The 144179-nt window shown below is 35.4% G+C and overlaps 3 protein-coding genes across 6 annotated transcripts; all 3 read left to right on the top strand.

The window, feature by feature from the left end:
- The first annotated feature begins 50535 nt into the window (after window positions 1-50535).
- On the top strand, window positions 50536-50979 carry LOC145296238 (uncharacterized). The gene has a single exon (XM_080142454.1). The coding sequence runs from the start codon at window positions 50536-50538 to the stop codon at window positions 50977-50979; it is 444 nt and encodes a 147-aa protein (XP_079998580.1).
- Window positions 50980-59327: 8348 nt separating this feature from the next.
- LOC145296151 (uncharacterized) lies at window positions 59328-71350 on the top strand. 2 transcript variants are annotated; one of them, XM_080142349.1, is made up of 3 exons: window positions 59328-59626; window positions 63342-63416; window positions 68483-71350. In XM_080142349.1, exon 3 carries the CDS (start codon window positions 68510-68512, stop codon window positions 70373-70375), a length of 1866 nt encoding a protein of 621 aa, XP_079998475.1. In that variant the 5' UTR covers window positions 59328-59626; window positions 63342-63416; window positions 68483-68509; the 3' UTR covers window positions 70376-71350. The 2 variants fall into 2 exon arrangements, with proteins under 2 accessions (XP_079998475.1, XP_079998476.1); XM_080142350.1 differs by lacking the exon at window positions 63342-63416 and having other exon boundaries at window positions 59507-59626.
- A 23518-nt stretch (window positions 71351-94868) lies between these two features.
- On the top strand, window positions 94869-129155 carry LOC145296149 (uncharacterized). 3 transcript variants are annotated; one of them, XM_080142346.1, is made up of 2 exons: window positions 94869-94971; window positions 107796-109837. In XM_080142346.1, exon 2 carries the CDS (start codon window positions 107823-107825, stop codon window positions 109662-109664), a length of 1842 nt encoding a protein of 613 aa, XP_079998472.1. In that variant the 5' UTR covers window positions 94869-94971; window positions 107796-107822; the 3' UTR covers window positions 109665-109837. The 3 variants fall into 3 exon arrangements, with proteins under 3 accessions (XP_079998472.1, XP_079998473.1, XP_079998474.1); XM_080142347.1 differs by lacking the exon at window positions 107796-109837 and adding an exon at window positions 127124-129155 and having other exon boundaries at window positions 94886-94971; XM_080142348.1 differs by lacking the exons at window positions 94869-94971; window positions 107796-109837 and adding exons at window positions 115665-115991; window positions 127124-129155.
- The last annotated feature ends 15024 nt before the right edge of the window (window positions 129156-144179 follow it).

The following is a 144179-nucleotide window of genomic DNA, read 5'->3' as shown; positions in this document are numbered from 1 at the left end:
GAGGGGGAGGGGCTATAGATTTTCGTCTTCCGTGAAATTTAAATCAATAAGTATTTATTATTTTTATTACTGGAAGCAGCGAAAGATATTTTTGAAAACATAATCAAGTTTTAAAAAAACATACTACAAGGAATCAAATAATAAGAACATATTTTTCAGATTCTGATACCAATTCACCCCCCCCTCCCATGATGGTTACAATTTTACCAGTTCTCGATTCAGATTACAATGGATGGATTTTTTTTAAATTACATTTTCACCCCAAACAAGGCACATTGCCACTTTGCTGTAGGAGGCTACTATCAGGGGCAGCAACTACTGGGTTACTATGTTGCGATTTGGCCAGCAAGATGTCGGTTCACGTTAAACTTGAACTTCTACATGTCAGTACAGTTGGGGAAGCAGTGGCCTGGAATGGAATTCCAGAGTTTAGCAGTTCTGTGGAAGAAACTACTAGAGTAGAAATATCTTTTACATCTAGGGATCTCTACTGTGTGGGGCTGGGATTTAGCTGCATGTCGCGTTTGTCAAGGGTGTCTACGTCGTGGGGGTACAAGTGTCTGCAGTTCGTCAGAGCATTCACCATTAAAATACTTGTAGAACAGGCAGAGGGATGCAACAGTACGTCGATGGGACAGAGGCTGAAGCTTAGATGCAACTTCAGGGCCTATCAGATTTGCGACTCTCTTTTGAACCTTGTCTAGGAGCGAGAGACTAGTAGCAGATGCACCAGCTCAAATGTGACAGCAATACTCCATACATGTACGAATGGTTGCCTTATAGAGGTGCAGGATACTTTCGGGTGTTAGTAGTTTTCTAGCACGGTAGAGAGCGCCTACCTTCTTCGAAGCGGCCCTGGCAACGCTTTCAATGTAATTGTTCCAACTCATGTTTCCTGTGGACGTTAGGCCAAGCAGTTTGAAAGATGTACTCTCAGATAAAGAGTCACTGGCGATTGCTATTGGTGGCAGAGAAGGTTTCTTGTAATTATTGACGGAAACCAGTTTAGTCTTGGTAGCATTGAATGTGACTATCCATTTTTGTCCCCATTCAACTACAGATTAAAGGTTATCCTCTAATGTTTTTGCCATTTCTTTAGATATATGTTCATTTGTTTTCCTGTCATTCCTATTATAGAGTGTGGTGTCATCAACACATATACCCATCTCAGAGGCAATTTTCTCGGGGAGGTCATTAATGAATATTAGGAACAATAGAGGTCCAAGGATAGACCCCTTAGGCACTCCCGCATTTATATCATATTGTTTAGATGTACGACCGTCGAGGACAACCTGGATTTTTCTCTTATCTAAGAAGGATTTAATTATGTTAAGTATTCAACCAGTCATACCGTATGATCTAATTTTCCTGAGGAGACCCTCATGGTTCACCCTGTCAAAAGCCTGCCATTCCCCGCTTTGTCCAGTGAATGGTATATACGTTCAGAAATTATAGTGAGGATGTCATCTGTGGAACGGGCTTGCCTAAATCCATATTGTTTGTCAGTAAGAAGTTTAGCATCTGTAAAGTGATGGACTAGAGCATGGTTAATTAAGATCTCAAATATTTTAGGGAAAAGTGGGAGGAGGCTAATGGGGCGATAATTAGATGGGGGAGTTCTTTCACTAGAATTATTGAATACTGGTACCACAGAAGCAGTTTTCCAACAGCTCAGAAAGCAAGATTCATTAAGGCATTTGTTATAGAGTGGAGAGAACTGGGGCTACTTTGGCTGAGCACTTTTATAATAGCAGAGCTGGGATGAGATCAGGTCCACATGCTTTTGAAGTGTCAAGATTTTTTATGATAGCATGCAGCTGAGCATGGGTGATTTTTAGATCATCTAGCGTGGTGTCTGTCCGCAAGGGAAAGTCAGGCAGGGGGTGGTTGGAAGGGTCCAGTGTGGAGTTTAAGGCAAACCGACTGGCAAGCATATTAGCCTTCTCGGTTGCTGAGCAAACAACCTCGTGAATTGTTGGTTAGTCGGGGAATTGTTGATTGCCCATTATTTGCTACACTGTTGTAGATTTTCCAGAAGTCACGATTTCCTTATTTTTGTGTTTCGATGCGTTTTTTAGTGGTTTCAGTAAATTCTTTCTTAGCTGTCGCTATTTCTTTCTTACAGTTACTTCTGGCTTCTTTATACTTCTGTCTGTTTGAACTAGATTTATGTCGGTTAAATCTGCGGTATGCATGATGCCTTTGAGCAATGGCAGTTGCACAAGTAGAAGTAAACCATTGGGGAGAGTAGGGGTTGCTATAAAATTTCTGCATGGGAATATGTGATCTAATTGCCGTTTTGAACCATTCGGCGGTCTCATTTGCACACTGTTCAGCAGCAAGAGAAAAAATATGTCGCCATGGGGCATCTCTGATAAGATCTCTGATGGCTTCCCAGTCAGCCTTTTTATAATATCTCATTGTTTTGAGCACTAGCTCTTCAGTTTTGGCTCTAGAGTTTAGGGCGATTTCGACCATTATCACTGCATGATTAGTATTCCCGAGTGGGCTCTCAGCATTTTTTATACAATCATCGAGAACTGCGGTCAGAAACAGATCTAGAAGTGATGCGTGTTGTTCTTGCTGGTCAGGGAAACGGGTTGGAAACGTAACCATTTGTTATAGGGAGTGAGTTATAGAGAAGCTATGAGTTGTGCTGCCCGCTGCATCTGTGTAAGTAGAGAATCCAAGCCAGTTTTTGTGGTGGGCATTAAAGTCACCAAATACATGGACCTGTGCGCTAGTTTTGAGGGAGAGTGCTGTGTCTATGCTGTCAGAGACTTTGTTAATTATGGTGCAGTCCTGGGTTGAGGGAGAGCGGTAGAGAAAATAAAAGTAGCTAATGTTATGTTGTATGTTTAGTCTGAAGCACAAAGACCTGATCGTCCGATTCTAGGTTTGTTTCTCTAGTCAAGGGGAGGGTGTTACGAATGTAGACTCCAAGTCCGTGCATATGTCTGTCAGAGTCCTTACGGCAGAGTGGGAGATAGCCAGGCATGTTAAAGTAGTTAGAAGGGATGGAGGATTGTAGGTTAGTCTCGCTTAGTGCCGAGGTATCCGGGGTGTTTGTAAGGGGAAATGCTTCGACAACATTTAAATTAGTTCTAAGCCTACGGATGTTCGTAAATGCAAGCCTCAAGGGAGAAGGCAGGTTGGTTTTGTTAGGGTTTGGGCCTGGTTTTAGCGTAATTTTTTATTGTACTGTCATTTTTTTTACAGTTTCCGTTTAGGTAAGGGATGCTGAACAAGTGGTTATGCAGAATAGCAGACATGCAACACAAGCAGACCATCAGTTGTCCTGCCATCTACTAGGATTGTGGCCTCGGGATAGCCCACCGGGGATGAGTGCAGGGTCCATTTCCATGCACGACATGGCACTACAAACAACCCGATATTATACAACTGTTGATGAAGCAGCCCTCTAAGCGCTACCAACGAGTTGGGACTACCAGTCGGGAACAGCAGCCAGGAACTGTCTATCCAGTACCTTCAACCCATCAGACGATGGTCAACCCAATCTACTTGTACTAGCATTATGGCATTCAAGCACTTTTAAGTGCCCAGTTTAGGGGGTGGCATGTGTCGGGAGTGGGGAAAACAGTGTTCATTGCCCTAGTCAGGAAACAAGATCGACCACTGAAGGTCTGTCGACTCTTTGTGATTCGACCTCTACGCCTAGCTAATAGGCAAAGAAGGAATATGGAAGCCGGGCGATAGAAAGTCTACTCCTTAAGTAATTTAGGTTTGCAGACCGGTAATTTGTTTGAGTCACCAGCTCTAGAAAGGTTGTCATCCAAGACTGGAGAGGCCTCCCTCCCCTTAGGTTTATCTTCAGAGTTTTCCTTCTCCTAGACGGATGACCTGGGAAGATCTACTGATACATCATCACCGAGAGAGTTTTCCTCGCGCCTGGGTCCTAATCCAGGTATTTCTGTGCCCCCGCGTTGGTGGTTTATGTTAACGGGTTAGTTTAAAAGGGTAATATATCAACTGAAAAATTATACTCCTCAAAGTGATTACAGGGCATTGCTATTTCATTGTTTGTTACTGGAGGAGGGATGCAGTGGAAGCAGTTATATTTGCAAACAGGTCTGTTGGAAGGAGTTAACATGGTTTGTTTTTTCCTTTAGGTTAAAAAAAATTCCTTTTATATTTGTTAGCTTAGAAATAGGATAATGCGTTGCCAAATCGTATGGTATTACGAATTAACTAGAAGAAAAAAAATTGTACAAGCTCTGGATATTTTAAATAACAGGAGGGTTAAGTTGTATATTCAATAGATACAAGTAACGTCATTTTTTTTATGAAGTACATTACAGTACCGATATAATTGGGAGTAAATTATATGCTATGTGGTATACAGTATGTATAGTACAATAGATAGATGTATTGTCATATTTCCAGTAGATGCGAATATATGGAGATTGTAGGTATTAAGTAGGTTACTATTTCTAATGAAGATAGCTTCAGCTTTCGTTTAAAAATCAGGAAGTTGTATTTTGCATTTAAAAGTATCGGTTCAGTTTTTGTAGTTAACATTGCTAGGCTCATAAAGGGACAGCTATGTAGTATAGATAGTTGTATATCTAAGTACAGGCTGTTGTTAGTGAGTATCGACCTGGATAAGAATAAACTAATGCATGCCTGAGGGCTAGACATGTAACAGATGTTTGGTGATCATGACTTCCAATCGGTCAGCATGCGAAGGTTATGGGCTGAAAGCTAAGGACCCCCATCTGAGTCGGGTGTATTGTATTAATGTTAGTGGGAGCTTGGGGAGTAGAGCAGATTGTTAATTTTCAGGAGAGGATTAAACTTACAAAATACAGTTAGGATTAATTATTAGAGTTCTGAGTGCCAAGTAACATTTAGTTTGAGAAGAGAAGAAAAACAGATTTTTTTTAGCTTAGCATGCAAATCAGACATAGGCAGTCGTCTTGGAGGCAAAGTACATATTGGATATACGTATCAATCCAGCAAGGGTGCTTGTACCGTAATGAGAAAAAAAAACAATTAGTATATAGCACGTCAGGATTAATTAAATGCAGTCAGTTTGGTCAAGCACAACGCATTGTGTATCTATTCAGTAATAGTCATAGCGACGTAGCGAATGTCACTGTATTTTAGTTTCAAATATAATTGAAAGTAAGACTAATTATATTAGATGGTTTGATTGGCTAGCAAGGAAGCAAGCATTTTCAACACAAGCAAGCTTATAGTAATGGTATATATTAAGTATATTACTTAAATAAAGTCCTAATTTCATCTACTGTAATAGAGAATAATTCCCGGCTTTTTTATCACTAGTTTACTTTAATAAAGCATAGCCGGTTTATAACATCTGGTTTCAAAAACTATATCGGCTTGCTTATTTCATGGCCGCCTGTCTTACGTCCGATATTAAGAACTACTGCTGCTATTCAAAGCATACACCAGGTCAACAATATTTTTTGTTTTAACTTATTTTAATATGTTTTTTATTATAAATAAATGTATTTTAACACCGTAAGTTAAAAAAAAATGATTTAAATATAAATACACGATAAATAACTACAATAATTTTACTGCTTTTGGTAGTGATCCTGTGCATTCTGACGATTTTTCAGGCCTTATTTAAAAAAATTTTTTTTCAAGAAGGGGGGGGGAGATAGAAACTTGGTTTTAGTAGGCTTTTAGTAAGGCTGTTGTAATATTTTTGATATCTAATGGTGTATGCTCCCTCACAGTTGAGAGATTCTATTAATAAACGCTGACTTTACATATTTTTTCACAAGCCCATATATATATATATATATATATATATATATATATATATATATATATATATATATATATATATATATATGGGCTTATGAAAAATTATTCAAATCCCGACAAGTGAAGAGGCAAAATCTGTCAATTTCATCTTTGTCGCGGGTTTTGTGAATATATGGGTGATATTTTTTTCTGATGCTATGAAATTTACAATAATGGATTCCTTTCTTACTTTATTTCTTATGAAGTAATATTTAATATCTATATTTGGTGAGTTACTGTGTTCTGTGCTAAGACTATGCTGGCTTGATTATCACAAGTACTATGGTTGTTTTAGTTAATTCTGGTTCTAAACCCGTTTTTAGGATATTTTTTAGGTAAAATGTGTCTTGTGCAGTATGCGTTAGCGCAATGAATTCCGCCTCACACGTAGAGAGATATAAGCTGTTGTTTTTTTAGATTTCCATTAAGTAATAGGTCCTTTTTTGATAGTCTGAAACAATATCCAGATATACTTTTTCGATGTTCATCTTTTCCCCAATCTGAATCCGAAAATCCTTCTAATTTTAGGAGATTTGTTGATTTTCGAAATATTAAATTCCGTTCCTTAGTTCCTCTTAAATAACGAAGAACTTGTTTAGCTCTGTTTAAATCCCTTATTGTCGGTCTTGATAATTTTGTGATAGTTTTGTTTTTATGTAGCATAAATCGAGTCTTGTACCAGTCATTAATTAGATAAGGCTTCCTATAATTTCACGGTATAATTTATCGTCAAATATTTTTTTCAGATTTTGTGTCTGCATTTTATATTGATATTATTTTATACCTGTGTAGAGCGTTTCTTGCATTTTTTTTTTTTTATTCCAAACTGTAATAGGATTATATCAATGTGTCGCGATTGATTCGTTTTAATAATTTCTTTTTCCTGAGTAAATTGTATCCCAGAAACCATGATATATTGCCAAGATCGGTCATTTTGATTTTTTTTAATTTAATCTGTCTTTTACATCGGTTAACATTATGTCACAAATTGATGCGATTAAAATGTCATTAACCCATAAAACAAAAATCAGTAGTTTATTGTCTTTGTTTTGGGTATACAAACAAGGCTCCACTTGGCATTACTTGAATTGTTGTCCAATCATATAATCATGGAATAATATAATCCAACATCGGCCGCTTTGTTTTTAACCGTACAGTGATTTATTAGGCTTCTACACGCAACTTTTATATCCCATTATGAATCTCTCTGAAAGAGTAGAATAAATTTCACAGTATACTGGAGTATTTAAATAAGCATTTTTTTACGTCCATTTGATGGATGTTAAGGTTATATTGCAATGCAATTTGCAAAAAAAATCTCTGATTGTCGTTAGGTTTGTGGTTGGTGAAAGTGTAGAAACGTTTTCTATATCGTAAATCTGAAAGCATCCTTTAACAACAAATCTAGCTTTGTACTGTTCACCGCCTGATACTGTAGTCTTTTTTTTTTTTTTGTAAAGATCCATCTTGTAGAAATGGCATGTTTTTCTTTTGGGAAAGCTACTATTGAATAGGTATTATTTTCTGTTAAAGCATTTATTTCGGTTTTTATTGCTATTTTCTATTGCTGACAATGTTCCGAATAAATCGATTCGTTAAAGCTTTTTGGCGTATTATCCATGGAATAGCAATAGTCGATTTGATAATCTTTCAAATTGTCGACGACAAAAAATCGGGTCGTTTTTTACTTCTTTTAGTAAGGTAATGCTCGGCTGTAACATCAGCATCATCGCTGTCATCAGTATTAATAAGTTTGTCTCCGTAAACGGCGACTTCATTGTCGTCATTTGTTTTATCAATTTGAGGAAATATTAATTTACTCTCTTCATATGACCGATTTTCATCTTTGAAATAAAACGTGTCTATGAATTTTACGCATCACCTTTTTTATTTCATTTTTCTCTGGAAAAAATACTAAATGGGCTGGGCTGTTTTTATTGTATCCAAGGAATATACGGCTACCGGTTTTGATATTTAATTTGCTTTTTTATCTATAAATGCGAAGCAAGTTGAACTAAATACATGCATTCTGCTTAAATTTGGTTTTCTACCGCAGAAAACTTAATATAGGGGTTTAGATAGTCTTTTGTTAAAGTAACGGTTGCGTGTATATGCAGCAGCCATAAGTGCGTACGTGCAGAGGTTTTGGAGGAATTTTGATTCAATAAGTAGACAAATTATCATTTCAAAACGTGTCCGCCATAATCTTTCAGCAGTTCCGTTTTGGTGAGGTAAATTAGATGCCGATTTTACATGTTTGATACGATGGTCAATTAATAAAAGTTCGAAGTTTTTATTAGTGGATTCTGTACTGTTTTAAGAGCAAATACACTTTACTACCCCGTAGTGAGTCATGTCAGCTAAACATTTTTTAGTTGCTAGCAAGTGATAAGATTTCTTCTTTAAGAATTAGACCATTATTAAACCGGAATAATCATCTACAAAATTTAATACATACCTGAAGTTTTCTCTGCCCATCGGTTCCACGGCACGGAACCCTTCAAGTCACAATGTACCAATGATAGGATTTTCCTGCCCTTTTTGTGGCATCTTGTTTTGATACTTCGTCATTTTTCTCTGTGCACAATGCGTCGCATTTTGTCAAGTTTTTTGAAGTTTTTATAATCATTCCGTCGGCCATATTCGGCAACTTTTTGATGTATGGAATATTGCAGTGCCCAATAATTTTATGCCATGTTTGTAAATCAGGGCAGGCGGGTTTTGATACAATTACACTGTTTAAATAATATAGTCTTCCATTTTCTTTAATATCGAATACATTTCTATTCTGGTACATCAGTTTTTATTTATTGGGACTAAAGTTTATATTTGCACCTTGTTCAATTGCGGCTTGTACAGAAAATATATGTTGCTTTAATTTCGTGATTAGAAGAGCGTTTTCCAGAATACAGAAACAGACTTCACCTTCATTGTTCCTTAGCGAGATTTTAGCATCATCTCTTTTCAAAACGATATTGTTTACTCGATTGCTGTCGGTCAGCTCTACAAAGTGACTCTGTGGGTTAAAGTTGGGGTCCAAATTGATAAAATCCGATTATTTCGTTATTAGGTGTTCCCTGGCGCTACAATCAACAAGAAAGTTGGAAAACCATGGGAATAAAAATGCATGTTCGCTTACGGAGCTCTCCACACTTTGAATGGAGTCTCCTTTAAAATTTTTGTATCTATATTTAAAACTCTTGTGATTGTTTCAGCTCTTATAATTTAATGTGAAGAATATTTCTGAAGACAATAAAAGACGATATAACCTTAAAATCACTTTTTATTTCGAACATTTCTCATCTTACAATTGAAGGGACAACGGGTAGACTAGTATATATATATATATATATATATATATATATATATATATATATACATACATACATATATATACGTGTGTGTGTGTGTGTGCGTGCAATCATGAAGGGAAGACGAAAATTCATGATTAAAGTGTTGAAATAAAATCCACATTTAAAATAAAATTAACAACGGGGTGAAGAGAATAAAAAGGGGAAAAAGAAAATGGGGAAGTTAGCTGACCGGTTCCGCCCTCGCTTTATCAAAGCTGTATCGAGGGATTTGAGTCAAAAAAAAAAAGAAGGAAAGACACGAATTGGAATCGAGATTATGTACAGATAATATTGCGTTATGTATGGGGAAAAACGCAATAACCTTATATTACTCGAAGATCGTAGAGACTAATCACGCTCAAACCTAAGAGACATTCCTTCTGCTTGCAGAGGGAATGCCTTCTCAACTAAACGTGAACAGTCTCCAATATCTTTAAGTGAAATAATGAGTGAGCACGACTCAAGATTGTAAAAGAATTCGTGCAGTGAACTTTAGTACGAATTCTTTATATATATATATATATATATATATATATATATATATATATATATATGTATATATATGTATGTATATATATATGTATGTATATATATATGTATATATATGTATGTATATATATATGTATATATATATGTATGTATATATATATATATATATATATATATACGAATTGGAGGTTTGTGTGTGATTATATGTGCAATCAAATGTCTGAGTATATGCTTATGTAGAATGTGTTATTGTATGCGTCGGTGATGTGTTGGGATGGTGGGGAGTTTGTGTACGTATAAAGCAAATTGTTTAAAGTATAAATAAATAAAGATCGATAAAAGCAAATCATACAAATCTCCGAGGTCAAACGCGATAAATCATTTTTCATCCTTGTTTTTGGTGTAACGCCTACGGCGACTAAAGCGAAAGCAAATTGAATTTAAATATAATTATTTCTCGAGTCGAGAATCGGAATTTGTATATAATTTGGTGCCAATGTCAATTGAATACCATTTTTATAAAGAATGGTTTTTCACAAATGTCTGAAATGTTTGTCTAGAAGAGACATCAATTGATAAATTACGATTAGAAACATCTATTTCAGGAAGTGAAAGAGATATACAAATATCGTTACTAACAAAGATAGATTAATAGATATATTGGTGAATAGATTGATAGGTATATAAATTGATAGCTAAACTGCTACATACATTGATAGATTGATAAATGTATCGATAGGTCGATCGATCGAATAATAATAGAAATGTATATCGAGCGAAATGATTGAAACTGATGAATACGCAGAATTAAATAAAGCCTGTGTGTCCGTGTATGTATTTGCATGTGTTTCTTTTTCAATCCTCTTATCATTTTATTGCGGGGGGGGACATGGACAATATTTATTATATAAAAAGAACCTTGTCTGTGCGAATGTCTGTGTGTGTGAGTTCGTTCCCTATGGACTCGAAAATAGCTGGGCCGATGTTTATGAAATTATACACGAAGGTACTTTATGTTTCTTAGAAAGAAATTTATCGGAATGTCTTCAGTAAGTATCGATAATCGATAATCGAAATAATCCTATTAAAGAAAGAACGGGTGATTTTGACCAAAGTTAAAAGCTTACACATCCTAACAGCACAAGTGCATTTGAGAAGTTTTATTACCACACAAGCAAAAAGGCCTTATATAAAAAAAATAACAGTAGGTTCTTTGATATGACAGGTGCCTTTTTAAAATGAATATTTCTGTTTAAAGAACAATTGCAATATGATACTAGACCTTTTAATTTTAAACTTAAATTCAAGTCATTATAACCTAACAACCAGTAAGGCCAGATATATGAAATCAGTAGTAGGTATTTTGATATGACAGAGGCGCGTTCAGAATGAATGGTTCTATTTAGAGCACAATTGCACTATTATACTTGACTTTTGCATTTCAAACTTTAATTCAGGCCATTATATATAAAAACATAATTTTATAAAATCAATAGTAGGTTCTGTACGATGCAATGTAGACTACAATGTATTGTGGCCTACGTCAGTTCGGGGAGACATGTAAATTTTCGTCTCAGTGCACCACGATGGGTTCTCAACTAGAACAGGCAATCAATGAATTTGATTGAAAAAATAGGCGATTTCACTGATTTCAATGACAATAAAAATATGGGAGTGCGAAATATTTGTTGATCATCGTTTAATCCCGAGCAATGTCTTGTTTCTTTGCTGATATATAATAACAAAAAGAACAAGCCTCGCCTGCGTGGTCCTCCTCTTGTGCTGCATGTGAGATGACGCCACAAAAAATAGTGAAGAAATGATGAATATGAGAAGTGTGAAGGGCCAATGTTACCTTCACATTTTCGCCAAGTTTCAGAAAAATCTAACGGGTGGGGCAAAAATTATGGGGTAAAAAATATCAGTTTTTGCAATTTGGGGGCATTTGTAACCGCTTTTGAGCCCCTAAGAACGCTGAATCCCAGTGAAAATGGATACACGATGCAGTTTCACGCCTTAAGACATGTATATTTGAATTCAGTACCATGGAAAACTACTATATAGACATACATATCAAGTTCTTGAGTAATATGAAAAAAGAGTTCCAAAAAGACATGATTTTTTAGCCCTATAAATTCCAAAGTGATACGAACCAGAATTTTGCCAGGGTCACTCATACTGAATTTATATTAAGAACACTAGCCTCCACATTTTGGCTAAGTTTTAGAAAGATCTAATGTATGGATGAAACGTTATGGGGCAAAAAGTGTCATTTTTGGCTATTTTGAAGCATTTTTTGACCTCTTTTGAGTTCTGGGTTCTGGGTTCAAATCACACAAACATAATTGGTTTTGTGTTTTTTTTTCTGTAGTGTTTCAGTTATTTTCTATGCAATATGGTTCATTATCATAAAACTGAACAATTTACATGTTTATTTCTTTTTATTATGGTTTGCAGTTAAAAGAAAATTTAGTTTTTGAATTTGAACTAACGTGCAGGAAATAATACTTGTTTCATGAACATTGGCCGGGCAAAAAGATTGGTCAATATTTTATTATATTCTTAGTATCACTCGTACAGATTATTAAATCGGCGATCTCTAAAAGTCTGTCACTAAAATTATTATTAACATAGCAATTTTATCCGTAGCGCAACATTTCCTTGCGATTAACTCTATAAAAAATGCAAAACATGAGATTAAATTTCAAGAACAGTATCATTTAGAATTGTTAATAACTTTACATTTTTATCCATTGCGCCACGTAGGATTTGTGCTCGTTTAAATAGATTTTGAGATATAAGATTGATGTGGTTGAATTATTTGGAAGATAACTTGCTATCACTGACAATGTTCACACAAATCACGTTTCATTTCATTGATTTTAGGTTTAGCTTTGTTTTCTGGGCTGATAAAATTTTATTTAATTTTCTACTTTCCTTTCTTTCTTCGTTTAAATTTATAAGCTTTGACGTTTGTCTTTATTTCTTGTTTCTATTTTAACTTTACTGATTGAGACGTAACGTGAATATGAATGTTATTGCGAAAACAAAAAAAAAGCATAATTTTATCAATCATTTTTGACGGAGAGTGTACGCTTGTAATTTATTTTTGTTTGTTTAATAAATATGTTTATGTCTGCAGAAGGTAAAAAAGAGTTATAGAAAAAATGATCAATTATCAATTTTATATAAAATGCTTGTGGCCTTTTTTCATTAATTAAACAATATTCAGATTTTTTTATAATTCAATTATGAATATTTCCGGTAGAGTCGTTTATTCATTAGCCACGCAAATCGAGTTTTAAACACAACTAATGAAATGGAAAATATTTCCTATGCATTAAAAAAATATAGTGAAATAGCTGACTTCCTGTCATTATCAGGTCGCCCAATACGCTTAAGCATGATATTTTAATTTATGCAGATTGTATATTGATTCAATGCTCTATCGATTATTATATATTATGAGGAATAATTTGCCTGACGCAATAATTCGCAAACTTTGTCACTTTGACGTAGGAGGCTACTATCTGGGTCATTATTTGCAGAGATACTATGTAGGGAGTTAAGCAACAAGATGTCGGTTTACATTATACTTGAACTTCTGCATGTCAGTACAGTCAGGGAGTTCCAAAATCTAGCAGAACTATGGAAGAAACTATTAGATTAGAAAGCTTTCTGGCATCTGGGGATCTCTACTCTGTATGGGGTGGGATTTTGCTGCTTTTTGGGTCTGCTAGGAAGACCTTATCCTACCTTGACAGAGTTCAGAATAGATTTCGTAGCCTAGTAGGGGATGCTCTTTTCTCTTCCCTGCAACCTCTTTCTCAGAGAAGAGACTGTTGCATAATGGGGTTTCATTGAGAGAGAGTCTTATTAGTGTGTTTGTCTTGAGAGAGAGAGATGAGGCTTGTATAGAGACTTAGTGAGATAGTTCCTGTTAGGAGAGATTCTTATATTTTAAATGTTCCTTCTTTGTTGTGTAGAATGGAAGAGAAGGAGAAGCTCTTAGAGTGAAGGGATATAGTGTTCAGACAGTTCGGACATTGTGTAGACATGATGATGTTGAGACGTGTATGTAAAGACATATAACACAAATATATAATACAATTGGACTTTACCTTTCTTAAGAATCATAAGACACAAGAGGAGCTTTACAAAAAACACTTGATGGTTTATTCTTCACACGGCCGTGATTCCATCATCAAGAATTCAAAGTTTCACATTTTTTTCTTGAAGTGACGTCTCGCTTCCAGACGTCTGACTGTCCCTGAGTTTTCTCACTGACTGCTTCTAACTCTAAAGTTTTTTCTCTATTCCTAGAACTTTCTATTTTCCGTGACGTCATACACATGTTAAAACATGTGCATTCTTTCACGTGTCCTGGACATACGTGTCCAAAACTTTTCCTATTTCTCAGTAACCTATTTCAATATGTTAAAAACATTATCTTATAAGCTGCATTCTTTCAATTTAAAATTTCATAACAAACTTGATAGTTAACATTCTTTCCTTAAAATATTTATCTATTTCTAAACAAATGTTTGTTTTACATTTTTAAATTCTCACACGTAATCTATTTCTAAACTAGATTTTTTTCTACAAATATTTTAGTGGTGAATGCTCTGGCGAACTGCAATCACTTGTGCCCCCACGACGTGAGCACCCTCGACAAACCCGACAGGCTGCTAAATCCCACCCCCACACTGTAGAGATCCCTAGATGTAAAAGATCTTTTTACTCCAATAGTTTCTTCCCCAGAACCGCTAGACTCTGGAATTCCATTCCAGGTCCCTGCTTCCCCAACAGTACTGACGTGCAGAAGTTCAAGTGTAACGTGAACCGACACCTTGCTGCCCAAATCCCTACATAGTACCCCAGTAGTTGTTGCCCCTGATAGTAGCCCCCTACACCAAAGTGGCAATTTGCCTTGTTTGGGGTGAAAATGTAAAAAAAAAAAAAAAAAAAGATTACGAGGTTCGAATTTCGCCTATGCTATTCATTTTCATTTTAAACTAAATTCTCCATTTTTATACTTACATGAAAAGGGGACAGCCCTCTCTCTGTTTTATCGATATTTTAATAGCAAGTGCTTATCTGAGCTCCAATCTATGGTCCCCCCTCACCAAACATTCACGGGAAATACCCGTTTGGCTGTAAACACTATTAATAATTTTTCCCACTCTTTATCCGTACCTAAACCTAAATGTAGATTCCATGAACAAAGCTTCTTTCTAAGAACTGCTCGCCTGTTGAACTCTCTTCAGTATACCTACTTTCCAGCTGACTACAATATGGCCGTCTTCAAGTCCAATGTAAACAAGTTCTTGATGAACTATTCCCCTTAAGTAATCCAATTTACCAAATTTACACTTCTAACGATTACTATAATATTGTCCTATTGAACAATGTGCGCTCTTTAACTCTTATCCTCGAGTGGCCTCTGGGATTGATAAATGGTGATTCCTTTGTAGAAAAAAGTAGAGAACAAAACAGTTCGTTCTATACTCGATTGCAAAAACAAATTTGTAAATTTCAAGGCTGGAAATTATAACCTAAGAAACACCTTCAACCATATGATGATTGATGATTGCAACGTCTTGTCAGACGAATGCCACTCCCTCAAGCACTGAAAGTCCATGAGCAGAAAATGACTTTAGTCCTGCCGGCAAAAAATTCACACGCTCAAGCAGACATGACACTGAAGACGGTCACTAGTATACATACATATATATACAAATGCACGCATATATACATATATATACACACACACATACATAAAACACACATATATGCATGCATACACAATACATAATACGCATACTGTTAGAGAATGGACCAAAAGAGAGAGAGGGGGTGCTTAAATCATATAGTTAGACACGTTGACCGGAAGTCAAGATCAGCTGATTGGATTGCGTGTGAGTGACGTGATCAGGTTAGCTGAATCCTTAAGATTTGATTTGGACTTAGAAGAGAACGGACGGCTTCCCGTTGTCTCCTCCCATTCACTGGGGGGACGAACGCTGGCGTGTGTAGAAGAAGAATCCACATAGGCCGGATTCACTTTCCACCTTCTGCAAGACATCTGGGAAAGTAAAATAAACTATAGAACCAATTCCTTGTCTTGGAGTGATTAAACATTCATCCAAAAACAGGTATCAAGTCTCCCTCCACGACGAGAAATTCCAGATGGTCCAACATCGAAGAAGCAGAGGTAGGTTCTGAAAATACATGTCACTCACGACATTAACTCTGACTAGACACGATTCCTTTATGATACAACAGTACATACACATACATATACATACAAAAACATATAGAAGACGGTCAATGGCATACATCTATATATATAAAAATGTAAAATTGGTTCGTTCTAAACGAATAAAACCATGTTTCTACGTTACCAATTTATTTGAAATTTTCAGACAACCCATTTTTAGAGTCGAGGTATGTTTTTGTTATTAAAATAAATTTACCTCGCGAATTATTCAAATTAAAATATTAAATAAAATAAATATATTTTTTAACCGTTACTGCGAATGTGTCCTGTTGATAAAACTGAACTTCCGGTTCGATTCATTTCACAGCCACGAATTGACGAAAGATTTCATTTTCTAACTCGATAAGTAAAAAAAAACAAAAAAAACATATTTCATTTGTTTATCTTCCGAATTTTTTAATTTACACATCTTTTCTTTATTATATAAGGCAAAAAAAAAAAAAGTTTGTCGCTTGCTTTTTGAGTTTTTTTTTTGGGGGGGGGGTTCGATATAAGATTACTCATGCAGAGAGTGATCCGTGCTGAAATAATGTTATTATTTAAAAGTCATTCTTAACATGGGGAGGGAAGGATGTTTTGTACCTATTCTGTACTTTAACCTTACAATTGAATAAATAAAATAAAAATAACATATCGTAAAACGTTATTTAAACGTGGAAATATGATTTAAAAAATAGCGCGGATCGCTCTCTGCATTAGCACCATTTTTATTTATTGCGGACTATTATTCTCATCTTTATTAGTTGTTGTTTCACGACTTTTCGGCCAACTATTCCTCTGGCCTTCATGAAAAGAAGTAAGTCCTTTTATAAATGTTCAGTAACTTTTTCCTTTTATCATTCTTAAAGAGTAAAACTTTTCTTATTCATGAAAGGAGTTAAGCTACTAATGTTTGTACACGTGACAAATTATCAATAAATGGTTTAGTTACTTTTTAAAAAAATTATTTATGAAAAGAGTTAACGTAAATAATGTTTGTAAAAGTGCGAAAGGCGACGTAAGTTACGTAGTTGTACAACCATCACTCCCATGCTTAATTTCTATACTTATAGGTTTTTGGAATTTTTTTTCACTGGATTATTATTGATTGGACACTAATTAAACAGATTATTAAAAAAAATGTAAAAAAGAAATCATTATTTCGACATTTGAAAGTGGTGCTCACTTTTTAGTTACAACGTTCTGATAAATCAGTCACCCATTTTGTAAGCAATAAAAACGCGGTATATCAAAACCATAGAAAGTAAAGATAATGAGTCTCTACCGCATTCGTAAGTCAGAAATATATTTGTTTCTCAAAGAAAAAAATAGATTGAACAGGACTTCTTTTATTGTTTTTATGAAAATAAAGTTTCGAGTTTTTTAATTATTTTTTTTTACTTATTTAGTCAGTTTGTGTTTTTTTTAATTGTTTTTGTGAAAGGTGAGTTTTTTTTCAAAACTTTTGTTTTTGTTTTTTTTAATTTTTTTTAAAGTATTATAAATTTCACTAACATGCTGGAGAAATGTTTAATAATTTGGTATTTTTTTAGATTAGGTCCACCTCCACAATTTCCCTTTCAATGACGACATTTATAGGTTTCCGAGTATGCTGAACACGCAAATCGCATTGAAATTTTGCAGAAATAAATAGTTGTATGCATTGTATTCTTCGGCGGCCATCTTTTTACGTGCACACGCGCCACAAACAAATACACACACGTAAAAAAGATGGCCGCCAAAGATTACAATGCATAATACAACTTTTTATATCTTGATAACTACTTATTTCTGCAAAATTTCGATGAGATTTTCGTATTCAGCATAGTCGAAAACCATTTCAAGTCGTCATTTAAAAGAAAATTGAGGAGGTGGACCTAATTTAAAAATTTACCAATAATTTTTAATCCCGTACGCCTCCCGATACATTGCTTCGTCAACATGCGACCATTTTATATCTCCCGAAGACACTTCCGTATTTAGAAAAAAAATAAATAAATAAATAAAAAGTGACCGATTTACCAGAACGTGGTAACTAAAAAGTGAGTACCCCTTTCAAATGTTGAAATGATTTTTTTTTTCAATTTTTTTTCATAATCTGGTTAGTGTTCAATCAATAATAATCCAGTGAAAAAATTTGAAAAAACCTATCAGTATAGAAACTCCACCACGTAAGTAAATAAATAAAAAATATTACGTGTGCATGCGTTAGCCTTGACTAGGGGGTACTAAGGGAACGACCATTAAATAATTCTGCGGGTCGCCATGGAACTCAACGCCCAAGGAGTACCAAAATAGTTTTCATGATATGAAGAATTTTTTTTCGAAAAGTGAGTGATCACTTTTCCATGTAAATTTAACTTAAAATGAGCACCCACTTTCTGGCCATCTGAGGAAGGGGCATTTATTTTCGTGTTTATTGGCTTTTTGACAAGGCAGTTTGGTACGCGAATGCATATTTAACAGTTTTCGTTTATGCTCACGCATAGCATAAACAAAGGCTACGTCTGTGAAATGGAAAATAGTCCCAGAGTTCAGGGGTTAATACCATGCAAAAGAAATCAAACAAAAAGACTTTTTAGCCAAGAAACACACAGAAAGAAAAAAAAATAGCATCCATTTTTTTCTATCGAATTCATTTGCTGTTTTTATTGAAAACTATTTTCCCCCGGATTTTTTATATAATTTTCCATTAAGGGCTGTGCCTCTCACGTTCGTAAATAACAAAAAAAAAATTGTAGATTTTGGTGTGCTAAAAACGAATCTGCAAACCGTTTCCGTCGCAAGAAAATAGTTTTTATGATATGAAGAAATTACTTTTTCGAAAAAGTGGCGATCACTTTTCCATGTAAATTTAACTTAAAATGAGCACCCACTTTCAAGCCACCTGAGAGAGGGAGGACTTTTCCCATGTTTATTGGCTAAACAGCTTTCGTTTATGCTTATGCATAGCATAAACGAAGGCTACGGCTGTTAAATGGAAAATAGTCCCAGAGTTCAGGGGTTATTACCATGCAAAAGAAATCAAACAAAAAACTTTTTAGCCAAGAAACAGAAAAATGCCCCTCTCTCAGGTGGCCAGAAAGTGGGTGCTCATTCTAAGTTAAATTTACATTGAAAAGTAATTTCATGAATATCATGAACACTTTTTTTTTTGCTACGTAAACGGTTTGCAGATTCGTTTTTAGCACACCGAAATCTACAATAAAATATTTCGTTATATATGAACGTGCGTGAAACGGGCCTTAAAGTAAAATAATACCGGATTTTTTGAGCAGATTTGCCATTTAGTTGTACAAATATCCTCAAACCAGGTAATCACTAAAACGGACTTTTAAAAGTCGTCACCTGTATCGAGCAAAAGTTTAAAACCACCGATTATATGCCAGCCTACGTCATGGTAACATATATTGAGTGAGTTCCTTACAGTATTTTGTATAGTTTTTTTAGTTTAAACTCATTTTCCCAAAATTTCCCCAAACTTAACGTGTTCGATACAGTCTGCCGCCATTTGTATTTTTCAGATATACCGATAAACATTGAATGTTTTTGAACTGATTATACATTACATAAAAACACTAGAATCTTATCCAGTTAGGTAGAACACTTACTTTTCTTGCCTTTGATAACATTTATTTGTTATATATTTATTTTTTGACAACTTCTTTGTATCTGTGTTTAGTAATACAAACCCTTTTCATTTAATGTAACGTTTAGTCGGCTCGAAAAACAGTGTTTATTGGTGTATCTGAAAGCTACAAATGGTGGTGGACACTGTTGATTACTTTAAGTTAGAGAAAGTGAGTTAAAACAAAAAAAATTATACAAAATACTGTCAGAAACCTACCGATTATGCCAGCCTATATCATGGTAACATATATTCGGTGAGTTTCAGACACTGTTTTGTATAGTTTTTAGTTTTCAACTTACTTTCCCAAACTTAACGTATTCAACAGAGTCCGCGACCATTTCTGTTTTTGAGCCAATTTAACATTTTACGTTACATAAAAACACTAAACAATTATCCAATTAGGTAGAAACGTAAATTACCTTACCTTTGCTTTCATTTATTTGTTTTTGGACAACTTTTTCGAATCTGTGTATAGTAACCCCCTCCCCCCACCATCAACCAAATATTAATTACTAACTCACATTTTTTAAAACAACAACAAAAAAAAAACATTTAGCATTTCAACATTTTTGCTACGCTCGGCTTCATCCACTGATTGTTGGTCAAGTCCAAAACATGAATGATTGACAGAATCCCGAGGATCCAGATCAAATTCTGTAAGAGTACCATTTTTTTCAGTTTCGCCTTCTTTTTCACTTTTTGCAGTGGATTGCTGTACTAATATAAGAAACATGCATTTTCTCTTTTATTAAATTTTTCCATCACACCAAATTGAGCCACTGCAACGCGTGGCAGGGTACAGCTAGTATATATATATATATATATATATATATATATATATATATATATAAATGCAAATATACATATATATACATACATATCTGTAAACATACACACATACATATCTGTAAACATACACACATATATACATATATACATACACAATGCATAATACACATACATATACATACACACATGCATACATACACGTGTACATACATATACATACACACATATACAAATACATGCATACATATACATATACATATACAAATACATACACATGTGCACATATATATATACATACACTTACCTGCATATAAATGCACATACATAAATATGCACTCATACACATACATGCACGTGCATACATACACATATACATGCATACATATACATACATATACACATGCATATATACACATACACACATGCATATATACACATACATGCAAACAATATATATACCTATATACACACACAAACATATATACACACATACATATATACATATACACATAGATATACACACATATACATCCACCTGTACATAAACATACATACACCTATACATACATATATACATATAATGATGGCAGATTAATTATTACATGCTTCCAGCATTTCAGGCCTACACGTGTCACAACTTTTCCATCGCCACAGGACCATTTTTTTATAGACAAATGGCTGAGGGAGTATCTATACACAGATGATGTTACAGAGTTTTAGCTTTGTGCGACAGCTAAATCTCTCTCGGTTCAAGCAAGATAGCCAGCAACAAGTTAAAATGCAGACCAGCTATACGGGTAATGGTCTCCCGCTTTATGTTTTTCTTTTTTTTTCATCAGAGATTTGCTTCTCCTATAGGGGTTGCCTTCACCACGGCTATGGGGAGCCCTCTCCACTCCACATACAGATAGAAATAAACACATACTTACATACAGATGTACGCCAACATACGTATGCATGTGCACACACATGCAAACATAATAACGTAGAAGCACACATACACGCATATACATATATATGCATACGCATACGTACACACATATACATGTAAAATACACATGAAGGAACATTCCAAAAGTCATAAATAGTAAGTGATCAGCGGCTGGACCGTTTTTGTCCCTTTTCCTCCCTGACTTTTTCCTTTTTTTTTTTTTTTCTTTTTTTTTCTTTTTTTTTTACTTTACTTAAAACTATTTTACAGCATACCCGACATTTATAGACGTACAGAATTGGATCTTAAGTCAAATACTTTCTGGGGCGATAGAATGATCCAACCATTTATTTTTTTATGAACCAGATTTCATTTATGGTTTATGTTAGGTCTAAAGGAAAAGTTTTAAAGAATGCCGTTTCCTTCAGGAGAGCCATTTTCTGTGCAGGAGATTGCCCCACTTTAGAATTCTTGATTTATAAATAGTAATGAATTGTTACATATTTCTCTATATGTTACTGTGTGATGGATAAAACATTCTAATTTTAATAATAATAAATTGTTATATGTGTATCTATACGTTACTGCATGATTGATAAAACATTCGAATTTAAATAATAAGTAATATTATAGGTTTGTCCATACTTTACTGTATGATGAATAAAACATTTGAATTTAAATAGTCAAATATTTATCTATATGTTATTGTGTGATGAGCAAACGTTTCTAATTTAAATAGCAATAAATTATAATATGTGTATCTATACATTAATGTATGATTGATAAAACATTCTAATTTAAATAATAATAATAACAAGCGTGACCTGTGGAAATTCCACAGGGGACTCATTCATATGTAATATATTGATGTTCGGCATTTTGTAGACGTTCAGTGTAAATGGGGATGCTCTGATATTATTGTAGCTTTTTGTTAAAGCTGCAAAAGTATTTATCTAAGCTAGCACGAACACCCGGTAAAGCCCGGTCATAAATTACGCTTAAATATGATATTTTAATTCTTGCAGGTTTCGTATATATTATTATAGAGTTAATGTTCTGTCGATTTTTATATGCTATAGAGTTGCGATTTCAAAAATCGCAAATATATCTATATGACTTGGGTGCATTAGCTTGAAACGGAACCGAAACAAAAACTTATGAAGAATATATATATATATATATATATATATATATATATATATATATATATATATATATATATATATATATATATATATAAAATAAAAATAAAACTTACAATAAGTTTACCAAGGTAATCAAAATGGTAAACTTAAAATATATTATAAATATTAAAGAGTTAATATTTACAAGTAAAGTAACCTCAACCAGATGTAAAAGCTCAATAAAACCGAAAAGGAAATAGAGCTTATAATATGAACAAATGATTAATAAAACATGGTAAAAGACATCTTGAAAAAAGAGTTAAAAACATGTATTTTAACATGTTTTATTAATCATTTGTTCATATATATATATATATATATATATATATATATATATATATATATATATATATATATATATATATATAACTTGAGTTCCTTCAGCCATAATCGAAACCAAAATCTAAACTTATGAAGAATTCTTAATAAATCGTTCATAAAAAAAAGAGATTATTTAAGTGCCATCAGCTATAGTCGAAACCAAAACTTATGAAGAATTCTTGGTAAAATTATTTATTACAAGAAATAGAAGATCATAACAATTAACTGACCCGGATGTAAGCGTGACACACAAAAGAACACACACGCTATCGTATTAATATATAAATTATAGGTTTATTCATACGTTACTGTATGATGAATAAAACATCTGAATTTAAATAGTAATAAATAGTCAAATGTTTTATCTATATGTTATTGTATGATGAATAAACCTTTCTGATTTAAATAGTAATAAATAGTTATATATTAGTGCACGGTGGATAAAACCGTTTAATTGACATCTCTGTTTTTTTTTTGTTTCCAACTCGTATTCTGTAAGTGAAAGGCATTTTTTCACATTGATATACTTGTTTCGGTCTTTCCATCAGAGTTATTCGTCTACTTTTGTCTCGGCTTTTATCTCTTTTCCCTTTTATTTGTTCGTTTCCAAGACTTGAGATTGACAATTCCAAAATTTAGATTCGAAAAACAAACACTAAAACACATTTATTGGAAGCGAACCTGGCGAGCCTATTGAAATCGATAAAGTCCATTTCAGATTATAAAAAAGTTTACTTTAAAACTTTTCGCCTCTTTTTGTTATCAACTCCATAAAACGAAATGAAAAAAAGTTACAAAATAAATAAGTATTAAGCAGACAGCAATCAGCAAAAAGGCTTATGGGAAATGTAGGTCAAAAGTACATAATATACATTTTAAACGAAAACTCAAGGAATCACATTAAATTCTTTCGTTGAGATGCACAAAATAAAATTTGTTTATCTAGAAATCGACATTATGTCTCTAAATTTTTAGATGAAGATTGCTAATTTTTATCATTTGAACTCATGTTCTTATCTTGAGTGTTGTGTTATTCGCACGACGTTGCGGCTGATGTAACCTCCGATCTTCTGCAGATGTAACTTGTGTATATTATGTTTCTGATTTTTTTTAGATAAGAATTGATAATTCGTATTAGTTGGATTATTCGGACTACTATTCTCATCTTCATTTTTATTCTCAAAAGTTTCAGCCGATGTAACATCTGACCTTTGTCAGGTTAATCTTGTCGAAGTCAAGAATTTTTCTCTTGAATACGGGAACCTGCTTGAAATTTCGAAAAGAAAATTTACAAAATATAAATTACATATATTAAACACATACAATAATCATCAAAAAGGCTTAGGAAAACGTATGTCAAGTGTTGATAACGACGAAGACTAGTTGACTATTTGATAATGGGTTTGGCGTGTTGGGATTTTGTTAACGTGAAGCTAATTTGCGTAGTTCCAACCTCATTCCTTCATCCCAACCAGCCTGATCTAGCCACAGGGCAGGGTCAAGACAGCTGAAGGCCAGGTATTATGCAGAAGCTGCCGGAAGTGTTGACGTCCTCCTCCATACAGCATCTGGTATATCCAAATGGTCACCAATCTAGAATTAGCCACACTCAACATTGCTAACTTATCTAATGAGGAAAGGTGTGTCAGCGTGATTATGCCGTGCAGATAAATAACATACATCCTAAAATGTCATTCTTTTTAAGTTACTACCACTGAAACTGGGAACATTCGCCGTTTCTCCATTGCTATCTAGCCACTGAGAAAGTAATAAATAATGGTCATGGCGTCATTCTAATTCGTCTTCCCAACATAGTTACTGAACTCATCTATGTCCCTAAAATATATTTACCTTCGACTGGAAATCCTAAATTTTATTTTATTTTCTCAGTTACTTTAACCAAAACTGGCACCTGGCTTCATTTGCCATGTCTTCAGCTTACGCCCTTCATTGTTATCTGGCTACGGAGCAAGTAAAAATAAATTGTTATGACATCATTCGTCTGGAATGTTTAATTGATTCGCCCGTCTTTTTATCGTCGTCAAATTCCGTTTTGTCTCTGGTAGTTAAAGATATTCAGGTGGGACCCATCCGTAGTATTTTACAGAGACAACTGATACCCGTGAACTATATGCATGTGTGATTAGACATGCATAGCGAAACCAATGTTTCACAATCAATAGCCGCATTTATTCTTGTTTCAAGTAGTATGAATAAATCCCAGATAACTCGAAGTAACATCGTAGTAAAACGCTGAAACTGTTTTTGTTTTAAAAATCCTTTCTCAAAAGCAAATCGCCCTAGTGATGTAATCTCCTTTACTATTTAATCTATAGATTAGTGGGTTTAACACGGGTTCATACCTTTGGAAATGATATGAGATAAACAAACTTTATTCGCACTCTCATTTAACTGATGTCACTTTATATTAACAGTTTCCTAGTTATGACCAGGTTCTAATTGTGCGTAACTGCTGAATCACTGTAACTACATACTTAAACATAAACTGCTATTTTACTCCTGGTCGGGTAAGAAGCGTTGTGTTGGATTAAGAGACTGTTAGGGTGATACAAAAGCATAATGCAATGGGAGTAACTCTTTACTTCTTTGGGCAACGTTGCCTCCCTTTGTCCATAATCCTAGACTTTAAATTCTTGCGATTTCTCGCGAGATCAACAACCGGAAGGAGAGACAGTGGAGGGAAAAAACAGAGTGACTTTCAAAATGGCGAAATGAACACCATTCCCGTTTTGTTCCTGTTATCATACTTGGACTTCTAACCTTTCATGTAATATGTTTGAATTGTCGTTACGTGTGTGTGCATGTCTTCATAATAAACGTATATCATTATGTAACAGCAAGTGATTTTCTTATTTGTTCATAATTAGTCTATTCTTTCATTATATGCTGCAAACATACCCACGTGAAGGCTGGACATGCTGCGGTAAGATATTTTATGTTATATTAATCCTAACGCATCCCACGATATAACAGAGACGTACCAACACATATTTGAAAGCACTCACGCACATTCTAGATAGAGTTGATCTACATTTCTATTTCCCATAAAAATGATAGAAATTTTAATTAAATGAAAACAAAGAACTGTTTACATTCCCAAACCAGACGTTATGAACTGTGCAATGCAAAATATAAAAAAGAAGGTAATATTTCGATGTTTATAATTCCAAGAATGTCGATTTGTTACTATATAAGAGAATAATAAACAACGGGAAACAGAAAAGGTCAAGCACAGCGATGAGCGTGATTGGCATTTTGATACTTCTTCGTCAGCGAGCTACATACCAATTAACTTCTTATAACCAACATCTTTCTCTCTCTCTCTTTGTCAATGAACAAGAAGCTTAATTGTAAATAAAAACTTATACTTTGAAATTCGTCTGTGTGTTCATTTTGAGAATAGCGAAAAAATAATTGCCAGTAAGTATATATTAGATAAATTATATATATTTATACATTCAGCAACTCAAGTTGTACGTCTCGACATTTCATTGGAAAGCTTCGAAAAATGCGATAAACTATCAAAGAGGAAGCGTTCCTTAATTGTCATTTCAGACTTCCTGTCAATTACATCATACTCAGACGTAACCTATTTTTATCTTTTATTTCAAACTAACAGGGTTACCATGCGTTGCCCAAAGCAAAATATATTTCTATTAAAACTTTTATCTCATTAAAGCTCTCTATCTTTCTCTCCTTTCTCCTCTTGTTTCCTCTTCTCTCTTCACAACCCCCTTTCGCCCATTACATTCCTATATAGCTGGACATAGACACAGAGATCACTGATTCTGCATGTGTCCATGAATAGATCTTGAATACTCTTACTGGCAGGGTCAGTTTACGAACCAAAGCTACGAGTGAAATGCCCATTCATTGGTGGCTTGACACTATAACAAAATTAGTCAAGGAATATGCGATGTCGATGGATTTATCTTTGTAGAAATCTAGGCAAAATAAGGTGAATCATCTGATGAGAGTGCCTTAAAAGTTGTTTGATGCAATAAGAGGAACACTGAGCTTGTGCCAACTGCCTGCACTGCATCCATGAGGTCAGTTGAGCTTGACCAGATCAAGATTGTTAACCAACAAAGCAGTCATCCTAGTATGAGACAGGCACTGTATTTTGCGAAACAGATTGACTGTGGAGGTTCCAAGGTAGTTGTGAAAACTATCTTCGGATAATGTGAACAGTGTCAGTCAATCTATCCGTCTCCCATGCACTAAGCAAAGTGTAATTTAAACGTTACAACAAACATGGCATTATGTCACAGTAAATATCACCGATTGCAATGGGGCCCTTTTTTGACATTGATTGACTGCGGCTTCTTTCGGTTTGCCGTCTGGTGATGCTTTCCTCAGCAAGGTGTGAAAAGTATAATGGGCGCACCAACAGGGATTCTTACACATAATAACACTGCGTTTCGGAGCAGCTTCTTTAAAACCTTCCTAGATGAGTGGAGACTCCAACATCGATTCTGCTATGCATATGTTCTCTCTGGTAACGGCATCATTAAGCGATGTCACATAAGTGTTAAAAGTATCATAGCCATACAATGGTGTACTATACCGGAAGCACAGCACGTCAAAGGATGACATGTTCTCTGCTACAACACCTGCCAACATGGTGTATCAGTATCGTATACAGCTGAAATGAAACATTACCACCGACACTCAATCAACAGAAGACTATGTTCAAAACGGGCGACTAAAGGCCTTACGCCACAAAGTATGGAGCCGCATGTGTGACCGGAATTACCAGTACATATAACATATCGGTTGACGGAATGCAACACCATGCAAAAGATCTGCGACCCATAGTGGGACCAGGCTTGCTGACGGTCTGTTCTTCAGAGAATACGAGCAAAAGATTTCTGACAATTGAATAGCGTTAAGTCGACAGGCACTCAGTATAAATACAAGTGATGCCTCTTCTGAGCGCACTTCGAATGAAGACCTAGTAACTGTACCGTCGAAAAGAAGCGCACAGTGCATAAGACGACAACCTGAATGTTTCATCAGGTGGGAATTGGTAGTAATGCTACAAACAACCTCACCTCAAAGATGCAAAAGGTGTGCTCTCTCTCCCTCTCTCTCTTTCTCTCTCTCTCTTTCTCTCTCTCTCTCTCTCTCTCTCTCCCTCTCTCTCTCTCTCTCCCTCTCTCTCTCTCTCTCTCTCTCTCTCCCTCTCTCTCTCTCTCTTTCTCTCTCTCCCTCTCTCTCTCTCTCTCTCTCCCTCTCTCTCTCTCTCTCTTTCTCTCTCTCCCTCTCTCTCTCTCTCTCTCTCTCTCTCTCTTTCTCTACTGCTAGTGTGAGATAACCAGGAGGAGAACACAAAATGCGTGACGTATTTTATTGAAATGGGGGAGACAAGCCACTTGAGTTGCTGAATATAAATAAACAAACTCTAAGGGAAATGAGTCAGTATTTTGCTCACGCTTGGTGAGGAAATATCCGTAAGCAAATGACGTGCATGCGTACGGTGATAAAAAAACAACAAAGTCTAACTTGCAAAGAGTTCCGGTGTCGTGAGCTGTCATTCCCCAAACTCTACAGAATAGAAAACGTTCTAAAAATATGTTAGTTTGAGAAGTTTATTTATAATGTTTTCGAACATAGATTTCGAATCCTCATCTCCAGTTTTGTGACCTTGGATGGCAGATAATAATTAAAACTATACCGTGGTATATTTTCAAGTGTGAATTTGCAGCAGCACAAAAATAGTATGTTGCACAAAGTCTGCGTCTTATAGCGTGGTTATGGCTGCATCCAATAAAGTATCATAATACTTGGTCGTAACTCTAATCATAGTGTTTCGAAGAGCTCGCCTATTCCTGAAAAAGACTAACTAAACATCGTACCATTACTACTTTTTGTAAAACACACTTGATTCATATTCGAAGCTTTCTGGGAATCAATTTATAACCCTGAACTCATTTTAATTGTTTTCTTTAAAAAATTTTCAAATATTTAATGCAGTAAATAGACGGTGAGTACTAACAAAGACTCTACTCCATTTAATCAAAATGAAATATATGTATTCATGGGAAATGTTTCGGAATATTTATAATTATTGAGATCTATCTTAATATTAAAGTTATGAATGTAATAAAAAGTTTGAAAGTCCCATTAAGAAGATTTTTATAGTGAAAGGAGTTATGTTTGAAGGCTATAGCAATGCTGTTCGTAGGAAACACCGTGGACACGACTTAGTATGTGAAAGTATAATAACAATATTAGAAAGCATTTTCTATAATTTACAATTATATTACTTTTATTTACCAACATAATGTGTCGTAAAAGATAGGAAGTATTGATGTCCCTAATTTTCGAGAGTAGTATCTCTTCTTCATGGGAGAAAATAAAAAGAAACGTATACAACTGTTCGGCGAGGCTTTCCATTAGACCATTTCACTTTATCCCAAAACGACACTAGTACAACAACCATTAAAATTCTTAAGTACATACTTGAGCGTAATACGCAAACATTAATCATTTATATACAGTATTTTTCCGTAGGGAAATTTCTGCAATCAAATTATATTTATAAAATAATCTATAAAGAATTAATTCGATAATAATACACAGAATAAAAAAAACAACCAAACCTTTTTATTTAAGAGATCTGTTTAATTCTTTCTCTTTAATCTCTATGTATCTCTTGGAGATCGTCTCAGTAGAATATCTCTTCCAACACCGCATCACTACCATACATTCATTGGTTTGTGCTAAACTAGGAGTCATCTTCTATTTAAAGAAATCAAAGAACGAAACGTCAAACTGAGAATAAAACCTGCATAAATTAAAGTATTATGTTTAAGCGCATTGTACGACCGGGCAACACCTGGCTTCCAACTAGTAGCAATATAGATATCGCCAAATATATCAAGATGTTTTGTCTGTTTTCTGCTCTTAAAATAGTCTTATGCAAAACATTTAATATGATATCTTAATGCTCTGATGTGTTCCGACAGAAGAAAATATCCGGAAAGAAAACAGAGAAAAACATCGCATGTTTATCAGACTTTTTAAAATAATATTTTGAAAAGAAAATCAACATTATTTTTGTTTAAATTTACTTTAAATATTTCCAGTTTTAAAATATACTTTAATATAATATCGTAATTGTAGACTTTGATGTATCCCGACCAAAGCAGGTTTTTCATTTAAATCAAAATACAACAAGCGTACTAATGGTGACTACAACAAAACAATGAGTTAATGTAATATAGTATGGTTCTGTATAATATGGGAAATGTAAAGCGTGTATATATTGTGAGTTTCTATTATCATCCACTGATGTGATTGTATGCGTGTGTATATACATGTTTGTATCTGTACCTCTATAAGGCCACCATTCGCCCATATATGGAATATTGTTGTCATATTTGGGGTGGTGCATCTGCTACTTGTCTCTCGCTCCTGGACAAGGTTCAAAAGAGAGTCGCCACTCTAAACTGTCATCTAAGCTTCAGCCTCTGTCCTATCGACGAAATTTTGCATCCCTCTGCCTGTTCTACCAGTATTTTAATGGTGAATGCTCCGACGAACTGCAAGCACTTTTACCCCTTCGACATAAATACCCCTGAAAAACCCGACAAGCAGCTAAATCCCACCCCTACACAGTAGAGATCCTTAGATGTAAGAGAGCATTCTACTCCAGTAGTGTCTTCCCCAGAACTGCTAGGTTTTGGAATTCTCTTCCGGGTTCCTGCTTTCCCAACTGTACTGACATGCAGAAGTTCAAGTGTAACCTGAATCGACATCTTGCTGCCCAACTCCCTACACAGTACTCCTGTAGCTTAGGTCCCTGATAGTAGCCTCCTACATCAATGTGGCAATGTGCCTTGTTTGGGGTGAAAATGTTATTAATATATATATATATATATATATATATATATATATATATATATATGATCGTCTATCTAGAGTTCATTATGTATATAAATACGGTTTATGAATGAAGAATAAAATATACATAAATACAACATAAAGGACGAATAACATTTGAGGTTTCAACATATAGTCAAGTGGGAAACATATTTGGTCTATCTTGGGTTTTTTCTTGGCGGAAAGCTGCAATGAAAATTCCCCCTGAGAACGACAAAGCCCTAGGTTTTATTTTCGGCAGCTTTATATTCCAGAATGTTTTTCCCCTCTTGAAAAATTGCATACTGATTCTGACTATCGCCATTGCTGATCCCCTCTGATCGGAGCAATCACGATCTGTCGACCATCACTCCTACTTTGCCGATTCCGGCTAACTGTTTTCGCTCACTAATTTTCACATACAGTAGAACTCCGAAATATGGCATTAAAAATTAGTAACAAAATACAGAACAGTAAATAATACACATGTATATAATCAAATAACATTAGAAATAACACCATAAGGCGAGGAAAGTACCGTAACAAGGGACCGGAAAAACATCGTATTTCATATCGTAATCTGAAAAAAATGTATCGTAGAGCCACCGTATCCCAGGGTTCCACTGTATCTAAAAAAGATCATCTTCCTCTGTAAATGACATTATTAGTATACGTCACTAAGAAGATCACCTGATGTTTTTTTCATGTCATTATTTCTAAGTTGTCAACTAATTGTTATGATAACATTTTTAAGTTAAAATCCTAAAGACGTAAACAGTTATTCTGAATATGGTTTATCATTCTAAAACATATTTTTCGATGTCAAAACTACTAGGCATGAATAATTATAATAATTATCGATTTCAGGATTAATCGGTCAATATCCAACATTCATACTGACAGATTTAGTGTATCATGTGTCTGTTTTTCTTTGATAACGAGGGTCGTTCCAAAAGTAATGCCTCCTTTTTTTTAACTTAAAATGTTGAAGAGACATGAAGACGAAAGTGGTGCCATTAAAACGAGCGATCTTTTGTGCTCCAGAATTTATCTTTCTACATAGTTACCACCATTCTCATTGTATTTTTGTCAGTAACGCCTTGATCATAAAAGTGTCGGCTGCAATTACGGTGTTGTCGTCGGGAAAATGCTGCCTACGATGTGTATCCTTCAAAGTGCCGGACAAATGGAAGTCTGACAGTGGGATTAATTGATTAATACAATCTGACGGAGAAAGTCAATGTATTCTGTAAACCATTTTATTCTTAGTTTGATTTTAGCTTTTGTCTTTTCAGTGCAAAATCCTTGTTTGACACGTCAATGAATCACCTGAGGTTATTTGGTGCATTTCAATTAAGCAGATGTAATGCGGGGGGGGGGTATAGCGATGATTCTTGTGCGACAATCCCAAGTGACCCGAAAATAATCAGGAAAGTGTTTTTTGTTAGACGTAATTGAAAGAACTTTGGGCTGGTTTCAAAGTTAGACCTTGAAATAAATACTATCAGGGATATCCGGAGTTGTCCGGAGCAAGACTCTAACATACAGGGTGACCCCAAAAAAAACAGAGGACGTTCAATTGTTTTTCTTAGTATTTTACAGTCAACGGAGAAAAAAAGGGCAAAGACCCTAGTGTTTTGAATATAATATATAATAAACTAGTTATGACCAAAGTTTCATTTCATTCGGACAAAACATTAAGAAACGGAGCCTAATTAGAGTTGGGGCCCGTTTTTTTTTTTTTTTTTTGGTCACCCTGTATTTATGTGAAAACTTATCTCTATCTTTCTCTCTTCCCTTTCCCTAGTTTTCTTTTTTCATTTTCCCAGCAATCTCTTTTATTCCACCCGGACTATTTCTCTCTCTGAATACACACACACACACACACACACACACACACACACACACACACACACACAACTCCTTTTTATAGATTCCTCGGAGAATGACTCGAAATATAAAAAGTAATTTCTCGAATAGAAGTTGCTTGCCTTTAGTTACTACATTAAATAATTGGAAACCGACCTCTTCTTGGGAAATTTAATATATATAGGATCAAAGAATAAATACGACAAGCTTCTGGGAGTGATATTCACTCCTGATCTGAAATGGAACACGTACAGCAAATCTATGGGCAAAATCACTGGAAAAATGGTTGGATCATTCTACCGCCAATAAAACCCTCTATTTGTATAAGAGTCAAGTATATTCTAAAATAGAGTACTGTAGCCACATCTGGGCAGGAACTGCTCGGTGTGCTTTATCCTGTCTTGATAGATTTCAAAACTGGCTTCAAAACCTAGTAGATGATGCCCTTTGCTCTTTCCTGCAACCTCTTTCCCAGAAAAGAGACGTTACGAGCCTGTCGCTGCTTTATCATTATTTTCATGCAAGTACTCGTCTGAGCTCCAATCTTTGGCCCACCTCGACAAACTATCATGAAAAACACTCGTCTAGCTAAAACCACTATCAATAATTTCCTCCACTTTTTATCTGTGGCTAAACCTAAACAAAGATTCCATGAACAAAGCTTCTTTCTTAGAACTGACGCCAGTAGAACTCTCTTCCGTCTGCCTGCTTTTAAGCTGACTACAGTATGATCATTTTCAAGTCCAATGTAAACAAATTCTTGATGGACCATCCCCTTAAGTAATCCAATTTACCAAATTTCCACTACTAACGATTACCACATTATCCCATTGACTAATGTACACCCATTAACCCTTATCCTCGAGTGAATTCTGGGCCTTGACAAGTGGTGAGTCCTATGTGTAAACAAAAAATCAAAATAAAAAAAATAAATTATTTCAATATGGTTTTGTGTTTCGGTTAATGTTGACTGATTACCATTCAATATTTAGGTAAATCGAGTCCACTTTTGACATCTTAACGTTGCATACTGAATATTTTGACATAACTTCACTTTTACATTTTAGAAAAAATATTTTCCTGGTACGCCACACAGATTTATATTTTTTAAAAAAGTTAGTTTGATTTTAGAATTAAAAAATTAAATGTATCTCTGCTGCACGAGTTGGATTTTTAAAAAGTAATAAAAGTTGTTTTTCCTGTTATTTTGTGTTTCCTCGCGAGATAAAAATGCAAACTAGACACTTGCAAAATGAATGCTGATTTACCAACTATGTAAACATTTTGACCCTCCTATATTTAAAAATCCACCAAAAATCAGGAAATTAACCAATTTTAATAAAATGTTCAGTATTTATCAAACAATGATCACGGAATATAATAAACTTGTCCTTTTATTTAAATCTTAGGGGTAATGTATTATTTTGTTTAAACAAAAAACACATTTACTAAAACGTTATGGTTATCTGTAGTATAAAAAGGAATTTATTTTTTATTTTTTATGAAAATAAAACATCGTAAATTGTAACAATAAGAATATATGTATTTTTCAGGAAACTTATGAAAAAAAAACTCCTAAAATCCATATGAACTAAATTGATATAACCTAAAGAAAAATTAATTTCCTGATCTACCGATAACTACCATTGAATAAGGCCTGTTATATTTAATATTATTACAAAACAAATTATAATTGCAAAAATAGTTTCTGTTTTTTTTTTTATATAATTACATTTTTAGCATATCTTCATGCGTAAGATTCTATTTTTTCTCGCCTGAATGAATGAATGAATATATAATTTTCAGCATAACATAATTGTATATGATCTTGGAAAAAAATGTTTCAATTTACAAAATGTAAAAGCAAGAAAACAGAAAAATAATTAAATTTTTAAAATCTAGTAAAAATTATACAAACGTTTACGATGGGAATGTATAGATGCACGGCTGGGGAAAAAAGAAAACTAGCACTCCCGTTCTCTCTCCTACTACCTGGCGTAATTTTCAGACAGCCTTTTGACTTTTTGACATATTGGCCTTCCATAAAACTCATGCTTAGACGATTTCATTTTGTTTTGTTTGAACGAAGCTAGAATCTCTCGTTTTGGGAGCTGATTAAGCTAATTTTTTTTTTGTAGAAACAACGTGCTTTATTATTTAATTCAAAATTTTAAGACTTTTCCAATTATCTTTGAAATAGACCCAGAAAAGTTATATTTATCTTTCAGGGGATTTTTACAATGAATTTATTTAACTCCAAAAGTTAGCTAAATTTGTAAGCTTCCGATTATCGCCATGAAAACATTTTTCATTATAACATTTTCTTTTTACGGGCACAAATATTATTTTTAGGTATACAAATATTTTTGCTGTTTTTGGAAATTAACTTTAGGCTGTACTATTTTAAATACAATCAAAATGTAATCAGAAACCAACAAAAAATTATGATAAACTGGCTTTCAAAACTATCAGTTGTCCGCCATTAATGCCTGTATTTTATGTTAGCTTTTCTTCCTGGTCTTTATTTTTTTTTTTTTGGCTTTTTTTTTTGATACGTCACATGATGCCTAACAATTTTTGTCATACCACAATTCCTGTACGATGTATGTGCTAGTCACAGAACGAAAATATAACATTTAAAACATCACGTAATAAATTCGTTTTTTTTTAATTATTATTTTCACTAAATTAAATGTACATTCGGTGGCCACAGAATATACATATAATCTAATAAAATATACATTCTGGAGCCAGAGAATGTAGGCATATATTGTTTCAAAAACGTTTCCTTTTAAAGGTTTGTCTAAAAGGTTTAAAAGTGTGTCCTTTTAAGCACAAATTTTGACCTTTTTGAAAGATTTTTATGGAACTATGAATGCGATTCCATGAAACTGCTTTAAAAAATGTCAAATTTAGCCGTAAAAGGCCAATCTGTTGAATCTTTAAATGGCAAAATTTTAAAAACAATATGGCGGCTACATTCTGTGGCCTCGGGTGTGCATTTTGTCTAATAAAACTAAAAAAATATCCAAATGAAACTCTTTCTCGTTTTCTTTTAGCCATTGTGTCTAATAATGTGCTTTATATAAAAATAAGCATTTTTTTATGGTTTTATGTCTGTCAAATAATTTACGCCGCTAAACTACATTTTTTTTTCAAGCAAATCACATTTTATGACTAAGCGAGTCATAGTGTTTATGTCGGTCATTACTGAATCTGATGAAATAAATAAAGGGAGCAACTCTAATCAAAGTGTCGAGCATGAAAAAAAGTCTCAGGTTCAAAGAAGCTTAATAGTAAAATCGCTAAAAATCATAAATACTTGGTCGATTTGTACCAGTCACGGAACGAAGATGAAACATTCTAAAAATCATGTAATTTCATCAATTATTTTTTTTTTATTATTATTATTCAAGAATATCAAACTTTACTGTTTTGGTGGTGAAAAAAAAATAAAATCTACGAATCAGTAAGCAAGGACAGATAATTCTAATGTACGTAGAAAGTGTCACAATAATCACTGATTACCTCGTCTTATTATGTACCCTTAAAAAACATGGCCTCGTCTGCCACTCATTCATAAAAATATGACAAAATTTGTTTTTATAAATAAAAAAAACTACTTGATCATTTTTTTCTGATCTCGTAAATATATAATATTCAATCCATGACACGTATGTACAATATAAAGGTTTCTCTTCATTTATGTTTATTGCAAAGTGGCAATCTGAATCCGCACCATTTATTTATTATTTTTATTTCATTTATTTTATTTATATTAATTTTTTTAAAGCTTACCTCTTGAGATGGTAGTTTACAGTAATCTATTCTTTTTTTTTTTAAGATAAATCTTTATGTTAAGGTTTAGGCACATATAAAGAGTGGGTGAAATTATTGATAGTGTTTTCAGCTAGACCAATGTTTCTCATGGCAGTTTGGCGAGTGGGTGGGCGATAGACGAAGCTCAGACGAGAAATTGCCATGAAAATATTGATAAAGCAGAGACAGACTCGTAACGTCTCTTTTGGGAGAAAGAGGTTGCAGGGAAGAGACAAAGGAATCCCCCACTAGGCTATGAAGTATATTTTGAACTCTGTCAAACCATGCTATGGTGCTTCTAACAGCTCCTGGCCAGATGTTGTACAATACTGCATCCTCCGACGTACTTGGCCTTTATACAGGTAGAGAATTGCATCAGCAGTGAGATATCTATATAAAAAAAGATATCTATAAAATAAAATAAATTGTTAAGATAGAGTCAATAGATCGATTTTTTTTAATATGTGCTTTTAAGATAAAACAACAGTACTTGCTTAATTCTTATGTCGAAAATATTAATATATCCAAAGATTATAAAAATCCATTGAGCAGAACAACTGCTATTACGTTTTTAGTAAAAAAAAACATGTCTATCGCTATAAAGCTAAAATGTTGGTCGCCTATGAAGTGGCGAAAAAGGAAATAAATATGTCGCCTGTATTCTCAATCTTTAAGGTGCTCATGTCTAGGGAAAAGCGAAATAAAATTACTATTAACTATAAATAATTTTCAGATAAGGCAATAATGACAGAAAAAGGTTAGGAGGACATAGATTTTTTGTAGGTTCCCGACTACTGTTACATTATGTTAACATGAACGGCACCCATCTGGTGTATACATTTTGTGTTTATTTGTGACGTGTTTTTAATGTGTTACTAATGTCTTTAGTGGTTCTTCACTTTCTGAACCATGCTCTTGTATATATATATAGGTTTTATGTCCCGTGATCATCTAAATTTATATGTGTGTGTGAGGGGGGGTTTCATATGTCCGACATACCTTATATTCACTGGTCCATCTAGAATTCATCTTCTTGGAGGGGCTTGGAACCTGTTGGACGAAAGACATTCACTCCAAGACGATAATTGGTTCTAGTTTTTTACTCACTTTCCAGATGTCGATGCAGATGAACATGGAAAGTGAGTTCTTTTCTTGTAGTCTTTAAAAGTCACCTCCCTCCCAGGGGGGGGGGGGACAATCATTAACCCAACTGCTGTTCACCATGTCCAAATTCGAACTCAAAGTCATCCACCTAATTCACATGACTCACATGTAGTTCCGATCAGCTGATAATATTTTCTGGTAAACTTGTCTACGGTCTATCTTTGTTATATTTTGACAGGTTTTATGAAAATATCATATCCATCTCTTGTTTACCTCTCCAGTTAGATAGATATATCGATATGAATAGATAGCTAGATCAGTGGATAGACAAATAGCTACAACGTCAGATATATAACTTATTCTGTTATTTCATAACATTACTTTTTTTTATTGTAGCTGAAAGATTCAAGACTAAAGGTAATTTCCAAAAGGAAGAAAATATTTGTACACATGAAAAGAAAATGTTATGATGTTTTCACGGCGGCATTCGGAAGTTGAAAAATTCAGCTAAAGTTTGAAGTTAAATGAATTCATTGTAAAGATCCTTTAAAAGATAAATATAAGTTTTCTGGGTCTATTTCAAAGATAATTAGTAAAGTCCTAAGATATTGAATTAAATTAAAAAACAACACCTTCTTTGTACAAAAAATGGCTTAATTAGCCCCCAAAAGTGAGAGAATCTAGCCTCACTTAAGCATAAACAAACGAAATCGTGTAAGCATGAATTCTACAGAAGCCCAAAACGTCAAAAAGTCAAAATGAAGTCAGGTAGTTGCAGGGGGAAAGAAAGTTCTGGTTTTCTTTTTCCCCCACCCCCAGCCGTGCATCCGTACATACCTATCATTTTACCAATTTTTAATTTAATTATTTTTCTGTGTTTCTGCTTTTAAATTTAAAAAAAAGAAAAAATTTATTATTCAAGATTATATAAAAATTATGTTACACCAAAAGTTTCACGTCCACTCAAGCAAGGAAAATATTAGAATCTTACATATGTAGAAAATGCTATGCTCGGCCAGAATACATGCTTGACCGGAGCATTTTACAGTGATGACTGCTTTGAAACACGCACACGTATGAAGAATGTGTAGGAACATGACATTGTGATGCAACCACCAAGCTAATCAAAAACCTTCATTCCTAAACCTATCTCCCACACTTACAATACTGTTTAAGTGTTGTCTTAAGAAGAAGAAAATCTTATCAGTATGCCCTGTATTTAAGAATTCAGGTGATCGGTCATCATCCTTTCAATACAGACAAATCAGTCTCCTGTGCGTCATAAGTAAGTAACTGTAATTTGTGTTAAATACAGAAGTAGTCTACCTCCTCAGCAAAAATAACCTCTTTAGTGATATGCAATATGCTTTCCATCCAGATAGATTTACAGCAGATGTGCTTATAGTAATATCTCATAGGATTAGCGAATCTCTCGATGGAGGCTTGCATTCTAGGGCAATTGCTCTTGACATATAAAAGGCCTTTGATAGTCTATGGCATAAAGGTCTACTTTACAAGATCTTCAGCTTTGATATAGCAGGAAATGTCTTCTCAATTATTAAATCATTTCTTTCTGATAGGTTCATAAAAGTAGTGGTTGATGGGTAGAAATTAGAAGCTCACTTTATTAATGCTGAAGTCCTTTAGGGGTTCATCCTGAGCCCAACTCTCTTCCTGATCTACATCAATGATCTCCCAAACCACATCCTTAGATCATTTGTAGACATTTATGCTGATGACACTACCATAGATCGCAGCACATCAAAGACCATAAACGACCAAGTTCTCTCTGATTTTCTCTCCTCCGATCTTGAGCACATGGTAGAATAGGGAAAGAGGTGGCTGGTTGCTTTTAATGCATCTAAAACCAAACTTCTGTCTTTACATCATCAACGTTCTGATCCCCATCTAGCATCAATTGAAATGAATGGTTCTCGTCTTGGCAAGGCTGAATGTTTTGGCAAGTTTCTGGGCTTGACCTTTACTTCTGATCTAAAATGGAACACATACTTCAAATCAGTTGCCAAGTTCACTGGAAAATGATGGGATCCTTCTATCAATCCAGTATGACATAATCTGCTGATACAATTCTCTACCTATATAAGAGCCAAGTACATTCAAGGCTGGAGTACTGTTGCCACATCTGGGCAGGAGCTTTTAGAAAGTCTAATCCTACCTTGACAGAGTTCAAAATAGACTCCGTAGCCTAGTAGGGGATGCCCTTTTCTCTTTCCTGCAATCTCTTTCTCTCAGAAGAGATATTGCAAGCCTGTCTCTGCTTTATCGTTATTTTTATGGCAAGTGCTCATCTGAGCTCCAATCTTTTGGCCCCCCCTCGCTAAACTTTCATGAGAAACACTCGTCTAGCTAAAACCACTATCAATAATTTCCTCCACTCTTTTTCTACACCTAAATTTAAACGTAGATTCCATGAACAAAGCTTCTTTCTTAGAACTGCACACCTGTGGAATTCTCTTCCGTTTGCCTGCTTTCCAGCTTACTATAATATGGTCATCTTCAAGTCTAATGTAAACAAGTTCTTCATGGGCCATTCTCCTTAGGTGATCCAATTTACCAAATTTAAACTTCTAACGATTACTATGATATTGTCCCATTGACTACTGTACACTCTTTAACTCTTATCCTCGAGTGGCATTTGTACCTTGATAAGTGGTGACTCTCATGTAAAAAAAAAAGCAAAAAAAAACATAAGGCCACAAAAAAATCTTCAGCGGAGACATTTTCGTAGCAATCACTGTATCAATGCCCATGTGTATCAATACGCACAATGTCATAATTTGGTCACCCGCACTCATATTAATTGAGGAATTATGTCACATTTCCACGCATAGTGATATAGCAGACAGGTTGGAATGTTCAAGAACATCTGTATATAAGGAGTCGCCCGCAAAAATCAAATCAGTTCAGTTTAGTTTTGTTCCAGTTTTTTCTTGTCGTCACCAAGACTGGATCTAAAAATAACTCCGCCCTTGAAAGGCATTAAAATTCCTCACCTTGAATTTGCATGCCAAGCACATGAACCTTAAATTCTCACCCTGGAAAATTACTACATCAAACGAGAATTTAAATTTTCTTTATAACAATGATTTTTTCGAGCTGCTGTTTTATTATGTGATGAACACACACATACACATTTCGCTTACATGGTTTAATCGGTGTTTTCCATTAAAAAAATAACCACATTCAAGCCATGTGTGACACTCTGTACATAAAAATCAGTAATCTTAAACTTCATACCATTTTCACAAGATCCTCATTTAGCTAATCCTGCATAATGAAAACTCGTTACAAGAAAACCTAATATTGGAACGATTTAAATTAATATCCTTCTAACACGTAAATAAATGTTGTTATTTCATATTAATTGAGCGATCTCCAGTTCTTTGTCAAATGTCGTTATTTTCCGGAGTTATTCATACTTTTATTTTATGTACATGAGGATGTGGTTTTGTGAAAACCTTCTATTAATCGGAGATCACATTAAATTTACCTTTAATGGTCCCGTGAATACTCTACTAATTTTGACTTCTAGAGATTTCTGCACTTGCAACATCAGTATTAAAAATTGATAGATCTTGATTATGAATTGATGGATGCTGATTCACACTCTTACAATAGGTGACTCCACATTGGTGACGTTGACTTCAAAAGCAACATGCAACCCCTGCACAGTCATACTACATTGGTGCTTCCACACATGAACGATTACTATGATATTGTCCCATTGACTACTGTACACTCTTTAACTCTTATCCTCGAGTGGCCTCTGTTCCTTTATAAGTGGTGACGCCAATGTAAAAAAAACAACAAAAGAAACATACGACTACAAAAAATCTTCAGCGGAAAATTTTTTGTAGCAATCACTGTATCAATGCGCATGTGTATCAATACGCACAATGTCGTAATTTTGGCACCTACACTCATATTAATTGACGAATTATGTTACGTTTCTATGTGTAGTGATACAGCAGACAGATTGGAATGTCCAAGAACATCTGTATATAAGGAGAGTCGCTCATTTTGAATAAGTACTACTGAATAAATAACGATGCCGAAATTTAGTAAATAAGAACCTCTGCAGTGTACGGACTCTGTTCAAGGAATTACTGGACGTTAACGGCGAACCATAAAACTTGCGCTGCATATGATGGATGCTGGTATTGGTTAAAGTCCCGCTTTTTTTAGCAGATAATCCCACGCCTCATTCTGCACATGTAGAAGCCCAATTTTATAGGCAAGGGATCCACAGCAAGCTTACCAAACTCAACCACATTTTGGTGTCCCTATCACATGAAGCATTGCCTAAAGTGCATGATTCAATCATGGCCCCACCTGGATCGGTTACATATGATACCTTCAAGTCAGAATTGCTTAAACTAAGTACATTTTTTCTTTGCACACTTTATTTTATTTATTTTATTTTATTTTATTTTATGTTTTAAGCCAAACAAACCTAACCCTCTTTTTTTTTCGTTTGTGCTCATATCATTCTATGTAATTTTATTTTATTTTTATTTCTCACACATCTTGACCATTCTTGATTCACTTATTTTAAAACAATTTCCTGACAAATTTTTCTTTCTTTTTACCATGTCACATCGACGTAGTAGTGGGGAGGGGGAATCCCTATTTAGCTTAATTAGATGACAGAAGAACTTTATTTAAGTACGATACTTAATATTAACAGCCATGGTAAGGTGCAAAAAAAAAGGTGCCGCCCAATTTAACTTTCACTATTCGTAACTGAAATATGCAGTATCTTAGCTGTGATACTAGGGCTATTTTTCCTGAGTGGATGCTATGCTCTGTGCATGACCTTAATGTTTGCTTATAAATACAGAATACGAATTCCGAATCGCCATGAACTAGTTCTTGTAACTGGAAAAAAACACCTAACTGCTAGCTACGAAATCCCAATATACATTTTACCTCCAAGACGATTACCTCTGTCTAACCTGCATGCGCAAAAAAAAAAAAAAAAAAAAAAAAACTTACGTGCCACTCTAAATCCTAATGTAGATCTGTTTCTTGTAAATTAATAACCCCTGTCTCTTGAAGGCTAACAATCTGCTCCTTCCCACCAAACCGCCACTTAACTCCTACATTTCACAGCGTTTGTAGTGGAATCCTAAACTTCCAGCCCCTAACCCTCACATGTTAACTGCTTTGTCATCACTAAACATCTATACAATTCTACCTATTAGACATGCATTGGAGTTCATTCCTATTCCAGTTAGGTATTTAACAGCCAAAGTACGTACTCGGAAGCAAAGCACACCGCACTGCATTACACAACTATGTCTCCTCTTAGATAGCTTTGCAACGCTAATATGAAACTGAACCAATGCTCCTTGCTATGCTAAATGTCCATAACTCTTACTTGAAAGCTGAAATTATCTTCTCTCAATAATAGAAACACACTTTGTACCTTCAACTTTATTCGCACCTACTGCCCATATATCTATTTACCAAATTACACATGACTCAAATTTACTGTTTTATCCGTACTATATTGCACTCGCATCTCAAGCCCTGCTGACATCTAAAATATAGTTTGGGCACAACTCGTAGTTCAATTATTAACACCTACTCACACATTAATGTTATCCTAGACCCAAGCTAACATGAATAAATAAAAAAAAAAATATATATATATATATAAAGGGAAAGCCTCAAACCACATTATCTCCTTCTAACAAGCCTTCTTACAATCATAGTTGCTTACACTGCATGAGCTCTACTCAACCCCTTTATCCAGTAACAATGAAATAACAATGTCCCTAATTCACTTTGAGGAGTGTAATTATTTAGCAGATATATTACCTCTACAAACTAACTTTTCAGCAGATATATAACCTCTACATACTAACCCAGTAACATTAACTAACCACGCGGGGTCGCAGAAACACCTGGATTAGAACCCAGGTGCGGAGCAAACCCTCTCAGTGGTGACGGACCCAGTAGATCTTTCCAGATCATCCGTCTAGGAGAAGGAAAACTCTGAAACTAAATCAAAGGGGAGGGAGGCCTCTTCAGTCTTGGATGACAACCTTCCTAGAGCTGGTGACTCAAACAAATTACCGGTTTTCAAACCTAAATTGCTTAAGGAGTAGATAGGTTCTGTCTATCACCCGGCTTCCATACTCCTTCTTTGCCTATTAGTCAGGCGCAGAGATACTATCACAGTGATTCGACACAAACACACAGTGGTAGATCTTGTTTCTTGTCTAGGGCAATGAACGCCATCTCCCCACTCCCAACACACACCACCCCTAAAGCTGGGCACTTGAGAGTGCTTGAGTACCATATATGCCTGAGCAATTAGATTGGGTTGACCTTCCTCTGATGGGTTGACAGTTACTGGCTGCTGTTTCCGACTGGTAGTACAGGTGCCCTAACTCTTTGGTAGCACTTAGAGTGGCTGCTCCATCAACAGTTGTATAATATCGGGATGTTTGCAGTGCCATGCCGCGCATGGAAAGGGACCCTGAACTCATCCCCGGTGGGCTTTCCTGAGGCCACACTCCTAGTTGATGGAGGGTCAGCTGATGGTCTACTTGCGATGCATGTATGATACTCTGCATAACCTCCTGTTCGGCTCCCCCTAACCTAACTGAAACTCGTTAAAAATTATGATGACAGTACAATCTAAAAATAAGCTTAAACCAGGCTTAGGGTCAAACAAATCCAACTTGCCTCCTCCCTTGAGGCTTGCATTCACAAATATCCGTGGGCTTAGAACTAATTTAGCTGATGTTGAAGCATTTCTCCTAAAAAATACCCCGGATATCTTAGCACTAAGTGAAACTAACCTACACTCCTCCATCCCCTCTGACTACTTTAACATGCCTGGATATCTCCCACTCTGCCGTAAGGACTCTGACAGACATATGTACGGACTTGGAGTTTACATTCGTAATACCCTTCCCTTGACTAGAGAAACAAACCTAGAAACGGATGATCAAGCCTTTATGTGCTTTAGACTAATTATGGAACACAACATTAGCTACTTTTACTTTCTCTACCGCTCTCCCTCGACCCAAGACTGCACCATAATAAACAAAGTATCTGACAGCATAGACACAGCACTCTCCTTCGACACTAGCGCCCAAGTACATGTATTTGGTGACTTTAATGTCCACCACAAAAACTGGCTTGGATTCTCTACTTACACAGATGCAGCGGGCAGCGCAATTCATAGCTTCTCTATATCTCACTCCCTATCACAAATTGTTACTTTTCCAACCCGTTTCCCTGATCAGGAAGAACAACACGCATCACTTTTAGATCTGTTTTTGACCACAGTTCCCGATGACTGTATAACGAAAGCCGACAGCCCACTTGGGAACGCTGATCATGCAGTGATAATGGTCGAAATCGCCCTAAACTCTAGAGCCAAAACTGAAGAGCCAGTGCTTAAAACAACGAGATATTATAAAAAGGCTGACTGGGAAGCCATCAGAGATCTTATCAGAGACGCCCCATGGGGAAATATTTTTTCTCTTCTTGCTGAACTGTGTGCAAAGGAGACCACTGACTGGTTCAAAACTGCAATCGAAGCGCATGTTCCCATGCGGAAATTCTATAACAAGCCTCACTCTCCCGAATGGTTTACTTTGACTTGCGCAACTGCCATTGCTCAAAGGCAGCATGCATTCCGCATGTTTAACCGACATAAGTCCAGTTCAAACAGACAGAAGTACATAGAAGCTAGAAGTAACGTTAAGAAAGAAATAGCGACAGCTAAGAGGGATTTTACGGAAACCACTAAAAAACGCATCGAAGCACAAAAACTATGAAAGGCTAACATACTTGCCAGTCGGTTTGCCTCAAACTCCACACTGGACCCTTCCAACCACCCCTACCTCAATTTCCTATGCGGACAGAAGCCATGCTAGACGATCTGAAAATCACCCCTGCTCAGGTGCATGCTATCATAAAAAATCTTGACACTTCAAAAGCATGTGGACCCGATCTCATCCCAGCTGTGCTATTAAAAAAATGCTCAGCCGAAGTAGCTTCAGTTCTCTCCAAACTCTACAACAAATGCCTTAATGAATCTTGCTTTCCGGGCTGTTGGAAAACTGCTTCTGTGGTACCAGTATTTAAGAATTCTGGCGAAAGAACTGACTCATTAAATTAGCGCCCTATTAGCCTCCTCCCACTTTTTGCCAAAATATTTGAGACCTTAATTAACCATGCTCTAGTCCAGCACCTTACAGATGCTAAACTTCTGACCGACCAACAATATGGATTTAGACAAGCCCGTTCCACAGCAGACATCCTCTGAACGCATATACCATTCACTGGACAAAGCAGGAGAGGGCAGAGCGGTAGCTCTAGATATATCTAAGGCTTTTGACAGGGTATGGCATGAGGGTCTCCTCAGGAAGATTAGATCATACGGTATCACTGGTAGAATACTTAACATAATTAAATCCTTAGATAAGAGAAAAATCCAGTCCTCGACGGTCGTACATCTAAACAATATGATATAAATGCGGGAGTGCCCCAGGGATCTATCCTTGGACCTCTACTGTTCCTGATATTCATAAATGACCTCCACGACAAAATTGCCTCTGAGATGGGTATATATGCTGATGACACCTCACTCTATAGCAGGCATGACAGGAAAACAAATGAACATATATTTAAAGTAATGGCAGAAACACTAGAGGATGACCTCCAATCAGTAGTGGAATGGGGACAAAAATGGATGGTCACGTTCAATGCCGCCAAGACTAAACTAGTTTCATTCAATAATTACAAGAAACCTTCTCTACCACCTATAGCAATGGCCAACGACTCTTTATCTGAGAGTACGTCTTTCAAGCTCCTTAGCCTAACATTCACAGGAAACATGAGTTGAAACAATTACATCGAGGGCATTGCCAGGGCCGCTGCAAGAAAGGTGGGCTCTCTCTACCGTGCTAGAAAACTACTAACACCCGAAAGTATCCTGTACCTCTATAAGGCAACCATTCGCCCATGTATGGAGTATTGCTGTCATATTTGGGCTGGTGCATCGGCTACTAGTCTCTCGCTCCTTGACAGGGTTCAAAAGAGAGTCGCAAATTTGATAGGCCCTAAACTGGCATCTAAGCTTCAGCCTCTGTCCCATCGACGAAATATTGCATCCCTCTGCCTGTTCTACAAGTATTTTAATGGTGAATGCTCTGATGAACTGCAAGCACTTGTACCCCCACGACGTGAACACCCTCGACAGACCCGACAAGCTACAAAATCCCACCCCCACACTGTAGAGATCCCTAGATGTAAAAGATCTTTCTACTCCGGTAGTTTCTTCCCCAGAACCGCTAGATTTTGGAATTCCATTCCAGGTCACTGCTTCCCTAACTGTACTGACATGCAGAAGTTCAAGTGCAACGTGAACCAACATCTTGCTGCCCAAATCCCAACATAGTACCCCAGTAGTTGTTTCCCCTGATAGTAGCCCCTTACACCAAAGTGGCAATGTGCCTTGTTTGGGGTGAAATGTAATTAAAAAAAAAAAATTAAAAGAAAACGAACGTCGGATTTATAACAAAAATGCCTTCAGGTCCTCATGGAAGAAGAATGAGCTGATAGGAAGCCTTCTGAAGTTTTGAGAAGAATGGAGCAATTATTAGGCGAGAACTCACTCCAACCAGACATTTTGAAACAGCTATTCATCAATAGAATGCCATCCAGAATCCAAATGATACTTGCATCCACTGTCGAAGATTTGACCGACCTTGCCAACAAAATTATGGAGTCACATCGTCAGTTTCCCCAGTACACCAGATTGCAGCCCCGACCATCTCCCTTACCGCACCTGAAGCGGGTGAAGATGCCACAGACGTCAGGGAGATGCTTAAAAAGCAAGCTAAACACATATAGGAGTTCAGCAACCAGATGCAGAATCTAACCATGAAGCAGCAGAAGCCATACTGTCTGTAACAGGATGACCTTCGTCGTTGACGCTCTGAGAGTCGGAACAGATACCCTTGTCGAGTCAACAGCAAAGATATGTGATTATGCTGTTATCATCATCGTTACAGAGAAAATCGGTGAGATACCGACATCTCTGTGAATTTACATAAACATCTAAATTGTCAGGAAACGACACGGCCAGGTGATAAATGCAACTGACACCCCTAGCTGGCATCTTACGTGTAGCACTTTCTACGTCACTGACGGGAATTCAGGCATACATTTTCTCGTTGATACAGGAGCAGAAGTGAGTATTATCTTGAGCCGATAAAGGAACGACGAACGCAGACATCATTTCTTTTACAAGCCATGAACTACTCCTCCACTCTGACCTAGAGGCATAAATCGATGACATTAGACCTGAGTTTAAAACGCACATTTCAATGGATTTTCACGATAGCGAACCTCTCTTGCGGCAGATTTCCTACATTGTTGTCAAACGTGGGAGATATTGGATAACAATACCAGATTATCAGTGTAAAGCAGAACTAGCAAATCAGCAAAAATAAATCCAGTTGTATTAAAAACACAGAAGACATATACGCTAAAAATACTTTGACGTTTTCTAAACATTACGCAATCTGTCCACATGGACGATGCTGACAAAACTGATGTTACACATTTTATACAGACGCAAGATCCACCTGTAAGCATGCGCCTGCACAGACTTTGACCTGACTGCTTAAAGGCAGCTATGCAAGAGTTTCAACACATACTGAACCTAGGCACAATTTGTCCATCTCAAAGCAACTGATCGTCAATGTTTCACATGGTCCCCCAAGAAGACATTAAGTTACTGGCACCCTGTAGAGATTATAAGGTACTTAACAACCGAACAGTACCGGATAATTATCCAATCCCTCACTTGAATTATTTTTCTAATTCGCTCAACGGAAAATCAATTTTTTTTTTTTAAATTGACCTCATGTGCATGTCCGATCAAATCCTTGTCAACCCCAAAGACTTTCCCAAGATGGCCATCACTACTCCTTTCAAACTTTTTGAATTAATCACAATGCTTTTCGGGTTGAGAAAGGCTGTCCAAGCTTTTTTACAGTTTATAGACACAGTTACACATTGATTACCTTTCGTTTATGCATACAGTGACGATTTATTAGTTGCAAGCTCGTCCGCAGAGGAGCATATTCAACATATTAATAAATTTTTTCGGGAATACAGGGTAATTATCAACCCGAACAAATATGAGTTCGGCTTTTCACCATTATCTTTTCTTGGTCATATTATTGACAAAGACGACATTCGCCTGAGAAGGTTCAATCTACTATTGATTACCCTGTTTCCGCTTCTCTTCATAAAGTACGGTGATTTCTTGGTTTAATTAACTTTTACAAACAATTCTTACCTCACTGTGCCAAATTGGTACAGCCCTTAACCAATCTTCTTCGGAATAGAAAAAAAAAAACGAAGGGAATACTTTAAGCATACATGAACTTCACTCTTTCTCAGTTTAAAAAAAAGACCTTAACACATGCTACATTGTTAGTGTACAAAAGCCAAGTACGTCCAAGGATGGAATACTGCTGCCATATCTGGGCAGGAGCTGCTAAAAATAGCCTATCCTGCCTTGACAGAGTACAAAATAGACTTTGTGGCTTAGTGGGGGGGTGCCCTTTTCTCTACCCTGCAACCTCTCTCCCACAGAAGAGACGTTGCGAGCCTATCCTTGTTTTATCGTTATTTCCATGGCAGGTGCTCCTCTGAACTCCAATCTCTGGTCCCCCCTCGCCAATCTTTCACGAAAAACACCCGTCTAACTGAATCCACTGTGAAAAATTTTCCCCACTCTTTATCTGTGCCTAAATCAAAACGTAGATTCCATGAACAAAGCTTCTTTCTTAGAACTGCACGCCTATGGAACTTTGCTCCGTGTGCCTGCTTCCCACCTGACTACAACCTGGATGTCTTCAAGTCCAACGTTAACAAATTCCTAATGAACCGCCCCCTTACGTAAACACTTCATCAAATCTCCACTCTAACGTACTATACTTGCAATAACCCTTATCCCTGAGTGGCTTCCGGGCCTTGATAATGTGGTGACCACCGTGTAAAAAAAAAAAGAAAAAAAAAGTTTTTCCCAAGATAGGTGCAACGTTTGCGTTATTTGTAGATGCTTCCAATGTGGGAATTAGAGGAGTTTTTCAAAAACTCGTTAGTGGTTATTATCCTTATTTTCTAGAAGACTTCAAGATGCTGGAAGAAAATACAACACGTTCAGAAAGAAATTACTTGCTGCTTATTCTGCAGCAAAACATTTCTGATTCATGTTGGAAGGCTCAAACGTCACTATTTTTACCGATTATAAACCACTGTAAAATGCTTTATTCACTAAGCCCAGCAAACATTCGCCTAAAGAAGCTCGTTACTTGGATTACATTTCACAACTTACTTCGGACATTGAATACGTCAAAGGTACCGAAAGTACGGCCACTGACACACTATCTCATGTGCACATTAATGCCATATAGATCTTCATTAGATTGCTAAGGATCAGGAGAACTACAAAGAATTAAACAGCTTACAACAATCTCCACTTTCAACTTTCAACAAGTTCCCTTGCATTTCTCAAGTGATTTTATTTGGTGTGACACTTCGACTGGACATGAATGTCCGCATGTACCTCTCCAGCATAGACAAGCTAAGCATTTTTTCGAGATTACACAATTTATTGCACCAAGGTGTCCGAGCAACGCAAAAATTGCTTACATCACATTTCATATGGACAGCTATTAGCAAGGATATACGTGACTGGTCATGCAATTGTATCCCTTGCGAGAAATCCAAAGTCACACAACATATTAATAGCTCCCTAATGAAGTTTCCGATTCCTGAGGATCAATTTAAACAAGTTCATATGGACACAGTGAGCTCATTACCACTTTTGAAGAACTTGTGTCAATAGATTCTTTAGATGGCCCGAAGCCTTACCCATCACTGACATCTCTGCCGAGAATGTCGCCAAAACATTTGTTTCTCAGTGGATATCAAGATTTGGTGTTCCGGAAATGATTACCATTGACAGAGGTAAATAACTTGATTCTTATCTTTTTGCTGAACTTTCACGTTTACTTGGATGCAAGCATATACGAACCATGCCTTATTACCTGCCCTCAAACAGCTTGATTGAACACTTCCATCGCCGACTGAAAGCTTCCTTAAAAGCACATTCCGATCCTAATGTGATGGAATTCATTCCTCTCATACTCCTCAGGATCAGATATACCATTAGCATGCACACTGGACTTACACCTGCCGAGATCATGTATGGAACGCCTCTGATCTTACCAGGACAAATGATTGCACTGGTCATCATTATAAGCACACTAAACCCAACTAGTTATGCGCCTCTCTTGCAGAAGTACATGTTGAGACCATTCCACCTTGAACCAAGATCTAGAAAAACTACAATACATCTTCCTCAAGACATTCAAACATGGACACATGTTTTTGTGAGAAATAAAGGAGTAATCACGTGCCTGCAGTTGCCCTACTCCTACCCTTACAAAGGGCTTAGAAAATATCTGAAAATTTTGTGATAGATAAGAATGGCAAACATGACTTGATCAGCGTTTCAACACCCACGGGTATCAGAACGCACAAAGACAATGTCATAATTTGGTCACCCGCACACATTAATTAAGAAACTATGTTACGTTTCCATGCGTAGTGATACAGCAAAAAAAAGCTGGAATGTTCAAGAACATTCGTATATAATAAGAATTCACCCGCAAAAATCAAATCAGTTCAGTTTAGTTTTGTTCCAGATTTTTTTCTTGTCTTCCCTAAGACTTGATCTAAAAATAACTCTGCCGTTGAAAAGTGTTAAAATTCCCCACCTTGAATTTGTGCGCCAAACACATGAACCATAAATTCTCACCCTGGAAAATTACCACATCAGATGAAAATTTAAATCTTCTTTATTTTAACAATGTTTTCTTTTCGAACTACTGTTTTATTATGTGATGAACACACACATGCACATTTCACTTACATGGTTTAATGAGTGTTTTCCATTAAAAAAATAACCACATTCAAGCCATGTGTGACACTCTGTTCATAAAAATCAGTAATCTTAAAGTTCATCATGGCATTTTCACAAGATTCTCATTTAGCTAATCCTGCATATTGTGAAACCTCGTTACAAGAAAACACTAACATTGGAACGACTTGAATTAATACCGCTTCTGTGACACCAGTTTTCAAGAATTCTGGCGAAAGAACTGACCAATTAAATTATCGCTCCATTAGCCTTCTCCCCACTTTTCGCCAAAATATTTGAGTCCTTAATTAATCAAGCTCCAGTCCATCACCTTACAGCTGCTAAACTCCTGACCGACAATCAATATGGATTTAGGCAAGCCCGTTCCACAGCAGATATCCTAACTGTAATTTCTGAACGTATATACCATTCACTGGACAAAACAGGGAAGGGTAGAGTGGTAGCCCTTGATATATCAAAAAATAACCACATTCAAGCCACGTGTGACACTCTGTTCAGAAAAATCAGTAATCTTACACTTCATGGCATTTTCACGAGCTCCGCATTTAGCTAATCCTGCATAATGAAAACTTGTTACAAGAAAACCTAATATTGGAAAGATTTGAATTAATAAAATCTTAACATGTAAATAAATGTTGTTATTTCATATTAATACAGCGATTTTGAGTTCTCTGTCAAGTGTTGTTATTTTCCGGAGTTATTCATATTTTTATTTTATGTATGTGAGGGTGTGGTTTTGTGAAGACCTTCTGTTAATCAGAGACCACGTTAAATTTACCTTTAATGGTCCCGCGAATATTCTACTTCTTTTTACTTCTAGAGATTCCTGTACTTGCAACCTCGGTCTTAAAAAATTGATAGATCACAATTATGAATTTGTAGATGCTAACTCATACTCTTACAATAGGTGACACCACACCGACTCATCTTACAAATTTATAAATCCCTATTATGGATTGGTTACCCTCATGATCTCCACATCTTACACATATAAACATTACGCGAAGCATGTAAGCTAAAAAAAAAGAGTAGAACTATTTTTTTCAATGATAATTTATTTGTGTAAAAATATTAACTAATGCTTAATTCAATAATAATATCGGTAGTTCAAGAAATTAATTTTTTCTTCGAGTTAGATCGAATTTATCAATACAGACTTTAGGGGCTTTTTTCGTCATGTTCCTGCAAAAAGTTATTTTTTTTTTTTTATTGTTACAATTTACGATGCTTTATTTTCATAAAAAGCAAACATAAATTCATTTTTTTTACTACTGAAAACCATAACTTCAGTAAAGGTGTGTTTATTTAAACAAAATAAGACATTTTCACTACAAATAATACATAACGGGTCATTATATTCCATGATCAATATTTGATAAATACTGAAAATTTCATTAAAATTAATTAATTTCCTAATTTTTAGTGAAATTTTAAGTAATGGGGGGGGGGTAAAAATCTTTATACATTTTGAGCTATTCATTTTGCTTTAAGGCCTGTGCGGTCACTCACACACACACATTGGCCCTGTCGGTGGGGCATTAGAATACGCCGACTGCCCCCCTGCAGAGGGTAAAAGTACCTCAATGGGGGTCCTGGATATGACCTTAAACTATATCCAGTGGTGAGGCCCCATCTTGTGGGCTTTGGGGAGTGTGGAGCCACCCTCCTTTAATTACCATTGCTCGCAGGTCCACTCTGATTCGGAGTGGTAGTACCTGTTAGGGTCCCAACTATGGGTTAAATAGAAACCGACGTGAAAACAACAAATATACTCTATTAAAAAAAATTTTCTTCAAAATCTTTGGATTCAGCATTAAATAACCCGAAAAGGGTTGATATGCCGTGAAACAAAAACAACCAACCAACCAACCACATACACACACACACACACACACACACACACACACTTGCGCACAAATAAGCGAACGTTTTTCATTTCAATTTCCCCGCGCATTTTGCACAAAAATAAGTTCTTCCAGCAACGGCATAATTTCAAATACGCCCACACGCTTTTTCTCACAATAACAAAAGTAAAATGAACATATTTCTGGCAGACGTAGTTGACGACAGTATCATGTGACACAAGTGACCAATGAGAACATTTAGAAGATTGTCTTTTTAACGCTTTTCCAAAAACCAAAATATCAGCAGTAGCAATCTTGTTTTGGAGCAGGTCCAAAATGTATAAAAACGCATCAAACATTCTTTCTTCCCTTCTTTTTCCCTTCTTCTCGCTTCAACGTCACACGAGAACATGCCTCTCGTTTTCATAACATCGTCGCTGTCAAAGCCGTCAAAAGCATGATTAAACACGTCATGCACACACACATCCATTCTGCACATTTTCTAATTAATAACAACAAATTACTTTCCTCAGGAATTACTTTCCTCATGGGACTTTTAAATTAGGCGAACTTCACCAGTTAAAACACCAACCTTAAAATAAGGACATTATTTTCACACAAGACTTTTACCTTCTAATCTTATTAATTCCACAAAGGACTTTCATGTAACATTCTAATCATGATAACTTTGCAAGAATTTTCACCGATCGGACCTTTGCTTATTCATCTTGTGGTTTTTGTTAAAAAAAAATGCGGTGCATTTCAAACCAGAAAGAGGTGCCATTTTGTTTTATTCCTTTTTTTATTATTTTGTTTGGGGCAAAGAGATTTAATTTCGCTTAAACTTCTTTTCCCTTACAAATTGGTAACACCCAACCGTGAACTGAAACGCGCACTTCCTTCTGCACCCCTACAAATTGATGACACCTGACCGCAAGATAAAAACATACACATCCTTCTGTACCCTACAAATTGGTGACACCCAACCGTGAAATGAAACACACTTCTTTTTACAACCCTACAGTTCTACATCATGCTATTTTCCCATTTAAACCGGGACTGTAGACGTCCATCTTCACCGACTCCTTGCCTACACAAAGAACAGAGACCAGCAATTTAAAGGCTTCCAAATCATTTTCGGGATTAAATCAAGCGAAACAAAAGTATGAATTTGTCACATTCTCCAGCTACACTATCGTTAAACATCCCAGTATTTAACGCAGCCAATATCAAATCCTGGTTCATCTAAAACCAAGCTTTATTCAGTGCGAAGCGGATAACGTCGCAAAGGACACAATACACTTACCTGGTCGAGAAATTACCTACCGACATCATGGAGGAGGTAATAGATTTACTCGAAACTATACCAGAAGAAAACCCTTATGACCGGCTGAAGGAAGCAATTCTAAAACAAACAAGCTTATCGAACGAGTCGATGCTATGTAACCTCTTTACGCAGGTTGAACTTGGAAACCGCACTCCATCACAGTTGTTACGTCAAATGCGCACCCTTTTGGGAGATAACAAGATGTCGGAGAACATCATGAGAAGTTTGTGGCTGGATAAACTACCAGCATCAACAGTGCAAATCCTTGCACCAACGGCAGAAGGAACAGAGCCTGACAAACTGGAAGAAATTGCAGACCGGATTCACGAGAACTTCAGGGCACGCTGAGTAAACTCACTACAACAACAGCCGATACAACGAAGAGACGAAGAGTTAGCCAAGCTAAAAGCAATGGTCGAGAAGCTATCCAAACAAATACAGAATTTACTGAAGACAGATCACTAGCGCTCACATCACAACAGGTCGCCCTATAGACGAAGAAGTACCAGCAGAAGTCGAAACGTGGAACACGACAGAGTGGGTAGACACTGTTTCTACCATAGTAAATTCATCAGTAACGTGCAACGCTGTACCCATCCTTGTTTTTTCAGTAATAGAACGAAACAGGGAAATGCGGATGCCAGCCAGTAAAGACGGCGACTGTTGCTGGACACTCTGTAAAAGGTTGTCTATTCTATATCCGTGACAGCACCCACAGATATAATTTTCTAATAGATACTCGCGCTGAAAAAAGCGTAATCCCACTGCTGACAAGTCAGAAGATTAAGACCCAATCGTATCATTTGCAAGCAGTGAATGGTACCAAGATATCCACATTCGGGGATAAATCACTGACTATCAACATCGGTTTGAGGTGAATTTTCACGTGGATTTTTACCATAGCTGACGTAACAACGCCCATAATAGGAGTGGATTTCCTGGCAAAATTAAACTTGTCTGTGGGCATGACCAACTACACATTAACAGACAACCAAACGAAATTAGTGGTCAGAGGAGTCTCCACTCGATACCAGTCAACAGGTATCAGCTCAGCCCTACCTGAGGACCCATCTATCCGTCAATTACTCCAAAAAATATCTGCAACTGTCTCAGCCATTCAGGGACACGGTCAAGCATAGTGCTAAACACTACATTAAAACAACTGGACAACCAGTCCATGCCATCCCCAGATGTTTAAAACTGGATAAATACCAAATAGCGAAGGCAGAATTTCAGCACATGTTACAACAACAAATTATCCGACCCTCGAAAAGCGCATCGTCTTCTCCATTACACATGGTGCAGAAATCGGAGAGTACTTCCTGGCGCCCATGTGGCGATTTCAGAAGACTAAATGCACAAACTGTACCGGACAGATACCCAATTCCTCACATCCACGATTTCGCGATCGGATTACAGAAAGCGACAACATTTTCAAAGGTGGATCTAGTGAAGGCATACTATCAAGTTCCCATAGCAGAGGAGGATATCCACAAAACAGCCTTGACCACACCATTTGGATTTTACGAATTCATTCGCACTTGGAAATGCTAGTCAAACTTTCCAATGTTTAATAGAAAAGGTTTTCAGAACATTGCCATTCATATTTGCATACGTGGATGATGTCCTAATTGCTAGTAAATACCTTGACGAACATAAACAGCACCTGGAGCACTTTCCAGAGATTATCTCACTACGGCCTAAAAGTAAACGTTGAAAAATGCATCTTCGCCAATCAAAAGTCAACTTCCTCAGACACAGGATTGATAAGGGCGGAATATCACCACTACTCGAAAAAGTGAGTGTTATCGCTAATTTTCCACAGCCCACATCTGTTTGACAAGTCCGTCAATTTATAGGGATAATTAAATACTATAGGAAGATACCAGACTCACACTTACAACGGACGCATCAGATGTAGTCGTAGGGGCAGTCATACACCAGCTGACCGATGATGGGATGACCCCTATATCATTTTTTTCGGTTAAGCTAAACAACACGCAAAGAAAATACAGCACATTTTCGAGGGAATTATTGGCAATTTACCTGGAGATTAAACATTTCAAACACATTTTGGAAGGCAGAAATTTCACGATCTATACAGATCACAAACCGTTCACATACGCGCTACACACACATGTAGACAAATATGGCCCACGAGAAATCAGACATCTCAATTGCATTGCACAGTACTCCACAGATATGAGATACGTGAAGGGCCAGGAGAAGATTGTAGCAGATGCACTATCCAGAGCCATGATGACTTCTCTAAATTCCAGCTCGCTAAGCATGGAATTGATAGCACGAGAAGAGGAATCAGACACAATGCTTAAAAATATTCAGGAAAAAACATCCTTACAACTCGAAAAAAATCCCCATACCCTTCAGTACAGCGATTGTTTATTGCGATACAGCAAAGAGTCAACCACGACCGTATATATCTCACCTAGCATCAGACGACAAATTTTCCAACATCTTCACAATTTATCTCACCCAGGAAAAAGACCTACTCTAAAGTTAATTATGCAACCTTTCGTATGGCTGATTATGAACACAGATATTCGAAATTGGACTAAGACGTGCATAGCTTGTCAAAAGCATAAAATTCACAGACACATGAAATCACCACTAGGTTCCTTTAGCACACCCAATGCTAGTTTCACCAACATCCACATCGATTTGGTAGGATTGTTACCAACTTCAAAGAGACATACCCACATTCTGACTATCGTCGATAGATTCAGCAGATGGCCTACTGCCATAGCCGTTAAGGATACTTCAGCTTCAACAATAGCCAGAGCCATACTTCAAAGTTTTGTAAATATTTGATATTAAAGAAAATGTTTTGTAAATATATATTTTTTCTTTGAAATCTTTAAAAGTTTTGTAAATATATTTTTAAAAAGTCTTGCTTGCGAACATTCGAATATGTCTGCTATTTGACCTGTTTACAAGTTTAGAAACAACTAACGGCAATGTCAAGGTCGAACAAACGGTGCTCCTTAAACTGTTCGCCTATTTTTATCGTCTGCTACGAGGTATCTAATCTTTACTTGATCCAAGTTATTTAATCAAGTGGTTACTTCCAATTCGTTCAATATGATTTTCTTAACAAAATAACACATGATTTGGCGGTGTAAATACTGATATAACCCTTCTAGAGTTGTCGAATGTCGAACTTACTTCCGAGTTTGCCGGGCTTAACTGCAAGACTGCTCATATTTTTACGTATTTTCTTTATATATATGGTCAATATCAAGTTTCTTTCCAACTTCCTAAAAAACTTTAAAATGACGACTTTTATAGGTTTTCGGTGGTACTGAAACGAATATCACATTAAAATTTGGGGCAGATAAGTAGTTTTAATATGAAGAAATTACTTTTCAAAAAGTGGGGGATCACTTTCCTATATAAATTTAACGTAAAATGAGCACCCACTTTTTATATATAAAATTTATGTGCCCCCCCCCCCCAAAAAAAAAAGTTGACTGAACAAAAGTCCTAAAAAAATAAACTTGTACTTACACATAACAATTTACGGTTAAAAAAAAGTAAAACGCTCATCTTTTCTTGAAGAAAAAAGAAAAAAAAAACTTTTTGTTGATAAATATTTTGCACACACACACAAAAAAAAAATGGTGCTGCTCCTCTGTAGAGCAGAGAGTGATCCGCGCTATTTTTTACATCGTCTTTCCAAGTTTAATTAAAGTTTTATGATATGTTTTTAGGGTTAAAGTATAGAATAGGTACAAAACACCCTCCTCTCCCCATGTTAAGAATGGCTTTTTAAATAATAACGTTATTATTTACGTCCGGCACTCTGTGCACTAGTACCAAAAAATTAAATTAAAATAAATAAATACAATAAAAATATTTTCAGTCCTTTAAGGGTAGGTTTTTGTTTGTTTTTAAATTAGTCTGCGACAACGCTCGGCTGAAACCGATGATTGCCGGTCTCGCCCGATCCATGTTTGACGGGAATTCCCGGGCATCCGGGTCAAATTCTTCAAGAGTACCAAAAATAAAAAAAATAAATAAAAATTAAAAAAAGCTAAAGAATGTTTTTTATTTTTATCTTTTAACCGAACTTAAAGAAAAAGATTTATTTCTTTTTGTTGATAAATATTTTGCACACACACACACACTGTCACACACACACACACTGTCACACACACACACACTGTCACACACACACACACACACACACACACTGTCACACACACACACACACACACACAGTGTCACACACACACACACACACACACACACAAACTGCTGCTGCGGTGCAGAGGCTCTGCACTGCAGAGCAGAGAATGATCCGCGCTATATTTTAAATCGTATTTCCAAGTTTAATTAAAGTTTTATGATATGTTTTTTTTTATTATTCAATTGTAAGGTTAAAGTATAGAATAGGTACAAAACACCCTCCCCTCCCCCATGTTAAGAATGGCTTTTTAAATAATAACGTTATTATTTACGTCCGGCACTCTGTGCACTGTACTAGTACCAAAATAAATAAATAAATACAATAAAAATATTTTCAGTCCTTTAAGGGTAGGTTTTTGTTTGTTTTTAAATTAGTCTGCGACAACGCTCGGCTGAAACCGATGATTGCCGGTCTCGCCCGATCCATGCTTGACGGGAATTCCCGGGCATCTGGGTCAAATTCTTCAAGAGTACCAAAAATAAAAAAAAATAAATAAAAATTTAAAAAAAAGCTAAAGAAACAAATTTTCCTTGTCAACGCTTCCAGTATCGCTCCGCAGAAAATTAGCGAAGACGCTAGCTAACTATAACAAAATGTTTTTTATTTTTATCTTTTAACCGAACTTAAAGAAAAAGATTTTTATCTTGTTAAAAAGTTCGTGGAAAAACAGTTTCATTATCTTTTTTAAATCATCCAATCAAATTGTTTCAAAGTTGTGTGACGTAACACCTTTTTGTTCCACGTCAACTTGTTGATTGTTGAACATAACGAAACTTTTTCAAACATCTTCTAAGGACGATAAACTGTAAGTAAAATCATATTTCAAAATATCACATTAATCTTTAAAATGTTATTTGTTTGCCATAGAAGAAATATTGTGGAATTAGAGGTGGTCACTTTCCTAAACATCCGCCGAAATATTTATTTATTGATATTTATAAATATATTTATTTATCGACGCACGTATGGAAGTAGCGGTACTTCCCTCTGTTTTACATTTTTGATTCTAGTGCACTTACTGATCCGCGCTATTTTTTTAAAATCGTATTTCCGAGTTTAATTAAAGTTTTATGTTTTTTAGACGATTTTACAGAGACGGCCAGCCCAGCACCAGCACTACAGGCCGACCCGGTACTTTTAAGAGAGGGGGACACGGCAAATATCTACTCCGGTGAATTTAACGAATTATTTAACTCGAAAACGAACGAATTATATTTTTAACTTTTTATGTAACAGAAAAACGAATAAAATAAAAACGAAATGTTTTTTTATTTCGTTTCGTACTGGGTCGGCCTGTAGTGCTGCTGGCCATCTCTGCAAAATCGCCGTTTTTTATTCAATTAAAGGTTAAAGTATAAAAAGGTATAAAAGGTTTTATTAACGGTTAAAGTATAGAAAAGGTACAAAACACCCTCCCCTCCTATGTTAAGAATGGCTTTTTAAATAATAACGGTATTTCAGCTCGGATCAATAAATGGGTACTGGTCGCGATTACAGTTCCGTGCCGAACACCCTAAAAAAACACTGACTTCTCCCTACGCATGAGCAAAGGACATGTTTTAGTTGCCATAGTAACTAAACGATCATGAATTTTTATCGACTTTGTTTTACTGTTTATGAATATTGAAATAAAAGACATTACTACACATTTATTAATAATATCTCACTTTTAATCACTTTTATCGACTTTTTTTTTACTGTTTATGTGTCACTTTCATCGACTTTTTCTTTTCTTTTTTAAATAGCATTTTCTTAAAATGAATATTAAAATAATTTCCCAACTTTTTTCATTTCTATGTGTTTTTAGTTTTGTGTGTTGAATGAAATTTTTTTTTTCATTACAACAATAATCATCGACCCCGGTTCTTTGGCTGACAAACGACATCTGTCGGCGGTTCTTGAAACTAAATTACACGCATTCGCTTCATGTTACTGACATGCAGAAGTGCCAATGGTGCCATAGGTGTTATTGTAAATTAACACTCTTAGCTAATTCCGTAAAATGAGATTCTACTTAATTATTTGCATAATATCTCACTTTTATCGCCTTTGTTTTTAATCACTTTTATCAACTTTTTTTTTTACTGTTTTACTGTTTATGTGTCACTTTTATCGACTTTTTCTTTTCTTTTTTTAAATAGCATTTTCTTTTTTAAATGACGTTTTTACTGTTTATGAATATTAAAAGAAAAATAATTACTAAACATTTATTGATAAAAAAAATGGGTGCTAGTGCACTTACTGCACTTATGATCCGCGCTATATTTTAAATCATATTTCTAAGCTTAATTAAAAGCCATTCTTAACATCGGGAGGGTGCAAATTCGCCTAAAAAAGTCGATAAAAGTGACACATAAACAGTAAAACAGTTAAAAAAAAAAAGTCGATAAAAGTGATTAAAACTGAGATATTATTAATAAATGTGTAGTAATGTCTTTTATTTCAATATTCATAAACAAAATTCTTCACTAGTTTGCAGTTTGGAGACGGAAGTGTTTTTGAGATAAGTGATTTCTATACTAATTCGCACTTTTTATTTTTAGATTCAAATATTAAGTCGATAAAAATTCATGATCGCTTAGTTACTATGGCAACTAAAACATGTCCTTTGCTGATGCGTAGGGAGAAGTCAGTGTTTTTTTAGGGTGTTCGGCAGGGAACTCTAATCGCGACCAGTACCATGCACCAGTACCCATTTTTTTTTTTTTTTTTTTTTTTTTGAGCAGATTATTATCGTATGGTCACAGATCTACCAGATTATAAAATGTAAGAAATAAATCCATGACATTTTTAAAGGCATGCTCTGTTTTAAATTCAACGTTTTAGTAAATCGATCCCCCATTTTGGAAACGGTGACTTTTATCGGCCAAATTTCGCGAATGTAGCCGGTTTGACAAAACTAAACTGAGAGGGCCTGAACAATCGTTCTCCCTTGCCGTAAAATTATTATCGTCAATAGCAGACTTAACTATAATATTAACAGGGGAAAAATAAATAAGTGATAGGTAAACCACGGTGGCCGTTGTTAAACGGCGTAAAGGTGCTAATGCAGAGAGTGCCGCTGCCGCTCTATCTTTTAAATCGTATTTCCAAGTAAATTTAAAGTTGGATATGTTTTTTTATTCAGTTGTAAGGTTAAAGGATGGAATACTGTTGCCATATCTGGGCAGGAGCTGCAAAAAACAGCCTATCCTGCCTTGACAGAGTACAAAATAGACTTCATGACTTAGTGGGGGATGCCCTTTTCTCTACCCTGCAACCTCTCTCCCACAGAAGAGACGTTGCGGGTTTGTATTACTGTACACGTAGATTCGAAAAAGTTGTCAAAAAACAAATATATAACAAATAAATGTTATCAAAGGCAAGATAAGTTACTTTTCTACCTAACTGGATATATTTTTTGTGTTTTTATTCAATGTAACATGTTTATTCAGCTCGAAAAACATGCAGTGTTTACTGATGTATTGGAAAATTAAAAATGGCGCCCAACAATCTCTTTAACATGGTAAGTTTGGGAAAAGGTGTTATAAAAATAAACTAGACAAAATACTATTACAAAAACACCGAATATATGTCAACTTATGTCACGGTAACATATAATGAGCAAATTTCTAACAGTATTTGTTCAAATAAAAGGGGGACAAGTGTCTGATTTTCCAGAGTTTATCTTCCGGTGGCTTCGAAGCGCCACAATTAATGTCTCTTTCTATTGTGTGCTGTAAACCAAAATTAGTATTTTTGGGTCACCTTAGGTGAAAAATGAAGACCTTCACTTACCAGTTTTTGCCGTTTAAGAAAAAAACCCACTCTACCGATTTTTTTATTTTTTTTATTCTCTTAATGAAATACATGAATTTTTAGTTAATATATTTTATTTCTTCTTTATCAAGTGAATTGTTTTTTTTTTAATATCTAAAAAAAAGAAAATATTGAATGAAATAGATAAAAAATTGTCGTCAGCGTCCGATATTTACTTGACAATCTAAGCATAGCATGAGCTTTCATTTAAAAAAACATTAATGTGGTTTTAAAAAAAAGAAAGGTTTTACACTTTGAACTTTTTAAATTAGAATATTTTATTGTTTTTTATCTTCAATTTGTGATATATAAAACTTTTGAGTAAATTAATTATTTAAATTTTAATAGACATTTCAAAAGGTGGGGGTGAATTTAAAAAAAAAAAACGTTTGTCTAAAATATTACATTCGGTTTATTGGAAAGAGCATAAAATTTCACATTAACCCTGAAAATATCATAAAAATTGAGCCAATAGAAAAATCTTGATAGATTTTTAAAGTTTAAAAATTTAACTCGTAAAATTCAATTGATTTCATTACGTAAAAAGCATGGCTGCATGAATGCGCGCATGCACTCTGTAAACACTGTTTTTTTTTAAAATAAAAAATGATATTTGTTATTCTTTAAACAACTTTAATAGTTTATTTTGGAAGTATATTCCATAAAGAAAAACAACCCACTTTAAAAAGAGAAATTACAAGTTTTTTATATTTTATTTGCAGTTTTCTGTTAGGGGTGTCAAAAATTCCCCCAAAATTCTGATACTCCTACCCTCCACCCCTACCCATTTTATATAGGTAAGTGATTTTTTTGAATTTATATATTATTATTATATTTAGATTAAGTTAAAATTTGTTGAATTTTGTGGAATCTTTTTTAAAGAAAACCGATTTAAAAAAAAATATTGTATATTTTTCAATAAAACCTTTTATTATTTTAAAGTTTGGTCTTTGCTCCTTTTATTGAAAAAAAAAATTAAGGTTTAAATTACATGATTCATATTGTTATAAGCTTCGAAAGATAGCGAGTCTAAATAATCACTCCTTTTTTAATGGTGAATTCTGACACTCCTAATGTTCAACAGTTTGACGCCACTGGTACTGAAGCGCACTATAAACAAATTTATTTCGCTGTGATCAACAGTCCACAAATTTGGTTTTCGACTATGCTGAAGACGAAACTATTATTTAAATTTTACAGAAAAAAGTAGTTTGCAAGATATAAAGACCTCATGTGCACAAGAATATCTGATACGCATGCGTATGTAAACAAGCTCACGTCAACCAAGTTCACAACCAGACGATTTTTCTGACGTAACAGTTACATCGCTTCATACAGAATACCACTAACACTTTTTCACATTAAAAATATTATTATTAATTGCAGTTTGAAGAACACAATCAAAGGTTTTAAAAAATCATTAAGTCGCTTCTGCTTTTCCATAGTTCGTCTAGTTAACACAAGTCTGACGTCATGGAATCATGTGCTCCTTTCTTCACAATCGTTTGGCAGAGCCTAGTGATATTCGCTTGAAACAGACTCAAATTACCCTAAAAAGTCAACACCCCCAACAGTATTCTACTCGGTAAATGTCAGCGGCTTATTTATCGAAAAACGGTTAATTAAACAGCGGAAGCACCTGTTAAACTATTCAAGTTCTATAACTGAATACTCCTCCCCAAAAAAAGAACAAAAAGCAAATGTTTTTGTAAAACGCCTGTGAAAACTTAATTTTTTAGATTAATTAAAAAGAATTAAAAACTATTTAACACACACACAAAAATGAACCACATTATTTTTTTATTTATTTTTTTAAAACTTTCTTTCAAATGTAGGTAAATATTTACTTTAACTACAACAGAACACCGACTGATAAAATTTAGTTTTTGAAAGGTTTTCGGGGTCACTGACAACAAATTTGATATTCAAACCCGTCGCAAATTTACCATTTGCATGGTATTAACCTCTGGACCCTTACTATTTTGCGCCATCTCACCACCTTCGTTCACGCAATTCTTACATGATGCGTTTGCACATAATAAACTGACTTGTCACATCGCGGGAGAATTTTTAGCAGACACTTGAAATAACAAAGTTTTCAAAAACAAAAAAATGTTCATTTTTCTGTGTTACATAGATTTTGATGCTTTTAATTGATCTAAAAAATTAAATTTTCACAAGCGATTTACAAAAACTTATTTTTTGAAGGGGTATTCAATTATAGAACTTGTACAACTTTTAACATGTACTTCTGCAGTTTAATTTACCGTTTTGCCGTAAGTCATGCTCCACCCACCCCCACCTCCCAATTTACCGTTTTTCCGTAAGTCACGCGCCAACATGCACCAGGCAGAACCATTTAATTTTTCTCCAAAACTCTGTATACAGAACATCATGTTGTCGAAGAGAAGCAGTCAGAGACGAGAAATGGCATGCTTCAGCCAGCAGGAGGGTGAGAAAAAAAGTGAGCAGGGGGAAATGGATGTGTGGTCTCATGGTGGTGAGGAGAGAATTGTTGAGATGGCAGGGTTTTGTTAATCTCATGACAGACGAAATGAACAGTGAAAAAAAACAAGAAGCAGATGTAATGTTACCTTTTAGTAAGGTAAAAGGTTAAGGTCATATTTGATGCAGCTCTTCATAAACTTCCCCACCCAGAGATGGTGCACATGAAGTTGTGATTCGTCACTTTCCCTAGGTGGGAGAATTTATGAAATATGACCTCAATCTTTGACCTTAACCTTGAAATATAGTGTGCATCATCGTTAGGCCATCATCTCCAGTTTGGTTATGATTGGTCTAGTGGTGTGAGCTGTAGGAGAGTATATATACATAAGCTATGACGTTGAATTTTGACCTTTACCTTTGAGGTTAACTACGGAAAATGGTGCCTACCATCCCTTTGTGGGGAATCATTATCATGCTAGATTTGGTCCAGTAGTGAGGGCTGTAGGAAAGTTGCATACACACACGCACAAAAGCTACTACTTTATATATATAAAAATATGTAATTTCTGTTTTACAAACTTTTCTTTTCATCATGGGTAAACTTTGGTTTGTTTTTTCATCTAGATAGAATTCTGTAGAAGCACTTTTTATTTAAGGGTAACTTATCTTCTGTTTGGTAACAGTAATGTGATATACAGTACTTTTATTTGTAAGAAAAATTAAAACCTAGTTAAAACGCAAAAAAATATACCATGTAAGTCTAAAAGAAACCTATCTTGCCTTTAATGTATAAGTAGCTAATAATATTTTCACTTGAAATGGGTTTAAAAGCGTTATAAAGTTGTGTGGAGACGAGGATTTTCTGTTTGGTGATTATTTTTTATTTATTTATTTATTTTTTTTAATTATATTTTCACCCCAAACAAGGCACATTGCCACTTTGGTGTAGGGGGCTACTATCAGGGGAAACATCTACTGGGGCACTATGTAGGGATTAGGGCAGCGAGATGTTGGTTCACGTTGCACTTGAACTTATGCATGTCAGTACAGTTGGGGAAGCAGTGACCCGGAATGGAATTCCAAAGTCTAGCAGTTCTGGGGAAGAAACTACTGGAGTAGAAGGATCTTTTACATCTAGGGATCTCTACAGTGTGGGGGTGGGATTTTGCAGCTTGTCGGGTCTGTCGAGGGTGTTCACGTCGTGGGGGCACAAGTGCTTGCAGTTCTTCAGAGCATTCACCATTATAATACTTGTAGAACAGGCAGAGGGATGCAACGTTTCGACGATGGGACAGAGGCTGAAGTTTTGATGCCAGTTTAGGGCCTATCAGATTTGCGACTCTCTTTTGAACCCTGTCAAGGAGAGAGAGACTAGTAGCCGATGCACCGGCCCAAATATGACAGCAATACTCCATACATGGGCGAATCGTGGCCTTATAGAGGTACAGGATACTTTCGGGTGTTAGAAGTTTTCTAGCACGGTAGAGAGAGCCCACCTTCCTCGCAGCGGCCCTGGCAATGCCCTCGATGTAATTGTTCCAGCTCATGTTTCCTGTGAACGTTAGGCCAAGGAGCTTGAAAGACGTACTCTCAGCTAAAGAGTTGTTGGCCATTGCTATAGGTGGTAGAGAAGGTTTCCTGTAATTATTGAATGAAACCAGTTTTGTCTTGGTGGCATTGAACGTTACCATCCATTTTTGTCCCCATTCCACTACTGATTTGAGGTCATCCTCCAGTGTTTCTGCCATTACTTTAGATATATGTTCATTTGTTTTCCTGTCGTGCCTGCTATAGAGTGTGGTGTCATCAGCATATATACCCATCTCAGAGGCAATTTTATCGGGGAGGTCATTTATGAATATCAGGAACAGCAGAGTTATTAATATTAATGTCTTTTGGATGTATGCGCAGTGTGATCATCTGTCTATGTGGTTGTGTCACCTCTAGTGTGCGTGTGTGTGTGTGGGCTTTGCGATAAAGTCACCAAACCTTTTTTATGTTTTCTTGGTCTTCTTTGAATCAATTCATTCAACCATTGGTCGATGCTGAAAAAGAACATCTGATGAAAACGTGACTATCCAAAACACCAAAGCCAGCCTGATCGCCAGCTTCCGGTGAATAGTTGTTGAGCTCCTGCTGGTACTTGTGAAAAAGGCATGCTCCCAGTTCTGTATCCATATTGAAACAGTGATTGAGGCTGAAGGTGGCTACATTAAATAAATATCAACTTTACTACCTAATCAAGTTACTGGAATTGATTATTTTTCAATAAAAGTTTTTTTTTTTTTTTTAGGGCAACACAAGGTCAAATGCAGTAGTAAGGTCAATGAAGGCGTGGTACAATGACATTTTGTTCTTTACATTTTAAAGTTGGCTTAGTGGGAAGATCATGTTAGTAGTGGAATGTTAGGAGCGAAAGTCGCACTGTGATTCAGTGTATATTCTCTCAGCAAGAACTTGCAGTTTTTCTTTTTTCCTTCAATCACTTTTTCCTCTTTCCTTTAGTCTCTCTTTTTCCTCTTTCCTCTAGTCTCTCTTCTTCCAATTTCTCTTTTCCCTCTTTCTTCCAATTTCTCTTTTCCCTCTTTCTTCCAATTTCTCTTTTCCCTCTTTCTTCCAATTTCTCTTTTTCCTCTTTCTTCCAATTTCTCTTTTTCCTCTTTCTTCCAATTTCTCTTTTTCCTCTTTCTTCCAATTTCTCTTTTTCCTCTTTCTTCCAATTTCTCTTTTCCCTCTTTCTTCCAATTTCTCTTTTTCCTCTTTCTTCCAATTTCTCTTTTTCCTCTTTCTTCCTGTCGGTGGGGCATTAGAATACACCGACTGCCCCCCTGCAGAGGGTAAAAGTCCCTCAATGGGGGTCCTGGATATGACCCTAAACTATATCCAGTGGTGAGGCCCCAGCTTGTGGGCTTTGGGGAGTGTGGAGCTACCCTTTAATTACCATTGCTCCCAGGTCCACTCAGACCCAGAGTGGTAGTACCTGTTAGGGTTCCAACTATGAGTTAAATAGAAACCAACGTGAAAACAACAAATATATTCTATTAAAAAAATTTTTCTTCAAAATCTTTGGATTCGGCATTAAATAACCCGAAAAGGGTTGATATGCCGTAAAACAAAAACAACCAACCAACCTCTTTCTTCCAATTACAATTTTCCCCTCTTTCCTCCAATTTCTATTTTCCCCTTTCTTTCAGTCTCTCTTCTTCATCTTTCCACCAATTCCCCTTTCCTCCAAGTTCTCTTTTTTCCTCTAATCTCTCTTCATCATCTTTCCTCCTTTCTTTCTCTTTTTTCCCCAATTTCCACTTTTTATCTAAAAATTATAAAATATATATCGATTGTATAGATTGCAAAATGGATGCTGACTTTAATTTAACTTTTTGATTTTAAGATGTTCTTGTTTTTTATTTTTCAGTTTGATTTGCATCTTAATTATAAATTGATGGCGTCTGATCAATACCAATGTCTTTTCCAATGTGTCGGATGTGAATCCCAATTAAACAAAACTTCCAAGACTTTACCATGTCTTCATAGTTTGTGTAATTCATGTTTTACCAACACGTTAGAAGATGACGAGACAGAAGGAAAATGTCCGCAATGTTGTAACAAATTTCATAATAATGAAGGCTTGACCCTTTCACCTATTTTGGCCAATGAATTAAAACGCCAACAATTATTGCTGTTGAAATGTGACACGTGCTTAGAAGAAAACAACTCATCGATAGTGAAATATTGGTGCATCCAGTGTAAGAAATTTTTATGCATCAATTGTATGCGACTCCATAATGCATTTACGAAAGAACACATTTCAAAAAATTTGGATGAAATGAAAAGAGTGGACCTTATTGAAATGATCATGACAAACAACTGTTTGTTGCACGGAAAAACACTAGAATTGTTTTGTAACAAATGTAACATGTGTTTTTGCGACGCATGTTACGAGTCTCACTCAACTGACCCCAGCAGCAGCTGTATGAATGTGCCTTCATTATTAGTGAAAGAGGAAGCCTTAAAAATAAAAACTCAAGTCCTGAACCTGGAGAAAGAAATTAATGAATTTAAAGAATACTTGCAGTCATCAAATGAAAATGTTTTCAAGTATACGGATGAATTAAATCTTGAATGCGAATCTAAATGCCAAGATGTTTGGATAAAATATGAACAAATCGTAGAAAATGCCAAGTTGGATGCTTTGGATCTGTGCCAAAAGTTTAGACAAGAAACGACAGAAGAAATTAAAACATGGCAGAATATTTTTGAGAAAAATACAAGAATTCTCAAAGAAATTGAAATTTGGTTTCTGAATTTACAGCATTTGCTCCATGAAGATCACCAAGACCAAGAGGTCTTGTGTGGATTAAAACTATTGACATCAAGACTTCCATCACGGCATCTTAAAACGATGCGACCGAATAAAACATGTGAATTGTGTTTCACATTGCCTGACTGGTGGCATCAAGCAACGGAACCATTGGGCAGTAGACAAATCTCATCAGTGTCTTGTGTTCGGAAAACAATTCCTGTAAAAAAACTTGTAAAAGAAAATCAATGGATTCTACCTGGATCAAAATCACGAGATATCAGAACTATTTTAATCAGTGAAAAAGATGATCACATTTTTTTGTGTGATTGTAAAAATAAATCAATAATTGAAATGAGTGAAATCGGACAATTTGTGAGTGAATTTTTTTTGTCTGATGAAGAAAATGAAAATTTTAAACCTCTTGACATGTGTTCAATTTCATGTGAAGAATTTGTTGTTTGTGGAAGTAGAGAAAAAAAATTATTTATTTTGAAAAGAATTAAAAATCATCCATTTTTACAAATACAGAAAATTATTGCCACAAAAACAGAATTTTATTCCATGTGTCTAAAAGACGAAACAATTATTACTTGTGATGTGAATTTCGGAATTCATCATTTTACAAAGGAAGGCGTCAAAATTAAAACAATAAAAAATGAGGAACTGACATCAAAAAAATGTCCACGAATCCGTGTTGATTTCTCCAGTGGACAATTTTGGGGTTCAAGTTGGGATCATTCTGAAATATTTTGCTTCAATTCAGAAGGTAAAAAAATTGATTCATTTAAAAAAGAAAATAATTTTTTTGATCTTAGTATGACTGAATTTGGACAATTTTATGGGGTTTGCAAAGAAATTTGTTCTTTTTTTCCACAAAAAGTTCTTTATACTTTAGAGAAACCAGCTAAAAAATGTCCATTGTTGTTTGTTTTTCAAAACAAAATGTTTACTTGTTTTAAAAATGATGAAAAATGGATAATTGAAGTTTTAAAAATATTTTATTGAAAATGCTTACTCGTACAGTTTAGAGTCAAGACATTAAAAAATGAAAATATCGAAAAAAGGTTATATTGCACATATCCGTTATGGAATGAAGTTCTCCGAAAAAATATTCACTTAATTTCATCAAGTAGGTTTTTTTTTTTTTTTTTACAGCAAAAAAACAATTTGTTATGATACCAAGCAAAAGGTTTGATTTGTAGGAAGAAGGGGAGGGAGTATCGGCGCTTTACATGCAGTTATCTCCCCCTGGTGTGTTCAGCAAATTTCATAATGGCTGACTTCAACGCGCTCTCATATGAACATGTTTTTCCGCTGTAAAAAAAGAAAAACTACTCGATCAAATTAAATGAAATTTTTTTTCGGTAATCTTCAGTCCAAAACAGATACGTACAATATAACTTGTTTTCGATATTTTCATTTTTGAATGTCTTGACTAAACTATACAAGTGCCTGAAAATGAATTAAAAACTTTATTTTTTGTTTTCTTCTTTCAATTGTTAAAGAATTTTCAATGTGTATTACCTGGCACAAATGAAGGAGGCTTTGTTTGTAGCAGTAAGGCATGTCTTTGACAATGAGTCTAACAGAGGATTTTTTGTCCTCATCCTTAGGGATGGTTTTGCTCAATCCTAGGAGGCCCAGCCTGTTGGGCATTACCTTATGTTTCAGAAAACGTTACTTTATTGATGATTGCCTGAGGATACCAAGAAATATCAACGGGACTGCTCAGGCATGGTTTTTATGCCAGAGTGCATTTCACCTAATATGCTTGGTTTCCAAAACCCCCTGACCTTGTGTCTATCTATAACAAAGTGTATGGGTGTGTGAGAAACTATTAGCAGCAGCAGCCATTAAAGCACATATGCAAATTCTTGCGTCACGAAAATAATATACCGTGTAAAGACTAAGTAAATATAATAAAATTCGTTGTTTTTTATAAGAACCACAAATAAATGCATTTTATTGCGCTTAAAAAAATGCAGTGTGTGATTTTTCTTTCTTTTGTGTTATATTTTTGTTTGTTCCTTTTCAAGGGTACTAGACAGCCTGTGTGTTCAAGAACTTTGAACTGGAACAACACTATTAAAAATAAACGCCTCTGTTACAAGTCGTCGTTTGGTAGTTTTTGACTTTTAGCTATACATTCAAACAAGCAACTACCCTTTATATGGGTGCCCGACGTTGGCTGGGTGATTGGAGGTGTGTGTTAAGCAAAAAAAACAACAAGTAGTGATAGGCAGGCAGGCTCAAACCCATACTGTAAAGGAAGAAAATAACAGGAAAATAAAAAAAAAAACGTGACGTCTTTGCTGTTGCATCCATCGCCAAACGGGAAGTGACAAAGGTTTAAATTAAGGCTAGTCAATCGAAAAGAGGGGATAACTTTTGAAAATATCGGTGAAAAAAGCAACCCCTTCTCGTAGGAAGTGCCTTGTTGAGAGTGAAGAAATTAATGTTTTCAGCTAGTTTTTCGATATTTGTGGTCCAAAGGGTCAAGCTTCAAAACGATATGGATCTGATGAAAATCCGTCACCTCTGTCAAAAGTTTTAGGCAGACATACATACATACATTTAAACAGATAGGTGAAATTTATATAATAGACTAGTTGGGTACCGGTGTTGCCCAGGTGTTTGAAAGTGTAAAAGAAAAAGTTTTGGTAGGTAGTTAGGCTTGGACCTGAACCCTTGAGGTTAATAGGCTGATGACTTCTTGCCATGCTACGATGGCAGAGAAGTGAGAATGTGTGAAATAAAATCCTTAAGTGATGTGACAGGTGCGTGTTTAATGAGGCCAAACATCATGCCACAGGAAATGAAACGCACTTAACGTTTATAAACACAAGTGGTAGGTACGCGCCAAATTTAATTTCGTATTGAATTTTAACTGCAGGGTAGTTCTATTGGGGTTATTTTTTACCCAACTTCGTCTGGTCTGGTCTGGTCTGGTTTTTGTTTCCCCAATGTGTTGGAGAAAACCAGCTCCCCCATTATTAGGAGAGGGTGTCCAAAAGCAGTTGTCTGATATGACAGTGAAAACCGACTTTGACCAAAACGTCCATTGCTTTCTGGGCCGGAGAATGGCTCCTTAGTTTCACATCAGTTTTGCTTTTATACAAAAAAGCCAAATCAGCGCGAGACGGGCTGAAATAGCAAGAATTCTGTAAAATTAGATGTAAATAAATCTAGATGCGATGCACATTCGCAAATCCTAGATATTATCTAAGGGAGGTATATGAACACTTCTAAGCGATAGTACCCCCCCCCCCCCGGCGAAAAGCCTTTAGTGGACATACAGAAAAAATGCACACACTAACACACACTTTTTCACTTTTATATATATATAGATTATCAGGCTACCTGATTCATGCCTGAGGCCACGAAAAAAACTAAAGAGATGTTAAATAGTACGAAGCTTCTCATACAAACCCTAATCTGCATACAGTGAAAAGAAACTCATTTTATTTTTATGTGAGGAGTAAAAAAAAATTAAACTTAGGTCTTCTACCGATAGCAAAAAATAAAGTTAAAGATGCCTCCAGGGCACTACTAAAACTAAGTTTCTCTCATTAACATTAAATGATTAAACCATAACAACACAGTTAAAAAGTGACGGCTACATTACATAGCTTCCTAAATAAACAAACATTCATATACCAGCAATGTTTTCTCCATAAAAAAAATTAATGTTTATAAAAATGTATTATTTTATTAGCAGGATTCGATTTCTTTTTTTTTTTCTTAAATATTAAAAAAAAAAAATTCTTAAATACATTTTAACAATTTTTTCTTTTTACAAAAACTCAAGTTTGCCCAGCTGGGCAAACTTGAGTCCTTGTACCGGAAAAATATCCAGTAAATAAAATGTTGTTTAGTAAATCGTTATTTTTTTGCATTTCCATACAGCAAAGATGGATATAAATATCACTAAAGCATCCGCTGGGTCATAAACTTCATTTTGGTACCTAACTTGCCTGAGTGGATTGCCTGTAGGCTGAGACAAATCCTCTCTCTCTCTCTCTCTCTCTCTCTCTCTCTCTCTCTCTCTCTCTCTCTCTCTCACACACACACAGTAAATCGAACTTACTAAGGGAGATAATAACTTCCGGTGAATACCAGAAAAATATCCAGTGAATAAAATGTTGTTTAGTAAATCGTTATTTTTTTGCATTTCCATACACCAAACATGGATATGAATATCACTAAAACATCCGCTGGGTCATAAGCTTCATTTCAGTACCCAACTTGCCTGAGTGGATTGCCTGTAGGCTGTGATAAACCGCGTCACACACAGAGGCAGACAGTACAAAAATTTATAATACGATATATACACAAGAGTCACCCTTTATCAAGGCCTTGAGGATAAGAGTTAATGGGTGTACACTAGTCAAAAGGACAATATTGTAATTATTAGTGGAAATTTGGTAAATTGGATTACTTAAAGGGACAGTTAATAAAAACTTGTTTACATTGGACTTGAAAACACCCATATTGTAGTCAGCTGGAAGGTCAGCTAGCAGAACAGAATTCCTCAGGTGGGCAGTTCTAGAAAAGAATCATTGTTCATGGAATTTGCATTTAGATTTAGGCACGAATAGAGCATGGGAGAAACTGTTGATGGTCGTTGTAGATATACATGTTTTTTTTTTTTGGAAAGTGAGGAGGCATAGATTTTTTAGTACCATAGATATTTGGGATTAAATCCATAAAATGGATATGCTCCAAGATATCCTTCTGGAAGGTGAAATATACATGTAGTGTAACCCTATCCTCGTGGCACAGCTTCAGCCGTTCAATCTTGATTTTCAGTACCGTTGTAACGAGACATGCGCCCCCGACAGATTGCCGACTCCCAACGTCGTGTATCGTGGATTTTTCGTTCGACTATTCCTCTTATGGCCGGATCGTCATTTTCTCGCTGGCAATATACCGATGGGAACACACGCGTGGTTTCACAAAAGTAGAAATAAAATAAATCGTGGAACAAAGAAAGGACCACCACAAACGCCAATGTTCACATATAAATTGACTGTTGGACTTGTGTGTGTGTCCTCTCCCTGTTCTATCGATATTACATTCATCTCTATCTCTGCTTCACAGTCAACTCTAAATGTCCAACTTCTATCCGCCGTGACGGTCTCTAGTTGTCAACTGACTGTCCCCTCTACATTGGTATCTCAGGTCACCCACTCCACTCTGGCTACCGGGAGCTGCCCTTCCCTGTTTTATCTGTAGGTTTCTATTGTTATTGTTTGCTACTTCCTATCTATAGTTGATTGTAGGATATTTCTTATTTCTTTGTTTATTCTAAGCCATTTCCTATTTTGTCTATGCCCCCCCCCCTCTCAGCACTTAGTGGCTCAAGCCCACCTCAGGGCCACTTTATAGTATCACACCGTCATCCATCGAAAGATCTGTTTCCTAGAAACAAGTCAGCAAAAAAGGAAGAATCTTCATTTCTTTTTCGCAATATTTAAAAAAAAATGGTAGAAAATTAATATTCAAACATTAAAAGACAATGATAAGGTTGCCAAAAAGAAATGTCCTTTAAGCAACATGCCCAACAGGATGTGACAACCAAAAATATTGAATTTTAGCAGTAGTAAAGCAAAATTTGTCTGATCTCCTTGATACAAAAAGTTAAACTCAACAAAAGAGAATGACCGAACTTGAATATATAGGTTTGTAATCACCTACCATCCTCCTACTCGCATTATGTAAATTTAATTAAATTCAAGTGATTATGTCAAAATAATTCAATTCAAGTGATTATGTCAAAATAATTCAAGTGATTATGTCAAAATAATTCAATTCAAGTGATTATGTAAAAATTCAATTCAAATGATTATGTAAAAATAATTCAAGTGATTATGTCAAAATAATTCAATTCAAGTGATTATGTAAAAATAATTCAATTCAAATGATTATGTAAAAATAATTTCATAAAAATCAACAATTGGTTCTTCGATAAAACATTCAAAATGAATGTTTCTTTTTAGAGAATAATTGAACCATAATACTTGACTTTTGCATTTTAAACTTTAAGTGAAGCCATTATTTAGAGATAATTTTATAAAATTAACAGATACTCTACAGTGCAATGTAGACTACAATGTGTTGTGGACTAAGTGACTGCGGGGAGACATGTGAAGCTTTATCCCAGTACACTGCGGCTGAAGGTCCCTAACTAGAGCAGGTAATCAATTGATTTGATAAAAAAATGGGTAATTTCACGTTTTCGATGACAATAAAAGTATGGGAGGGTGGAACATTTGTTGATCCTCATTCAATTCAGGACAACGTCGGATCTCCTTGCTAGTTCTCTATAAGAACCGTAGCAAATTAGGTTTCTGGATGTTAGTGAAGGTTTGAAGCCAAGCAACAACTCAACTTAGGTAAACATGTTTTATTTTTTTTCTTTCAGTTATTAGGTTCTTTAATGCATTATTTCTTGCCCTTGGTAACAATTATTTGTTGTAAATTAAACAAAGTACTTGTCTGCATGAAATATAAATGTCATATTGGTAATAATCTATTTTAGTGTCGGAAAAAATGTATGATTATAATCATGTAAAATAACATATTTAAACCAAGTTAATTGAAACTAAACTGAAATATTATTTGTATCAAATGCTAATAGTAAGACCGCTTGAATTGTCAGATGTTTTTACTCATAACCACAAAACGTGTTTTTTGTTGTTTTTTTTAAATAAATGTAAACTTTGTATTCAATTTTTTGTTTAAATAGAATATTTTTGGAAATTTTCTCCGTTAAAATAGGGCATTACTGTAATATTCATTTTCAGCATACTCAAAAACCTGTAAAAGCCGTCATAGAGTTGGAAAGAAAGTAAATATTTATAAGTCGTGAGTGAGATGGTCACAAAGTGGGTGTTCAATTTAATAAAACGTTATAACTGAAAATTTACCCCCATTGATGAAAGTCCATAAATTTTTTTTTTTTTTCAACAATTTTTTTTTTTTAAATCTGCAACTTAACTTTGTAATCGATGAGATTAACTTGAAATGTAGCAGATTTTTGCTAGGACACTACAAAAAGTACAATCAAAAAACTTAGGTCTTAATTTAAGGAATTATTCTTGATACATCAATGGCAATTGACAGAGAGAGAAAGAGAAAATCGTCTTACCTTATTTTGTATGGATATCTCTTGCAACAGATTGCCGTCGGTTGCAAGCTAAAGTATTATTCCTTGAAGTCCCGTAATAAATATTAGTAATGCCACAAATTAAATAGAAGAAGAAAGGAATAACTACCGTGACAGTAGGAACCAAAAGTAAAATAAGAAAGGCTAGCAAAGCTTGTGGAAAATAATCCATTTTATAACATGATCTAAAGGTCACATGATTACACATTAATATAAAAAAATAATCATAAATGGGAAGGCACTTTTGCATCTGTCTCCCGAAACCAGAGGCCATTGAAGGTAAGTAACATTTTCTCATACACTCATCTCCAAATTAAAAAAAAAGGAAAATGAGATGGGGTAAGTCAATCTGTTAGTCCCTCAAAGTTAGGCAATTCCAACAGTACCAATTCTCACCCTCTGTGGGAACCTGCTGTATACTTACACAGTCGAAATGGTACCAGCATATCATTGGACTATCATCATCTGAACGAACACATCCTAGGCAAATACATGCATGTTCAGCATCACTTAATGAATTATTCGCTAACATATTGTGGAATAATGAAGGGTCCTGGTTGAAGCAGTCTTCACAGCACCAACTCTCCTCTGCTGGTGGAGGCTGATATAGACCAAAACAGGAGAAATGGTACCAGTTATCACAGCAGGCGCAACACATGGTCTGTTTCACCACAATCAGGGCAAATCCAAACGAGCTCTCTGTCCTCTCCAATAGGACCATCATCACATACAGATGTACAGCCATTCAGATTGTCATCAGTATTTCCTGTCAAAGAATCAAAACCATCAGAGGGTTCCTGAATGGGCAACTCCAGGGGATAGACATTCTTCAAGGAATGAACCTCCTGACTGTGGGGAAACAGCACAAACCATTGAGGATACAATCCTTTTACTTTCTTGGCTTAAACAATTCAAAGCATTTTCAGGCCAACAAATCGGGTGGTCTTTCATCCAAAATGGTCCAGATACGCAAAGGAATACCCCTTGTGATAAGGTGAGCAGGGTTCTGTGCGGTTAGTATATATTTTAATTGAATGGCTACACAAAAGTCTGACATCAGTTCAGCCTCCCATTGACCAATGTTCTTCAGTCTATTTGTAGAAAAAACATTCTTGCTATTGGTCTGTTTTGAGACTAACCAGGCTAACATTATTTGCAAATCAACTCCAAGAAATATTTTCTTGAAACTTACATTCGAATAGGCTTTCAACAATGTAGGGAGGCATTTGATAGCTAAGAAGGCTGATAAAAGCTCTAGAGTAGGTAAACTTTTTGATTTAAGGGGTGCCACTTTTGCCTTTGAAAAAAACAGAAATTAATCCTTCCCCTGGACTGCATATGCCACAAACCCATATGCTTTTTTAGAGGCATCACAGAATAGAAATAATTTGGCTTCCCTTCCTCCAACAACGTTTTTTTCTTGGGACGGTAACAGAACTAAGTTCTGACAATTCGTGGATAGTGATCTTCCATTTTGATCAAAGTTCACATGGCACAATTTCATCTCACTCCAAACCCAATATCCACATTTCACTAATAAGAGTACATACCTGTATAGATACTGACAAACATAATGAGAGAGGATCAAATATCCTTGATGCTTCAGACAATATATGCCTTTAATCGCTGCCTTAGGGTTATAGAAAGTGATATTGATGGTATCAGTAAGAGGGTCATAACGATAACTTAACACCTTCTCCCAAGGACTACTGTGATTCACAAGAGTACCATCTCTTATCATTAACTCATGTAAGCCTGTATTATTAGAGTTGCAAGATTGGAGTATGAATTCTCCCTCTAGCAATGTTTCTACTGCTTGTGTATACAAGTTCGTCAACTCATCCAAGGTATTGTTTGTTCTAATCAGGTTGTCTACATAAAAGATAGATTGCAGCATCCTAGTGCAATCATCCAAGGGATAACGCCCTGCATGATATTTTAATGTCACAATGCGCTTTATTGTGTGATGGGCCCTCGATTATTTCATTTTCGGAGAGTACGTGGGCACACTGAAATCGCATGTGCATGACCCACATCTTTCTGCAAAACACTGCAATTATCTGAGCAATTCGGTCAGTGGCCCCCTTTTACAGAATATACTCTTGAATTGCTTAATGACGCTAGCAAAATTCTGTCAGCAGAACTGCCTCGACATGGCAAACGTCAAGTACAACTGAGTGCCGAAATGTGTTATATCCATAGCAACCCTGTTCCATGTTTCCAGGACGTCAAGTCTACCTTGCTTCCAATGCACCGGGTCTGGATCTATGGACTAGCATTCTTTACAATTCCCAACCACCGACCGCACTTCGGTTTCAGTTATTAGTGGGTTGGCTAACTTCACAAAGTACCATGTTCTTTTCACACCAGTATGTCCACTAGACCAATGAATTGTCTGTATATGAGACACGTGTTGTGTTCTGCGGCCACGGCACACACAAGATCTCTGGGTTCTGTCGCTTTACAGATTTCATTGAACCACCACTGTGATACTCGAGTAAGTTTGTCAGCTCTATTATCATAAGTCTTAACGAGTTCTACATCGATTCTTAGTGCATATTTCAAGGACAAATTTTGGAGTGTGGGAAGGCAACACCTAATTAACATATCCGAGGCTGCTTTGGTATGAACTCTCGTCTGGCTGGACAAGGTGTCAGTTATCCACCGATATACACAGGCAAAGTCCATTCGTAGATGTATAGTTTTGACTTTCCACTGTAATGCAATGTTGACGCATTGCAGCACAGTATCAAGCTCAGCTAAATTTATGCACTACACGGAGCCAGCTTGTGTCCTCTGCCATTGCTTTCCACAACCACGCCTGTAGCAATGGAACTAGTGTCTACCCACACTGTAACATCTTCTCCACAGATACATCAATCACCTTCCCCTGGATCATCCAGGGCTGCTCTTGAACAAATATCTTTGATCATCTATGTTAGAATAGGGTCTCGCACTTCGTAATCCCATCCAGTCGTCATCATATTTGCTCTTCGTTTTACAAACGATGTGGCGATGCGTAACCAGCCACACACCGGGAAATGATCAGTCTGTTTTCCCACACACTGAAAATACAATTTGGCGAGTAAATCTATTGGGCACTGCTGAAAGGTCACTTCCACACCGCCATAACAATTTTCTGTGCTCATCCTGGATGCATGAGCCCAGTCTCAGTTGTTCTAGGGAACTTGCTTTCCAGACCAAACTTCTCCAAATGTTTCTTGACACAGGTTGCAGAACACACACTTTCATTCACAAAAATGTTGTCAATATATGAAGACATAGCCACGTTTATAGTCTTATCCTGGCTGAGGATGGTATTAACAATGGCCATCATTATTAAAGGGCCAACGTTAAGCCCAAATCTTAGGTGGGTAAGACAATATTGCTGTCCGTTGACCTCTACTCTTTGGAACGGCCACAGAGTTTTTGTCAACATGTACTTGCAAATAGGCTCGGCGTAGATCCGGCACTGCAACGTTTGGTCACTGTTGTCATCATTCTGTCAATAAACAGACATTTGCGTTGACCATTTGAATGTTCACATACTCATGTAGCTCTCATACTCCTCACGAATTGGTGTTGGGACTGGATACTCTGCAAGTCTATTTCACAATGTAAGTGGAGGTTGGTCGCCAGCCCATTTCCACAATGTGGTCCACTTCCTAGTGTTCTGTTTATCCTCTGCGGAGAAGTTAGGCTCGGTGATGGTGATAGTAGCAAAATTGGTCTTGCTGAAATGTGGGAAGGTCACCTCATCTTTACTAGACACAGCTACTCCTCCCAGTCACTTGATTGCGTTCAGCCTAAGCAATAAATCAACCCACAGCAAGTATCCATCCACAACTAAGACTTCTATGCTAATGCTCCACATTGTACTAAGGTTCACTTGCACCATTCCTTTTCCACAGCAGCTAAGTGTGCTTCCATCTGCTGTGAGCACCAGGGTCGTCTACCTTGTCCATTCCTTGCAACATGACTTGCAGACCAGTGACTGTGTATTCAGTATCCACGACAGATGACATGGTAGTGCATTGATGTGAACAGTGATATACCGCAATGCACCATTTGCACCAGTTTGGGGAATTAAATTGTCACAGAATTATCTTCCATTGACATTGGTAACATGTGTAGAGGACTAGGATATATAAATCTTAATCCCGTTACAAAAGAAAATAATGAAACGAATGGAATGAAGGAAACAAAGACTCGATTGATGGATAAAATGAACGTGTCGTTTATTTATTGTTGAAGAATGACTGTTTTAGGTGTAACACATGTTCATGTCTGCGCGTGGAAAAAAAGGAGTGAGCAATGTAGTGGAAATGGGAATGACAGTCCAGCATGTAGACAAAGAAAAAGATAGAGGGTTGACATCAGTAAAGCTGTGCACCATGTTAGCAGTCAGCTACGCAAAGATATTCTCAGGCACAAGTTGTATATATAGAGAGAGAAAGAGTGAGAATGTCAATCCAGTTCATGGAGAGAGAAAGCATATAAGGTGTACGTACTGCCTATTAACTCTTGTCCCACGCATAGTAGCGGGTGGCATGAGGCGCCGATAGGGCACACTGTTGGTCCGTACACAGTTCAGCTCGGAAGCTGGTCCGAAAAGAAAGAAGCTGCTTATTGCTCTTGCTTTTATAGTTGTTTCCGGTGGTCTTTTGCACATGTGTGGATTTCCTTTGAAAGGGGAAGTGACGTTGCCCATGTGTGCGTACGTGTGCGCGTATGTGAGTACATGTGTGTACATTAGCATGTGTGTGTATACACGTGAATGTGAGTCTATAAATGCGAACATGAATATATGTATGTGTGTGGACGTGCGTGCTTATGTATATGACAAGTAATATAGTTTGAGATGTGAACGTGTGTTTTTGTGTGAGACTAGAAAAGGCTCCCGCACATGTGATAGGTTTTCAAGGCTTGACACCAACATCTCTTCCTGTCGCACTATCTAGCAGGCAATTGCTTGCTCTATGATTGAGTTCATTACACTTGTAACACCACCGTAATGCAGCTTGCTCTGGAACTTCCGTGCAATTCTTTAAAATGGCACAAGCACACGCCAGCACTTGTAATAGATTTAGGTTTTCCATCTGGGAGTATGCTTGTCATAAGTCTTCCACATTCTCCGGCAATCCAGCAATTAATTCACACTGCAGGCATTGATCCAATACGCCGCCAAACAGAACTGCAAGCCTGCGTAGTTCTGCCAAATATACGTCGACTGTTTCACCTGGTTGGAGGCAGTGTGCCGCAAACTGCTTCCATGCGGCAAGAGGATCCAAAGGAAACACTGTGTACAGTATTTTCTTTCTACACTCAAAATCGGTCCGCTTGTTGTCACTTAATTGCTGGTACACAGCATATGTGCTGCCCGACAAGCTCATCGGAATGACGCATTTGATGTGCTTCACCCCACTCAACTGACATATTAGTTCAGCTTTCTCCAACCACTCCACTACTGACTGTCCGGGTTCACTGCCATCAAATTGATATGAGCTTTGAATTGAAGCACATGGTAGCATAAATGACAGCTGTTTAATGTGCCTTCGCGTAGCAAACTGCCTTCTCACATGGCATAGAAATCTGCCGCCTCCTCCCTCAAAGTAAACAGAAAACAGTCAAATCTCCTAAAAATATTAAATGGTATTCTAATCGGTAAATGTTGGCACGTTACTTATGGAAAAACAATTAATTAAACTGCAGAAGCACCTGTTAAGCCACACAAGTTCTAGAATTGAATTCCCTCCCATCAAAAAAGGACAAAAAACATAAAAATGTTCGGTGCTTATATTTTTGTAAACCATTCATGAAAACTTTATTTTAGATCAATTAAAATGCATTAAAAACTATGTAAGACAAAAAAAAAATTCTTCCCAAAATGTGCTATAATGTATTTTATTTTTTCTTATTTTTTGTTTTAGACGTTTTCTTCAAATTTTAAATTATCCGCCAATTAAAAAAAAAAAAAATTGAAAATTCTATGTCTTTTTCTTTTATTCTTGCTTTATTTCTTTTTCATTTAATTTTAAATTGTCTGCTTCACGGAAGATTCATACGCCGCGTGAGAAGGCAGTTTGCTATGCGAAGGTACATTTAACAGCCGTCGTTTATGCTACTGCGCGTACATAGCGTGAACGGGAACTGTAAAATATCGGAAAATAGTCCCTATCGGTCTTTGTCAGCGACTTCGAATACCCCTAAAAAACAAATTAGAGTGGTCGTGTTCTGTCGGAGAGTATCCCTATATTGGTACTTCTACACTTTACACCGAAACTGGAGACATAATTTTATTTCACGCACCTGCCATAAAAATCCAAGGGAGAAATCAGTATTTTAAACTATGGCCGTAGTTAGAAATAAATAACAAAAATTAAACTAACTTCCGGAAAGAACTATGAAAAAAAGTAAATAAAGTGAAAGGGAACATATTTCAATAATTGTTTAATTGGAAATGTTTTGACTTAGTTAATGAAAACGTGAAAGTTTTTCATGAAACATTTTTTTTTTATTAAAAACAGAAAATAAAATAACATATTCATAATTATGAATATGTCCTTTCACTGTCTGTTTTTAATAAAAAGAATATTTCATGAAAATCTTTCCCGTTTTCATTAATTAAATCGAAACATTTCCAATTAAACAATTATTGAAATATGTTCCCTTTCACTTTATTTACTTTTTTTCATAGTTCTTTCCGGAAGTTAGTTTAATTTTTGTTATTTATTTCTAACTTTGGCCATAGTTTAAAATACTGATTTCTCCCTTGGCAGGAGCGCGAGAAAAATGCGTCTCCATTGAGTGTGTGCCTACATTAAAGATGGCTTTCCATGTCGTAAGTGTTGCATTGTTATCCCTAACAATGGAGATAGAAGAGATGACGTATATTATATATTTGTTGTATCATAAAGGGGATCATATGTGATCGTCTAGTCAGAGTTAATGTCGTGTGTGACCGTCTAGTTGTTCTGTCTATTTGTTCATATGGCGTTGTGTGTGTGACATGTATTTTCAACATACCTTCTGCTTCTTGGATGTTGGTCCATCTGGAAATCTCTCGTCTTGGAGGAGAGACCTGGCACCTGTTTTGGACAAAGATTCAATCACTCCAAGACAAGGAATTGGTTTTATAGTTTATTTCACTTTCCAGGTGTCTCGCAGAAGATGGAAAGTGAATCTGGCCTGTGTGGTTTCTTCTTCTAGGTCTTATTTCTACACACATCAGCGTCACCCCTACCCCCAGTGAAGGGGAGATGTCTGTCAAGCCGTCTGTCGCATTCTAAGCCCAAACCAAATCTCCATGATTCAGCTAACCTGATCACGTGACTCACACACAATCCGATCAGCTGATCTTTACTTCCGGTCTACGTGTCTACAATATGATTTACACACCTCCCCCCTCTCTCTCTCTATCTCTCTCTCTCTCTCTCTCTTGATCTATTCTCTAACAGTAAGGATATCTCCAGAGAAGACCCTAATTTACCTTATATGTGCTTCCGGGTTGCACTAGCTTACACCACTGTATTTATATTTGCCCTCTATCACCCCCACAACAGTGGGGTTACTATCTTTAAGAGTATATCTGAGAAAATTGACCACATACTGTCTGCTCATCCTTCAGCTAACATTCACATTTGCAGTGACTTCAATGTCCATAATGTGGAATGGCTGACCCACTCAAATAAGACCGATGACGAGGAGAGGTTCTGTCATGATTTTGCCATTGCCTATGACCTCACTCAGACTATTCACGAACCCACCCGTGTGCCCGATACTACCAATACTGATCAGTACCAATCTCTTTTCCAATGTGTCAGATGTGAATCCCAATTAAATGAAAGATCCAAGACTTTACTATGTCTTCATAGTTTGTGTAATTCGTGTTTTACCAACACATTGGAAGATGACGAGACAGAAGGGAAATTCTGGAATGTGAGGACGGATTTCATAATAATGAAGGCTTGACCCTTTCACCTATTTTGGCTAATGAATTAAAACGCCAACAATTATTGCTGTTGAAATGTGACACGTGCTTAGAAGAAAACAACTCATCGATAGTGAAATATTGGTGCATCCAGTGTGAGAAACTGTTGTGCATCAATTGTATACGATTCCATAATGCATTTACGAAAGAACACATTTCAAAAAATTTGGATGGAATGAAAAGAGTGGACCTCATTGAAATGATCATGGGAAACAAATGTTTGTTGCATGGAAAAACACTAGAATTGTTTTGTAACAAATGTAACGTGTTTTTGCGACACATGTTACGAGTCTCACTCAACTGACCCCAGCAGCAGCTGTATGAACGTGCCTTCATTATTAGTGAAAGAGGAGGCCTTAAAAATAAAAACCCAAGTCCCTAACCTTAAGAAAGAAATTAATGAATTTAAAGAATTCTTGCAGTCATCAAATGAAAATGTTTTCAAATATACGGATGAAGTAAATCTTGAATGCGAATCTAAATGCCAGGATGTTTGGATAAAATATGAACAAATCGTAATAAAATGCAAAGTTGGATGCTTTGGATCTGTGTCAAAAGATAAAGCAAGAAACAGCTGAAGAAAAAAAAAAAGATGGCAGAATATTTTTGAGAAAAATACAAGAATTCTCAAAGAAGTTGAAATCTGGTTGCTGAATTTACAGCATTTGCTCTGTGAAGATCACCAAGACCGAGAGATCTTGTGTGGATTAAAACTGTTGACATCAAGACTTCCATCACGGTACCATAAATGGATGCGACCAACTGTAAACTTGTAAAAGAAAATCAGTGAATTCTCCCTGGATAAAAATCGTGAGATATCAGAACGATTTTAATCAATGAAAAAGATGATCACATTTTTTTGTGTGATTGTAAAAATAAATCAATAATTGAAATGAGTGAAATCGGACAATTTGTGAGTGAATTTTTTTTTGTCGAATAAAAAAAATCCAAACTTCAAACCTCTTGACATGTGTTCAATTTCATCTGAAGAATAATTTGTTTGTGGAATTGGAGAAAATAAACTTATTTTTTAAAAAGAATTGAAAATGATCCGTTTTATAAATAGAAAAAAATTTTGCAACAAAAAAAAACTTCATTCAGTGTGTTTAAAAGACGAAACAATTTCGGAATTCATCATTTTACAAAGGAAGGCATAGGAATTTAAATGATAAAAAATGAAGGACTGACCTAAAAAAATTGCTAACAAATTCGTGTTAATTTCTACAGTGGGGAATTTGGGGGTTCAAATTGGGATCAATCTGGTATGATTAACCTCAATTCAGCATTACTGAATTTAGGATTACTGAATTTAGTATTACTCAATTTAGTATTACTCAATTTAGTATTACTCAATTTAGTATTACTGAATTTAGTATTACTCAATTTAGTATTACTCAATTTAGCATTACTCAATTTAGCCTTGCTCAATATAGTATTACTCAATTTAGTATTACTCAATTTAGTATTACTCAATTCAGCATTACTCAATTTAGTTAGTTTCCACAAAAAATTCTTTACGCTTTAGAGAAATCAGCTAAAAAATGTCCACTGTTGTTTGTTTTTCAAAACAAAATGTTTACTTGTTTTAAAAAGGATGAAAAATGGATAATTGAAATTTTAAAAATATTTCATTGAAAATGCATTAAAAACTTTGATATCTGAATGTTTTAATATATTTATGGTCATAAAATAATGATATTTCAATTTCTTTATTAAATATTTTTAGTTGATTTTATTGAATCATTTTTTTCAATGATTATTAAACGAATAAAAGAAAAACAATTGTTTCCATCAATACTTTAAATTAAAGACTTTTCATTGTGCATTACCTGGTATGGCACGATCTCCTCCCCGGGAGGGTTATTTGGTTGAGGAACGTCTTGGGAATGCAACCAGCTCCTCGGAAGAATAAACGATATCCAACGATATCAAATGATAGGCACATGCTGGAAACATAAACGAAAACGGGTCGATATGTCGTCAGCTATAATAACATGCATGGCTCGTTTCTTCATTGCGTTGTTACAGGCATCTTTTTGTCGTCGGCATTAATGGCATGCTGAAATCGGACACTGGTATAAAAATAGCGAACAAATGCATTTTTGTAAAAATATATATAATTTATTTAAAAATTAACAAGTAGGAAGCATATTTAGTCAACCCATTGCGCGCACATCCTCTACGTATGGAGTGCAAGCCTCAACTGTTTTAAAACAATACAATCATATTTCAATTCTCTCTTTCAATGAAGAAAGAGAGAGAAAGGGAGTGAATGAGAGAAATAGAGAAAGAAAGAGCGAGAGAGAACGATACGTTTCACGCAATGATTTGTTTTTCAAATTATAATGTCAACATTTCATAAACATATGCCAATCTTCGACTGCCGACAGTTTTAATCTTTAAGGAAAATGTGTCCGCACTGAATGTGTGTGTGTGTGTGTGTGTGTGTGTGTGTGTGTGTGTAGGTGTATTTGCCCCCACATAAGTGCAAGCCAAGTTAGACACAAGGTTCATTAATATAGAAGCCTCTAGCTCCCTCAAAAAGAGGCTAGCCATTGTGCCACACCTAGCACGGATAAAGGAGGCTTTGTTTGTAGCAGTAAGGCATACGTCTTTGACAATCAGTCTAACAGAGGATTTTTTGTTCTCATCCTTAGAAATGGTTTTGCTCAATCCTAGGAGGCCCAGCCTGTTGGGCATTACTTTATGTTTCAGAAAACGTTACTTCATTGATGGTCGCCTGAGGATACCAGGAAATATCAACGGGACTGCTCAGGCATGATTTGTATACCAGAGCGCATTTCACCTAATATGCTTGCTTTCCAAAACCCCCTGACCTTGTGTCTACCTATAACAAAGTGTATGGATGCGTGAGAAACTATTAGCAGCAGCAGCAGCCATTAAAGCATGTATACAAATTATTGCGTCACAAAAAAAAGAGAAAAATACACCATGTAAATATAATGAAATTCATTGATTTCATAGGAATCACGAATGAATGCATTTCATTGCACTTAAATAAAAATCAGACGCTGCATTTTTTTTCTTTTGTTTTATATTTGTTTGTTCCTTTGTGACGGTACAAGATAGCCTGTGTGTTCAAGAGCTTTGAACTGTAACAAAAACTGTAACAAAACGGCTCTGTTACAGGTCTTTATTTTGTAGTTTTTGACTTTTAGCTATACATACACACGGGCAACTACCCTTTATATAATAGATTATCAGGCTACTCGGCATTGCCTAAGGCCATAAAAAACTAAAGAGATGTTAATTAGTATAATAGTTTCATACTAACCCTAATCTATCTACAGTGAAGAGAAACTCATTTATTTTTATGTGAGTGAAAAAATTAAACTTAGGTCTTCTACTGATAGCAGAAAATAAAGTTAAAGACGCCTCTAGAGCTCTACTAAAACTAAGTTTCTCTAGGCTGACTTGATAACATTAAATGATATAAATGACCATTTGGCTCCTAAAAAATTAATCTTTTTTTAAAATTTTAGATATTATTTTTTCAAGCTGCATGTCGGTCCGGGTGGTTTAAACCATAACAACACAGTTAAAAAGTGACGGCTACATTACATAGCTTCCTAAATAAACAAACATTCATATACCAGCAATGTTTTCTCCATAAAAAAATTAATGTTTATAAAAATGTATTATTTTATTAGCAGGATTCGATTTTTTTTTTCTTAAATATTAAATGTTAAATAGTACGAAGCTTCTCATACAAACCCTAATCTGCATACAGTGAAAAGAAACTCATTTTATTTTTATGTGAGGAGTAAAAAAAAATTAAACTTAGATCTTCTACTGATAGCAAAAAATAAAGTTAAAGACGCCTCCAGGGCACAACTAAAACTAAGTTTCTCTCACTAACATTAAATGATATAAATGACCATTTGGCTCCTAAAAAATTAATCTTTTTTCTAAATTTTAGATATTATTTTTTCAATCTGCATGTCGGTCCGGTTGGTTTAAACCATAACAACACAGTTAAAAAGTGACGGCTACATTACATAGCTTCCTAAATAAACAAACATTCATATACCAGCAATGTTTTCTCCATAAAAAAAATGTTCATAAAAATGTATTTTAATAGCAGAATTCGTTTTTTTTTCTAAAATATTTTTTAAAAATTCTTAAATACATTTTAACTATTTTTTCTTTGTATATATACACAAGAGTCACCACTTATCAAGGCCTTGAGGCGACTTGAGGATAAGAGTTAATGTGTTCACTGTAGTCAAAGGGACAATATTGTAATTGTTAGTGGAAATTTGGTAAATTGGATTACTTAAGGGGACAGTTCATAAAAAACTTGTTTACATTGGACTTGAAAACAACCATATTGTAGTCAGCTGAAAAGCAGAACAAAATTCCTCAGGTGGGCAGTTCTAGAAAAGAAGAATTGTTCATGGAATTAATAGAAATAATTCGGCATCCCTTCCTCCATCAAGGGTTTTTCTTGGGAAGGTAGCAGAACTAAGTTCTGACAATTCGTTGGTAATGTTCGCCCATTTCGATCGAAGTTTACATGGCACAATTTCATCTCACTCCGAACCCAATTTCCACATTTCACTAATAAGAGTACATACCTGTATAGATACTGACAAACATAATGAGAGAGGATCAAATATCCTTGATGCGTCAGACAATATATGCCTTTAATCGCTGCCTTAGGGTTATAGAAAGTGATATTGATGGTATCAGTAAGAGGGTCATAATGATAACTTAACACCTTCTCCCAAGGACTACTGTGATTCACAAAAGTACCATCTCTTATAATTAACTCATGTAAGCCTGTATTATTAGAGTTGCAAGATTGGAGTATGAATCCTCCCTCTCGCAATGTTTCTACTGCTTGTGTATACAAGTCCGTCAACTCATCCAAGATATTGTTTGTTCTAATCAGGTTGTCGACATAAAAGATAGATTGCAGCATCTATGCATGATATTTTAATATACAACTTAGGATAAATGGGCTTGCACTAAACCACCATAATCGAGAGAGTAGGCCAGTGAACATGACAGCGTAACGTCACTTCCTGATTAACTTGTAGGTATAGAAAGGTCTGGGTATTCAACCACGTGATCACGCTAACAGGCATAAAAAATATGGCTACCAATTGTGTTACCAATTGCCCATGTCTACCAATATGTGTTACAGATTGTCCATGTATGTTCTAAAGAGAAAGAACAATTCTCCATTTGGATAATAATTATTATAATTGCACATTGGCATAATTTTTATCGAACACAATATAGTAAGTGAACTCGTTTTTTAACTTTGTTTTCTATCGGAGAAAGTCGAATATTTCATCTTATTTATTTTTTTTACTACAAAACAAATAATTTTTATATAATATTTTTCAGTCCGTTCTTTTTAATAATAAATAAAACTTTTCACTGAGTATTTCCAAATATTTTAAAGTTATCATTTTTCATGGCAGTTTTTTTTTGTTTTTGTTTTTTACGATCGGTGAATTTTCAATATTTTAGCACCGGGTGTAATTTATTTCTTTGAAATATATTTAAAACTTCAAGTTTTTTTGTTTTTTTTTATAACATTTTAACTGTAAATAATTTTCATGGCGGGTTTGTATATTATTACATTTCTAACATTTATTTGTTATATATTTGTTTCTTGACAACTTTTTCGAATGAATGTGTACAGTAATACAAACCTAAAATTTAATTTAACTTGGAAATAATATTTAAAATACACATGCATACACTGCACAAGCACCGTTATTATTATCATAATAATAATAGTAATAATAATAAAAAACTGATGTAGATGACCTCGACTGGTTCCACACCAACTAGTTGTGAAGGGTCAGGGAGTATAGAAACACCGAGATGGGAGAGTACTAACCAAATCTCCACTGGAAGTGAGCAGTTCAAATCTGGTACCTTGGGGAGGCATTTTGTCACCCAAACCCCAGGAAACACCAATGGCCGATGCCAAGAAGAAATCAGTGACAACAGCTGTTGCAATAACATGCAATCATATGCAAAGTGGTCAAGAGGAAATCTGGGGAGACTTGTTGTCACTTGATCTCCAGGGAACATTACAGGTTACTGCCAGTGAGCGATCACTGATGATGGCTCGTGAGACAACTAATATGCTACACATTTTGATGAAAAACATGGGGAGAAAAATGGACATAGAAGAACAGAAAAGCAAAACTTTAAATATAATTTCTGTATTCCAAGTAATAGTTATTTAAATATTTCAACATATAATCTTGTGGGCAAAATCCAGTTTCCCAATGAGGGGCACTCTGGATAAGAACAAAAATAATTTCAGCCATGAAAGATTTATCCTCCACCAACCAAGGACAAAAGGTAAAGTGTAGCATCAAAACAGATACTACACTGTGATCTTGTTCTACAAAGGCCAAAAAATATTTGTGTTTAATGTTTCTTTAATTGTTTTTCCCTAAATTCATAATTCAGTTTTATCAGTATTAAATTGTATATTGCTTTAAAATTATTTAATTTTACGTAGATAATATTTATATTTTATATTGAATAAAGTGCAGTTTCAGTATTAATCGAACTGTGTTCCTTTTTCTTTTAAATATTTTATTGCTGTTTTTCAAATGGCCCTCATACAGTACTGACAGTCTGACAAATCTTACCTACATTGCCTGTAGACATGATTCAGTTAACAGGCCTTCTTCTTACTCTCGGTGGTCGTGATTAAACCCAAATATGATGATTGTATAATGGTAACATCTTATTTTATTATTTTTTTGCAGAAAAAACAAAAAATTTTCTGATCATATTCATCATTTAAACGAATCATCAAGAATGCCTTTTTGATGTTTGCCAAAAAAAACAAAAAAACATACCTATTGGTTCTGAAAAGCAGTGTCAAATTAAGCATGTCCCCTGTTCAGTTGATCCCAGAGTCAGCAGCATCATTTAAAGAAACAGAATTTTTAGTTTTAAAAGAACAGTTTAAAATTGGTCGAATCTTGGTTGTAGTCGTATCCTCCTCTTTAAACACAGGTCTATGTGGAAGCCACATATAATGCTTGTATTTCTCAGGGGTTCATTCTAAGAGTTCTATTATCCCTTTCTTTTCTTGGTCTTCAAAAACCTTGACATATTCCTCATATAAGTGCTTCTTTAAATTAAGTACTACTCTGTCCAGTACATTAAGTTCTATGTGATGGTAAGACTGAACTTGTGATAACTTGTCTTTATGCCAAGGTAACTTAACTAGGTAATGACCATCCTCATAAACAATGTTTTGCATAAATTCCTCCATTTTTTTTATTGCCATCGTCAGAATTTTATTCTATGTCAGGAAGTCCAAATGATTCCAGACTAAACATCCATTCCAATCCTCGATCTACAGTGCTCTCCTAAAAAATGTCAGCAAATGGATTCATATAGGTCAGAACAGGATTCACAATACTATTGCCCCAAAATCGTTACAATAATACTGCCTGTCAATCTCATAGTTCGAGGCTCCTGAAGTTGTATTAATCTTATTGATTTTGTTTTCATACAAAAAAATGTTTTGTGTTTCCTATAGGGATAACACCAGCAGATGTCTGCCAAGCTGTACCATTCATGCATCATATCACCTGCACAGGATGCATGTATTAGATCAAATCAATCCCCATGAAACCCCACAATTGTACACTGCCACTATCTCTGCAGAAACGGTATAATTTAGTTTCCTCAGGTTATTCCAAACCAGAGGAAGGTCTGGTACCTTGTATGAGAGATATAATTCACTGTCAATGAGAATAGGTAGTTGGGGGCTACTCACAGCAATACCTCTACCACTTCTGTTACTTGTTTGAATATGCGGTGCTTCCTCCCCACAAAGATCACAACATCCATGGCCACCTCCTCCAATGGCTCTGGATCGCAATTATATAGAAATCAATTAGTTACAACTTTTCAGAAATTTTTATAAAAATCTAAGGCACCAATTTTTTTTAAATCAGCACAAAAGTGTCAATTTGAACCATTTTAATCCGAAAGCCACTCCTAAGATGGCAACCAGAGTTTTCCCGGAAAATCTGTTGTTTCTTTTTTACTCATATCATGTTGCAAAATTTCAAAAAGTTCCAAGGCGTAGTTATTGAGAAAAGTGCGGACAGACGAACGGACAAGGGTGAATTTACAGGCCCACTCTCATTTTGTCGCGGGGGGGGGGGGAGGTCAATAATCTATTTTATAGCATGATCAAAGGGTGACATGATTACCCATTGATATAAAAACAATCACAAACCAGAGGCGATTGAAGATAAGTAACATTTTTTTATAGAAAATAGAAAAAAAAAGTGTAAAATGTTGAATTTCGAGGTGGGGGGTGGGGGATTTCCTAAACGTTCGCCGAAAATGCAAATTAAATTACGTTTAACTATAAATAATTTGGCAAATGTGTATTTCAGCGGCATAAATTATTTAAAAGACAAAAATTTATAAAAATTATTTATTTTACATAAAACACATTATTAGACCCTGAGGCTGAAATAAAACCCGAAAAAATTTAATTTTTATTATTTTTTCAACATTTTTTATTATATTTAAATGTACAACAATCGAGACCGCCATCTTGTTTTAAAAATTTGGTCTCTTATTGAATAAATAAGGGACCAGTCTTCTTATCTAGCAAAGAGAGACGAGTTTTCGGGGGACGAGTTTTCCAAGCACCGTTAATTTTGCTTAAAATCACGTCTAAAAAAACTCGATTAGTTGGCTCAATCTCTCTAAAAAACAAAAACAAAAAAAAAAACAAAAACAAAAAAATTAAAAAAAAGCAAACATACCCAATACTGGATATGTTTTTTTTTTGCAGTATATATCCCTGCAATTCTGTCACAGATAGTTGTCCCCTACATCAAAAGGGAACTGTGCCTTGTTTAGGGTGAACATGCAAATAATAATAAAAATAAAACAAATGAAATAAATAAATATATACTGGACTGGATACAGAAAAGAGAAGAAATTGATTTGCCTTTATTGCTCAGCAGAAAATTATGGAAGACATTAGCTGACTTTTTGTCTTTTTTGTTTGTTCCTATTTACAGTGCCTCCCCACGGGACAGAGTTAGACACCAGGGTCGATTTTTAACGTGGAAAAAAGGAACAAAAATAAAAATTGTCTCAGTCGTGAAGGATTTCTCCTCCACTGACAGAGAACAAGAAATTGAAGTGTAGCATTTGAAGAATAGATACTACACTTTGATCTTGTCCCGAAGGCCAAGTACGACTTTTGTCTTTTTCGTTTGTTTATTTGTTTGTTTTTTCACTTTAACTGTTGGAATTTGTTTTGTACCAATAATGGTGCATTCCCCCCTGTTTACATTTATTATTTTTTATCTGTTTATTATATATGATTTTTTATATTTTGTATCCATTATGATTTTTAGTTTCGTATATTTTCGGTTTGTACGAAACTCCCTTTAATTTGGAGAAAAGAGAAATGCTAGCTCTGTGGTGACGTCACGAGCCCAGCGCATATTTCGTCCTCTTTTGAAATTCTGCTTACGTGGAGAGTGAACGTGTTCATTGCCCGGCGCTGAAAATGGAATTTTGAAGAGCCTCCTTCAAAGAAGTAAACCCGGCAAGAAATTAATACCCGGCTGTGACGAGACAGACTTCTGAAAAATAACTACGTGGCTGCGGTTTTGCGCATATTTTACAAGGAGTTAAATTATTTTAAAGAAAATACCTTTTTACGTGACAAGGAATTTTGGAATTTCTTATCCGGACAAGCGACGAGGTCTTGCTCCTGAAATTCATCTGTGTGTCTACGGTTTGCATGCAACATGGAGGGAAGGAAAATTCTAAAAGGACTTTAAACAAAAAAAAACAAAAGGCACGTGCCTGACTGGCTTTCAATTGTGAGTACGCTCCTAAAATTAATTTCATATGCGAGTGTGATTAGGAGATACTACTATTTTGTACATTATTATTGTATTCGTTTATGGATACACACAACTTCTTTATAAGAACCAGTGGTGTCGTTTTTTTTCATTACATGTTACTTTTTTCATAATATGTTACCTTGGCGTTTCTTAAGTTTAATGCCCGCAAAGGGAAAAATGTGTAATTTATTGTAAATAAAATTTCTTCTTCGTTTCAAAGAAAGACATTTATATTTTATTCTTTACCCCCCCCCCTCTTTTAAATCATTTTTTTTTTCAGCTTAGTTACTTTAGCGTCGAATTTATCTGGAAGCAAGATAAATTCCGACATAAATGACCTTGAAGAAAAAGATTTTTTCGCTTATTATCTTCTCGGAAGTTAAAAAGATTTCGCGGAAAAACCCAGTTTCATTATCTTTTTATAAATCATCCAATCAAATTGCTTCAAAGTTAAGTAACGTCACACTTTTTTTATTCCACGTCAACGAGTTAAACATTACACGCTGAACTTGTTAAAGACATCTACAAAAGACGATAAACTGTAAGTAAAATCTTATTTCAAAATATCATATTAATCTTTAAAATTTTATTTGCGTAAATGTTTACTTTAACTACAACAGAACGCCGAACAATCGTTTATGATTTTATTGCATGATGCGTTCGCGCATGGACGCACGTAATAAGGTGACTTGTCACCTCGCGGAAGAATTTTTAAGCAGACATTTGAAATAACAAATTTTCAAAAACAACAAAATGGGGTTCATTTTTCTGTTACGTAGTTTTTGATGCTTTTTAATTGATCTAAAAAAAATTAGTTTCACAAGCGGTTTACAAAAGCATTTTTATTTTTCGTTTTTTTTAATTTTTTTTTTTAAAGGGAGTTATTCAATTATAAAACTTGTACAACATTTAAGAGGTGCCCCTGCAGTTTAATTTACCGTTTTTCCGTCCCCCACCCACCGTTTTACCGTAACGAGCAGAAGAACTGTTTAATTTTTCATAAAAATTCTGTTTACATTGGGGATTAGGACGGTGGAGGGGCAGGGGGGTGTTGTCGCTCACGCGCGAGTTGGCATAACATAGTGCGAGGGTTCATGGGTTAATACCATGCAAACAGTAAATTTGCGACTGGTTTGAATATCAGATTTGTTGTCTGCGACCCTGAAAACCTATACAAAAACAAATTTTATTGGTTGGTGTTCTGTTGTAGTTAAAGTAAACATTTACCCTTTCCAATAAACTGAATATAATATTTTAGACAAAGTTTTATATATCACAAATTGAAGATAAAAGATGAATAAATAATATATTCAAATTTAAAGCAAAAAAAAAGTAGTGTGTTTTTAGAAATTTACCTGTGAAGTCCGAAGTTTAAAACCCTTCTTTTATTGAAAACCACGTTGTTTTTTTTTTTTTTTTTTTTTAATGAAATCTTGGTCCTTGCTCCTTTAATTGAAAAAAAAAAAAAGGGTTTGAATTACATTTTTAGAGTCGTTATAAGCTTGGAAAGACGGGGTGGGGGGAATTATTCAAAGTTTCTGACACACCCTGCACCAAATGTTTGCTTTGCTTTACTTTCCTTTTGTTTGTTAAATCCGGTCAAAGTAAAAACAGGTATCGTAAAACTTTAATTAAACTTGAAAATGCTATTTAAAAATAGCGCAGGTACTTTTACCTTTTCATTTTGCTTGTTAAATCCGGCCAAAGAAAAAAAGTAATTTGAAAGTTTTATTTTTAAATAAAAAATAACACGGCTATCGTAAAACTTTCATTAAACTTGAAAATAATATTTAAAATACCGCGGATTCCATTTAGACTTTCATGAATTTCCTTGTAAAAATAATGAATTCTCCCTTAATCGAACATTCAACATCGGAGTCGATGCGTATTTTGCTAATAGGGTAGCACTCATGTACGTCGGCCAGAACTATTCTGTACTTTAATTTAATAAACAAAAAATATCGCAAAACTTGAATTTAACTTGAAAATACTATTTAAAAAGTAGCACGGTAACATAAGTGCATAAGCAACACTTTATTTTACATATTTTTTTTTAAGGACCGTTTGAATAAATTCACAATTTTTATTTTTTAAATTACAAATTTAAATTATTGTTAATTTATCCAAACGGTCCTTTACCTCGCTAAGTGAACACCCACTCTCCACAAATATATAATATGATTTTTATATTGTAAATTCCTTCAGCAATTTGTGAGATTGACTCCATAATAAGTCGTACCCCCCCCCAATATATATATATATATATATATATATATATATATATAACCACCAAAGACCAGGGGAATAGTGGGCTGAAATATCGTGAAACAACAACTATAAACGTTGGGGATAATGGTCTGCAATGATATAAATAACTGAACTTTTTTCTTTATTTATTCACTTACTAGTAGGGCTACCTGGCGTTTCTCGGGACCGTATAAACAATGAGATAATTGAAGTTGATTTTGAATATAATTGTTATTGTTATACTTTGGAGAGAGGAATTGTTAATGCCTATGTATCATTTGCTATTTCGAGCAAAAGAATATTTTACCTACCCTAGGATGGCTATTACACATGTATGAAATAATTGTACCTTTCCTAGGACAGGTAATTTACAGAATGTATATGAAATAATTTTACCTTTTTGGGACGGGTAATTTATAATATGTTTACCTACCTTCGGACAGGTAATTTATATACATATATGAAACAATTTAACACTCTCGACAGGTATTGTACAACATATATGAAATAATTTCTCTTCCCACCAAGGCTACCATAATTTTAAGAAATTTGAAATCATTTTTAGAAGATGGATCATTAGAATTTACAAATTGATACATAAATACATTGTGTTGGTTTATGAGTTCGCAATCCTTGCTCCACCATAATTTTCAACATTACTGCGTTTCTTTCCTTCTTCACTATTATTGTAAGAAAAATTATGCCATTTTTGGAAGCTGTCTCAGCAGGATTTTAAAATTAATGCAAAAATACAATGACAAAGTTAAGTGATTAGACAACTCTTGCTTCATTATCAAATTCCACATTACTCTGTTTCATTTTTCATCACTACCGACAACAAAATGTTTTGGAAGAAAGACATCATTTTCAGAAGATTACTCAGCAGGCTTTACAAACAAATAAACAAATATGTTGAGAAGCTTTGTGATTAGGCAACCCTTGCTTCACTACAAAATTCCACATTACTGTGTTCTTTCCATCCCTACTACTGACATTATTATTTTAAGTGAAATGATATCATTTCTTGACCATAACTCAGCAGGTTTTCAAACTAATTACATAAATGCATTGATGCGAATGATCATTAGGCAACTTTTACTTTACCACAATTTTCAATATAATATAGTTCTCCCCCCTTACTACCACAACCACCAACAACACATTAGTAAGAGAAACGATGTAATTTCCAGAATATGATTTCATAGTTATTCCATATTTTTGGAATATGACATTGTGGGAGATTGCATAATGACGCCAAAATGGACATTACTCTCTCCATCCCCACCTGAAATGTGAAGGTTTGTAAATTGCTAGAAAACTCCAGAGCTCGTTAAAAAGCAAACTCCTATCCTTACATCATCAACGCTCTGATCCCCATCTGGCATCAATTGTGATGGATGGCTCTCGTCTGGGTGAGGCCCCCTGTTTTGACAAGCTTCTGGGTTTGACCTTTTGAGCAACATAATCATGTGTCTTTCTACTCACCACTAGAACTGCGATGTCATTCCCCAAAGTTAACATTGCAAATTTAGAAAAATATTATTAACCACCTACAGAAACTATAAAAATTATCTGGGCCGATTATTTCATTACAAACAGACCAATCAATTAACCCACATTTCATCATATTTCATAATTCTTGGATATGTTATTAATTTCGACAATCATTTTTCATAATTTTGACCTACATTAACGCCTCTCCTCTTACTAATAATGATAACTTTGATATATTGTCTGGATTGATTATTTAATAACAAACACATCAATCAATTGACTCACATTTCATAATTTTTCATAATTCTTGGATTTGTTACTAACTTTGACAACCATTCTTTTCATAATTTTAAACACATTTTTGCACCCACCTCCCCATTTATGAAAATAATAACTCTTATATATTGTCTGGGTCGATTATTTCATTACAAACACGCAAATCAATTAACACACATTTTATCATTTTTCATAATTCTTGGATATGTTAATAATTTTGACAATCAATTTTTATAATTTTTACCCACATTATAGCCCCCCCCCTTTACGAAAATAATAACTTTGTAATATTGTCTGGTTTGATGATATCATTAAAAACACCAATCAGTTAACTCACATTTCATTATTTTTCATAATTCATGGATATGTTACTAATTTTGACTATTATTTTTCATAATTTTGACCCACATCATCGTCGTATTAAAATGTTTTTCTAAATAATAACTTTATTATTTCAGCACAGTCTGTATTCTGTATGTTAGTTTCTTATTTAATAAATTGTTAGGTGAAAGTACAAAATAGTTTTAAAAACCTCCCCTGCCCATATTAAGATTAGCTTTCTAAATAAATGACAAAGTTCTCTCTAATTCTCTCTCCTCTGATCTTGAGCATGTGGTACAATGGGGGAAGAGGTTGCTGGTCACTTTTAATGCATCCAAAACCAAGCTTCTATCTTTACATCATCAACGCACTGATCCCCATCTGGCATCAATTGAAATGGATGGCTCTCGTCTTGGAGAGGCTCCATGTTTTGACAAGCTTCTGGGTTTGACCTTTACTCCTGATCTAAAATGGAACACGTACATCAAATCTGTTGCCAGGGATGCTGGGAAAATGGTGGGATCCTTCTACCGCTCCAGAAGATATCTCACTACTGATGCAATTCTCTATCTTTATAAAAGCCAAGTACGTCCAAGGATGGAGTACTGCTGCCACATCTTGGCAGGAGCTGCTAAAAACAGCCTATCCTGCCTTGACAGAGTACAAAATAGACTTCGTGGTTTAGTGGGGGATGCCCTTTTCTCTTCCCTGCAACCTCTCTCCCACAGAAGAGATGTTGCAAGCCTGTCTTATCGCTATTTCCATGGCAGGTGCTCGTCTGAGCTCCAATCCCTCGTTCCCCCTCGCCAATCTTTCATGAGAAACATCCGTCTGGCTGAAACTACTGGCAATAATTTTCTCCACTCTTTATCTGTGCCTAAATCCAAACGTAGATTCCATGAGCAAAGTTTCTTTCTTAGAAGTGCACGCCAGTGGAACTCTCTGCCGCTTGCCTGTTTCTCACCTGACTACAACTTGGACGTCTTCAAGTCCAACATAAACAATCTCCTGACAAACTGCCCCCTTAAGTAAGACACTCTATTAAAACCCCCAATACTAATGATTACTACAATACTATCTCATTGATTACTGTACACGCAATAACCCTTATCCCTGAGTGGCCTTTGGGCCTTGATAAGTTGTGACCCCCATGTAAAAAAAATAAAAAATAAAAAATAACGTTAATATTTCAGCACAGTCCTTATTCTGTATATTAGTTTCTTTATTTATAAAATTATTAGGTGAAAGATACCTTCCTTTCTCCCTATTAAGAATGGCTATCTAAAGAACAGAACGGTCCGTACCTTGTGTGCCATTTTTCAATTTTTAAATTGTTAGATGAAAGTACAGAATACTTAAAAACATCCGCTCCCATATTAATAATGACTTTCTGAATAATAATGCTATTATTTCAGCACGGTCCGTATTCCGAATATCAGTTTCCCATCCCCCTCTTTTAAAAATATATATAAAATAAAGTAAAAATGAAATCTTAAATTGCTTCAACCATTTCCAGGATTGATTCCATATCATCCATCACTTAAAAATAGATATGAAATAAAGAAAATTTGAGATAGTAAACTGCTTCAGCCAGTTCCGGGACTGACTCCTTATCACCCCCCCCCTCTTTCTTAAAAATAAATATGGAATAAAGGAATATGGAGATTCTAAACAGTCTCAGCCATTTATGGGGCTGACTTTATATCCTCCTTGTTTCTTATAAATATATCCCTATATAGAATGAACTCATTTTTTCCCCTATAATTTTGACCTGATAGGATTAGCAACTAAGACATTTCATGCAAATGTAATATGCACAAACTGCAGCATAATATCTGAGGTGTGTTATAGGCATATTACCTCTCCACTTCCTCGTTAATCGTAGATTCCTATATTTTTTCTGCTGAGAGTTTACTGCCACTATTGGTTAAAATCTATGGAAGTAGTAAAATCTTTTCTCTCTAATTAATTTCTCCTTCCCCCACCACCACTTACACTGTTTCTGGGATCGTTCACAAGGGACAGTTACGAAGGAACACCGGTTTGGGGTTTCTTTACTTCTTAGTTGCTTAAAAAAAACTGGAATGGGATTTTAATATTCCTTTTCGTTCTATGCTTTCTACTGGACTTAACCGAATCAAAGGGTTATTTATGCTATTTTTTTTTTGCTTTTCGCTGTGTTTTTATGTTTTAGTTTTTCCGAACACGTTCATCATTTCTTCCCTTATTTTTGCTTTTTGTTTTTCTGATTTCTTTTTTAAAGAAGTTTTGCGTTTGTTTGCTGCTTTTTTTTGTTTTCGTTTTTCCGATTTTTTTAAAGGTGTTTAACATCGTTTTTTTTATATATTTAAACAGGGTTATTACTTCGTCTATTCTTTACTTTACCCCCCCCCCCCCACTCCCCTTACACACACACCTCCAAACACCCGGGCAACGCCGGGTACCCCCGCTAGTGCAAAATAAAGTAATTTTAAGATCATAAACTGCTTCAGCCGTTTCCAGACCTGACTCTGTATCCCCACTCCCTCCTTCATTTAAAATATATATAAAATAAAGTATTTTTAAGATCGTAAAGTGCTTCAGCCATTTCCCGGATTAACTCCACCCCCCACCCCTCAAAATATATTCTGTGTTGATTATTTTGTATCTTTCCTTTGTTTTATTTTTTTAAGGAGGAGATAATACCTGGTAGGAAACTATATTACGCTTACTTGGCCTTTTTGCTAAGATCGAAGTGTAGTATTTGTCTGGTGCAGCATTTCAACGACCTCATCTCCCCCACCCCCATTTGTTTGTAAGGAGGAGATAATGCTTGGTGAAAACAACTTAGTTCATGACTGAAACAATTATTTTAAATTCTTAGGAGAAAGTAAAGAATTGTAAAAAAACATACCCTACCCTACCCATATTAGGAATGGCTTTCTAAATAATAACGCTATTATTTTAGCACTGTCTGTATTTCAGTTTCTTATTTGATAAATTGTTAGGTAAAAGTACAGAATAGTTTTAAAAATGCCTTTCCCTCCCCATATTAAGAATGGCTTTCTAAATGTTATTATTTCAGCACGGTTCGTATTCCATATATTATTTTCCACCCTCTCCATCTTAAAAATATATATGAAATAAAAAGGTTAGCTGATGGTCTACTTGTGATGCATGTCTGATGCTCCGCATAACCTCTTGTTCAGCTCCCCCTTACCTAAACTGAAACTCTTTAAAAAATATGACGATAGTACAATAAAAAAAATAAGCTTAAATCAGGCTTGGGGTCAAACAAATCCACCTTGCCGCCTCCCTTGAGGCTTGCATTCACAAATATACGTGGGCTTAGAACTAATTCAGTATGGACGTGGTTGTGTCACCTCTAGTGTGTGCATATACATTGCGATAAAGTCACCATACCATTTTTTTTTTTGTTTTCTTGATCTTCTCTGAATCAATTATTTCAACCACTAGCAGATGCTGAAAAGAACATCTGATGAAAACATAATGCCGATCTTTTGACATTAATTCTTTATACATCTAACGAATGAATGGGGTGGGGTGGGGGGAAAAGCCATCGCAATGTCGACTTAAACTTTCTTACATTTTCTTTCGAGCATTCTGAATTGCTTGACGCATATGTCATGTTCGCAATTGGAAGGCAAACTGCTCGTCCATATCATTCAAAATCAGAAGCTAGACTGCACCTGCAAGCAAGCCAAAAAATATTTTTTGGCCCCTTGATATATCAGAGAAGGACTTATGTTTTCAGTAGCATCTGTGCGTGTGTGCGTCCGTTAATCGAGACAATTGCCAGATAACTGTCCATTAGTTCTTCTTGAAATTTTGCCACATTTTGTATTTCATTAAATAGAAATTTTTTGTGAAAATTCCTGTTGCATCCCCCTGGGCCTCAAAAGAGATAAACAATGTCCGAAAATGGCACATTTTGCTCTGTAACTTTTGATCCATTCATTAGATTTTTCTGAAACTAGGTCAAAATGTGGAGCCCATTGTTCTTAATATAAATCTAGTAATGGTGACTAGCAAAATTCTGGTTTGCATCCCTGGAGACTTTTAGTTCTAGAAACGCCTCTTTTTGTGGCTCTTTTCATATTTCTCAGCAAAAACTTGATATGCCTGACTATATATAATGTTTTTTTCACAGTGGTCAACTCAAATATACATGTATAAAAGCCTGAAACTGCACCGCTATCCATTTACACTGGGATTAGGTGTATCCAGGAGCTCAAAAGAGGTAAAAAATGCCCCAAAATGACACCTTTTGCCCCATCCATTAGATTTTTTTGAAACTTGGCCAAAATGTGGAGACCATTGTTTTTAATATAAATTCAGTATTGGTGAACCTGACAAAATTCTGGTTTGCATACCTCTGGGACTTTTAGGGCTAAAAAAAAAATATGCCCTTTTGGAGCTCTTTTTTCATATTACTCAAAAACTTGATATTTATGTCTATATAGTGGTTTTCCATGGTGCTGAATTCAAATATACATTTCTTAAGGCGTGAAACTGTACTGTTTGTCCACTTTCACCGGGATTTGGCATTTCCAGGTGCTCAAAAGGGGTCACAAATGGCCCAAAATTGCAAAAAAAATGACACTTTTTACCCCATAACTTTTGCCCTATCCATTAGATTTGTCTGAAACTTGGTGAAAATGTGAAGGCAATTATTTTTCATATAAATTCAGTATCGATGACTCTGGAAAAATTCTGCTTCACATCCCTGAACATATACACTTGCCTTAACACTAATTCAACGTTGGTGCTTCACACTTCCATGAGATTTTTCTAAAACTTGGCAAAAATATGAAAGCAACGTTGGCCCTTCACACTTCTCACATTCATCATTTCTTCACTATTTTTTTGTGGCGTCATCTTGCATGCAGCACCAGAGGGGGACCACGCATGCGTAGCTTGTTTCGCTTCCTTTTTCATGCATCGTTTTCTTTTACACAAACTGAATGACGCCCTGGTTGTCACCGCTGACCCCAGCTACTGCGTTTGGCATACTTCAACCATAGCCCCATGGACTCTTTCTACACTAACCAACCTGCATTGTAGCTCACAATTTTCAAACATGCCGGTGTAACCCAGGATATATTATATATCAAAAGATCTTTTATCAAACACTATATTTTTTTGTAATTATTTTTCTATTGATTCATTTTCCATAATTTTTTGAATTTATGTTAATTTCAACATGAAAAGTACTTGATAATGTTTTACACTGAAATGTGTTAATTTCAAAGATAGCTAATCAACAAAAGCACTCTGTGGTTTTCTTGTAATTATTTCTTTTCTGGTTCATTTCTGTATTTTTTGGAATTAATATTAATTTCGACATAACAAATAAGTATATTTTCACCTGAAATACATTAGTTTTAATAATTATAAAATCTGCATAAGCACTCTATTAAAGCATTTTTCTATGTATTTATTTTTCATAAATTTTTGGAATTCATATTAATTTTTACATGACACGTGTGCAGGTATGTTTTCACCCACAAAAAGATGCCTCCAGATTATTAATACAGGATCGAACAATAAAATTGTTGCACTTAAAAAGGTTATATGATTCCACCCTTTTTTTTTTTTTGTTGGCCAGTGATGTACAAATCCAAAGAGGGATTTGAGCTTCTATCATGTCTAGAAGCAAGACAATGTTCAACGAGCGAGATTGGAGATTATGCTTTCTACCAATCCAAGTTATGACAACAGAACCATTGCCAGCACTCTCCAAATTCAAATCCGGACAGTTCAATGCTTTAGGGCACAGCTCTGAAGTTTCCGGCCACATTTATGGTCTTTAGTGTGGTTTCAAGTGAGGGCTACACTGTTCTTCAGATGCTGCACTTCTATTTCTTGTTCTCTTTCGGTGGAGTTTTTGTACCTTTTCTCCACGTTAAAAAACGACCCTGGTGTCTAACTCTGTCCCGTGGGGAGGCATAGTAAATAGGTACATTATGCCACCTCACATCTTTGAAGTCAACTTGAAAGTCAACACCAAAGTGTATCTGGATGTGCTGAAAAGCATGCTGATCCCATAGAAGTGCCAGCAGGATTCTGTGCTGGCTCACAAATCTGGAGAGACCCAGGCTAGCTTCAAGAATGCTACGACTTTGTACCCTTCTCTCACTACTCCCTCTTTCCCCGACCTGAATGCGTTGGACTGCATTATTTGGTAATATGTTGAGAACACCAGCAATATGACCTGCCACAACACCAAAGCCAGTGTGATCTCCGACATCTGCCAAGTATTCAGCGAGCTCCCGCTGGTGCTTGTGGAAAAGGCATCCTCCCAGTTCCATACCTATATTGAAGTGTTGATTGAGGCTGAAGATGGTTAGATTAAATAAATCAAGTTACCAAAATTGATTTTTTTCAATAAAAGTATTGTTTTCTTTAAGGCAACAATTTTATAAAGTTTCTACCCATCCCATCTGCTTTATTAGTATTCATAAACTGTCCTCAAATAATGTGACCCGCACATAGTTTTAATATACTAATATGACACATAAATAGATAATATTTTCACCTAAAATGCGTTAGTTTAAAAGGTCACCAATGTATACAAGGAGACCTCCAGAGCACTAACAACACAAAGTTTCTAACCTTTTGCCCCTAATCTGTTTTATTAGTATTATTAAAATATGCCTCTAATAATGTGACAGTCTCAGATTTAATGTTATTGTCATCCGTCAGTCTAGAAGATTATTGGATTGCACCTGTAGAGGTCGCAAATGTCGCAGGTGAAGGTCAGTGCGTCATGTTGGTGGTCTGTTGAATTTTGTTTTTCTTTTTTTCTTACATTTTCACCCCAAACAAGGCACAGTGCTACTTTGATGTAGAGGGCTACTATGTAGGAAGTTGAGCAGCAAGATGTCTGTTCACATTACTCTTGAACTTCTGCATGTCAATACAGTCTGGGGAGCAGGAACCTGGAAGGAAGTCCAAGAGTTCTGGGGAAAAAAACTATTAGAGTAGAAGGCTTTCTTACATGTAGGGATCTCTACTGTGTAGGGGTGGGAATTTGCTGCTTGTCGAGTTTCTCAGGGGTACTTAAGTTGAGGGGGTACAAGGGCTTGTAGTTTGTCAGAGCATCCAACATTAAAATACTTGTAAAACAGGCTACATTTTGTCAACGGGGCAGAAGTTGAAGCTTAGACGACAGTTCAGGACCTCTCAGTTTGGTTACTTTTAAACCCTGTCCAGGAGTGAGACTAGTACCAGATGCACCAGCGGAAATGTAACAGCAATACTCCATACATGGATGAATGGTAGCCTTGTAGGGGTACAGGATACTTTCAGGTTGAGTAACTTTCTAGCACAGTAGAGAAATGCCTTCTTTATAGCAGCCTTGGCAATGATCTCTATATATCTGTTCCAACTCCTGTTCCCTGTGAACATAAAGCTGAGAAATTTGAACGAAGTACTTTCAGATAATGTATCTTTAGCCAAAGCTATTAGTGGTTGAGAAGGTTTCTTGTAATTATTAAAGGAAACAAGCTTAGTCTTAGCAGCATTAAATGTTATCACCCATTTTTGACCCCATATATAGACTGGAGGTCTTCCTCTAGGATTTCCACCATTTCCTTGGATATGTGTTCATTCATTTTCCCCTTGTTTTTGTTATAGAGCTTTTGCCTGTTGACTAGCCTTCTTGAATAGTCTTTTTGTCTCGGCGTGTCCTGTAATGGTCCGTTCCCCACTGATTAAGCCTTTGGTTACTGTTTGTCTGCAGATATTGCAGACTTTAGCTTTATGCTTCCATGTCATGTTTGCACATGTTGCCATAGTGAAGATGAGGACGACAAATTTTCCTTTTGCAAGTAGTGTATTCACCATAGATTTTGCCTTTTGGAATTCATCCATTGTCCCTGCAGTGCACATGGCCTATCCAGTGTAGGCATCTTTGAAGAAGGAGGGTGATCATGAAGAGAATATCAGCCCTTTCGATCACATCATTATTTGTAAAGTCCTAAGAATTCTCTGAAGTCTATGCATGTGAAAGGTCTTCAGTTTTCATTCTGTCTGTAGGTTGCCCATGCTTTACTGCTACAGATAAGGGTGCTGATGACACTGGCCATGTACTGTTTGTAGAGATGATGAGATGTTTATTTTCCCCAAAAAGTGGATGCCTTTCCAATTCAATTGAGTTCTACATCGAGAGATAGCTTATGTGAGGCTGTAGATCCGAGATATTAAAATTAATGGACTATGTCTAAGCGCTTCCAATTTATAGTGATGGTGGGAGATGATTAGGTTCCTTGGATCATGATCTTTGTTTGTTTCTGGCTGATGATGAAGCCGAATTCTTTGTAAGGAGTTTTTGAAGTCCATCTATAATACAATATGCTACTGTCACGTAATCATCGAATAGTAGATCTTTGATAACTTGTTTGATTTTGGTCCTGGATTAAAGGTGGTTGATGCTGAAGAGGCAACGATTTGATCTGGAGTGAAAGTAAATGCTGTCTTTGGGTGAATAGAATGCATGTCTCAGGAAGGGCAAGGAAAATGCCAAATAGCATAGGGGCAAGCACACATCCTGTGTAAAACTATGTTTTACACTAAATTTAGCAGAGGTGTCTCCGTCAAATTGTATGGTGTTTGTTATACCGTTGTAAAATGGCTCTATAAAGCTCAGGAGTTTGGGAAGGCAGCCAATGAGAGGCAGCATCTTGAAGAACCCATCTTTACTGACTAAGTCAAATTAACTAGTAAGGTAAATAAAGGCATGGGACAATGACCTATTTTGTTCTCTGCACTTCTCAAGTTGGCTTAGTGAGAAGATCATGTTAGTAGCGGAACATTGGGAGCTTAAGCTGGATTGTGAAGTTTTTCCTTTTTCCTCCAATCATTTTTTCCTTTTTCTTCCAATTTCTCTTTTCATCTTTTCACCAATCTCTTTTTCCTCAATCCTCCAGTCTCTATTTCTGCTGTTTTCCCCCTCTCTTTTTTCCTCTTTCCTCCCTTAATCTTAAAAATAATATATATTGTATCAATTGCTTTTTTATTTTTCAGTTTGATTTGCATCTTAATTTTACATCGATGACGTCTGATCGATACCAATGTCTTTTCCAGTGTGACATATGTAAATCCCAATTAAATAAAACTTCCAAGACTTTACCATGTCTTCATAGTTTGTGTAAATCATGTTTCCACAACACATTAGAAGATGGACAGACAGAAGGAAAATGTCCGCAATGTGGTGACGAATTTCAAAATAATAAAAGTTTTACCCTTTCACCTATTTTGGCCAATGACTTAAAACGTCAACGATTATCACTGTTGAAATGCGACATGTGCCTAGATGAAAACAACTCATCGATAGTGAAATATTGGTGCATCCAGTGTGAGAAACTTTTTTGTACCAACTGCATGCAATTCCATGACAAGCTTATACCAGAACATATTTCAAAAAATTTGGATGAAATGAAAAGAGTTGATGCTATTGAAATGATGATGGGCAAAGAATGTTTGTTGCACAGAAAAGCTGTAGAATTGTATTGTAACAAATGTAACATGTGTTTTTGCAACACATGTTACGAGTCTCACTCGACTGACCTCAGCAACAGCAACTGTATGAACGTGCCTCCATTATTAATGAAGGAGGAGACTTTCAAAATGAAAACTCAAGTCCCGAACCTGGAGAAAGAAATGAATGAATTAAAGGAATTCTTGCAGTCATCAAACGAAAATGTTTTCAAATATACTGATGAATTAAATCTTGAATGCGAATCTAAATGCCAGGATGTTTGGATAAAATATGAACAAATTGTAGAAAATGCAAAGTTGGATGCTTTGGATCTGTGCCAAAAGATAAGACAAGAAACAGCTGAAGAAAAAAAAAGATGGCAGAATATTTTTAAGAAAAATACAAGAATTCTCAAAGAAGTTGAAATCTGGTTGCTGAATTTACAGCATTTGCTCCGTGATGATCACCAAGACTTAGAGGTCTTGTGTGGATTAAAACTGTTGACATCAAGACTTCCATCACGGCATCTTAAAACGATGCGACCGAATAAAACATGTGAATTGTGTTTCACATTGCCTGACTGGTGGCATCAAGCGATGGAACCATTGGTCAGCAGACAAATCCCATCAGTATCTTGTGTTCGGAAAACAATTCCTGTAAAAAAACTTGTAAAAGACAATCAATTGATTCTACCTGGATCAAAATCGCGAGAAATCAGAACTATTTTAATCAATGAAAAAGATGATCACATTTTTTTGTGTGATTGTGAAAATAAATCAATAATTGAAATGAGTGAAATCGGACAATTTGTGAGTGAATTTCTTTTGTCTGATAAAGAAAATCAAAACTTCAAACCTCTTGACATGTGTTCAATTTCATGTGAAGAATTTGTTGTTTGTGGAAGTAGAGAAAATAAACTTATTTTTTTGAAAAGAATTAAAAATCATCCATTTTTACAAATACAAAAAATTGTTTCAACAACAACGGAATTTTATTCCGTGTGTGTAAAAAACGAAACAATTTTTACTTGTGATTTTGATTTCGGAATTCATCATTTTACAAAAGAAGGCGTAGAAATTAAAACTATAACAAATGAAGGAATAGCTAAGTCACAATGTTGTCCACGAATCCGTATTGATTTTTTCAGTGGGAAATTTTGGGGTTCAAGCAATGATCATTCTGAAATATTTTGTTTCAATTCAGAAGGTGAAAAAATTGATTCGTTTAAAAAAGAAAATAATTTTTTTGATTTTAGTTTGACAGAATTTGGACAATTTTATTGTAATTACGATGGAATTTTTTCTTTTGTTTCACACAAACTTCTGTACACATTAGAAAAACAATCAGAAAAATTTCCGAAATTGTTTGTTTTCCAAAATAAAATGTGTATTAAAAGATGGAAAATGGATAATTGAAGTTTTAAAAATATTTTATTGAAAATGAACTTGAAACTTCATGGTGTTTTAATGTTTTAATATATTTATGGTCCTAAAATAATATTTCAATTTCTTAAATATTTTTCAGTTGTTTTTTTATTGACTTGTATTTTTCAATGATTATTAAACTAATAAAAGAAAAAAAAACACAATTCTTTCTATCTTGTTTTTCTGTATTAATATTTAAAAAAGAAAATTGTCTATATTGAAGATGTAAGTAAAAAACGTGTGACATCAGTGAGTTACAAGCAATTTGATTGGATGAAATATAAATAGAAAATGAAACGTTTTCTTTAAACGAAATTATTTACTTATATTTTATAGTTAAACGTTTTAGAAAGAAAGAGAAGTCTTTGAAGTTAAACAAAAAAAGCTAAATTAAAATGGCTTAGTACTTATGCGGAATAAAAACAGTGCTATCGCCGAAATTTTACGGCAGTTTATGTAAAATGCCGAAACAATGTGTGAATAAAATCGCAACAGCCAACGTCATTTCAGAAACATTTATTTTTTTATCATTGATTTGTTTATTTAAAAATAAATTTTTTTTTTTACATGGAGGTCACCACTTGTCAAGGCCTGAAAGCCATTCGGGGATAAAGGTTATTGTGTGTACAGTAATCAATGGGATAGTATCTTAGTAATTGTTAGTATTGGAGATTTGGTAAAGTGTCTTACTTAAGGGGGTGATTCATTAGGAATTTGTTTATGTTGGACTTGAAGACATCCAAGTTGTAGTCAGATGAGAAACAGGCAAATGGAAGAGACTTCAACAGGCGTGCACTTCTATGAAAGAAAGTTTGTTCATGGAATCTACGTTTTGATTTAGGCACAGATAAGGAGTGGGAAAAATTACTGACATTGGTTTCAGCTAGATGGATGTTTTTCGTGAAAGATTGACGAGAGGGGACCAGAGATTGGAGCACGGACAAGCACTTGTCCATGGAAATAACGATAAAACAAAGACAGGCTTGCAACGTCTTTTCTTGATTCTTGATTTGAAAATTATAAAATATTTTTTAAAATGTTTGCCATGAGTAATGTTATTCAAAAAATAAATATGTATTCATTAAACTTACCTTACAATGAGTGTTTTTTTTCTTTATTTAAATTTGAATTTTCTGAAAGTTTCAAAAATGGTTCTCTATTTTATTGTTTTCATGTTTTTAAACTTTCATTTGAATAATTTCCCTAATAACAGAAATACGAGGTGCCTTCAATAAATTTCCAGAATTTTTCATATGGGCACTTTTATTGATAGTATACACATGAAATTCTAATCCCCTTAATGTCCTCTGGCTACAATGCACATGCACCATCCCAACAACTTCTGGAAGTCTCCATCGATGTTCTCGTTTGTGAGTGTGTCAGTATATTTTCGTCACAGCCTCTTTCATCTCCTCAATTGTATCATAGCAACATTCTGTAACGTTTTCCTTGAGCTTAGGGAATAAGGAAAAGTCACAGGGAGCAAGATCTAGACTACAGGGAGGGTGAGGAATTTTCTTGATGCCCATCTTGATCAAATAGTCTTTGCGTTTTAAATTATCCAAATAAACAATTGTTGATACTTTCTGCATTTTTTTTTACATCGATCATTTCCATATTACGTTTAGTTATTTTAACGCAATTTTCTTACAAATAAATCTACTTTAACCCGTTGACAACCATAAAAGCATTTTACAACGGCGATTTACCCACCGCCTTCGTTCTCCATTTTTTAATACACCTTCATTCATACGTTTTCTTTTACACTATTAACATAAATAAATAACCCTGAAAATATGTTTTTATTAATTTGCATTCCAAATAAATAATCAATGCGACAATAAAACATATTGTTTTACTATGTACGTTTTCAGTGTCCCAATTGTTTTTTTTTTCGTGTTTAAATTAGAAGATATATCAAAATTTGAATTTAACTTTAAGTATTATGGTATCTGTTCAGTGCACATTTACCTATAAGTATGACAAAACCACTTATAAATCAATGGCTGCTTTTTTTTTTTTTTTCAAAAATAAACAATTATGAACAGAACGACTCATGGAAATCTATCTATATTCTTTTTTCATTTTAATATACTTTCATAGAAATGTTTCTGTTATGTCACAAAAAAACAATTTTCTTTACGTCACAAGTGCCATGCTCATACATTAATTCCATAGCTAATATAACATACTGACCCAACGGGTCACGGGTAGTCTAGTATACTATAAGACTTATATCATTCAAACACTACCATGTTTGAATATATGGTTGAGTGGCAGTTTTAGTCAATTAGACCTGCTTTAAAGCTTCACCGTTCACTTATTTTTTGACCAAATTTCAAACAATTATTACAGTTTATAGATCACCTTTTCAGCTATATTGGGGAAAAAGATTTTGAATTTTCATTCAGTAAAACAAAATTTATGATGAATTTACTGGTGTTCAAAATTTTAAATTTAAATTGTCGATTTTCACGCTTAAAAAAATTCCGTCTTTCACGTACACGGGTCGCATTTACTTTTTGCGTTAGCATCATGTGTTACAATTTAATCAGAATTTATTGCGCATAAAACATTGTACGATACGCCAATGTGAACGGATTTATTAAGAGTGAAAACTTTTTATCCCCTTGTTAGATATTGGCAGAGTAATGTCGAAAGATGTGCTGGTCAACAATTATTATAATTGTTATAATATTCTTAAAAACAGCATGTGAGATAGAATGTTATCAAAGCGAAATATATATTTACAGATAAAATTATTTATGTTAAGATGTTATAATTGAAAAGAAGTTTAGAACACAAACAATAATTTGGAAATAGGTTTGACCTCTAAAGTCTGACGTTTCATGATGTAGAGGTCACTTAAGATGACGTGAACTTCAGGAGAGCGTGAAAGACACATACCATTTTTAGTCAAGAGTTGTGAGTCAAAGAGAGCAGACTGAGATGGTAGACAGAGGAAAAAAGAGACGGTCTTCAAATCGTGATGGCTAAAGGTAGAGGGGATAAAAAATGGCAATAATTTACGACTAGCGTTGAAGTTTTCCAATAGGGCAAACATCATGAATAAAGTTGATGTAAATACCACAAAGACTTTGAGTTGTATGACTCATTTGGAGCTTTTCCGAGGATCCGTCAAATCAAGACCAAAGATTGACCAGGTATGTTTCTTTATTGGCCGATGTAAATGTGTTATTTGCCCCTTTTTTTACATAGGCATCACCACATTATCAAGGCCAACAGGCCACTTGAGGATAAGGGTTAAAGAGTGTACAGTAGTCAATTGGACAATATAGTAATCGTTAGTAATGGAAATTCGGTAAATTTGTTAACTTATATGGAACGGCTCATCAAGAACTTGTTTACGTTAGACTTGAAGACAACCATATTCTAGTCAGCCGGAAAGCAGGAAAACGGAAGACAATTCCACAGGTGTGCAGTTCTAAGAAAAAAGCTTTGTTCATGGAATCTACGTTTAGGTTTAGGCACAGATATAGAGTATAGGTATAATTAGAGGTGGATCCAGGAGTAACACAAAATGTAGCAGCAGCACGAAGAGTATCAGTGGCAGTTTTAGACAAATTAAAAGTCGAATTAGAAGAACTGGTTAAAAAGAAAGTTATTGAACCAATTAGGGGAACAACTCCGTAGGTAAGTGCATTAGCACTGGTCGTGAAGAAAAATGGAAATCTAAGGATTTGCATAGACCCAAGACCACTAAATAAAGTTCTGAAAAGGGAATATTTTCAGCTACTTACACTGGATGATTTACTGCAGAACTGGCTGAGAGCAAGGTATACTTCTGGTTGACAGATAACAGTACTGACTGACCATAGGCCATTAGAATCGATTATGCAAAAAGTATTGGGAAAATGTTCAAAATGTCTGCAAAACATGCTGATGTGACTACAGGCTTATTATGCTACCATTTTGTAACATCCGGATAAGATGTTCCTTGCAGACCCACAATTAAGAGCATACATCCACGGCACTGGATGATTTACTGCCAGAACTGAGATCAAGGTATTTTCCAACCTGGATTTATGAGATGGATTTTGACATGTATAATAGGATGAAGCCAGCAGTCGCTTGATAACATTTACTACACCGTGGTCGGTTTCGGTGGAAAGTTTTACTATTTGGGATTGCTCCAGCTCCAGAGATATTTCAAAATGCCCTCTTTAACAATGTATCTGATTTAGAGGGGATTATTAACAAAGCAGATGATCTTCTGGTGATTGGGAAGGATAAAACAATAAAGGAAGCAACAGTTGATTATGACATAAAACTCAGGAAACTGTTGCAGAGATGTTGTGATCATGGGATGCGATTAAATGTTGGAAAATTGAAGCTACGACAAACGTCTATATCTTTCCTAGATCACATGATATCAGTGATGGTTTACTTCCTGATCCTGGGAAGGTAAAAGCCATAAAAGAGATGCTATGCCCGACAGATGTTAAAAGAGTGCAACGATTGGTTGGATCCGTGAATTACCTGGCAAAATTTCTGCCACACACGTCTGACGTGATGGCCCCAATTTGAAATTTAGTGAAGGCAGATGTGCTATGGACGTATCCGAAATTCATGAAGCGGCTTTTGGGAAAATTAAAAAGTTAGTGAATCAGGCACCAGTATTGAGATACTATGACCCCTACAAATATTTGGTCATTTAATGTGATGCAAGTGAGAAAGGTATGGGGACAGCACGACTGCAAGAAGGTCAACCCCTAGCCTCTATCATCTGTGCGCTGACCAACACAGAAACCCGATATACACAAATTGAAAAAGAACTGCTAGCAGTAGTCTATGCTAGTGAGAGGTTTCATCAATATACTTTTGGTCGACAGATAACAGTACTAACCGATCATAGGCCATTAGAAGCGATCATGAAAAAAGAATTAGGAAAATACTCAAAACGACTGCAAAACATTCTGAAAAATTGATCATCTTCAAAATGCAGAAGCAAAGACAGTAATGACCAAACTTGAGCACCATTTTGCCCTACATGGAATACCAGATCAGATGGTAACTGATTATATGGGCCTCAATTTAGTAGTCAGGAATTTTCTATGTTTGCAAAAAAGTGGTGTTTTACACATACACCTGTCAGTACATATAATAGCAAGGTGAATGGTAAAGTGGAATCTGCGGTAAAGATGGCAAGAACCTTTTCTGGAAAGTGATGGAAGATAATGTAATGTTGGATCACAGGAATACACCAGCTAAAGGTCTCTTATCACCAGCTCAGAAGCTGATGTCAAGAAGAACAAAACACTTCTCCCAGCTAATGAGGAGTTACTCAAGCCAGAAGTACCCAAAAATCTAAAAAGTTTGTTAAACGAGACAGCAGGAAACAAGAACCACAAAGTAAAACCTCTTCAACTGTTACACCCTGGAGATGTAGTACGGATGAAACGTCACATAAATGGTCAGAGAGAGTGGAAGAAGGCAATCGTATTGTGAAGACTGGATGAGCGGTCATACCATGTAAAAGTGAATGGGGAATTACATCGACGGAATAGGGTAGACTTGAAAAAAAACTGCAGAAGCACCCCCATTTACGCCATTCATCTTCCAACCATATGAAGTGCAGAGTGAGGCGGCCAGGAATAAAGGTCAGGATACAGAAGAGACACATAACACAGATCGACCTCAATATGAAGGTGAAATAAGAGAAAAACTAAACCCGTCACAATCCTCAATAACACCAAGCTCAGAAAGAACAAAACTACGATCGGGAAGAATAGTAAAATGTTTTGTGAGATTTAAGGATTTCACAAAATAAAGTGAAAAGGGCAGGAGGATAGTCAGCCGAATGAATGTCTAGGTCACTTTTTTTTATATGTCTGTTTTATTTTAGTTCTTATCAGACTTCTTTTTCTTTTTTTTTCCTTTTTTTTGAGAAAAGGGTGGATGTTGCATGAGGAACTAACCAGGGTTTTCACCGTTTGGAATTAAGCCCCTTGGGACGACTCCTATTTACATTAGAGAATAAAGGCGCACACATGTTAAAGCATGTCAGTCGTTGTGCTGTGTTTAATCCGTGGCATCCTTAGAACTGACACACATATATACATCAATAAATTGAATCAGAAATCATATATAAAAGTAAAATATGTGAGAAAATGACATTGTTTCTGCACCACGATAATAGTAAGTTAAAAATAGTTTGTGGAAAAACCAGTTTCGCTATCTATTTATAAATCATCCAATCAAATTGCTGCTAAGTTATATGACGTCAGCCCCCCCCTCATCAACGTGTTCAACAACATTACAAACTCGTTTGTTAAAGAAATTTAAAGACGATAAACTGTGAGTAAAATCATATTTCACAATATCACATTAACGTTTAAAATTTTATTTGTTCGTAATAGAAGAAATGTTGATTTATCTTTTTTTTTTTTGACGCATATATGGAAGCGGTACCGGTACCCCCCTGTAATTTTTTATATTCATCTTTTTTACATGTTTTTTTAGCAGATTATTAGGTAAATGTTTCGTTTAGGTCCACCGCCACAATTTTCTTAAAAATGACGACATTTAAAGGTTTTCGACTATGCTGAATACGAAAATCGCATTGAAATGTTGCAGAGATAAGTAGTTATCAAGATAGAAAAAAATGCATTATGCACGGTAATTTTGGCGGCCATTTTTTTACGCGCATGCGCGCGCGCCCTAGCATTCAGAATTTTACACGAAGGAAAAAAACCAAGATGGCCGCCAAAATTACCGTGCATAATGCATTTTTTTCTATCTTGATAACTACTTATCTCTGCAATATTTCAATGCGATTTTCGTATTCAGCATAGTCGAAAACCTATAAATGTCGTCATTTTAAAGAAAATTGTGGAGGTGGACCTAAACGAAACATTTACCGATTATTATCGTATGGTCACAAAGCTACCAGATTATGTAATATAAAAAAAAACAAAAAACTAATATTTAACATTTTTAAATGCGTGCTCTGTTTCAAATGCAACGTTCTAGTAAATGGGTCCCCCATTTTAGAACCAGCGATATTTTTGCGTCTAAATTTCGCGTATTTAACCTGTTTGACAAAGCCTAAACGGGTGGACCTGAACGAACTATGCCGCAAAATAATTATCATCGATAACAGAATTAACAGGAAAAAAAAAATAATAAAAAGTTGATTTTGTAACACCGATCACTCTAATTTGGGTTTTTAGGGGTATTCGAGGTCGCTGACAACGAATCTGATAATTAAACCTGTCGCAAATTTACTGTTTGCATGGTATTAGAACCCCTGCCCTGAACTCCCGCTAATGTAAACAGGAAACAGTAAAATCGGTACTTGTACAATTTAATCAAGACATTCAAAAATGAAAATATCGAAAAAAAAGGTTACGCATCTGTTTTGGACTGAAGATCTCTGAAAAACAAATTATTTAATTTGATCGAGTAGTTTTTATTTTATTTATTTATTTATTTATTTACAAGAGTCAGTTGAAGTCAGCCATTATGTAATTTGTTGAACACACCACGGGGAAATAACTCAATGTAAAGTGCCTACACGCCCTCCCCCTCCCCATCTTTAATTCTAGCTTTTCTTCCTAAAAATCGAATCTTTTGCTCGATATCATCACAAATTGTTTTTTCGCTGTAAAAAAAAAAAAACTACTTGATGAAATTAAGTGAAATTTTTTTCGGAAAACTTTGTTCCATAACGGATACGTGCAATATAACCATTTTTTCGATATTTTCATTTTAATGTCTTGATTAAACTGTACAAGTACCCTTGTTTTATTTCTTTTTCATATAATTTAAAATTTCCCGCGGAAGATTCGTACACCATGTGTGTAGGCAGTTTGCTACGCGATGTCGTTCATGCTACCGCACGCGCGTAGCGTAAACAGAAGCTGAAAAATGATGGAAAAAGTCCCTGGGTTCAGGGGTTAATACCATACAAACGATAAATTTGACGGATTTAATTATTAGATTCGTTGTCAGCGACCTTGAATACCCTTAAAATTCCAATTTGGTGTGGTTGGTTAATGACTTTTAACATGTGGGATTACTTTAAATTATAATGTTTTGTTTACAATTATAGGCAGACAATCGACTTTCCACCCTCGATAAGATTTTAAATTACCACCTTGAATGTTTCAGGGGGCGCTGAAAACGAAAATAACGTTTGCAATTCCAGCAAACAAATAGTTTCCAAGATATGGAGAAATGTTAGTTATAAAAAAAGTGTAGGGATCACTTTTCTATGATAATTTAACGTAAAATGATCACCAACTTTATGGCCACCTGTTTTGATTGGGGGGGGGGGTCAACGTACAATGAACATAATTTAACGTAAAATGAGCATCCATATGTTAACCCCCCCCCCGCCACAAAAATTCTGTTTAGATTGAGCGGGGGGGGGGGCGAGACAATCCACTTTGAAAGAAAAAAAAAAATGGCTAAATTTCCTTTTTTTTTTTTTTTTTCGTATATAGAATGTTTCCGAGGTTGGAAGTCGATTGTTTGCCCTTGTTGAGCCTAGATTATAGACAGGTGTCGCCAGCAGCCTATCATTTGAAATTAAGATGGCGCACAAATCCTTCGTGCAAATATGTCATAAAATTTGATTTTCTTAAATGTGCCCTTGCTGACGGAATGTGTTGTGTGTATCTCTAAGTGTATCAGAAGTTTTGTAGGAATTTTTGACACCCCTAACACGAAACAGCGAATAAAATATTAAAAAAAAACTCGTAATTTCTCTTTTAAAAGTGGGTTGTTTATTTTCTTTATGAATTATACTTCCAAAATAAACTAACAAAGTTGTTTTAAAAATAATAGAAATATTTTTTTTTTTAAGAACAATAATGAAATTAATTGAATTTTATGAGCTCGGTATTTTTCAATTTTTAAACTTTAAAAATCTATCAAAATTTTTCTATTGATTCAATTTTTACGATATTTTCAGGGTCAATGTGAAATTTTATGCTCTTTCCAATAAACTGAATATAATATTTTAGACAAACGTTTTTTTTAGTTCACGCCCCCCCATTTTTAAGTGTCTATTAAAAAGTAAATAATTAATTTACTCACCAAAGTTTTATATATCACAAATTGAAGATAAAAGATCAATAAATAATATATTCAAATTTAAAACAAAAAAGTAGTGTTTTTTAGAAATTTACCTGTAAAGTCCGAAGTTTAAAACCTTTTTTTTTTAAAAAAACCACGTTGTTTGTTTTTTCTTTTGTTATATTTTTAAAATGAAATCTTGGTCCTTGCTCCTTCAATTGAAAAATAATTAGGGCTTGAATTACATTTTTCGAATAGTTATAAGCTTGGAAAGGCAGGGGGTCGAATAATTCACGCCTCCCATTTTGAAATGTCTATTAAAAAGTAAATAATTAATTTACTCATCAAAGTGTTATATATCACAAATTGAAGATAAATGATCAATAAATAATATATTCAAATTTAAAACAAAAAAGTAGTGTTTTTTAGAAATTTACCTGTAAAGTCCGAAGTTTAAAACCGTTTTAAAAAAAAAAAACTCGTTGTTTGTTCTTGTTTTTTTTTTAATAAAACCGTGGTCCTTGCTCCATTAATTGAAAAATAAATTAGGGCTTGAATGACATTTTTCGAGGAGTTATAAGCTTGGAAAGACGGGGTGGAATTATTCAATATTTTTCACAAAATTTCTGACACACTTGGTGTATCTCTAAATAGCATTACAAGTTGATTTTTCTTTTTAGATAATTGTTATTGTTTTCAACTATCATGAAAAGAGCTATGTAAAAGATGCTTAAAACCGTTTGAATTATACAAATACCATCAGTAGTTCAAAAGGTATGAGAATTTTAAGTGCCAAAACTTATGCTTTTTCGTGAGTATTTTTCTTTAGAAAAAGTGGGCTAAATTATGGACCTCAACATTTCAAGAAATTCGGTAATTTCGCCACCATTTATTTATTTTCCTAGTTTTTTTTGCACTCTTATGTAAAATTTTGTGCTCTTTCTGATTATGCAGTCAAATCTGATGTATCTCTTTACCATAAGCCATGAATTATAAATTAAGATGTACAAATTTCAATTCAATTTTTTTTAACTTCAATAGGGTTCAGTTTGAAACTTCAAAATATTTGTATCAACTTCAACCAACTTAATATGGCGGTTTTCTGAATAAAAAGATAAAATCTCTTTGCTGACGGGATGGTGGTGTGTATCTCTGAATATAGAAATCGTTATATATACAGTACCTTCTCTTTGCAATTGTGCATCCACGGCTGCTATACATCATTGTATGGTGATTGATTAGTGTGTAGTTGTCTACTTGTACTGAACCTTATTATTAAAATCCAGCAAATTAAAAATAAGATATGAATAAAGCACCTATATGACGTGTTTTTGTCGTATGGATCAATGGTAGATGTGACTATTGGAATACCCTGGGCAAATCACCACTAAAATAATCATCCGTCTCCATCAAACTTAAATATCGAACAGGAACTCTAAAATGAAATGAAATGAAATTTATTTTTATTATTGCTAGAAAAGATGTATTTCCCCTTTTTTATTTTAATAATAGAGATTTTAATTGTAACAAATTTTAATTGTAACAAATTTTAATTGTAACAAATTTTAATTGTAACAAACACGGTTCGAGCATAACGGCCATGTTACATTTGTCTATACGCATTTATGGTTTTCTTAAAGTTTAATTACCCGACATTTACAAGGGTCTTGCACAGATGAAAATAACAATATATGTGTGTATATAGGAGCTGTTAGAAAGGACTTGTCCTGCCTTGATAGAGTTCAAAATAGACTTCGTAGCCTCGTGGGAGATGCCCCTTTCTCTTCGCTGCAACCTCAATCTTACAGAAGAGATGTAACGAGTTTGTCTCTGCTTTATCGTTATTTTCATGGAAAGCGTTCGACTGAGCTTCAATCTGTGGTCCCTCCTCGCCAAACTTTCACAAGAAACACCCGTCTAGTAGAAAATACTATCAATAATTCCCCCCACTCTTTATCTGTGCCTAAACCTAAACGTAGATTCCATGATCAAAGCTTCTTTCTTAGAACTGCACGCCTGGGGAATTGTCTTCCGTTTTCCTGCTTTCCAGCTGTCTATAATATGGTTGTCTTCAAGTACAATGTGAACAAGTTTCTGATGAGCCGTTACACTTAAGTTAACAAATTTACCGAACTTCCATTACTATCGATTACTATATTGTCCTTTTGACTACAGTACACTCTTTAACCCTTATCCTTGAGTGGCCTCTCGGCCTTGATATGTGGTGATGCCTATGTAAAAAAAAAATAAATAAATAAAATAAAATAATCGGAGAAAGCGAAATTCCAAAAAAACGGCAGACTACTTAAAAAGGCTAAATTCCCGAATTTTGGATCCAACATTTTTTGAGTTTTTAAAGATTTCCCTACAAAAAAAAAATTGCTTACAAAACCAAGTTTCTAAATGCCCCCCCCCCCCCCGAAGAGAAATTATTTTTTAAAGTGACCAGTGTAAAAAAAAGCAAAAAAACTAAGGAGGCATGCAGAGTTTGATGATGGAATCCAGTGCACTACTAAAGCTATTTTTAAGAAGCTTACTAGCAGATGTACCCAGCATTACCTGGTATTAAACATAATGTTAAATTTTTTTAAGATCAAAGATTAAGATCATATTTGATGCGGCTCTTCATAGACACCCCCACCTAGGGATGGTGTACACCAAGTTGTGGTTCGCCACCATCCCTAGGTGGGGGAGGGTATGAAGACCTTAATCTTTGACCTTAAAAAATCGTGTGCACCATCCTTAAGTCAGAGACCATCATCATCTCAAGTTTGGCCATGATCATTTCAGTGGTGTGAGATTTAGGAGAGAATATATACATAGGCTATGACCTTGATCTTTGATCTTTACTCTAGAAAATGGTGTGCACCATCCTTTGGCCGGGGATCATTATCATGCTAGGTTTGGTCATGGTTGGTCCAGCAGTGTGGGCTGTAGGAAAATTGTACACACACACTCGCTACTACTTTATATATATATATATATATATATATATATATATATATATATATATATATATATATATATATATATGATTGTTGAGCTGGATTAAATCCGACGATATGAAATAAAATGGAGGTGGAAGGACCTGGATACTCAACGTTTCGCCCGATTTATGCGGGCTTCTTCAAGAGGGATGGTCATTGACGAGAGAGTCGGAGGATTGGGGCTATATATAATGATGGGGGAGAGCAGCGTGTTTTCCTTATGTAAATTAGATGTCATATATACATGTATATACATTTTATGAGAGAAAAACTAAATTAGAGTAAACTAGTGTAGTGGATTACGTCTAAAAGATAAAATATCGTCACCTCCTATTCTTATTTTTAGACACCATCTTTTAAATTACTGCGCTATTTTATCCCAATTCAATTATTTCTAATTTAAAAAAAGATTCTTTTCGTAATCTCATGTCATTTTATTTATTTAATCTATCACCGCTATATTTCCAAACACAATTTTTTTTAAATCTCTACGATATTTTATCTTTTAGACGTAATCCACTACACTAGTTTACTCTAATTTATTTTTTCTCTCATAAAATGTATATACATGTACATATGACATCTAATTTACATAAGGAAAACACGCTGCTCTCCCCCATCATTATATATAGCCCCAATCCTCCGACTCTCTCGTCAATGACCATCCCTCTTGAAGAGGCCCGCATAAATCGGGCGAAACGTTGAGTATCCAGGTCCTTCCACCTCCATTTTATTTCATATATATATATATATATATATATATATTGTACAGAAAGTTGTTAGTTGAGACAGATCATTGGTACCGTCGGTTTCAAGCCCGATAATAAGGCCCGTTTAAGGTATCCTTATCAAGCTCTCTTCAGCCAATATTGGAGAGATGAATATTGGCTGAAGAGAGCTTGATAACGATAACTTAAACGGGCCTTATTATCGGGCTTGAAACCGACGGTACCAATGATCTGTCTTAACTAACAACTTTCTGTACACAAAATATAAATACGCTCTTAAAATTTGGATTTTCCTTTTAATTGAGCACTCTGCTGGAATTCTTTTTCCAAAAAAAACTAATCATATATATATATATATATATATATATATATATATATATATATATATATACAGGGTGCGGCATGAATAACGCCCTTTCTTAATATCCTTTTTTTCTTTATAATATGAATGCAATTTAAAGATAAATAAAAGTAAAAGGTATATCTCAAATTTATTAAATATCTAATTCAATATCCACATTGGTGATCTTTACAGTAATGATCTTCTGAACTAAAAAAACGATTTTTGGGAACAAAATTAGTCAATAAAAATAAAATCAAAATAAATTTAATGAAAAAAAGGATACCAACTTTATTAACTTTAAAATTTAACTCAGATGTTCAAAATGTTCTCCATCATGTTCCATACAATTTTGAACTCTACCAGCGACACTTTTACAAACTTTTTTACACTCTTCAATGGTAATTTCATGAAATTTATCTGAAATTGCATTTTTTAATTCCTGAATTGTTTTCGGCTTAAGATTGTAAACTTTATCTTTCAATATACCCCACAAAAAAAGTCTGGTGGCGTTAAGTCTGGAGATCGTGATGGCCATTCAATTGGTCCCCTTCATCCTATCCACCTATCTTCAAAATTTTCATTTAACCATTCCCTAACTCTTAACCCATAATGTGGTGGAGCCCCATCCTGTTGAAAAAAATATCAATCTGATTTTCAACTCTTGGCCAAAATTCCGTTTGAAGCATATGCAAATAATTATTTTGATTCACAGTACCCTCGAAGAATATTGGCCCTATTAATCCCATACAAGAAATGGCAGCCCAAACTGTTACTCCTGGCGAATTAACATCCTTTTCCAAGATGATATGAGGATTCTCATTACTCCAATACACACAATTATGGCGATTGATATGCCCATTTAACTTAAAGGTTGCTTCATCTGACCACCATATCTTTTCAAGGAAAGTTATATCTTCATTAACTTTATTCAAAAAGATTTCACAAAATTGTAATCGTCTATCTTGATCTCCATCATGCAAACTTTGAAGAACACGTGGAATGTAAGGTCTCATCTTTAGCTTCTTCAATATTCTGCGAACACTCCTATCACTGATTGCTAACTCTGTAGAAAGACGTCTACTGGATTTTTGAGGAGTATGCAGCAACGATTCTTGTAGTTCATTGGACTTTTCTAAGCTCGTTGCAACAACTGGCCTTCCGGATCTTTGAGCATCCCTTACACTTCCTGTGGATTCAAATTTTTTAATCAAGCTTTTGATATTTCGGCTTTGCACTCTTGGGATGTCATATTCATCTGATAACAATCTTGCAGTTTTAGCACCATTATTATTATTTTGATAATACAATTGTATTGCTTTTACTCTCTGTTCAATTGTTAATCTCATGGTTTAAAAAATACCTGAAAAAAATAAATGTTTAAGAATTAGTTAAAGAAAATATACATAAATATAATAAGATATAAAAGGGCGTTATTTATGCCGCACCCTGTATATATAAAATGTGTAATTTTTGTTTACAAACTTTTCTTTTCATCAAATTTGATTTGTTTTTTCATCTAGAAGAAATTCTGTAGAACTACACTTTATTTAAGATTAACTTATCTTCCCTTTGATAATAATAATGGAACATACGCTACTTGTATTTGCAAGAAAAATTTAAAATAGTTAAAATGCAAAAAAACGTACCCATGTAAACATAAACGTAACTTATCTTGTGTTTAATGCATAATTAGGTAATAATATTTTCACCTAAAATGGGTTGCTTTAAAAGTGTAATATAACTGCGTGGGAAGGAGACTGTTCTGTCCGTTTAGTGATTATTATTAATATTATTGTCTCTTATTGATTTTGTATGTGTACGTGGCACGATCATCTGTCTATGTATGTCTATCTATGGATATGGTCATGTCACCTCTAGTGTGTGCATATGCTTTGCAATAAACTCACCATACCTTTTTTGTTTTGGTAGTGAAAAGTGATGAAAATAATAGTAATATGTGTGTGTGTATATAAAAGTTAAACGATTATGCTAGTAGTGGAAAGTTGGGAGCGAAAGTTGCACTGTGATTACGGGTAAATTCTCTCACCTAGAATGTATCGTTTTTTTTCTTTTTCTTCCAATCTCTTTTTCTTTTTACTTCGAACTTCTCTTTTTCCCTTTTCCTCCAATTTATCTTTTTCCTCTTTCCTCCAATTTCTCTTTTTCCCTCTTCCTCCAATTTATATTTTTCCCTCTATCTCCAATTTCTCTTTTTTTCTCAAATTTCTCTTTTCCTCTTTCCTCCAATTTTTCGTTTTCTTCTTTCCTACAATTTCTCTTTTTCCTCTTTCCTCCAATTTCTCTTTTTTTTCTTTCCTCAAATTTCTCTTTTTCTTCTTTCCTCCAATTTCTCTTTTTCTTCTTTCCTCAAATTTCTCTTTTCCTTCTTTCCTCCAATTTCTCTTTTTCTTCTTTCCTCCATGTTCTCTTTTTCTTCTTTCCTCCAATTTCTCTTTTTCTTCTTTCCTCAAATTTCTCTTTTTCTTCTTTCCTCCAATTTCTCTTTTTCTTCTTTCCTCCATGTTCTCTTTTTCTTCTTTCCTCCAATTTCTCTTTTTCTTCTTTCCTCAAATTTTTCTTTTTCTTCTTTCCTCCATGTTCTCTTTTTCTTCTTTCCTCAAATTTCTCTTTTTCTTCTTTCCTCAAATTTCTCTTTTTCTTCTTTCCTCAAATTTTTCTTTTTCTTCTTTCCTCCATGTTCTCTTTTTCTTCTTTCCTCCAATTTCTCTTTTTCTTCTTTCCTCAAATTTTTCTTTTTCTTCTTTCCTCCATGTTCTCTTTTTCTTCTTTCCTCAAATTTCTCTTTTTCTTCTTTCCTCAAATTTTTCTTTTTCTTCTTTCCTCCATGTTCTCTTTTTCTTCTTTCCTCAAATTTCTCTTTTTCTTCTTTCCTCAAATTTCTCTTTTTCTTCTTTCCTCCATGTTCTCTTTTTCTTCTTTCCTCCAATTTCTCTTTTTCTTCTTTCCTCCAATTTCTCTTTTTCTTCTTTCCTCCATGTTCTCTTTTTCTTCTTTCCTCCAATTTCTCTTTTTCTTCTTTCCTCAAATTTCTCTTTTTCTTCTTTCCTCAAATTTTTCTTTTTCTTCTTTCCTCCATGTTCTCTTTTTCTTCTTTCCTCAAATTTCTCTTTTTCTTCTTTCCTCCATGTTCTCTTTTTCTTCTTTCCTCCAATTTCTCTTTTTCTTCTTTCCTCAAATTTCTCTTTTTCTTCTTTCCTCCAATTTCTCTTTTTCTTCTTTCCTCAAATTTCTCTTTTTCTTCTTTCCTCCAATTTCTCTTTTTCTTCTTTCCTCAAATTTCTCTTTTTCTTCTTTCCTCAAATTTCTCTTTTTCTTCTTTCCTCCATGTTCTCTTTTTCTTCTTTCCTCCAATTTCTCTTTTTCTTCTTTCCTCAAATTTCTCTTTTCCTTCTTTCCTCCAATTTCTCTTTTTCTTCTTTCCTCAAATTTCTCTTTTCCTTCTTTCCTCCAATTTCTCTTTTTCTTCTTTCCTCAAATTTCTCTTTTCCTTCTTTCCTCCATGTTCTCTTTTTCTTCTTTCCTCCAATTTCTCTTTTTCTTCTTTCCTCCATGTTCTCTTTTCCTTCTTTCCTCCAATTTCTCTTTTTCTTCTTTCCTCAAATTTCTCTTTTCCTTCTTTCCTCCAATTTCTCTTTTTCTTCTTTCCTCAAATTTCTCTTTTTCTTCTTTCCTCCAATTTCTCTTTTTCTTCTTTCCTCCAATTTCTCTTTTTCTTCTTTCCTCTAATTTCTCTTTTTCTTCTTTCCTCCAATTTCTATTTACCTTCTTTCCTCTAATTTCTCTTTTTCTATATTCCTCAAAATCTTCCTTTTTTTCATCCAATTTTTCTTTTTCTTCTTTCCTTCATTTTCTCTTTTTCTTTTTTTCGCCCAACTCCTTTTTTCCCTCTATTCTCCAATTTCTTTTTACCCTCTTTTCTCTAATTTCTTTTTACCAAATTTCCTCCAATTTTTTCCCTCTTTCTTGCAATTTCTCATTTTCTTCTTTTCTCCATATTCTCTTTTCTCTAAATTTTCTTTTCCCGAAAATTTTCTCCAATCTCTCGTTTTCTTCTTTCCTCCAATTTCTTTTTTCCTCTTTCCTCTAATCTCATTTTTTCTTGCAATCTCTTTTTTTCCTTTTTTCTTCAATTTCTCTTTCCTTTTTACTCCAATCTCTTTATTTCTTCCGTTTCCTGTTTCCCCTTTCTCTTTCTCTTTTTTCTGTTTCCCCATCTTTATCAAAAAAATAATATATATTTTATTGATTGTATATATTACAAAATAGATGCTGACTTTATAGATAATTCAACTTTTGGATTTTGAGATGTTCTTGTTTTTTATTTTTCAGTTTGATTTGTATCTTAATTCCTCATCGATGGCGTCTGATCAATACCGATGTCTTTTCCAATGTGTCGGATGTGAATCCCAATTAAATGAAAGATCCAAGACTTTACCATGTCTTCATAGTTTGTGTAATTCGTGTTTTACCAACACATTAGAAGATGACGAGACAGAAGGAAAATGTCCGCAATGTTGTAACGAATTTCATAATAATGAAGGCTTGACCCTTTCACCTATTTTGGCCAATGAATTAAAACGCCAACAATTATTGCTGTTGAAATGTGACACGTGCTTAGAAGAAAACAACTCATCGATAGTGAAATATTGGTGCATCCAGTGTGAGAAAATGTTGTGCATCAATTGTATACGATTCCATAATGCATTTACGAAAGAACACATTTCAAAAAATTTGGATGGAATGAGAAGAGTGGACCTCATTGAAATGATCATGGGAAACAAATGTTTGTTGCACGGAAAAACACTAGAATTGTTTTGTAACAAATGTAACATGTGTTTTTGCGACACATGTTACAAGTCTCACTCAACTGACCCCAGCAGCAGCTGTATGAACGTGCCTTCATTATTAGTGAAAGAGGAGGCCTTAAAAATAAAAACTCAAGTCCCTAACTTTAATAAAGAAATTAATGAATTTAAAGAATTCTTGCAGTCATCAAATGAAAATGTTTTCAAATATACGGATGAATTAAATCTTGAATGCGAATCTAAATGCCAAGATGTTTGGATAAAATATGAACAAATCGTAGAAAATGCCAAGTTGGATGCTTTGGATCTGTGTCAAAAGATAAGACAAGAAACAGCAGAAGAAGTTAAAAAATGGCAGAATATTTTTGAGAAAAATACAAGAATTCTCAAAGAAATCGAAATCTGGTTGCTGAATTTACAGCATTTGCTTCGCAAAGACCACGAAAACGGAGAGGTCTTGTGTGGACTAAAACTGTTGACATCAAGACTTCCATCACGGCACCATAAATGGATGTGTCCGACTGTGAAATGGGAATTGTGTTTCACATTGCCTGACTGGTGGCATCAAGCGATGGAACCATTGGTCAGCAGACAAATCCCATCATTGTCTTGTGTTCGGAAAACAATTCCTGTAAAAAAACTTGTAAAAGAAAATCAATGGATTCTGCCTGGATCAAAATCGCGAGAAATCAGAAGGATTTTAATCAATGAAAAAGATGATCACATTTTTTTGTGTGATTGTGAAAATAAATCAATAATTGAAATGAGTGAAATCGGACAATTTCTGAGTGAATTTTTGTTGTCTGATAAAGAAAATCAAAACTTCAAACCTCTTGACATGTGTTCAATTTCATGTGAAGAATTTGTTGTTTGTGGAATTGGAGAAAATAAACTAATTTTTTTTAAAAGAATTGAAAGTGATCCATTTTTACAAATACAAAAAATTGTTTCAACACTAACATTATTTTATTCCGTGTGTGTAAAAAACGAAACAATTTTTACCTGTGATATTGATTTCGGAATTCATCAGTTTACAAAAGAAGGCATAGAAATCAAAACAATAACAAATAAAGGAATGGGTGAATCAAAATATTGTCCACGAATCCGTATTGATTTTTCCAGTGGGGAATTTTGGGGTTCAAGTTGGGATCGTTCTGAAATGTTTTGTTTCAATTCAGAAGGTGAAAAAAATGATTCGTTTAAAAAAGAAAATAATTTTTTTGATTTTAGTTTGACAGAATTTGGACAATTTTATTGTAATTACGATGGAATTTTTTCTTTTGTTCCACAGGAACACGTTGGAAAAACAATCAGAAAATCTTCCGATATTGTTTGTTTTTCAAAATAAAATGTGTATTTGTTTTAAAAAAGATGGAAAATGGATAATTGAAGTTTTAAAAATATTTTATTGAAGATGAACTTGAAACTTTATGATATTTGAATGTTTGATATAATAATGATCATAAAATAATATTTCGATTTCTTAAATATTTTTCAGTTTTATATTGAATCGTATTTTCAATGATTATTAAACTAATAAAAGAATAAAAACACAATTGTATCCATCTTGTTTTTTTCTGTATTAATACTTTAAAAAGAAAATTGCCTATATTGAAGATGTAAGTTAAAAAAACGTGTGACTTCAGTGAGTTACAAGCAGAGATCACTTAATATGGCGTGAACTTCAGGAGAGAGCTTAAAAGACACACACCATTTTTAGTCAAGAGTTGTGAGTCAAAGAGAGCAGACAGAGACGGTAGACAGAGGGTAAAAGAGACGGTCTTCGGATTGTGATGGTTAAAGGTAGAAGGGATCAGAAATGGCAATAATCTACGACTAGCGTTGAAGTTTTCCAATGGTGCAAACATCATGAATAAAGTTGCTGTAAATACCACAACGACTTCGAGTTGTATGACTCATTTGAAGTTTTTCCAAGGATCCGTCAAATCAGGTATGTTTCCTTATTGGCCGATGTAAATGTATTATTTGTCCCTTTTCTGGTGTAAATGCTACATGTTCGTTGTTAAACTGCATCTGTTTATATATCAACACGGTCGTCAGTTTTATACACGCATCAATTCAATGAACAATAGAAAAACTAGACGATGATATACGAACACATGTATATACGCTCGTTACATAGATGACTGTTACACGTATATACAAACGTCATAAAAAATCTAAACACTTCAAATGCATGTGGACCTGATCTCATCCCGGCTGTGCTATTAAAAAGATGCTCTGCCAAAGTTGCTCCAGTTCTCTCCAAACTTTACAACAAATGTCTTAATGAATCTTGCTTTCCTGCCTGCTGGAAAACTGCTTTTGTGGTACCAGTTTTCAAGAATTTTGGCGAAAGAACCGACCCAGTAAATTACCGTCCCGTTAGCCTCCTCCCACTTTTTACCACACTATTTGAGTCCATAATTTACCAGACTCTGGTCCACCACCTTACAGATACTAAACTTCTGATCGACCAACAATATGGATTTAGAAAGGCCTGTTCCACCGCGGACATCTTAACTGTAATCTCTTAACGTATATACCATTCACTAGATAAAGCAGGGGAGGGGAGAGCGGTAGCTCTAGATATATCTAAGGCTTTTGACAGGGTATGGCACAAAGGTCTTCTCAGGAAAATCAGATCACACGGTATCACTGGAAAAATACTTAACATAATTAAATCCTTCTTAGATAAGAGAAAAATTCAGGTTGTCCTTGACGGTCGTACATCCAAACTACATGATATAAATGCAGGAGTGCCTCAGGGCTCTATCCTTGGACCACTATTATTCCTAATATTCATAAATGACCTGCCTGACAACATTGTTTGTGAAATGGGTATATATGCTGATGACACCACGCTCTAAAACATACACGACAGGAAAACAAATGAACACATATCTAAAGAAATGCCAGAAACACTAGAGGATGACCTCTGATTCGTAGTGGAATGGGGACAAAAATGGATGGTCACATTCAATGCTGCCAAGACTAAACTTGTTTCCTTCAGCAATTACAAGAAATCTTCTCTACCACCAAGAGCAATGGCCAAAGACTCTTTATCTAAAAGTACTTCCTTTAAACTCCCCGGCCTAACATTCACAGGAAACATAAATTGGAAGAATTACATTGAGAGTATTGCTAGGACCGCTGCGAGGAAAGTGGGTTCTCTCTACCGTGCTAGAAATCTACTAACGCCCAAAAGTATCCTATACCTCTATAAGGCCACTATTCACCCATGTATGGAGTATTGTTGTCGTATTTGGGCTGGTGCATCTGCTATTAGTCTCTCGCTCCTGGACAAGGTCCAAAAGAGAGTCGCCAACCTGATAGGACCTGAACTGTCATCTAAGCTTCAGCCTCTGTTCCATCGACGAAACATTGCATCCCTCTGCCTGTTCTACAAGTAGTTTCACAGTGAATGCTCGATGTAAATACCCCCGTCATACCCGACAAGCAGCTAAATCCCACCCCTTCACAGTAGAGATCCCTAGATGTAAGAGAGCCTTCTTCTCCAGTAGTTTCTTCCCCAGAACAGCAAAACTTTGGAACTCCCTTCCGGACCCTGCTTCCCCAACTGTATTGACATACCGAAGTTCAAATGTAACGTGAACCGACATCTTGCTGCCAAAGTCCCTACATAGTACCCCTCTAGCTTATGTCCCTGGTAGTATCCCCCTACATCAAAGTGGCAATGTGCTTTGTTTGGGGTGAAAATCTGATTAAAAAAAACAACAAAAAAATGTATATACATTCATTAGAACATTTATACCACGAGAAGATGCACGAATTTAGACACGTATATATATATATTTAATTATTATAGTAAAAAAATAATTATATATATATATATATATATATATAAATGAACATGTCTGTGTGTCTGTCTGTGTACATTTCCCTACGACATAACTCGGTCAATTTTTAGTCTACAGACTCGAACTTTGATATACGGGGTACTGACAATTTAGGTCTAAATACTTGAAATTTTAGATGTAGGTTCCTTGGACATGGATCTTACTTAATAACTTGATCTGATCCCAAGACAATAAATGTTGAGGGGTATAATAGGGGTCAAAGTTTAAAAAATTGACTGTTTTTTTTTTTTTTTTTTGCTCAGCATACACCTCCAAACACCCGGGCAACGCCGGGCACCCATGCTAGTATATCTATGAAAGTGAACGTGTCTGTGTGTCTGTCTGTGTGTCTGTCTGTGTACGTTTCTCTCCGCAATAACTCTAATTTTTAGTCTACAGACTCGAAATTTGATATACAGGGTCCTGAGGTTTGAGAAAATCTTTGTAATCGGTTTTCGGCCAGAAATTTGGCTGTTAAGGAGTCAAATTTCAACGATTTGATATTTGAGAACTCCACCCAACTCCTCCGACAATTTTGAGCCTAAACAATTGAAATTTTAGATATAGGTTCCTTGGAAATGGATCTAACTTAATAATTTGATTTGAGCCCAAAACAATAAATGTTAAGGGTTCATAATAGGGGTAAATTTAAAAAATTAACCGCTTTTTTTTGTTCAATATACACCTCCAAACACCCGGGCAACGCCGGGCGGAAATGTAAGTATATATATATAAAAGCAAAATTCTGTGTCTGTGTGTGTCTGTGTGTGTACATTTCCTTACCAAAATACTCTGCCAATTTTCAGTCTACACACACGAGATTTGACATATAGGGGGTATTGAGATTTGAGAACCTCTTTTGAATCCGTTGTTGGCTGTCAAGGGGTCAAAGGTTAACAATTTGACCTTTGAAAACTTTACCATACTCCTCCATCAATTTTGTGTCTAAACACATGAAATTTTAGATGTAGGTTACTTGGACATGGATCAAGCTGTTCAATTTAAATTGAGCCCCAAATAATAAATGCGAAGGGGTCAACATTGGGGTCAAAGTTTACAAAAATGGACCCATGCGGTCTCTACCAAATTACTCAACCAATTTTTGGTCTAAATACTTGAAATTTTACATAAAGTTGTATTCAGACATATGGCAAGCTTTTTAATCGTTTTTTTTTCCGAACATTTGGCTGGCAAGGGGTTGAAGTTCAAAGGAGTTGACCTTTGCGGTGTCTAGCAAACTATTCAACCAGTTTTGGGTCTAAACATTTGAACTTTTACATAAAGGGTATTCGGACATGCAGCAAGCTTTTTAATCATTTTTTGTGCGAAAACTTAGCTGCTAAGAGGTCAAAGTTGAAAGAGTTGACCTTTGCAGACTCTACCAAACTGCTCCGTCAATTTTAGGTCTTAACACTTGGAATTTTAGATGTAGGTTAGCTGGACATGAGTCAGACTTTTTAACATATATATGTATACATATGTACATGCATATAAAGTTATGACAGTACATAGGGCCTGAGCAAAGCCGGACGGAACTGCTAGTGTGTATATATATATATATATATATATATATATATATATATATATATATATATATATAAATAAATATATATATATATATATAAATATATATATATATAAATATATATATATATAAATATATATATAAATATATATATATATATATATATATATATATATATATATATATATATATATATATATAAAGACCCACGTACATAATATATACTCCCCCAGTATACAACTCTGGCAATAGATGACGTCACACGTACAGGTTTACTGTGCGAGGATTATGTTTAATAACAATTTCAGATAACTGTTAGTTTCGTCACGCAGTTTCATTTGCTAACACCTCTTCGGCACGCGTGTCAGAAAGAAAGACGAAGAAAGACAATGAAAAAACTATATACGAATTCAACAAACGATATTAAAATGCCATGTTTAAAAAAATATATTTATTCGTTTGAAAAGTTTTATTTTCTTTTTTCAGAACGTGGCAAGTGCACAGAGCTTTGCCTATAATCGATGTTGTGTCAGAAAAAAAGAAAAGGAAAGAAAACCTGAATTCGACAAACGATATTAAAACGCTATGTTAAAGAAGTGTCATAAATTTGTAATCATTTAGAAAAGAATCTTTCTCTTTTTTCACAAGGTATCAACTGGATGAAGCTTTTCCTATAATCGATGGTGTGTTAGATTGTGATGCGGATGTACAGGTGAAAATGGTTGTATTAGAAGGCGGGATCGGAATTCCGTAAAAGAATTAGGTAAATTGTTTTCGCCTGAAACAAAAAGTAATTTAAAAGACAAAATGGAGTAGGTATAGCCAAGGAATACTGTTGCCACATCCGGGTAGGAGCTGCTAGAAAGGACTTATCCTGCCTTGATAGAGTTCAAAATGGACTTTGTAGCCTCGTAGATGTCCTATTCTCTTTCCTGCAACCTCTTTCTCACAGAAGAGATGCTGCGAGTTTGTCTCTACTTTATCGTTATTTTCATGACAAGTGCTCGATTGAGCCTCAATCTATGCCCCCCCCTCGCCAATCTTTCACAAGAAACACTCGTCTATCTGAAAACACTGTCAATAATCCTCCCACTCTTTATCTGTGCCTAAAGCTAAACGGAGCTTCCATGAACAACGCTTCTTTCTAGGAACTGCACACCTGTGGAACTCTCTTCTGTTTTCATGCTTTCCAGGTGACCACAATCTGATTGTCTTCAAGTCCAACATTAACAAGTTCTTGATGAGCCGTTCCACTTAAGTTAACAAATATACCGAATTTCCATTACTAACGATTACTATATTGTCCAATTGACTACTGTACACCCTAAACCCTTATCCTTGAGTGGCCTCTGGGCCTTGATAAGTGATGACATCGTTTTTTCAGGTGAGACTGATATTGGTGTGTTCGGGTTGGGTGTAATCCTATACACGTGTAGAAAGTGCTTCATCTGTTGGGGTTGTTGAGCTTTCTTCAGTGCTCTTTTAAGAGTGTCCACTAAGCGTTCCGCTTGCCCAATCGTCAGGGATGGTGATATGATTACTTTGGAACGTATTACAAAAACTTTTGAACTCAGCAGACGTAGACTGGGTTCCATTATCACTTACGATGCAATCGACTACACCGAAACGTGCGAACACTTCATGTAAGAAATTTATAGTCGTTCCAGTTGTTGGTCTTCTGCACTTCAATACCTCAGGCCAGTTGGTGAAACTATCGACAACGATTAAGTAATAATTGTTCTCGAGCAGACCTGCAAAATCGATGTGCACCCTAGACCATGGCTGGTCAGTCTTTGGCCAAGGTTTAAACGTAATCGGTGGTGATTTAGCCGCAAGGGCACAGCCTGTACACGAGTGTATCCTCTCATTGATGTCCTTGTCCATATTTGACCAGTAGACATAGCTCCTCATCAAATTCTTTATAGGATTTTTCTCAGGATGACCTGTGTGAAAATCCCGTAGATTTCGTATTTGGAGACATTTGGGAATCACCACTCTTACGCTATATAGTAAAACCTCATCGCAAAGCGAAATACTTCTGGAAATTCTACTTTTAACTCGTCCTTCAGTTGTTGAGCTCCCGTAGACGAGTTTTCTACCCTATGACAGAATTTATTCATAGGTTGGTCCCAAAATTCGAATCACGCCATCCAGTCAGTGCCGAAGAGGTTTTCAGAGGTCCTATGTACATACACTTTCACTTTTTTAGTAACACTATTTAAGGTAATCAGGAGTGTGAGCTCTCCCTCAAATTCCACTTTATCGCTTGTCACAGTTCGAGCTGATTTGTTCGTCTTCCGCATGGTTGGTTTCCTTAGCCTTTTCCACGTCTTAAGGTTAATGATGGACAGGTCTGATCCGGAATCCAATTGTAGTTTTATTTGCGAAGTTAACTGTGACATATTTGCGCCGGTTGTTATCCGAATCCAAGTCAGATCTAGTCTGTCAGATGCTGTTCTTGACCTTGTTCTTCCTGCACTGGCTCACTTTGTAGCCCTTCCTGCCAAATTTGTTGCAGTAGTTATGTTTGTAAAAACATTGACTCAATCAATGTTTCCCTCCGCAGCGATAGCACGAGCTTATAGGAGATCCGGGTCTTGTGACTGGGTGGTACTTATTAGGTGTAGCTTGAGTTTTCTTACTTCCAGCTTTGCCTTTTCGGGGTGAGTATTTTTCCGGTCTGAAGTTCGCCCTTCTAATGAATGTTGTGCATGACTCCTCGACGTGTCTCGAGTTGTCCCTTACGCAGACTACCCTTTGACAATCCTCGGCCAACTTCTGGAAAGAGAGGCACTGTTCGCTCTCAAGTCTAGAGAGAACACGTTGTCTAATCTCAGCGTTTTTGAATGAGACTAGACCCTGCGCAAAAATTAAACGCTTGAAGTCATCTACCGATAAGTCAGATAGACGGAAATCATTGCAGTGTTTATTTACCATGGATGCGAATGTTAGGTAATCGTTGTCGTCGCTTTTTATTCAAATTCATAAAAGACATTAAATATTTAAAACTCATGGAAAATATTAAACATTACAAAAGCATAAAAAATATAAAACATTTAAAAATCATAGAAAATGTAAAACATTTCAAAAGCATGAAACATAAAACGAAAAATTATAAAAAAACATAAAATATTAAAAAATCATGAAAAATATAAAACACATCAAAAGCATAAAACATAAAATATTTCAAAAGTATTAAAAAACATAAAATATTTAAAAATCATGAAAATAAAAAACATTTCAAAAGCAAAAAATAAAAAACATAAAACATTTCAAAAGCATAAAAGACATTAAATATTTAAAACTCATCAAAAGTGTCCTGAATTGTTAACTTCGCACCGGACTTACTACTTAGATATAAATAAGTCACTTGTACCCATTCCCCTCCCCCCTTTTTTTTAATGGAGAGTAGATAATACAGTGGATGTGTTATCGGCAGCTCCAGTAACTCTCGCTTCTCCTATTTTGTCATTCAGTCCTCATTCAATGAGTGATTTTTCTGACAAAGGGTGAAGAAAAAGCTGCTTAAAGGTCGGTAGTACTTGGTGAGGTGACCAGTAGTCTGAGTTGTCAGAAATTTTTCTGTATCTGTCTATCCTTGTGGCCATGTCACTAGTAAGGGTGCTGGAGGTAAACGTTTTGTCTGGGTTGACGTTATCCGCCTGATAGTGAGGGACCCGAACCTTGGATTAACCACTAAGGAGGCTGTCCTATCAGCAGGCGCAAAGTACTGGGACTGCTGTATTGCCATTTGGTGAGTGGATCTGGACCATGCAGTAGTCTCTGGTGGGGCCTCTCGATGCCATACTAGTGGGTAATTGTTACGGCTTTACCTTTTCGTGTGCTACAAAAAAAATTTTCCTGTCTTTTTCTCTCTTACTTTCCCTCTCTGTACTGCTCTAACCAAGTATGTCGACCTATTCCACAAATCCCAAAACCTCAACATGAAATATCTCCATAATAAAAACTCGATTAAACCTAGAACCCCATCTTCCAACGTAGACCCGTACTACCAGGTCTCCTTCTCCAACATCAGTGGTCTACGTTCCAACCTTCCAGAGGTTGAAACCCAATTACAGGAGACGAAACCGGACATATTATTTCTAAGTGAAACTGGAATAGGGCCGACCACTTCCCTAGATGAGTTCATAATTAACGGATACTCCAATTTAACAGCTAAATCTGACACCCAAGATCGCCATGGGCATGGAATATGTGCCTACATTAAGGATGGCTTCCCGTGTGGCAGGGATATCTCTAGAGAAGATCCTAATTTACCCTATATGCGCTTCAGGGTTGCACTTGCTAACACCATGGCATTTATATTTGCCCTCTATAGGCCCCACAACAGCGGAGTTACTATCTTTAAGAGCATATCTGAGAAAATAGACCACATACTGTCTTCACATCCCTCGGCTAACATCCACATCTGTGGTGACTTCAACGTCCATAACGTGGAATGGCTGACCCATTCAAACAAGACAGATGATGAGGGGAGGTTTTGTCATGATTTTGCCATTGCTTATGACCTCACTCAGATTGTTCGCGAACCCACCCGTGTGCCCAATACACCCGGTCAATATGCAAACCTCTTAGACCTTTTTCTCTCAACTTCCCCTGAGCTATGTTCATGTTCCGTTCATTCTCCTCTAGGATCCTCCGACCACTCCGTCGTATCAGTTAAGATAAAAATGAAATGTAAGAAGCCCCCAGACGTTCCCCTCCACCGTACTGTATACCGATACTCTATGGCTGACTGGGATAGCTTCCGTACATTCATATCTGATTTACCTCTGCACTCCATGTTTAAAAAGGAAGTGTCCTCTATAGTATCAGATCTGACCGAATGGTTAATTGTAGGCATAGACCAATTCACACCATCTAAAAAATTCCAACAAAAACCTAACAGCCAGCCATGGTTCTCCCCAGAATGTGCTGCTGCTATCGCGCACAGAAATCAATTTTTCCATAGCTACCAACGTAATAGATGCACTGAGACTAAAGCTGCTTTCAGGTCTGCGAGCAACCACTGTAAAAGAATAATAAAAAATGCAAGAGAGCTATATGCCCAGTCTGTTAAATCCAATGTAGCTGATCAGCGGCTTGGATCCCACCAGTTTTGGCAAATAACAAATAGGATCCTGAACAGAAGTGTGCGTTCTATCCCAACCATTATCAATGGACCAGAGGTCATCTCGTCAGCGTCAGACTAGGCCAAACTATTTGCAAAGAATTTGCAGCTAATTCTACCCTATGAGACGAAGGCCATCAACACCCCATATTTCCTCCTATAACGTAGAACAAGCTAGGTAACATACAAATATCTGTGCATGAGGTCGCCAAGCTAATAAAAAACCTAGATTCCAGTAAAGCAACTGCCCCTGATGGCATCCCAATTATAGTGTTAAAAAAGCTTCAACTAGAACTTGCTCCCATACTTACGAAACTATGTAAGCGCTGCCTTAAGGAGAAGTGCTTTCCGACCCCCTGGAAGACCTCATCAGTTTGCCCTGTATTTAAGAATTCAGGTGATAAGTCATCTCCCTCTCAGTACAGACCAATAAGTCTCCTGTGTGTTATGAGTAAGTTGCTGGAATCCATATTAAATAGAGAAATAGTCAACCACCTCAGCAGGAATAATCTTCTTAGTGACACACAATATGGTTTCCGCTCTGCAAGATCTACCGCAGATGTGCTGATGGTTATATCCCACAGGATTAGCGAATCTCTTGACAAAGGCTTCCTTTCTAGGGCAATTGCTCTTGACATATCAAAGGCCTTCGACAAGGTATGGCATAAGGGTCTACTTCACAAGATTTCCAGCTACGGTATAACTGGAAATGTTTTCTCAATCATTAAATCATTTCTCTCTGATAGGCTCATAAGAGTAGTGGTAGATGGACAAAAATTGGAGGCCTGCAATATAAATGCTGGAGTCCCTCAGGGGTCAATCCTGGGCCCAACTCTCTTCCTGATCTACATCAATGACCTCCCTAAACACATACTTAAATCATTCGTTGACATCTATGCTGATGACACGACCATCTACGGCAACACATCAAAGGCTGTAAATGACAAAGTTCTCTCGGATTCTCTCTCCTCTGATCTCGAGCGCATGGTTCAGTGGGGGAAGATGTGGCTGGTTACCTTTAATGCATCCAAAACCAAACTCCTATCCTTACATCATCAATGCTCTGATCCCCATCTGGCATCAATTGTGATGGATGGCTCTTGTCTGGGTGGGGCCCCGTGTTTTGACAAGCTTCTGGGTTTTACCTTTACTCCTGATTTGAAATGGAACACGTACATCAAGTCTGTTGCCAAGGTCGCTTGAAAGATGGTGGGATCCTTCTATCGCTCCAGAAGATATCTCACTACTGATCTGTCCAAGGATGGAATACTGCTGCCATATCTGGGCAGGAGCGGCCAAAAACAGCCTATCATGCCTTGACAGAGAACAAAATAGACTTCGTGGCTTAGTGGGGGATGCCCTTTTCTCTACCCTGCAATCTCTCTCCCACAGAAGAGACGTTGCGAGCCTATCCTTGTTTTATCGTTATTTTCATGGCAGGTGCTCGTCTGAACTCCAATCTCTGGTCCCTCCTCGTCAATCTTTCACGAAAAACACCCGTCTAGCTGAATCCACTGTGAAAAATTTCCCTCACTCTATATCTGTGCCTAAATCAAAACGCGGATTCCATGAACAAAGCTTCTTTCTTAGAACTGCACGCCTGTGGAACTCTGTTCCGTCTGCCTGCTTCCCACCGGACTACAACTTGGATGTCTTCAAGTCCAATGTTAACAAATTCCTAATGAACCGCCCCCTTAATTAAACACTTCATCAAATCTCCACACTAATGTAATGTACTTGCAATAACCCTTATCCCTGAGTGGCTTCCGGGCCTTGATAAGTGGTGATCATTGTGTAAAAAAAAAAAAACTCACGGAAAATATTAAACATTACAAAAGCATAAAAAACATAAAACATATAGAAAACATAGAAAACATAAAACATTTAAAAAGTGTAAAAAAATAAAACATTTCAAAAATATAAAAACATAAAACATCTCAACAGTATAGAAACATAAAACATCTCAAAAGAAAATTTAAAATATTAAATATCTCGGAAGACAATATTTGAAAACAAAATGGCTGCCAAAATAATCGTTAATTTTTTAATTTCGTTCATATATCGAGCTTTGGAGTTTAATTTGTGTATCGAACTTATTAAAAAGTAATTGTTTCTATTTTATACGGATAATTATTGTTTTATAGTTTGATTCATCAATTGATAAAGCGTGAAATTAAACGTTTGAGTGGAAAATCGATTGATTCTCGATTAAGACAACCACAAAAAGTCAAACATTAAATCGTTTAGCAATTTTATAATTTGTTCTTTATTTTGTTAAAAACAGAATAACTTATATACGTTCTATACGTTCTGTATTGATCGCAAAATTAATGAAACCGAAATCAGTTTGTAAAATTAATCTGACCAAAGAAAGGGTAAGGAGCATATCTTTAATCTTTTTTTGTGCCCACTATTACTGAAATTATTTCTGCTTATAATTCTATGGTTGAAACTAGATCAAAAAGAAGCGTTGATTGGAATCAAGATATAACTTTGTGAAGGACAAAAAAATTTTAAACACGCGTCCATTCAATGTGAACGGTTTACAAAGAAAATGTAAATCATTAAACCCAGTGTAATGTTAGGATATGTGGGAGAGGGGAGTAGATAAAAGCATAAAAGAATTGAAATTAAAATTCCTTTCTCCAAACTCTTGTTCATTGTCGCTGTTACTTGAGGACGAATCGAAAGTAGTTGCGCTACAGATTAAGCATTCATTATTTTTTAGATTTTGAAAAATAAAAAATACTATTAGAAACATTTTCAAACTGGAAAAATGTATAATTACGCAGTGGTGGAAGTCTGATATTAAAAAAAATATTTGGTTATATATATATTAAAAAGGATGAAACAATAGTGACTGTAGGTATTTAATTATTATAGTAAAAGAAATAATTATATATAATTATTTCCATGGACAGACAATGTTGCAGCTCACAAGAGCCAAGAAAACCAACAAACCGGAAGATCAAGACCCGAGTTTCACCCTCATTTGGTCTCATCAGTTAGACACATCCGAACTCGGGATTTGAAACCCGAGCCTCTTGTGAATGTTAAGCGAGCACTCTACCAACTGAGCAAACACACCACACACGTAAGAATGCCTCTTAACTTAAACAGATCAAGAAAATCGAGGCATATACCCGAGAGTGGAATGAACCTACCTCATACCGAACAAGGGACGTGATCATCCAATAAGCTAAAACCCAAGCCGACGACTCATAGGTAGGAATTTATACTCGTGAGGACTATGCAATCAGGACACGCTAACCTAGCGAGTAATAAGTAATAGAATCTTCAGAATGGGAGAGAATATATAAATATTCCCCCCATATATATATATATATATATATATATATATATATATATATATATATATAACACATCATAATAATAATATTAAAACGTAGAAAGATAATTACTGATCTAAAGGGATTACGTCGGCAAGAATTCTATCAGTCAAATGTAAAAATTCGTTGCGAGTTTTGAAATATTAAAAGTATTGTCTTTGCATATGATTAGTAGGGCTATAACGACAGCATATTCTTTCCAATATTTTGACTCTCTAGTATATATCTGATACATTTAGGCACAGTTAATCAACCGAAAAGCAAATCACCCTATATAAAAGCATATAAGATATCAACGGATACACACTCGAGAGTTAAAACAATAAAAAGAATATGCTGTTGTCATAGCCCTAAGAATTAGTTGTCCTATATTTTAGTTACAGTTAATTAAATAATAGATTAACTGACAATATATTCCATGATATTGAAATTTCAAAATAAAAATACATTTATATCTTCCATTCTTATTTGAGTTAGGTATAATTCTCAAAATAAAAAAAAATGTTTACAGTTAAGCTAGCCATACCAAATTGTAATTTCGATGACTAATTGTTAGTTTCGTATTTTCTTTTAATTGTTGGGATATATAATTTATAACTTAATGGAATTTAAATTAGAGTTTTCTTATAATCGACATCTCAAGTACGATACGATTTATGACTTATTGATGGAATTATTGATCATTTTTCATTAAAAATTAATTACAAGAACTAAAAAAATAGTTTCAGAATCTATATTTAAAAAAATTAACAGTGTATTGCAACAATTTCACCCTCATGGTATCAGTGTTTTTTTTTTGTTTTGTTTTTTTCATGTTGAAACGACCTATAAAGAAACTGGATACAAATCTATAATTAGTAAGATTTTTGTCATTTTTTGCCCTTATCACTTTAAAATAAATCCGTTTCTTTTTCCATCTAAAGTGCTTTTCTACAAAAAAAAAAAACAACTTTTATAGATATACATGGTGAGTTCTTCTGATATGCTGTTTTACGAAACTCTGTTATGTAATGAATGGCTGGAACCATCATACATAACTGAAAAGAAAAAACTTTAATAAAAGATTTAAAAGAGTGGGCATCGAATAATCGATTGTCTACCGGTTGAAAAGAGGAAGGGCTTACGTCATAAACAGAGAAATCGGACGACGATTTTTTTGTTTACAAAACAAAGAAACGTGACATTCCTCGTAAGCTCTGGAATTACAGATATTGGCATGAGTGGGTAATTCACGTGTCGCTGCGTTGAAGACAAAATCGAATGATTTTCTGAGGTCAAAACGTGACTTAAGAACACATGTATCAACCGATTGACAGGACGCGTGGATAGAAAAAACAAAGCGACAAAATGCCAATAAAAACGGTGAATCAGCAGAGCAGAGCAGAGCAGAGAGAGGAAGAACACGGAACAGCATGTGTTGCTGAAGACCAGATTGTCGAAGCGTCATTTTTCCCTCCTCAGATCACTGTGAGAAACTGTTACCATCGCGGTGAACTCCAAAATCACCAAAAAGAAAGAAAAAAAGACGATCTGTTTTAAATTGTAACTATATTGTAAAATATAATTTTATACAAAAACAAACACAATTGTGACTTACGTCTTTTAATGAATATTTTTAAGTTACAGCTGATCGTTCTAAGTCGTCAACCGCTTTGTTTTCAGGTTCAACGTTGTTATGACATTTTTGACAATTGACGAGAGGCAAGATAAGGAAAAAGTGCCAGTCTAAGGTGAGATAACTCACTAGTCTTAACTCGTTGTCATCACAACCGCTTAGTAAACAAGTGAACCTACGGACGATCGACGTAACTAAAACTGCTATGTACCGCAGCCAGGGAGTCCTACGCACTATTACGATTTCCCAACCTGGGAGCCACCCCATAATACAACATAGTATTAATTGGTGCCTTGATGACCAGTTCACTCCGCAAGAGTGATAAGTAAGAACTTTTTAACAAAAACAAAACTAAACAAAAAGAACTCTTACACAAAAAGAACTTGGTTACCACATACACAACAACAAAGAAGAAGAAAAAAAAACACAACGTGAATCAATCGACGAAGAGAAACGCGAACGCAGAAGCAAGAAAAAGAAGAAGAAAGAACACTGGACCTGAGGAAAAGCAAAGGTTAGTTGATTTTTTCAATATTTTTCTAAACCTCGGCTCTTAAAAAAGTTTTGTTAAAAAAAAAAAAAAAAAAAAAAAAAAAAGTTATATACATTTCTTTTCTCTCTTCTTTCTTTCTTGTATAATTTTGAAAATAATTGTAAAAGATGGAACAGCAGTTTTTCACAGATTTCGCTCAGATCCTAGGGGCTGAACTACACAATGTAGGGAAGGCCATTTCGAACTCTCTGAGGGGGGAGGCGTTGTTAGCAAAAATAAAACCATTAGACACTAGACGATCGCAGGAATACAGAAGATGGCTAAATGATATAGATAAATACACTAGAATAGTTAGCCAAACAGAGGAAGAAAAATGCCAATTAGCGTTAATTACGACGGCTGGCCAAATAGGACAGTTTGTTTCAGGACTACTAGCCAACAATGAGAGTGTGGCATGGGTAGACTTGAAGCGAGCTCTAGATAATTATTTTGGAGTCCAGGCAGATCCTACCAAGTTTGTTAGGGAGTTAGCAAATATTAAGCAGGGTAGAAGCGAAACTGTGCAGGACTACATGCAGAGGTTAGTGCACTTGGCTATAGGTTCGT

The sequence above is a fragment of the Euprymna scolopes genome, chromosome 16 (genome assembly GCF_053919585.1).
Source record: "Euprymna scolopes isolate OS-2025 chromosome 16, ASM5391958v1, whole genome shotgun sequence".
Taxonomy (NCBI): domain Eukaryota; kingdom Metazoa; phylum Mollusca; class Cephalopoda; order Sepiida; family Sepiolidae; genus Euprymna; species Euprymna scolopes.
Note: the sequence above shows the minus strand (reverse complement) of the source record. Positions and strands in the feature narration are given on the sequence as shown.

Coding starts and splice junctions, on each gene's coding strand:
- LOC145296149 (XM_080142346.1), top strand. CDS start 107,823: ATGACGTCTGATCGATACCAATGTCTTTTCCAGTGTGACATATGTAAA.
- LOC145296238 (XM_080142454.1), top strand. CDS start 50,536: ATGCCTTATTACCTGCCCTCAAACAGCTTGATTGAACACTTCCATCGC.
- LOC145296151 (XM_080142349.1), top strand. CDS start 68,510: ATGGCGTCTGATCAATACCAATGTCTTTTCCAATGTGTCGGATGTGAA.